The sequence below is a fragment of the Panthera onca genome, chromosome E1 (assembly GCF_046562875.1).
Source record: "Panthera onca isolate mPanOnc1 chromosome E1, mPanOnc1 haplotype 2, whole genome shotgun sequence".
In the NCBI taxonomy this organism is placed as follows: domain Eukaryota; kingdom Metazoa; phylum Chordata; class Mammalia; order Carnivora; family Felidae; genus Panthera; species Panthera onca.
The window spans coordinates 17,708,066-17,829,961 of NC_138352.1; the positions used below are offsets into that span (position 1 = coordinate 17,708,066).

At 56.7% G+C, this 121,896-nt stretch overlaps 7 protein-coding genes and 1 long non-coding RNA gene across 25 annotated transcripts; 5 read left to right on the forward strand and 3 right to left on the reverse strand.

Moving 5' to 3' along the window:
* Positions 1 to 35,545: 35,545 nt before the first annotated feature.
* Positions 35,546 to 42,696, forward strand: SMIM48 (small integral membrane protein 48). The gene is given in 3 exon segments (XM_081791150.1): positions 35,546 to 35,941; positions 35,943 to 39,082; positions 41,230 to 42,696. Coding segments are annotated over 2 exon segments (567 nt in total). The 5' UTR covers positions 35,546 to 35,573; the 3' UTR covers positions 36,142 to 39,082; positions 41,230 to 42,696.
* Positions 42,697 to 42,790: 94 nt separating this feature from the next.
* On the reverse strand, positions 42,791 to 48,440 carry MIS12 (MIS12 kinetochore complex component). 2 transcript variants are annotated; one of them, XM_060647637.3, is made up of 2 exons: positions 48,330 to 48,440; positions 42,791 to 44,585 (listed from the first exon to the last, which is right to left on the reverse strand). In XM_060647637.3, exon 2 carries the CDS (start codon positions 44,543 to 44,545, stop codon positions 43,925 to 43,927), a length of 621 nt encoding a protein of 206 aa, XP_060503620.3. In that variant the 5' UTR covers positions 44,546 to 44,585; positions 48,330 to 48,440; the 3' UTR covers positions 42,791 to 43,924. The 2 variants fall into 2 exon arrangements, with proteins under 2 accessions (XP_060503620.3, XP_060503621.3); XM_060647638.3 differs by lacking the exon at positions 48,330 to 48,440 and adding an exon at positions 47,892 to 48,058.
* Positions 48,209 to 62,770, forward strand: DERL2 (derlin 2). Of its 13 annotated transcripts, none has more exons than XM_060647631.3 (7): positions 48,209 to 48,625; positions 49,743 to 49,808; positions 51,768 to 51,841; positions 52,902 to 52,995; positions 54,448 to 54,643; positions 54,869 to 54,959; positions 62,449 to 62,770. In XM_060647631.3, the coding sequence occupies exons 1-7, from the start codon at positions 48,209 to 48,211 to the stop codon at positions 62,525 to 62,527; spliced, it is 1,017 nt and encodes a 338-aa protein (XP_060503614.1). In that variant the 3' UTR covers positions 62,528 to 62,770. The 13 variants fall into 13 exon arrangements, with proteins under 13 accessions (XP_060503614.1, XP_078294030.1, XP_060503613.1 ...); XM_078437904.2 differs by lacking the exon at positions 62,449 to 62,770 and adding an exon at positions 58,999 to 59,497; XM_060647630.3 differs by lacking the exon at positions 62,449 to 62,770 and adding an exon at positions 58,995 to 59,214.
* LOC145713108 (uncharacterized) lies at positions 58,035 to 64,671 on the reverse strand. The gene is made up of 2 exons (XR_014136049.1): positions 63,948 to 64,671; positions 58,035 to 58,385 (listed from the first exon to the last, which is right to left on the reverse strand). It is a non-coding gene; the product is annotated as an uncharacterized LOC145713108 (long non-coding RNA).
* Positions 64,672 to 64,779: 108 nt separating this feature from the next.
* On the forward strand, positions 64,780 to 79,751 carry DHX33 (DEAH-box helicase 33). 2 transcript variants are annotated; one of them, XM_060647629.3, is made up of 12 exons: positions 64,780 to 65,160; positions 67,191 to 67,351; positions 67,990 to 68,217; positions 68,350 to 68,520; positions 70,807 to 70,992; positions 71,607 to 71,718; positions 72,687 to 72,846; positions 72,941 to 73,029; positions 73,927 to 74,054; positions 74,481 to 74,684; positions 76,352 to 76,438; positions 79,408 to 79,751. In XM_060647629.3, exons 1-12 carry the CDS (start codon positions 64,896 to 64,898, stop codon positions 79,714 to 79,716), a joined length of 2,100 nt encoding a protein of 699 aa, XP_060503612.1. In that variant the 5' UTR covers positions 64,780 to 64,895; the 3' UTR covers positions 79,717 to 79,751. The 2 variants fall into 2 exon arrangements, with proteins under 2 accessions (XP_060503612.1, XP_078294027.1); XM_078437901.2 differs by lacking the exons at positions 76,352 to 76,438; positions 79,408 to 79,751 and adding an exon at positions 74,761 to 75,200.
* Positions 79,752 to 83,206: 3,455 nt separating this feature from the next.
* Positions 83,207 to 88,065, forward strand: C1QBP (complement C1q binding protein). The gene is made up of 6 exons (XM_060647623.3): positions 83,207 to 83,506; positions 84,283 to 84,433; positions 85,920 to 86,013; positions 87,146 to 87,241; positions 87,438 to 87,560; positions 87,667 to 88,065. Exons 1-6 carry the CDS (start codon positions 83,302 to 83,304, stop codon positions 87,814 to 87,816), a joined length of 819 nt encoding a protein of 272 aa, XP_060503606.2. The 5' UTR covers positions 83,207 to 83,301; the 3' UTR covers positions 87,817 to 88,065.
* Positions 88,066 to 88,124: 59 nt separating this feature from the next.
* RPAIN (RPA interacting protein) lies at positions 88,125 to 95,148 on the reverse strand. 3 transcript variants are annotated; one of them, XM_060647624.3, is made up of 7 exons: positions 94,701 to 95,148; positions 93,317 to 93,487; positions 92,260 to 92,320; positions 90,883 to 90,994; positions 90,666 to 90,729; positions 90,209 to 90,349; positions 88,125 to 88,255 (listed from the first exon to the last, which is right to left on the reverse strand). In XM_060647624.3, the coding sequence occupies exons 1-7, from the start codon at positions 94,779 to 94,781 to the stop codon at positions 88,226 to 88,228; spliced, it is 660 nt and encodes a 219-aa protein (XP_060503607.1). In that variant the 5' UTR covers positions 94,782 to 95,148; the 3' UTR covers positions 88,125 to 88,225. The 3 variants fall into 3 exon arrangements, with proteins under 3 accessions (XP_060503607.1, XP_060503608.1, XP_060503609.1); XM_060647625.3 differs by lacking the exon at positions 94,701 to 95,148 and adding an exon at positions 94,158 to 94,694; XM_060647626.3 differs by lacking the exons at positions 88,125 to 88,255; positions 90,209 to 90,349; positions 90,666 to 90,729; positions 90,883 to 90,994 and adding an exon at positions 91,165 to 91,722.
* Positions 95,149 to 95,242: 94 nt separating this feature from the next.
* NUP88 (nucleoporin 88) lies at positions 95,243 to 121,286 on the forward strand. 2 transcript variants are annotated; one of them, XM_078437902.2, is made up of 17 exons: positions 95,256 to 95,593; positions 97,238 to 97,407; positions 98,165 to 98,290; positions 101,878 to 101,964; positions 104,582 to 104,758; positions 108,069 to 108,255; positions 108,689 to 108,836; positions 111,741 to 111,839; positions 116,374 to 116,464; positions 117,786 to 117,887; positions 119,399 to 119,557; positions 119,779 to 119,904; positions 119,987 to 120,052; positions 120,154 to 120,234; positions 120,429 to 120,555; positions 120,677 to 120,795; positions 121,049 to 121,286. In XM_078437902.2, exons 1-17 carry the CDS (start codon positions 95,300 to 95,302, stop codon positions 121,110 to 121,112), a joined length of 2,223 nt encoding a protein of 740 aa, XP_078294028.2. In that variant the 5' UTR covers positions 95,256 to 95,299; the 3' UTR covers positions 121,113 to 121,286. The 2 variants fall into 2 exon arrangements, with proteins under 2 accessions (XP_078294029.2, XP_078294028.2); XM_078437903.2 differs by lacking the exon at positions 117,786 to 117,887 and having other exon boundaries at positions 95,243 to 95,593.
* Positions 121,287 to 121,896: the final 610 nt, after the last annotated feature.

Consider the following 121,896-nt stretch of genomic DNA (forward strand, 5'->3'; position numbering starts at 1 on the left):
ATCATCCTCCTGAGGCGTCTCCTGCCACACGACGAAGGGTGAACGTCTCCCGAATGACCATGCTTCCTGCCCAACCTTCTCCACTCTAGGAAGGTCCAGTTGAGGACCCTGGTCAAGGAATGACCATCTCCCTCCTGAGCCAATGGATCTCTCTCCTGGGAAATGTTTTATTTTTTTTAAATGCTTATTTATTTTTGAGAAACAGAGAGAAAGTGTGCGTGTGAGAGCGGGGCAGAGAGAGAGGGAGACCCAGAATCGGAAGCAGGCTCCAGGCTCCGAGCTGTCGGCACAGAGCCCGACGTGGGGCTCAAACCCACAAACCGTGAGATCGTGACCTGAGCTGAAGTCTGATGCTTAACCGACTGAGCCACCCAGGCGCCCCTGTAGAAACATCTCGATCGTGCACAGCGTTAGCTGAGTGCTCCTTTAATCTGCAGTTACAGGTGAATCAATTGAGTGTCGGTCAAGGCTGAGTGAGCAGACTTTCTTATTACACCATCCGAGAGACTGTAACTCGCCCCATGATTTGGCAACAATGTGAAAACATATAACCAAACTTCAAATATACCGAAATCCCCCGATCACACCTCTAGAACTGATATCTTGCGAAAGCACAATGTTGTCACATTGTTTGAGGGGGGGAAATGTGGAAATCATCTAAAGGTCTGTCCGCATCTGAATGGATAAATTATAGGGCCTCCATACAGCTGAAATTCTACACGACCGTTTTTAAAAGCACCATACGCACAGACTTGGAAAGATGTCTACAACATACTGTAAATTGAAAAAGGAAGTTGGACACTATGTATAGTGTTAATACTCATTCTTTATTAAGGTTTAGTTATTTATTTCGAGAGAGACAGACACAGCGTGAGAGAGGCAGGGGCACAGAGAGGGGGAGAGAGAATCCCAAGCAGGCTCAGCACGGAGCCCGATGCGTGGCTTGAACTCAAAACCGTGAGATCACGACCTGAGCCGAAACCGAGAGCCGGACGCTTAACCGACTGAGCCACCCGGGGGGCCTCGCTCATTTTTTATTTCAAAAAGCCACATGTAATGAAAACTAACTAATGATTTATTGAACACTAATTTTTTGTCAGGCACTTAGCTAAATATTTAATCGGCAACCTCACGAGACGAACACCCTCATCCCGTGTTTCAGAAGAAGAAGGGAAGGTCCCGTAAATCTCCCAGGGAGGCGAGGTTAGCGAGGGCTGGAGCCCGGACCGAGCCTGGCAGCCTGGCCCCTGAGCTGGCCCCTCCAACCGCTGCTGCACGTGTCGCAAGCAAAGAAAAAGGGCTCAGACCAGGAGGAGGGGGAGGGGCCTTTCCCCACCTGCCACATCCACGTCTGCGTTGTTTGGGTTTGTTACAATGAGCATGTAATTGAAAAATAAAAATGTTATAAAAGCACCCAGCCATGTGGAATCCTTGCCCGGGATGGGAGCCAAGAGGGGGTGGAGGGAACCACAGACACTATCCTCAGGCTGGGCTGAGCTCAGAGCTCACTCTGCATGGATCCCCCCTCCCCATATACACCTTCCTCCTCGACAAGGGGGAGTGGGTGCCAGGGGAGGGACCAAGTTCAGCAGGAGACAACCTGAGTTCAGTCTGGCTGGGTGGCTTTGCCAAGTATGTTGACGTCTCTGAGCCTCTGTGTCCGACCGGCCGAGAACTACTGTCCCCGCTACGGGCTTACCTAGGGACAAGGGTCCGAGAGCAGGTGGTTCCTCTGTCCCAGGCTCCCTGCAGCTGTGGCTCCTGGGGACCTGGCATCACACGAATTATGACCTCATTTGCGAAGGCTTTGCTGTCCCATGGGGCCCTCATCCAGCTCTCGGGTCCAAACCCACTTCAGAGAGGAGGACTTCTGAGTGCACCGGCAGGGAGGAGCCTGCCTGGGATTCTCATTCTTCCTCTCTCTCTGCCCCTCCCCTGCTCGCACTCTCTCTCTTTCTCTCTCTCTCAAAATAAATCAACTTTACTTTAAAAAATATTAGTCCTTCAAATCTTACTCATTGTTACCTGCAGGGATCAGGTTGCCCAGATAATTTCTCGAATTCCCACGGCCCCCAGCCACTCGGAAGGCCCTCGAGGCACCCAGGTGATGCTGTGAAATGTCCCCGGCAGTTTTGTTTATCCCGTTGTGGTTTGTACACATTCTTCGTTTAATGACACCCCTTCAGAGGCAGCAGCGAGGGCACCAATCAGCACTTGAATTTCCAGGAAAGCAGCCAAACTCATTAAGTTAATAAAGGAAGGTGGCTATATAGAGATGCCTCCCTCACATGCTTTCCCGAAACACCCGCAGCCACCCCCCTGCTCCTCGGCGACCGTTAGACCGCCGCCCCCCACCTGCAGGGTGCTGGCCCCGCGGGGTGAGGGTGCCATGGCCGCCTGGGCTGCCCAGGACAGAGCGCCTGGCCACGTGGGTGCACAGGTCACAGCCGCCAGCCCTCTCCTGTGCCCCGAGCCCCGTCTCCCAGCCCCAGGGAGTCCCAGGAAGCCCCCGCCCCGGCTCAAGATTCCCAGAGGAAGCAGCACCCAGCACAGCACCTGGCCTCCACCTGGGCCCCCCTCCCACCCGACCCCACCTCCCCTTGGCAGACCGGGCCGTCCTTGCAAGCCACCAACCTATGTCACCCCTCGGCCACACTCCTCGAGTGGCCCCCCACTGCTCTCTGGGGGGCGGTTCCCCAAGGCCCCGGGACAGCGTGGGGCCTCCCAGAGCACCTCCTGCCCCACTTACCCCTGCCGTCTGCCCTGTTGCCTCCCGGCCACCACCGGCCACTGAGCTGCCACATCAGGCCCCGCTGTCCCGCCCACTCCAGGCCTTTGAGCGCCCCCCCAACCCCCTGCCCCCTCCTTTCCCCACGACTCAGCCCTCGAGTCTCCGCAGTACCCCTTGTGAACACGTCCTCCCCTTTCCTGGTCCCCAGGCCTCTCTTGTCCACCGCCCTGGCCCCCATCTGTCCTCCGAGTCCTTGTTCCATGAAAGTCATGCTGTCTTGTCGAACTGAAGGGGCATCGTCTTTATTTCTTACTTCTGAGGAGTGACCGGTCCCCCCTGCCCGCGACCCCCCCGACGTGGCCCGCACCCCTCCCCCAAGCGGCCCATGGAGCCCCTACACCCCTAACCCCTCCAGCGGTTCCCAGAGGCCCTTCGCCTCCTGCCGTCCCCACAAAGAGCAGGGAACACCTATGGGGCCAGCCTTGGGTCCACCCGGCCCAGCCTCTGGCTCCAAAAGCGACACCGTCTCTGCTCCAGGGCAGGGATGGTGTAGTGAAGACTCACTCCCCTTAATAACCCACCCGGACAGACCGCGGGGTTCCGCGGGGCCTCCCAGAAAGGGTTTTATGTTTCTCACTGGCACCCTCTCTCGGCATAATGAACTCCTGAAGCTTACCACCCTGGGAGGGGCTTCCAACACTGTTCTCCAGCACGCGAGCATCAAGGCTCAGCAGGTCCCTCGCATCCTGGACGCAGGGGTCGTGCACCCGCCCCTACCTCGCTCTGCCGGGATCCGAGACCCTCTGTCCCAGGGCACGGGAGGATCGGTCCGGCCGAGGGTCCGGATCTCCAGAATCACCCAAAGGGAGCCTTACGCCCCATGACACCGAGGGACAGCTCTGGCGCTCACATGGGCTCTTACACCCATTCGCGGGCGGCTTGCAGGCATGCTGTGATCAAGGACCCCTGTGAGTAGAAGCAAGGACAGAGGCTGGTCCAGGACTGGACGTTCAGGGGCTCCAATCCCCAGACTGTGGCGGCCAGGGGCCCGCTGGGAAAACAAGGCGCTCCCCTATTTCAAACACAGGGAATTTAATACGGAGCATGAGGAACCCAAAAGTCAGCAACCATAGCAGGATGCCAGTGTCCCTCCGGGGCTGCGGGACCCAGAGAGGTGACAGTTTACAAACCCCAGGAGCCGGGGCCATCCAGCCGGAGCGAGGGCCCGCACGGGGACTGCCGGGCAGGACCTCGACCAGCAGGTGCGGCCAGACAACGTCCTCGTCTGCCCAGAGCAGAGGAAACGCCTGACGTCTCCCTCCCTCTCGTGCTCCGGCCTCCCGCCAGATCTAGACAGAAACGGGTGGTGAGGGGCCCGGGAAGCCGGAGGAGGGAGGGGTGGGTCTGAAAGCAGCTGACACTGGCCAGTCCAGGGATGGAGGGACACAACGACCCCAGGAGCTCATGTCCCCGCTCGGCCCTTCTTAGCGTTTCACAGCCTCTGGGGTGACCTTTCCCTGCCTCTGTCTTTCTGGCGTCTGTCCCCAGGGCAGCCCCTGTGTCCACCCATCCTACAGGCTCCATTAATTCTGCAAACCTCCAAGTTTTTCTTATGCAGCCAACACACGCCGGGCACCCGGCGGGGCAGCAGGGGGAGGGGAATAGGGAAAGAAATCAGAAATCGGATACAACCCTCTTTCTCAAGGAGCTCATAGTCGGGGGGCCGGGAAGCACGCGGTCTCTGTAAGGGAGAGTAAGTGGCTGATGTGACACCAAAGCGGGAGCTGTGCTGGCAGATGGGAGATGGCTTCCAGGAGGTGGCATCTGAAGCAAACTTCGGCCGAGGAGGACTCCAAGGACTCCACCAAGTGGGGGAAAGGCGGTCTAGACCGAAGGGGCGGCCTGGCCAAAGCCACCAAGAAGGCAGCTTGGGGACACTGAGAACACAAGGCTGGCAGGAGAGGGCACGGGAGAGGGTGGGCCACGGTCAGAGGGCCCAGGGCGCCGCACGGCAGAGTAATCCGTATCAGGGTTTGACCCAGGGTGCGGCGTGGCTGGGGCGAAATTCTAGAAAGTTCTGTGGCTCCCTCGTGGGGGACAGGGCTGAAGCGGTGAGAGCAGAGGCAGGGGAAAGGCGGTGGAGGCAAGGGGTGGAGGCCGGAAGCAGAGACCCCCCGGGAAGGGTCCGCGGGAAGGAGGGTGGAGAGACACAGGGCCTTCCGCGGCTTCTGCGGCCTCGGCGCGTATCCCAGTGGGTGCAGAGACCGGGTCCTGGAGTTGCACAAAGAGGGGAGCTCGCCTTTGACACTGAGTGACGCCTGGCCTTGGGGGCCTTTTGCCGCTGGTCCGCATCGGGGTCCCTGCATCGTACCGGAGCTCGCAAGGTCCAGTCGCTTCCCCAAGTGGCTCCGTGGGTCGGCTCCTGGGTCGTGTGTATTGATGGCCCTGACACTCTGTGTCTCCAGCTCTGGATTGAGAGCCGGGCAGCAGGAAACCCCTTTCTCCAGGACGCGTTTGCCAAACCGTGGTCCCCGGTCCCAGGTTCGCTCCCCTAGATGCCCCTTTTGTTCCTGATCGGAACCCTCCTCCCTCCGCCCCCACCTTGTGTCATAGGAGCGTCCACGACGGTGGCAGCAAAACGGAGGCGCTCTCTGTTCAAGGCAGACTCGAGTAAACCCCAGTGACGCATCCGTGGAAACAGGGGTCCTTCCCCTCCCGATTCTCAGGGAGCGTTAACTGAGCCATTCCGGGGGCTGCGAACCGGATCCCCGTTTCCCACGCCCCCCGCACGCTCCCGCACAACTGGAAATCACGCCCCTTTGACGGAGCGCCCGCTCCGTGCCTGGAACCGTGCGAGGCTCGCGCCCTGCCCCACGGTTGACGCCTCCGGCCCCCACGAGCCGGCCCGGCGCGCGTCCCCAGCGCCGGGTCTCACCACCTTCATCCACACAGCCTGCACCACAGTGACCGGAGAGAGAGAGAGGCAGTGAGCATTCACAACTTCGTGGGTCCGGACGAGCACTGAGGCATTGAGCCCATCCGGGTCCAGGCGCACAGAGCCACTCATGGGTCCCCTGCGGCCGCCAGGGGCACAGACATACCGTCAAGGGAGGATGTAATTCGGCACACAGGCATAAGGAGTGGGTTTGGCGGCCAGACCCTGAAGGCAAAGGAACACACAGGCGGCCACAGGAGGCAGGTGCTGGCCAGGACCCTGGCAGTTTCGCGAAGCCGGGTTCTTTCCTGTGATTCATCCACCCCTTTGTTCAACAAATGCCTGTTGAGCCCCAAGTTCATGTGACTCGAAGATTTACGGCCCAGGAAGCCAACAGGCAAGACTGGAGGACCGCACAGGGGGCCTCCCTGCAGCCGTGTCGGGACAAACCCTGGACGGAAGGCCCTTCCTTGGTCTGATTGTTCCGGGGCCGCGCCTCCATGAGAAGGCGGACCCACCCCCCCAGGGGGTAGGGGTTGGGGGGAAGCTCAGCCGGTTAAAGGCCCGACTCCCGATTTCGGCTCAGGTCACGGTCTCACGGTTCGTGAGATCGAGTCCCCTCATCAGGCTTGTGCTGACAGCGCGGAGCCTGCTCGGGATTCCCTCTCTCTCCCTCTCTCTCTGCCCCTCCCTGGCTTGCTCTCAGTCTCTCTCTCTCTCCGTGAGCTGAACACACTCCGGGGTCATCGTCTAATCTCTGTAGTTTCTAGCTCAAAGCTCCACCTTGCTGGGGGGAGGGCGGGAGGAGTGAGAGGCAATCCCCTTAGAGCAGAGGACACAAGTGTGTTTCTAGAAGGCTTAGGCCTTTCCCAGTCTAAGGGCCAGAGCAAGCCGAGGGTGCACACAGGCCCAGGTTAGACACAGGCCCAGGGAGCACTCAGGCCCAGGGAGCATAGAGACCCAGGGAGCACACAGGCCCAGGGAGCACTCAGGCCCAGGGAGCACACAGGCTCAGGGAACACACAATCCCAAGGTGCACACAGGCCCAAGGTGCACACAAGCCCAGGATGCACACAGGCCCAAGGAACACTCAGGCCCAGGGAGCACAGAGGCCCTGGGAGCACACAGGCCCAGGGAGCACAGAGGCCCTGGGAGCACACAGGCCCAGGGAGCACTCAGGCCCAGACAGCAAGGGAACCACAAGCGGGTCAGCCTGCTGGAGGTGGACACACTGCGGTCACCCTGAGGGCACACCTCACACCTTGCAGCCCCCTGCAGGTGGCGGGAGGCGCAGGGGCGAAGACGTGAACCCTTGGAGGCTCTAGTCGCCGTCGCCAAATAAAGACGAAGATCCCCCGCTGAGAAAATTGTTGGCGAGGTAAAGCGAGCGAGTCTGCAAACCTGCCCGAAGCCAGTCCCCTCCCACAGCTGTCACCGCCCGCCCCCCCACCCCCACCCAGGACCACCGGGGCCCGGAAAGGTCTGCTCAGCCTCCTCACGGTCCTCACGGCCCGTCCTGTTCCGGAAGGACTCGGCGTGCAGACGTGCACGCGTATAAAGACGTAAAGGAAAATTAAAATTGCGTTAAGTCGCTGCACGGGTCACGCGAGATCGCGACGGGGGCCGGGAGGAAACTGGAAGTTACCCTCCTACGTGAAGCCTGTGCTTCAAGACCCCCTTGTGTGCGCGTTTTCAAGACGCGGGCCAAATGGGTTCCTTGACAATTTCCTAGAGGAAATTTTAAGCCAAAGAGGCACAAAGGTATGCGATGGGGTCCTTGGAAGGGAAAATTAGCGAGTTCCCAGGAAAAGCACGCTTCTGAGCCCAAAGCTTTAAACGTGTGTTCCCTTCGATCCGGAAGTTTCTTTCTTAGGGCTCTGCCTCTCGGAGGGGCTCTCAAGCGAGCTCAGAGACGTCCGGATGTACAAAGCTGAGCCATGGTTGCTGACAGCAGAGTATAAGTGGAAGCTAGCTAGATCTCCACCCAGCTGGACTGATTACAGAAATTACAGGACATGCAGACTATGGGACACCAGGCAGTTACAGAAAGGAGGACAGAACGACAGACCCACAGGTGCTAACACGGAAGGATCTTCCAAATACTTCAAGACAGGAAGAACCGACGTGCAGGGCGCCTGGGTGGCTCCGTCGGTTAAGCGTCCGACTTCAGCTCAGGTCACGATCTCACGGTCCATGCGTTCGAGCCCCGCATCAGGCTCTGCACTGTCCGTGAGATTCTCTCTCTCTCTGCCCCTCTCCGGCTTGCTCCCTATCTCTCAAAAATAAACTAAAAAAAAAAAAAAAAAACGGAAAAACTAATTAAAAAAAAAAAGAATCGACAAGCAAAACAATTACGTCCTAGGCAGGTGGAGGGTACAGAAGTGTACCTTCATTCTTGAAAAGGTGTTAGCGGGTTTTTACAGGATGGGGGTTTACAGGATAAAAAGGACGTAGAGGGACATTTTTACTTTCTACCCTACGTATTTCTGCACTTTGTTTTGGGATCTCAGTAATTTTTTATTGTTAAAATTTTTTTAATGTTCACTTATTTTTGAGAGAGAGCGCGTGAGCAGGGGAGGGGCAGGGAGAGAGGGAGGCACAGAATCCGAAGCAGCTCCATGCTCCGAGCTGTCTGCACAGAGCCCGACGCGGGGCTCAGACCCACCGACCGTGAGATCATGACCTGAGCCGAAGTCAGACGTTCAGCCGACTGAGCCACCCAGGCTCCCCGAATCAATTTTTCTTTTAACTACAGGATTCAACTATCGCTGTTCGGTGCGGAGTTTTACCCCAGCCTGGAACACACAGACTCTGGGGAAGTGAACTGGCAAAGGGCCGGGATTCCTTGCTGGGTTCCCAGGACCGACCACACACCCACACCGATCATCCCCGAAGGAGGTGAATGTTGGGGGCTAGGGGGACGTGGGGGAAGCCTGCTCTCCTCCTCGGGGGTCTGAAGCCACACTGCCCGGCCTCGGAGGCAGGGAGGGGGCCGGGGAATCCCGGGGTGGGGGAGCCGGGCCTTGTCAGAAAGACACCAGCCAGGCCACCCCCGGCCAGCCGGGAAAGGGACGCCCAGAGGACCCTGGCCCGCCAGCTCAGAGAACACGGCGGGAGAAGACACGGTACGCGGCCCTCCGCTGGATTCACTGTCCTTCCCGACCTATCGGTGGAGCCCAGCCCCGGAAGACGACAGACGGGGTCTGAGGCCAGGAAGGCCACAGGAGGCAGTGGACGAGGTCAGGGAGGAGACTGAGGACGGGTGTCCTGGATGCTTCTCAGACGCCCGCTGGAGGGAAATGTTAAGAGGGCCGATTTCCAGAAGTTATCCTGGTTTGAATTCGAGTCATAATAGTTGGAATATAAAAAGGAAGCATCATTTTACTTCGTGGCGTGTGGGATGTATAGCTTACCTGAGTACTAATGTACCTTTTCATAGAAACTAGCCTTATTTGGGGTGCCTGGGTGGCTCAGTCGGTTACGCGGCCGACTTCAGCTGAGGTCATGATCTCACGGTTCGAGCCCCACGTCGGGCTCTGGGCTGACAGCTCGGAGCCTGGAACCTGTTTCAGATTCTGTGTCTCTCTCTCTCTCTGCCCCTCCCCTGCTCTCTCTCTGTCTCTCAAAAGTAAATAAACATTAAACATTTTTCAAAAAGAAACTAGCATTATTTGAATAAAATAAAAATAAATAAAATATAAAATTGTTAACGTGTTTCCAAAAGGCCCAGAAACATCAGACACCTGAGGCACCAGAACCAGGAAGGAAACATCCAGACCCTGGAGGGAACACACCTGTGGGGCTCTCAAGCCACAGAAAGTGCTAGGGTGCCACCCGGTGGCCACAGTGAGCAGGACAGAGAGGAACCGGGCAATTAGCTTGCATGGCGCCGATCCCGATCCCACGGCGGCCGGTACCGCTACAGGTCAGCAAAGTGGCCTCAGCCCGTCTTCAAGGAGCGAAATCCTATCGGCAGGTGAGGGTAACAGGAAGCCAGTGAGCACACCCGTGAGGCCAGGTGGTGTGAGGGGTCTGGCGGGGGCGAGGGGCGCGGCTCTACAGGAGGCGAGCAAACAGACCTTCTGCCATCTGGGGAAGTCAGCCCAAGAGGCGGGGAGAGCTGGTGCAAAGGCCCTGGGGCGAGGGTTCCCCGTGCGTTCAGGGAGCAGAAAGGAGGCCCAAGGGGGCAGAGGTAGGAGAGAGAGCCAGAGACACCAGGGGCCTCGTGAACCACGGGTGGGACTTTGGTTTTACTCCAAGGGAAATGGGGAGTATTGTGCGATTCTGAGCGGGGAAGTGACCTGACCTGCTTCACGACTGAAGTGGGTACTTCTAGCTGCCAGAAAGCAGGCATCGAAGGGGCGACATCGCGGTCAGGGGTGGGGGCCGTGAGGGGGCTACTGCGGTGATCCGGGTGGGAGAGGGTGGCCGGCTGGGACCCGTGAGGTCAGGCTCTGGACGTGGGGTTTGAGAGAAGGAGAGGGGTCGAGAGAGAGCCCCGTGACTGGGGCCCGAGCAGTTACTGACTGGAGGGAGGGAAGGGCTGGCAGGGAGGGCGAGGAGGTGAAGCCACGGCAGGTGGAGGGGTTGGACAGAGACCTGGAATCCAGAGGCACGATGGGGGCTGGAGACACAGACGTGGGGTCACCACGGAGGCCGTGAGACCGAGTGGGGCCAGCAGCCGGGGGGGGTGGGGGGGTCTGGGAGCCCGCCTGGGCCGGGCGTCCCACACAGCGAACCCCACGGCCATCAGGGGGCCCGGATTGCAACGTGAAGCCTCCTTCCCCACGGGGGTGACGGGCAGAGGGAGACCGCACCTGCTCTGTGTCTGCTATATTCCCTGGCGGCCGGACGGGGCCGGGGCCGCAGTCACCTGGAGGGCTGCTTTGCTGGGTTTTATTAGACGCAAGGGAGCCTGCAGGGCTCTACTCCAGGAGACAGCAGCGATACCCCAGAAGGCTCGTGCAGCAACGCCCGCCTCCGAGTGTAGGAGTATACGCAACGAGAAAGGGTAAGCGTGTTGTTGAATAAAACGTGGTGTTACCCAGCAAAGCGACATATTTTTTTAATGTTTATTTATTTTTGAGGGAGAGAGAGAGACAGAGCGTGAGCAGGGGAGGAACAGAGAGAGAGGGAGATGCAGAATCCGAAGCAGGCTCCAGGCTCTGAGCCATCAGCACAGAGCCCGATGCAGGGCTCGAACTCACAAACCGCGAGATCTTGACCTGAGCTGAAATTAGACACTTAACCAACTGAGCTACCCAGTCGCCCAGAAAGCAGTGGGATTTTTTTTTAATTTTTTAATGTTTACTTATTTTTGAGAGAGAGAGAGACAGAGCGTGAGCAGAACAGAGAGAGAGGGAGACACAGAATCCGAAGCAGGCTCCAGGCTCCGAGCTGTCAGCCCAGAGCCGGACGCGGGGCTCGAACCCACAAACCGTGAGATCATGACCCGAGCCGAAGTCGGACGCTCAGCCGACTGAGCCCCCAGGCGCCCCTCATCTTTGTGATTTAAAATCTGGGATTACCATCACCCATCCCAAAGGATCATTGTGAGAGCTCAGAACGTAAGGGCCTGACCTAAAATGGATATTCAGTAAAAGACAGTTTCCTTCCTGTCTCTCCCCCCTGCACCCCGCCCAGGAGACCCTTCCTGGCCACTTTTCCACGTGCTTCCAAACTCCCCAGACCAAGAATCGCCACTCCAGGAGTCACCCAATGCCCCGACGTCCACGGCGGTGCTGGGGGGCTGGGAGTCCCCACTTCAGCTCAGCCCAGAGGCCAGAAAGCAGGAGGCTTCCGAGGCTGGGTGACCTCTGGCTGAGACGTGCGGAAACTGCGGCACAGGTGAGGCCCTGCAGAGCTCCTGGCACCGGGGAGGGGGGGAGGGGGCCGGGGGCAGGTCCAGCACATCTGAAACCTCTCCCCGGAAACCCCTCCGCGGGGTCCCTCCAGCGGGGTAAGACACTGTTTCCAGGCGCACCCCCTGGGGCAGGAAACACATCAGGCTCCGTGCCTGGCGTGTCCCCTGCTCGTCCGCTCGGATTTCACAGCCCCGTCTTCCACGGGACGATGTCCACCCCATCGTGGGGATGAGAGAAGCTGGGCTCAGAAGGGTACGGTTTCCCAGTTGCCCGAGGTCGGAGGTCGGGTGGAATTGGCTCTTGTCCTTCTGTCTGAGCCACAGTCCACATCTGTAACCCCCACATCACACTCCCTCTGCCATCTGGGCAACAGGGACAGTCACAGGCTCGTGGGGTCCTGATGCCACTCTCAGCCACGGCCGAGCCATCCCCTGAGACCTGTCCGTAATGCTAGGAGATGCCCCCTTTGAAATCTGGGAGGTGTTAAGTTCAAAGGATTCTTTCTGCACCCAAGTAGGAGTGAACTTGTGCATTTTGGTCCTGAAATGTGTGTGGCCCAGGCTCCAAGTGTATCGATTGACTCAACTAGTTGTACCGCCTTCTAGTCAGAAAAGGAAGGAAGGAAGGAAGGAAGGAAGGAAGGAAGGAAAGAAGGGAAGGAGGCAGGGAGGAAGGAAGGAAAGAAGGAAAGGCAGGCATTTTACAGAAACATACAAATGCAAAAACCTTACAATGAAAAAGCAAATATGAAAGCCATGATGACTAATCATTTACAAATAACTATTGATTGATTTTGAGCATCCTAGCAACCAGGGCAAAAAGGGAAATATAATAGGGTTACATAATACCTGTCACTCAGTAGAAAAGACCAAATCAAGAGAAATACTTTTTCCTGATTCTAAATTCTTTGGGGTTTTTTTTCCAGCTTTATTAGGGTTTAAATGGCAAATAGAATTGTATGTAAAGTGTACAAAGTGATGATTTGATATACCTACACACTGAAGTGATCACCACAATCAAGCTAATTAACACATCCATCACATCCGTGCATGTGGGGGGAGAACACTTAAGATCCAGTCTCTTCACAAATTTCCAGTATGCAGTACAGCATTAGACCCTCAGAACTTAGTCATTTTATAAGTGAAAATTTATACCCTCAGACCAACGTCTCCCCATTTCCCGCACGCCCAGCCCCTGGCCACCAGCACTCTACTCTCTGTTTCCATGAATTTGATTTTTTGTTCACATTTCACATCTAGGTGATACTATGCAATGTTTGTCTTTCTCTGTTTGGCTCATTTCACTAAATTTAATGCCCTCCAGACTCATCGATGTTGTCACAAATGACATAATTTCCCTCTTTTTATGGCTGAGTAACATTCCGTTGTCTCCATATGCCACATTTTCTTTATTCTTTCATCAGCCAGAGGACACCTAGGCTGATTTCCATGTCCTGGCGTGAGTAATGCTGCAGTGAACATGGGGTGCAGATATCTCCTCAGGATACCAATTTCGTTCCCTTTGGGTGTATACCCAGATGTGAAATTTACTGGATCATATTTTTTAATTTTTTAGGAAGCTCCATACTGTTTTCCACAGAGGCTGTACCAACTTACATCCCCACGAGGGGTCCCTTTTCTCAACACCCTCACCAATACATGTTATCTCTTGGCTTTTTGGCAATAGCCTTCCAGACAGGTCTGAGGTGCAATCTGATGTGCGTGTCCCTGATGATTAGTGATGTTGAGCAACTTCTCATGGGCCCATTGGTCCTTTGTACATCCTCTTTGTAAAAAATGTCCATTTGGGTCTTTGGTTCATTTTTCATTAGATTATTTGGGTTGTTTTGTTTTGTTTTGCTGTTGAGTTGTAGGAGTTCTTTATATATGTTTTATATTAATCCCTTACCTGATATATGGTTTACAGATATTCTCCCCCATTCCGTAGGTTGTCTTTTCATTTTATTGATCATTTCCTCTGCTGCGCAGAAGCTTTGTAGTTTGATACAGTCCCCCTTTTGTATTTTCGCTTTTGTTTCTTGTGCTTATGGGGTCGTATCCAAAAAATTATTGCCGAGACCAACGTCAAGGAACTTCTGCCCATATTTTCTCCCAGGGGTTTTATGGTTTCAGATTTTGCATTTAAGTTTGTAACCCATTTTGTGTTAATTTCTGTGAGTGTTGTGAGGTAGGGGTCCAGTTTCATTCTTTTGCACATAGATATCCAATTTTCCAACATCATTTATTGAAGAGGTGATCTTCTCTGCATTGAGTATCTCAGTTCCCTTGTCAGATTTCATTGACCATATATGTGTGGGTTTATTTCTGGGCTTTTCAATTCTGTTCTGTTGATTTATGTGTCTTTTTTATGCCAGTACCATACGGTTTTGATTATTGTAGCTTTGTAATAATGTTTGAAATCAGGAAATGTGGTCCTTCCGGCTTTTTCTCTTTTCTCAAATTGCTTTGGCTATGAGGTTTTTGTGATTCCAGAAGAATTTCATGATTGGGTTTTTTCATGGGCATGAAAAATGCCATTGGAAATTTGATTGGGATTGCACTGAATCTGTAGATTGTTTTGGGTCATATGGACTTTTTAACAATATTAATTCCTCCAATCCAGGAAATCCAATCTTTCCATTTATTTGTGTCTTCTCCAATTTCTTTTGTCAGTACCTTATAGTTTTCTGTGTACAGGCTTTTCGCCTCCTTGGCTAAATTGATCCCAAAGTATTTTATTGTTTTTGATGCTATCTTAAGGTCTCTTTCAGATAGTTCATTGTTAGCGTATAAAAATGCAATTGATGTTTTGTTGATTTGATTGATTTATGTCGATTATGTTGATTTTGTATCCTGCAAGTTTACCAAATTCTTTTATCAACTCTGGCAGGTTTTGGTGGAGTCTTTAGGGTTTTTTATATATAAGATTATGCCACCTGCAAACAGAGACAATTTTACTTCTTTCTTAATGATTTGGGTCCCTTTTATTTCTTTTGCTTGCCTGACTGCTCTGACTGGGACCTCTGGTACTATGTTGAATAGACCTCTGGTAAGAGTGGGCATCATTGTCTCATTCCTGATCTTGGAGGGAAAGCTTTCAGCCTTTCATCATTGAGTCTGATGTATAGCTATGGGCTTTCGTATATGCCCTCTACCGTGTTGGGATATGTTCCTGCTATACCCAATTTGTTGAGAGTTTTTAGCGTGGAAAAAAAGTTGAATTTTGTCATGTGCTTTTTCTGCATCTGTTGAGATGATCTTATCGACTCGCCTGTGTTGAACCATCCTTGCATTCCAGATGTAAATCCCACTTGGTCACGGTGTATGATGCTTTTAATGAGCCGTTGAATTTGGTGTGTTAGTACTTTGTAGAGGGTTTTTGCGTCTGTGTGCATCAGGGATGTTGGACTGCAATTTTCTATTCTTGTAGCGTTCTTGCCTAACCTTGTTGTCAGGTCAGAGCTGGCCTCATCAGGAGACTGGAGAAGTGGTTACCTAGTCTTCCATTTTTTGGAAGAGTGTAAGAGAGATTCGCTTTAATTCTTTAAATATTTTGTAGAATTCACTAGGGAATACACCCGGTTCCGGATGCTCTTTGTGGGAAGATTCTTAATTACTGACTCAGTTTCCTTACTAGTTAATGGATCTGTGCAGTTTTCCTATCCCTTCATGATTCAGTCTTAGTAGACTGAGTGTTTCTAGGGATTTATTTGTTTCTTCTAGGTTGTCCTGATGTACGATCATTCACAGTAGTCTCATGGTCCTTTGTCTCTCTGTCTGCAATTTCGGTTGTAATGTCTCTCTTTTCTGATTTACTTACTTGAGTCCTGTCTCTCTCTTTTTTCCCTTAATCTCGCTAAAGGTTTGTCAATTTTATCTTTTTTTAAAAGATTAGCTTTTAAGTTTGTTATTTTTTTGTTTTTCTAACCTCTCTTTTGTTTATTTCTTCTCCAATCTTTGTGATTTCCTTCTTTCTGCTAACTTTGGACTTCATTTGTTCTTCTTTTTTAGTTCCTTGCAGTGTAAAGTGTATTTGAGATCTTTCATTTTTCTTAACGTAGGCATACATCACAACCACATATTCCCTCTAGAACAACTTTTGCTGCATTCTAGATGCTTGGTATGCCCTGTTTCCATTTTTATGTGTCTCAAGATCTTTTTTATTTCTCTTTTAATTTGTTCTTTTAACCTATTAATTGTTTGAGACGGTTGCTTAATTTCCACTTGTTTGTAAATTTTCCTAGTTTCCTGCTGTTAGTGATTTCTAGTTTCATACCATCGTGGTTGGAAAAAATACCTGATGCGACTTCAGTTTCTTAAACTTGTTGAGGCTTGTTTATTATCTACCCTGGAGAACGTTCTGTGTGTGTTTGAGAAGACATACATTCTGCTGCCGTCGGATGGAATGTTCTCTATGTCCAACGTGTATGTTCCATTTGGTCTAACGTGTGGTTCAAGTCCAGTGTTTCCTTGCTGATTTTCTATCTGGATCACCTCTCCATTGTTGAAAGTGGAGTACAAGAAGGTCCCTACTATTATTGGGTTGCTGTATATTCCTGCCTACAGACCTACAGATCTGTTAATGTTTGCTTGACAAATTTAGGTGTTTTACTGTCCTGATGAACTGACCCCATCATTATTATAGGATGACCTTCTTTTTCTCTTGTTAGTTTTTGACTTAAAGTCTATTGTGTCTAATATAAGTATAACTGCTCCTATTGCCTTTGATTTCCATTTGTGTGGAATGGCTTTTTCTATCCCTTCGCTTTAGCCTAAATGTGTCTGAAAAGCTGAAATGTGTCTCTTTCAGGCAGCATATAGTTGGGTCTTGTTTTCGTTTTTTTGTTTTAAGATTTTATTTTTAAGGAATCTCTATACCTAACATGGACCTTGAACTCATGACTCCGAGATCAAGTCACATGCTCCTCCAACTGAGCTAGCCATGAACCCTTGTTTTTTTTTTTTTTACTTTAAAACACTTTTTTAAATGTTTATTTATTTTTGAGAGTGAGACAGAGGGTAAGTGGGGGAAGGGCAGAGAGAGGGAGACACAGAATCCAAAGCAGCCTCCGGGCTCTGAGCTGTCAGCACAGAGCCTGATGCGGGGCCGGAACCCACAGACCACGAGATCATGACCTGAGCCAAAGTTAGATGCTTAACCGACTGAGCCATCCAGGCACCGCCCCCCCCCATTTTGTTTTTTTAATTTTAATTCATTCAGCCACTCTGTCTTTTGATAGGAGAATTTAATCCATTTACATTTAAAGAAATTATAAGAACACCTGGGTGGCTCAGTCAGTTGAGCATCCAACTTCTTGATTTCAGCTCAGGTCATGATCCCAGGGTCATGGTACCGAGTCCCCCATCAGACTTCATGCTTAGTTCCACACTGATCATGGATCCTGCTTGGGGTTCTTTCTCTCTCTCTCTCTCCCTCTGCCCCTCTTCCCTTGTTCTTTCCCAGCTGGTCCCCCTGTGCAGAAATTCCCACAGTGCAAAGCGACTCTGGTCCCAGCCCAGGGGATTTCTGGGGGCCCTGTGTCTCAGAATTGAGAGAGCTTGGCCAACTCAGTGGGCTCACCTCCGGCAGAGGCTCTCTGCCTGTGCCCAGCGATGAGAGAACTGAGTCTGTCCCAGGCCACGGAGCCCTGAAAAGGCAGGTTCCTGAAGGTTCCACGCTGCAGTCTCGCTCACCGCCTGGTGCCAGAATATCCCAGGAAAACCTTCAGGAGCCCAGGGCCCAGAGCCAAGATCCAGCAAAGGACCTGAATGGACAAAAGACTGCCTTTCCCTCCTGCTTCTGGGACCGCCCAGAGCGCACACCCCTCTAGGTTGCTCCTGGGCTGAGATAGTAGGTCTCCATCATCCATTTAGAGGGAGAGGCGGCAGAAATAGGACACACGCATCAGGGAACTGAGTCTGTCCCCCCAGAGGTCATATCCCCATGTGGGCGATGCCCCAGCCCCACAGGGAGTCCCAGGACACAGAAACTGATGGGAATACTGGTGCTAAAACTGATCCTAACAACAACCAGCAGCCAGCCCTGCCTAGTGTGCTGGGAACTGCTCTGGACAGCTCTGCAGACAGGGTCACACTTGATGCTTATGACCCTGTGAGTCCAGCGCCAGCATTTTCCCCAATGTTCAAATGGGGAAACTGAGGCTTGAGAGGCGAGGGAACTTGTCCAGGATCTGTCACTGGGCTCCAGGAGCCTGCCCACCTCCAAGACCAGGTCCTGTCTGCCTTTCCTGGGCCACATCCTGGTCTCTGCACGGCCCGGTCCTTAGACATCTTGGTCTCCGACTATTTTCCTTTGGAATCTACACACACAAAGCAAGAGACCAAATTCGCAAAGATCAGTGTTATCTCACCCGGCTCACACCCAGCTGAGGAAACAAGCCTTGTGGTTGAGTGAGGGGTGGTTGCGTGGGGGGGGCGGGGGGGGGGTAGTGGGGGAAGGGGAATGTAGGGTAGAGGGGACTGCGGGGTGGGGAGGGGAGTACAGGGTGGGGGCAGTGCGGGGTGGAGAGGGGAGTACAGGGTGGGGGGAGCACAGCGTGGGGGCGCACGGGGTCCGGAAATGTAGGGCTGGGGGAGTGCAGGGTAGGGGGAGTGCGGGGTGGGGAGGGGAGTACCGGGTGGGGGGAGCGCGGCATGGGGCGCACGGGGTCTGGGTATATAGGGTTGGGGGAGTGCAGGGTGGCGGGTGCTCGCACCGGAAGGGGAGGAGCACAGAGTGGGGGAGGGGTGCTACGGGAGGGGGCCTTCTAGGACCCCCTGCGGTTGGACTGCAGCCGTTCTTGTCCTGGAAACCTTGAGTGCGTCTGAGCACCGGCTCTCGCTCCGCAGCCCTGGGCCCTGACTAGGGCACCCCTGGCTGGGGGCTGGGGGCTGGGCGCTGGGCAACCAGACCCCGGCGTCTTCCGTTCTCATGGGCTCCCACCCCAGCCAACGGAAGGTGGGACATCTCACCAGCGTATTGTGACCCCGCAAGGCAATATCGCTGGATCAGGAGTGAGGGAGAGGCTGTCACCTGCCGGGACAGCTGGGCTGTGGGTGCCCTGAGATGCCCTGTGCCAGCCCCGTCACCCCTGTGCCCCGTCAGGTCCCCACTGGTGGTGGAAGGCAGCCCAGGCTGTTGAGCAGGGCCGAGAAGGCCAGGCCGTATGGAGTCTGTGTCTCCAGGGAGCAGGAGAGCTGCTGGCCAAGAACCTGTCTGGGGCATGTAGGACCCCACCTGAGCTGAGGTTCTAAGCCTCCCTTGCTCCCCCAACCGCCAATGCCTTGCGGGCTCCGTCACCCGTGGACTTTGCTCACAAAACACAAAGTCAAAGACAAATTTACTAAGGATTTCAAGACAGTGACGGACAAGCACGCAGCCTCCAGCGGGGGGCCACGTGCAAGTACACTGGCCACACGCCCACGATGCTGGCCCCGTACACAGCCTGCCTACTCAGGACTGGCCTGCCGTCAGCAGTGGGGACCTACGTGCTCCAGATGGCCCCTGGAGCTTTCAGCGGCCGGCTTCACCCCGTGGCCCAGTGAGGGCTAGTGAGGGACCGAGACCCTTCGACCGGTAGGTCCCATGTGTCTCTTCTGGAGCCTGGTGCTCGAGCAGCTCACCAGAGCCTTGGCGTGAGGACCACCCAGCCGGCAGCAGGGGCTGACGTGGAGGAGACGGAGACCCCTGCTCGGGCCTGGCCTGGAAGTAAGGATGGACGGGGCGGGCTTCCCGGCCTGTTCCTGTCGTTGCCTGTGAACGGCCACGAGTGCCACGGACCCGAGGACCACGCGGGATGTGGGGCCCGGGCCCCAAACCCTGCCACAGAAACACTTCTACCGTATGATGGTTGTTTTGGGTATTTCTGAGACCAGCCAAAGACAGCTTCAGGGCCTGGCCTTTGTGCCAGCGAGGCCGTGCCCAGCTGCCCCCAAGGACCCTCTGCTTCAGACCGGGACTTTCCGAGTACGTCTCTATCTTTCCGATCGACGGTAGATTGTTGGTGTTCTGGAGGGGGTCGGGTCCCAGACCTAGAACTAACACGTTAGTGCTGGCCGTGTGACTTTGGGCCCGTCCTTTCTCTTTTGGGGTGTCTCCGTTCCCCATTGACGAGCCGAGGGAATAACGGTACCGAAGCAGGTGAGGTGAGATGGGTCCGTTTGAACGCCGTCCGTGCTGAGATCACTTGGTACCCCCTGGGAGGGGAGGCGTCATGTGGATGTTCATGTCCTTGGATACAATCCTCGCCCCCTCCTGTTGATTTAAAAACAACGATCCAAAGAACAAAGTAACGTTCTCTTTAGAAAGATGCGTATTCCTGGACTGCGCATCACGGTCGGAAGCAAACTCAATGTTGGAATGAGAGGAGAGCAGTCACTTCAATGACGGTGAGAGTCCCTCCGTCGGGAGAAACCGTGCAGTCTCCCCAGACAAGAGTTCTGAGGACTCTTAAGGAGCCTGAGAGAGCCTTGGGATGTTCGAAATCAAAGTCGAGAAGGCAGGAGGCCAAACTGCGTGCGCCAGGATGGCAAGGAGAGAAAGGCCGGAATTGGAAAAAGCGAAGATGGCCGTTTTTGCATTGTTTGGATGGCGAGATCACGGGGTGGTTTCTTTCTCGTTTTTCCAGATTTCTTGCGCCATCGTTAATGAATCTTCGCGAGAGCAGAGCCGCTAATAGATGAGAGAATCCAAGTCATGTGCCAACGGGCCACTCTCAGGATTAGTAATGCCCAGGGATGCCCACCAAGAGTGAGGACCTCCCCCGACTGTCTGGAGGGCCCCACATCGCCTAGCAACCCCTGCCCCACGCCGTTGCTAGGAAACCGGGGACAGAGCCAGGGCTCCTAACTAGTGCCGGTCTCTTCCCGTCCTGCTCCCTAGCACCCGAGTGTCATGGTCCCATCTGGCCGCTCGGCTTCCCCCGCTGTGCTGCCTCCAAATTCCCCACCTGCCTGGGGCTCACTTGCCAGCAGCTCTGGATGGCCCCTGGCAGCCGGACAGCCCACGACCGCGGCACAGGTGACCACGGGCTCCACGGGCCCCCCTCCCTTCCCCTGTTCCAACATTAGGGCCCGGACCAGAGTATGTGCATGGCTTGAAGCTCAGGTCTGCACTGTTCTGTGTCATCATCAGAACGAGTATTGCCTGCAGCTCCTCAGGGGCCCTGAGGGAGTGATTCTTTCAGAAAAGCCCGGGGCTCCTCCCCCAGCAGCCCCTGACCCACCAGAAGCCTTAAATCCATGACCCTTGGATGAACGCTTTGGCGGGGGTCACGCGGGCATCGCTAAGGAGCTTACTTCAAGGAGAGGAAAATTCCTCTACGGTGGATTCGCCTGCAACACAGCGATTCTGGGCCACCCCCAATTTTCCGTCGCTGTAGAGAGTGATCCATACTGCTTTGCATGCCTCATTCCGGCACCTTCGGCTCGTGGCCCTACGGGAGCTGTCTTCCACCGGCCCCCGATCCCCATCCGCTCGATGGCGAGCCAGAGAGCCCCGACCAGGGCGGGCTGAGGCCGACAACCTCCTAGACAGGTCCTCCCCTGGGACCAGGGATGGCTTCTTACAAGTGGGAATGCTGCTGGGAGCGGATGGCTCCGTGGCTGGCAGAGGCTTTCCCGGGGGGAGGCTCCCGGCTTCGTCACCGTGGCACAGATTAGCTTTTGCAGACCGACCCACAGATCCAAAGAATCAGCGAGGTTTCTGTTGCCTGTGATCCGAAATGACAAAGGACTGTCCGTGTCTCCTGCGAACCAAGGGAGTTGGGAGAGAGCCAGGTCAAGGGCAGGCCCCCTCTCCTAGCTTGGAAATATGGCAGATTTGACTGTCAGCCAGACGACTCCCAGGGCGCAGGGCGTTCAATGTAGAAGAGGTCGTCGGAACTCGGTGCAGGAGACCGCGGCGTGTGCCGTCTAAGGCCAGGTCACAAAAGGATACGGATTCCACTTCTCTCCAGCTGAGATCCGAGCCCTTCCCGATTTTTTTTAAATTTTTTTTTAACGTTTTTTATTTATTTTTGAGACAGAGAGAGACAGAGCATGAACAGGGGAGGGGCAGAGAGAGAGGGAGACACAGAATCGGAAGCAGGCTCCAGGCTCTGAGCCATCAGCCCAGAGCCCGACGCGGGGCTCGAACTCGCGGACCGCGCGATCGTGACCTGAGCCGAAGTCGGACGCCCAACCGACTGAGCCACCCAGGCGACCCCCTTCCCGATTTTTAATGTCTGGAGCAAAATACAGTTTTGTCGCTGCTTAAGCCATAATCACGGGGCGGGGGTGGGCAGCGAGAATTAAGGGAGAGCATGGTTACAGGAGGGGCTGGGGAGGGGGCTCCGGTGGGAAAGACAGAGCTACCTGAGCCGGCGACCGTTCGGCGGTGAGATGGGGCCAAGCAGAGGACAGAGGCGTCCGGCACGGCGAGGGTCCTCTTCCGCTGCAGACCCACGGGAGTTCTGTCTGTGGACACCTGGTCTGACTGCTGAGCAAGCGTGCGCGTCACCTGTCGGGTGCTTTGCTGGGCTGGGACACAGGGATGGCCGTGCACGTGGGTCAAAACCGTCACCCCCACAGAAGGACAGCGCTCGCCCACAACACGATGCTCAAGGTCAAGGCTGGTCCCACGGGCGGGACCAGCTGGCTCTCAGGTGGTGAACTCCTCCTCGCTTGAAATGTTCAGAGATGGGACGGCCACCTGTACATGGTAGCACTTCCCGGCTTTGCTGAGGCACGTAGGGCATCCAATAAACGGTAGGGACCTCAAGGGCCACACCAATGGTTCCCCGCGTGTGCAAACCCGCAAACCCACAGCCTATACCTATCGTCGTCCCGATTCGATTCGGAATCCCTCCTCCCACCCCACCCTCAGGCAACCACTAATTCCCCTTCTCTTACTACAGATCTGTTTGCATTTTATGTAAATGAAATCACACGGTTGTCCCCCTATTTCCTCTGGGTTTTTTCACAGCATCGTCATTTGGAGACTCATCTGCGTTGTGGTTGTGTTAAGGTTTTTTTTCTTTTAATTTTTTTTTTTGAGAGAGACAAAAAGAGCATGAGGTGGGGAGAGGACTGGAAAGAGAGAGAGAGAGAGAGAGAGAGAGAGAGAGAGAATGAATCCCAAGCAGGCTCCATGCCTGGCAGGGAGCCCAACCTGGGGCTCAATCCCACAACCCTGGGATCATGACCTGAACCTAAATCAAGATTTGGATGCTCAACCGACTGAGCCACCCGGGCGCCCCAGGGGGTTCTTCTTTTTCTTGTTGTGTAGGGTTTCATCATCCGGTAGCAAAGCTCTAGCTCCTGAGGCCAGAAAGAGTCGTCTTGTGAGCTCCCCCTGCAGGCGTGGTGGCACCTGCCCCCTTCCCGGCCCTGCTCAGCCCCGAGGGACACTCCCAAGGTGCTAAAGCCCATTGCCACCTTCACTCCACTGCTCTTTTCCTACCTCCCCCAAATCCTGGCTCAGGGGGAGGAGCCCCGCCTCGGGGACGCGCCCTCACGGGTGGTACGCACGCATCCCGAACCAGACCCTCTCCCTCCGTCGCCCCCATCCTGACCCCAACCCCTCAGCCCTCCAGCTCCAAGCCTGTCTTCTCAGTGGGTCCCCCAGACCCACCCCGCCTGCCCCTCCACCCACACGGCACTCAGGTCCTCCAGGCCGAAGATTTAGGTGCATCCTTAACCCCTTCCTCTCCCCACACAAGCCAAGTCCGTTGGCTCCACCCCCAGAGGGAACCCCGAATCCGTGGACATCCCCCCCCACCCCCCGCCCCGGGAACCTCTGCCTTCTGGCCCGACCCGTCTTCCTCTGTGTCTGGCTACCCTCGCTGAGCTCGGCCACGCCCCCTGTGTGCCTGAACCCTTCTGTCACTCAGGCGTCAGCTCCGATGTCCCCTCCCCAGAGACGCACCCTGGACCCCCAGAATTGGGGGTCACCCTCTTACGTGGCCTGCCTGGGTTTTCTTCACAGCCCATCCTGGTTCTCGGTCTCTGTTTCTTTTATGATTTATGCAGGTCTCATCCTGTCTGGATGTCCTCGGGCCAAGGGCGGGGATTTGTCTGTCTTGTTACTGGACTGTCCCTGCCCCTCGGTGCCCCCGTGTCAGACACCAGCGTCGCCCCATCCTGGGCGCGCCCCTCCCCCCAGCTAGCCGCCTTCATGCTGGTCTTAAAGCACCATCACTGTCCCCCAGGCCCGCCTCCCGTCTGCCCAACGCCGCCCCGAGGCGCGGCCGCAGGTGTTCCGGGCACGACCTCTGACCTGGCCTGCTCACCCCGGGGATAATTTCTAGCTCCTCGGAACTGGACACAGTGTAGCGGGAGCCCATGTAGAGCGAGGCTGGGCGGGCGGGGGGGGGGGGGGGGTGGCTTGTGTATCTGCACGAACTGGAACTTGTTCTCTTCATTGTCTATGGCCTGCGGGGCACAGGGAGCGTGGTCAGGGGACGGGGTGTCTGGCGTGTGGCTGGGAGGCTCCGTCCCACGGAATGTGGTCAGAACCGAGTGAGGTGGGACTTAAGCACCTCCCTGCCCCGTGGCAGTCCCTCACGGGGCCTCTGCTGTGTCAGGGTGGGAGCTGGGGCCTCCCCGGGGCAGACGTGAGAGGGGACAGGAGGCGGTTCCGGGCACGGAGCCCTGTCATCCGCGGACACCCGGCAAGAGGCCACATAAGAGGAGTCCTGGGGGGGGCAGCGCCCAGCTAGAGCCAGCCCAGGGCCAAGCACAGGGGCACAGGGTCACTCGCCCGCCTCCAGGCTCCGCTCGTAGGAGGCCCGCCCTGACCCCACCTGGCCCGTCGAGGGGGCTCTCTGGTTTGCCCACAGCCCGCCCTGGCCCAGGCCCTCTGGCTCCGAGGCCACCTCGCGAACGGAGCAGTCGCTGGGGATCAGGTAGAGGTGGAAGACGACTTCCTCGGGGCGGGGGTGAGGGCAGAGCAGCACCGTGCAGGTGGCGGGCACAAAGCACAGGGCAGCGTGCAGGGTCCTGAGCAGGACTCCTATGGGGGAGAAGCTGGGGTTCTCCAGGACCACGTGGGACGGCTCCACCCGGCCTGGCTCCTTCACGAGTATCCCCTCCTCCCTAAAGTGGGCCACTCGGAACAGGGAGCCGTCCACACGGCCCCCTGTCGAAGGATGGATTCGGGAGACCGGGATTTGGTGCCTTCATGGCGTCGGGCTGGGTGGGGGCAGCGGGGGCCCGGGAGGGGGGCTCGTGGCCGGCCTGGGGAGGGGCCTTCGGAGGCCGTGGGCAGTGCTGTCTCCAGGGCGAGAGCAGAGACCCCCAGAGCCAGGCCCACAGAAGCCCCAGCCCCTGGCCCTGGAGCTGGGGAGACGTTGCCCCTTTGCGCCCGTGGTGGCGTGGACGCCATGACGACGAGGGCTGGTGACAAAGGCCCACAAGTGTGACTCCAGGCAGGGGAGAACGAGCCGGGGAAGGGCCAAGGTCCCGCTCTGTGAGAGCTGGTGTGCTGGTTCCATGCATCGCTCTGCAGATGGCCAGGTGGGAAGACGCACCGGTCCCGGCTGCCTGAGCCAGCGCTGTGTTTTCCCCGACGTTGACCCGTGTGGACGCGTCTCTACGGCCGCAGAGCCATCTTGCACATCCCTGCCCATGCCTCACTCTGGAATCTTCCCCTAGTGACCCCGTCTGTCTGGCCAGGTGACCCCGACCCCTCGGTCCCGGCCCCCACGCTCTCCTCCTGCGGCTTCAATGGTTTACTGAACCTTTGCGGTGTCAGCAAATGAGGCTTCTGTTCCCACGTACTGGGCAGTGTCTTGCCTTTCGTTCTTCCTTCTGTCCTTTATCCTTGCTACGAGTTTGTAAATTATTCCTCTTTACCTATATGTTCTTCGACTGGTGACCGCAGTATTTTTTTTTAATACATTTTGATTTTTTTTTATGTTTATTTATTTTTGAGAGAGAGTGTGTGTGTGGATGGGAGAGGGGCAGAGAGAGAGGGAGACGCAGAACCCGAAGCAGGCTCCGGGCTCTGAGCCGTCAGCCCAGAGCCCAACGCGGGGCTCGAACCCATGAACCATGAGATCGTGACCTGAGCCGAAGTCGGATGCTTAATGGACCGAGCCACCCAGGCGCCCCTGTTCTTTCTGTTTTAAATCTCCCTGTGCCAGACACTGTTATTTCTGCTCTGTGCAGTCGGTGTTTTGGTAGATTTAGCCACGCACGTGCTAGCTTCTTTGTGATGACTCCACGTTGCATCCCACCCCTTCTACGTGGGATGGGATCATTCTCTTTGTGTCCACGGTGCGTCCTTTGGCGGTTTCTTCCGTGAGGATTTGTTCACGGAAAGCTGTCTTGGTTTGCGTGTGCTTTAAACTTTTCAATAGTTTTACTCTTTATTTATTTTAGGCTTAACGCTTAAACGATTTTTCTGTGCTTGCCATTTCTTGAGGGACAGTTGCTACATCAGTACCTTGGAGAGCTCCTCCCACTGCCCCTGCCTCCCATCGCTGCCGTTCAGAAATCAGTCGTCAGCCCCACTGTGGCACCTTTTGAGGTCTTTGTCCTTCTGGCTGACTCCGTGACCCTCCCTGAGGCTTTGGTATTCTATGGTGTCACTATGGTGGGTCCAGATTCCTCTCTCCTCTGCCTGGGTTTTTGGGCTTCCTCATTCTGAGAAAGAAGTTACCTATCCCAGCGACTGCAGAAAATTTCTCGGCGATTCTCTCCTTGAACGTTCTATCATCCCCATCCTGTCTGCCGCATCCTTCCAGATTCTGATTACATGTATGTTAGGCTTTCTCATGGTCTGTTTTATGTCACTGGATCTTTTTTCCCCCAGGTTTTAAAAAATATTTTCTGAAATTTAGTTTGATTCCAAACTTGATTTACCCTTTTTTTAAAAAAAAAATTTTGTTTAACATTTATTCATTTTTGAGAGTGAGCGAGACAGAGCATGAGCAGGGGAGGGGAGGGGCGGAGAGAGAGGGAGACACAGAATCCGAAGCAGGCTCCAGGCTCCGAGCTGTCAGCCCAGAGCCCGATGTGGGGGCTCGAACTCACGGACTTCAAGATCATGACCTGAGCCGAAGTCGGACGCTCAACTGACTGAGCCACTCAGACACCATAATTGATTTACACTTTTTAATGGCTTTTTGCTTCTTGCTTGTATTTTAAAGGCTCCTCCTTTTAAGCCCATGGAACATAGTTATTTGCTGTTCTGTTTCTGATCATTTCAATGTCTGAAGTCTTTACGGGACTGATTCTGGTCCTGCAGCTTCCACCGCTTCTCACTTATGGTGCCTTGTTTGCTATGTGTGAGATTTTTGATTGTGAGCTTATATTTCTTGGAAAGTTATCTGCGGGAAGTCTTTGGGAGCGAGAGAGGTCAGAAAAGATGCTTTGCCCCTTATAACTACCTATCCTCCTGGCAAGCCCTTCATTCATGGCTCCGGCTTCCAGAAGGAATCTGGTGACACGGTGTCTTCTCCCTGCCTGTAGGAGTAGTAACGTTCCCCCTCCGGTGCTAGTCCCTGGGAACCCCACCATCCCCGATAGTTCATTTTACCTGACTTCGCAAACAGCCCTGCCTTTGAAAAGCCTCTTCAAAAACCTCAACTGGGTATGTGGTCTGTCTCCTGCTGGGACCATGAGTGATGCAATCTGGGTAAAACACACTTAGTAGACAGCAGTTAACAGTGTTATCAAGGAGACCACTTTCGATTTAGGGAAACTTGCAAGTAATTCAGGCAAGAAGAATCACGAGGCTAAAAACGCTTCCAAAAAGATATGCCCAGAGGACCACACTCCGCTTCTGTAACACTCTCAGTCTTTCTGAGGATGCCACACGCTCCTCCCCCAGGACCCCGCCACCCAAGCCCCTTCCAGGCCCACTCTTACCACCATCACCTCCCCTGCGCGCCTCCCTCCCGCTTACCTCGGAGATCCCCAGAGCGCGGGAGGTACACAGCCGCCACGGCCCCTGGCTCGGCCTTGATGTGAAACAGAGGCCCTGCCACCATCCAGCTGTGCTGTGGGACCGTCCTGCGCAGGTGCTGATTCCAGGCGCAGAATTCGATGTCGATGGTCGCTGGCCCTCTCACCACAAAACGGAGACCCGTGTTGGGCCAGTGGTAGGAGCCAGCCACGGGCAAGCAAACCCCGGATGGAGCAGGGAGAGGCAGACACGGAATTAGTCTATGCAAATTCACAGAGCAGACACCAGACGCTGTACAGGGCAACGTGGCTCTAATCGAACGGTCACAAATCCAGACGCCGTAGTCAGAAGGACTTGGGTTTGAGCCCTGGCGCCTCTGCTCTCCGACCGTGGATCCCTGAGCATGTCGTAGAGCCTCCCACCCCAGCTTTCCCATCTGGAAATGGGGTTGATACTAGCACCCATCTCAGAGTTTTGAGTCCCAGCTGACCCGGTGCACGCGGACAGCCTAACACATGGCCGGTGGGACGGTTAGCTGTTTCCATGACGATGAGGGTGGTGAGGAACCAGTAAAGTGTCCTGGTTTTTAAAAGGCCTATTTGCTGGGGTGCCTGCGTGGTTCGGTCGGGTAGGCATCCGACTCTTGGTTTCTGCTCAGGTCATGATCTCAGAACTCGTGAGTTTGAGCCCCACGTCCAGCTCTGTGCTGAATGTGGGGCCTGCTTGGGATTCTCTCCCTCTCTCTGCCCCTCCCCCGCTCACGCTCTCTCAACATAAATAAATACACAAAATAAAGACAAACAAACAAACAAAAAACCACAGGAGTACATGCCGGAAAGAGATTTAAAGGAGCTCTAAGAGTGGCGCCTGGGTGGCTCGGCCGGTTAAGCGTCCGACTTTGGCTCAGGTCATGATCTCACAGTCTGTGAGTTCGAGCCCCGCGTCCGGCTCTGTGCTGACAGCTCGGAGCCTGGAGCCTGCTTCCGATTCTGTGTCTCCCTCTCTCTCTGCCCCTCCCCCGTTCATGCTCTGTCTCTCTCTGTCTCAAAAATAAACGTTAAAAAAAATTAAAAAAATAAATAAAAATAAAAAAAATAAAGGAGCTCTAAGAGACACAACATTTGATCAGAACCGACCACCCGCAGGGATGCATTTTAGACAAGCGAGCACATTTGAATACGGACTGGGTATCAGTTGACTGGAAGGACTTGTTGTAAATATTAGATGTGCTAAAGGTTATCGTGGTCACAGAAGAGAAGGTCTTTCTTTGCATCTTTTTGCAGTGCATCATTCGGGGCGCCCTGGGGGCTCGGTCGGTTGAGCCTCCGACTCTTGATCTCGGCTCAGGTCATGATCTCATGGCTCGTGGGTTCAAGCCCCAAGCCAGGCTCTGTGCTGACAGTATGGAGCCCGCTTGGGACTCTCTCTCCCTCTCTCCACCCCTACCCCACTTGTACGCTTTCTCTCTCTCTTTCTCTCTCTCAAGATAAATAAACTTCAAAATTAAAAAAAAAAAAGAAATGCATCACAAAATATTTAAGGGTGAAATCACTCGGAATCTTGGATTTAAAATGCTGTAACAACAGAAGACGGGAAACTGAATAAATTTGGCACAACGGCTGTTGAAGGTGGAAAATGGACACATGGAAATTCCTTGGACTCTGTTTTCGTGTATGGTGGAAAACTTTTACAATAAACCCCCTTTTCCACAACAAAAGCACTGGCTCCATCTCTGGGCCGTGTCCTGCCCGCTGGCTTGGAGGGGAGGGGACCCTGTGACCAGGGGTATGCTGCTGACTGGCCGTGGGGAGGGTGACGTGGGAGGCCAGCCTGGGACAGCAGAGTCCCCCCTCCCCACTCACCAGTGTGAGCTTTTCTCTTCGGCAACCCCTTTGGTAGCCACAGGCCCCGTGGGGCCCCAGAAGCCGTCCTCGGGCCCCAGAGGCTCCGTGTGCAGGTCCTCCAGACGGGCAGGAGAAGGCCGACAGAAGGGTCCCACCCGGCGACTTGAGGGGAGCTTCTCTCTGGAACAGGCAGGACAGTGGTCAGCTCTAGGATCTCCTATCTGGGCTCCCCCAGCCCCTGCGGATGGAACACCCCTGGCCCTTTCCCAAGGCAGGGCAGCCAGGACCGAAAAGAAGTGGGAGGGGGTCTGAGACTCATCTCTGCTCTGGATGCTGCCTGAGGAGACCCAGCCCTGCCCTCTCAGCCCTGCCCCTGCCCCAGCCCTGACTCCCAGCCCCGCCCACCCAGCCCTGCCCACCCAGCCCTGATCACCTCAGCCCTGCCCCTGCCCCAGCCCTGCCCCCCCAGCCCTGCCCCCCCAGCCCTGCCCCTGCCCCAGCCCTGCCCACCCAGCCCTGCTCACCCAGCCATGCCCCTGCCCCAACCCAGCCCTGCCCACGCAGCCCTGCCCTCCCAGCCCTGCCCCTGCCCCAGCACTGCTCACCCAGCCCTGCCCACACAGCCCTGCCCCTGCCCCAGCCCTGCCCACCCAGCCCTGCTCACCCAGCCCTGCCCCTGCCCCAGCCCTGCTGACCCAGCCCTGCCCACCAGGCCCTGCCCCTGCACCAGCTCTGCCCACCCAGCCCAGCCCTCCTAGCCCTGCCCCTGCCCCAGCCCTGCCCTACTAGCCCTGCCCACCCAGCCCTGCTCACCCAGCCCTGCCCCTGCACCAGCTCTGCCCACCCAGCCCAGCCCTCCTAGCCCTGCCCCTGCCCCAGCCCTGCCCTACTAGCCCTGCCCACCCAGCCCTGCTCACCCAGCCCTGCCCCTGGACCAGCTCTGCCCACCCAGCCCAGCCCTCCTAGCCCTGCTCCTGCCCCAGCCCTGCCCTGCTAGCCCTGCCCACCCAGCCCTGCTCACCCAGCCCTGACCCTGACCCAGCCCAGCCCTGCCCTCCCAGCTCTGCCCATCCAGCCTTGCCCACCCAGCCCTGCTCACCCAGCCCTGCCCCTGCCCCAGCCCTGCCCATGCAGCCCTGCCCATGCAGCCCTGCCCCTGCCCCAGCCCTGCTCACCCAGTCCTGCCCCTGCCCAGCCCTGCCCACACAGCCCTGCCTTTGCCCCAGGGCTGCTCACGCAGCCCAGCCCCAGCCCCTGCCCACCCATCCACAAGTGTTGTTCTCCCAGCACGGGCTGCAGGTGGGCAGCTTGTGAGAGGCACAGGGCTCCACAGATGGATGGCAGGGATGGAGAGGTGAAGATGGAGGGGCCCCGAAGCCCAGAGTGGCCCTGGAAGGCCGGACCCTGCTTCAGAGTCTGAGCCTCGCCGCGGATGCTCTGGGAGGAGCGGCCCCAGTCCCCGAGGCTGGGACAGAGGGGGGCAGAAATCCTGCAAGTTTCTAGGAGCGGAAGACTTTGCATGGGGTGGGCTCTACTCGGTGGGGAACCCACCCCAGAGGCAGGGGGATGGAACTGCCCCGGGAGCAACCCCGTCATGACGCCCCCAGCCCGGACACTTCAGACCACCTGATTCTTGTCTCTGCTGCTTGAGTGAGGACCTGTCACTCATCTGTCCTTCACCTGGTCCCTCCCTAGGGATCGTCACACTTGGCTTCCTAGACACAGAGGCGTCCACTGTCCCTGAGACCTCAGAGGAAGCTGGGGCCCTGTCCGTGACACCCCCACTTAGACTCAGGCCGTCCCAGTTTGCGCTCGTGGCCCAAGTCCAGGCTGTAAATGGCCTCATCTGCCCAGCCCCTCGTAACAGAGCCAGGGGTCCTCCTGACTGCCCCCCACATCCCCTGTGAGAGCTGACTGATTGACGGTGGAGCCTAAGGCAAGCTGAGGGCCAAGTACAAGCTACCCACCCCCCCCCTCCGTCCCCCATTTGCAGATCACTTAGTAACCGCAAGAAAGAGGCAGTCATCCATTGCCCAATCCCCAGAAACCTATAGACTCCGTTTCCTAATATCACCTCATCAAGACGGAAAGGGGTTTAAGCGCAGCCATGGGGATGCGGGAAACTAAGGCAGATGAGAAATTAAACTGCCTTACTGCCTACAGCCACTGACAAGTCCTTGTAACCCACAGAGTGACCTCCCTCTAGGAGCTCAGCTGCCTAGATGATGACACTTTGCTGGGGGCAAAAGGGAATCTTGGCTCAACATTGTCCTGACCCCCCAGGATCCTGTGAGTCTACTTAACATGAAAATTCCTTTGCAAACCTCCTTTATCTTTAACCCCCAAGTGTATGCTGGCCATCCTCCTCCAAGCTTATGGCCCCCGATATACATCTGAGGGGTCTCGTGACTGGGGTCTTACTAGACGGTAATAAATGATGTTTTGCTAACAGCAGCCCCTCAAGGGCCTGGAAACCTTGCTTCCAAAATTCCTTAGAGACTTACACGGTCCCTGACCCCCTCCCAACCTGAGGATATATAACCAGTTACCCGTGACGACCCAGTGTAGCTCTTCCTGCCCATGGGTCCTGTCCCCGTGCTTTAACGAAATCACCTTTTGTTGCACCAAAGACCAGCCCCAAGGCTCCCTCCGGCTCCCGGGCCCCCCACCCCCTGTTCCACCGTGCTGTGGCTTTCTCAGTTCTCAGCCTCACCCATACTGTTCAGTGCCCTCAGATTGTTCTTCTGGTGTGCAACTGGAAAAATTCCCTTCACCAGGGGTCACTTCAATGGTGAAGGGGCGTCAAAGCGATAGATCCAGTTGGAAGGAGGTGGGGGGGGGGGGGCTTGAAGCCGTTTGCATCACGTTAACAGTTTTAAGTAAAGCTGAGAAAACAGCCATTGCCCATATCGGGCAGAATATGGGAAGAATGGGGTGGAGTTTATGGGATAGTGTTCCATTTCCCCTGGAACTCACCACGGTCTCTGGAGGAGAGGTGTTGTTAGTAACATTCACGCATGCTTGCAAAGAGCTGCTCAGTTAAGAGCATTTTCACATACTTCGTCCTGGCATTTCCCAAATTTGGGCATTCCTCACCTGGCCTGATTGTCGCCGTGTCTGTGAGCCATCTGTACAGTTTCATGAGTTAAGTTTTTTTCTTTTGTTTGTTTTCTTTTTAAGACTTTATTTTTAAGTAATCTCTACACCCAACAGGGGGCTCGAACTCACGACCCCGAGATCAAGAGTCGCACGCTTCACCGACTGAGCCAGCCAGGTGGCCCCACATAACTTCTCTCTTTAACTTTAACTCACTTAAAAATTGTTACACTTGTCCTAAACAGTAGTATCTGTGAAATCTGTGAAAAGTTCAGCGCACTGGTTATATTTTTTTCTAAAACGCAACAATCAAAGGTCGCTCATCCTTCGGCCTCATCTCTTCCCTCTCTCCTGGGCGATCTCGTCTACACCTGCGGCCTCACCCGTCCCCTCCACACCAGTATTTCCTGAATCTGGACTGCTGGCTTAGACCTTGCACCTGAGGATGCTTTTGGCCAAGGGACCTTGCCCTCCACATCTCCCAGAAGGACCTCAGAGCCAACTCATCACCTTCTTCTCGATCTACTGGGGAAACTTCAGGTACCCACACCTGTTCCCCACCCCCATCAGTTATTGGCAAAGTCCCACCGTAGCTCTCAAACGTCCTCTGCGTTCTCCCCTCTTCGTCCCCACGGCCACTTGGGCCCCCTTTCGGCTCGAGCCTGGTCTAATGAAGTCTTCAGGGATCGCTCTGCCACAGACCGCTGCCCAGCCTCCATACCAAGACCAGAGTGAGCTTTCCAAAATGCCAATCGGCTTAAACCTTCCAGCGGATTTCTAGTGCCTCCAGATAAAGTCTAAACCCCTCTCTGCCTCTCGCACCACGTTCAACCAGCACTCCATGCTGGTTGGTAAATGGCATAGTGGGTAAAAGTGGGAGCACCAGAATCCGTACTAGCCATGGAACCCTAAGGAAGCGGCTTGACTCTCTTTTTCTCTATAGCAACTCACAGAAGGTGCAACTCACAGAAGGTGGCCACCAGTTCTGCCCATCACTCTGCGGTGGGACTCTGCACGGACTTTGAATCCGGATTTGGCCGTGTGACTTGCTTTGGCCAGTGGGACAGCGAGTATAATGCAAGCAGAGGCCGGAACAGTCCGTGTGCCTTACAGCATCCCCTCTGGCTGTGCCTGGAACCCTGAGACCAGCGTATGTGTAAGTTCAAGGTCACCTGCTGGAGGAGAACCAAGTCGCCTGATGGACGGCTTACCCACAGAATCACGAATAAAATCACACCGTTTTTGTTTCGGTTTGGTTAGCCCACCCAGTATCTAGGAAATGATAACTGGGTGTAGTTTTTTTTTTTGCTTTTTTGGTTTTGTTTTTACATTTTTGTTTATTTATTTATTTACGAAGATAGAGGAAACTCTATTTAAAAAACATTTTTAATTAATTTTTAAAAATTTTTTTTACATTTATTTATTTTTGAGAGACAAAGAGACAGAGCATGAGTGGGGAAGGGGCAGAGAGAGAAGGAGACACAGAATCCGAAGCGGGCTCCAGGCTCCGAGCTGTCAGCACAGAGCCCGATGTGGAGCTCGAACCCACGAACCACGAGATCATGACCTGAGCCGAAACCAAGAGTTGGACACTTAACCGACTGAGCCACCCAGGTGCCCCAGTGTAGTTGTTTTTTTTTTTAATAATGGCCTTATTGAAGTATAATTCACACACCACAGAAGGCATATGCGTTAGGCATGCACATCAATGAATTTTAGAAATATAAAGAGACATGGAACCATCACCACCATCGGGGTTCAGAACATAACATCCCCGTCACTCTAAAAAATTGCCCTGAGCCTGTCTGCAGTTCCTTTCCTCCCCACTCACCCCCCAGCCCCAGGCAACCAGCCATATGCTTTCTGTCTCTGTAAATAAATGCGTCTCTTCTAGACGTTTCCTGTAAGTGGGATCATACAATCTGTGCTCTTGTGCATCTGGCTTTTTTCCACTTCGTGTAACGTTTCTGAGGTTTGTGCGCGTTGTAGCATTGATCGGTAGCTACCTTGTTTTTATTGCCAAATGTTATTCGATTGCGCGAACCAACCAGCCACATTTCGTTCATCCATTTACCATTCGATGAACGTTTGCCTTGTTTCCAGTTTGGGGCTGTTACCGATAACGCTGTTGTGGACACCAGCTTACGAGTCTCTGTTTTGGTGGGAAAGCACGTCTTCGGTTTCTCGTGGGCAGAACCCTGGGAGCGCAACTCCCGATGTGGCGGGTGCACATTTAACTTCCTATGAAACTGCCAAACCGTTTTCCAAAGCCGCAGTACCTTTTTACGTCCCCAGCGGCGATGTTGCAGGGTTCCACGTTCTCCGTGTCCTAGCGGGCTAGAAGCTCTGCGAGTTGGGCTTGCTAAGCTGCGAGATGGGCTCAGCCATCCATTCCTCATATCAGAATATCAGCAGTATTCTGAGTACCTCCTGCTACGTAGGAGCCTCTGGCCCTGCAAGATATCGCGGGCAACACCCTGAGACGGAGAGAGAGAGCACCCTGGTGACACCGCTCCTGCACCCCGGGCCTGGTTCCCAGGGGGCCTCTCCCTTACGGGAGGCCATGAGTTCCCTGGTGACCGTCTGAGTCGGCTGCACCTGCAGGGTGGCCCAGCGCGCCCCTCCAGTTCCCTGGGACCCAACCCAGGCCCAGTGGCCGTGCTGCCCACATTCCACAAGGCAACCGCAGCCAGCCTTGGAACCTCGGGGGGGCCCAGCAGTGTGTGACACACGAGTGGGAGCCAGAGGAGGGCCTGGGGGTGCCCCGAGGGGCCTGACTGAGGGGGGGGGGGGCATGGAGAAAGCCCTAGCTCCTAATGCTCCGAATCCTCCGAGAGCCCAGGACAGGCAGATACAGATGGCGCTGTAGGGAGAGGGCAAGAAAGAAGGAAGGAGAAACACCATCCATCTCTGGGCCTTGGGAAGACGCGAGGCTTTGTTTCGTGGCTGCACTTGCGCAAGGCGCTTCCCAACTTCCACGTTTTCTGCAAAGATGATGAATTCGTTTCCTCATGTACGGAAATTTAGGTTAAGAAAAACAAAAAACAGAAAGACTCTGAAGAAATCGTTTCTTTTAAGACAACGCCCCTCCCCCCCCCCCCCCCCCCCCCCCCCGGGAAGCTCGGCGCGCAGCTGGGATCCAGGCGCCCCCTGCTCACATCCCTGGGGGGTGGTCCCAGCTCGCAGCTCTCCCCCCGCCACCGCCCCCGGTTGCCATGGGAACGCGCCGCGGACGCGGGGGGCGGGTCTCGGGCGCGGGGAGGAGCCGGGGAGGCGCGCGGCCCGGCGGCCCCGCCCCCTCCGCGGGCGGACCCTGCGCGCGGCCGAGTCCGCAGCGACCCCCGCGCCCCGCGCCCACGGCGGCCGCGCTCCTCCGGCACGAGCCCCGGGACCCCGCGCAGACCCGCCCGGACCCCGACGCCGACTCCGGGGGCCTGTTCGACGAGCCGCCCCCGGAAGAGCCCCCCGCGGCCCGCGCGTCCCGGTCGGCGTGGGCCGCGGGCAGGAGGGCTGGTCGGCGCGCCGGCGGGAGGGCGCGGGGGGCCCGCGCGGGGCAGCCCCCCAGGGCCGAGACGCGCGCCCCCCCCTCCCCCGGACGAGGGCTGCTGCCTGGACCATTGCCCGCACCTGTCCGTCTTCGTCTACGCGGCCATCGCCTTCTCCATCACCTCCTGCTTCTTCAGCTCGGTGCACCTGCCGCCGTCCCGAGGGCCCGGGCGCGGGCGGGGAGACCACGGGCGCGGTCTTTCGTGTCCGGGACGCGCGCCGCATCCCCTCCTCTAGCTTCTCACGCTTGTTACTTTGTCCCCTGCTCGCCGCCGCCTCTGTGTGACCGCGCGTCCGCGGGCGCGTCCAGAGCCGCTGCCCTGATGAAAGAAGGGTGTTTGCAGCTGAGATGGGGGGAGGGGACAGTCACACACACACACCCCCGGCGTTCAGAGTGTCGGGGTGCGGCCCGGGACCCTACCCTTCAGCGGGTGGGAGCGCGCGCGGGGAGCCCAGCCCAACCTTCGGTTCCTTAAAGGACCAGCCGGGCCCCGCGGGGAGGGAGGATGGGCGCCCTGACCCGGCCGGGCCGAGCCCTGTGATGCTGCATCGCCCGCCCCCCCAGGAGCGCCAGCCGGGCCCCGGAGCTGGGGCTGGACCGGAGCGCAGGACACGGTGAGTGTGGCGGCTGTCGCGTAGCCCGCCGCGTGCTGACCCGGACTGTGCGTCTCTCCTGCCTGAGGCTTTGCTGCGGCCGCCGGCCGGGCCGAGACCGCCAGCAGGAGAGGCTGTCCTGGCAGGAGGCCACGCTGTCGCCCTGTCGTGGACGGCGTGGGCCCCAGGGCCTGCGCGGGATGAGCCTCTGGGGCCCTGGTCGGGGTGCGCGGGAGGGCTCTGTGGGGTTGGGGAGTGCGCGGCGGCTTCATCCCGACCCGACCCGAGCTCCTCCGGGTCCCAAAGCGAAGGGCGTGGGGTGTCTGTCATTGGCAAGAATTCGTGCGCGAAAACGACCGGACTCCTAGCTGGTTTCCATCCCAGACCCAAAAGGCCTGACCCCAAAACCCACCTGGGTGGGTTATTCGCGCATCTGCCTTGTCCTTTTATTCATGGACGTTCAATGGCATCACCCCTGCGCGGCCTCATCACGTGGATGTGTCTGAGGCTCCTCTCACCTCCCCTGAAATAAATCCCTGTTTCAGCCTCCTGTGTATTCAGTTGTCCATTCATCTGCCGCCGTGCCAGGCTGCCCCGGTTTCACCCAACACCCCTCCCAGCGCCCCGACCTCCCCTCCCAGACACCCGTCATCCTGCGACCAGCCCGCCAAGACGGGGCGTCTCCCTCCACTAAGTAGCCACACAGGCCTCTCTCTCTCTCCCTAGCAGCTTCCCATGACATGTCCAGTTCTGTCCCCTAACGGGCCTGTGACAGTCCCCTTGTGGCTTTACTCCCTGCTTGCCTCCGTTACCAGATACTTCTGCCCCAGTACCGTCCCCTCCCCGGCACTGAGCTCTAGACTTTGCCCCCCTCCGATTCACCCAGGTTGTGTCTCCACGAGCCCTGTGCACTCTGACATCAGCACCTTGTCACTTCCCATTTCCGTGTGCCCATGACCCCAGATCACCGCAGGCCTGCTGAAGTCGGACGCTCAACCGACTGAGCCCCCCAGGCGCCCCTCGGCCCATATTTTCTAACGATATTAAAATTCCAGTACTCTCACATGGTCACGTGAACTGTCGGCGATCGCTTTGTGTCTGACCCGGACACGTTGCCTCTTACACGGTTTAAATGCCCCACGATATTTGAATTACCGCTCCCCTGTTTTGAGCTCCCAATTGTCCCTCAGTTTCTGGGCTTCCAATATGAGGTTTCCTTGTCCAAAATATCCAGCCTCTCCCCTCAAGTACTAATGGACAGCCTTTAGGGTTCAACTGTAAAAACAAATGGACTCATTTTGGGGGGTCCTTTTAACGTGTTGCTCAAGAGTCAAATCCTAGAGAGAGTCTCAGTGACCGGCTAGGGTCGCGTGCCCACCTTTGTCCGGAAGGCGGAAGAGATGACTTAGTACGCAGTCCCAGGAAAATAGCACGCTATAGGAAAGAAATCGTCTCCCGAAGGAAAATCCAAGTCTCCACGACCATGGCGGCTGGGCAGGCAAAACTGACAAGACGTCCAGTAAACGGACTCTCAGCAGATCACACACGATGGCGGGAGAGACGACTATTTAGGGCAGCTTGGTCCTGTTCTGTGTTGGGCTGTCAGGGGTGGGGAGATACACGGAGACAGCGGACAGTGGCTTCTGAATGTCGTGGGACACGAGGACGTTCGCGTTGGGGGAGACAATCGGAACTTAGCCACGTGGGATAGCGGCAGCTCAAATTGGGAGAATACACGGATTAAGTTTTTACGCATCTCATTCTTTCCTGGGAGTCTAGCACGGGAGGCAGTGATTAGCAAAACAGGGACAAGTCTCACTGTCCTGGAGCTCGCTAAATTCGTTAATAATCGAACTTACCGTGTGACGGGTTTCACGTCTTCCGTGGCTGGAATTCTCACAGCCCCGTGAGGCGTTTCTTTTCATTTCTGCATTTTGCAAAATGAGGAAAGAGACATAGGTGAAGGGATTTGCCCCAGGTCACAAGACCGGTGATGGAACTAGATGAACCCAGGCGTTGTTTCTGGAGTGTAATTTTTACCAGCATAATTGACATGTAATTCACCTACCACAGAACCCATTCATTTAAAGTGTACAACTGGGGGTGCCTGGGTGACTCAGTTGGTTAAGCGTCCGACTCTTGATCTCCGCAGCTCAGGTCTTGATCTCAGGGTCCTGAGTTGAAGCCCCACGTTGGGTTCCACACTGGGCATGAAGACTACTTAAAAAAAAAGAAAAGTTATACAACGTACAGTTCAATGGCTTTTAGTATATTCGTGTATTTGTGCAGCCACCCTCCTACTCAATAGTAGGATATTTCATGACCCCTGCACCCCTCACCCCTCTCCCTCCAGCCCCACCCCCAGCCCTAGGCAACCACGAATGGACTTCCTGTCTCTAGGGATCTGACTGTCCTGCACATTTCGTACAAACGGAATCGTACAGCGCGCGGCCCTTGGTGACCAGCGTCTGTCACTCGGCGTGTTTTCGAAGCCCACCCCCAATGCGGCGGGAATCCGCGCTTCCCTTCTATCGCTGAGCAAGAGCCCACTGTACAGACCCCCCGCATTTTGTTTGTCCATTAGGTGGGTTCATTCGGGTGGTTTTCCACTTTTTGGCTACTATGACTAAAGCTGCTGTGAGCATTCAGGCACAACTTTCTGTGTATGTGTGGACACGTGTTTTCATCTTGCTCAGGTTGGGATTGCTGAGTCGTAGGGTAACTTCCGTTTAACAGTGCGAGAAACTTCTAGACTGTTTCCCAAAGTGGCTGTACCATTTTACATTCTCGCCAGAACTGTAGGAGGGTTCCAATCTCTCCACTTCCTTGCCAAACTAAAGCTTTTTTTTTTTTTAAGGTTTTATTTATTTTTGAGAGAGAGAGGGAGAGAGAGAGAGAGAGAGATGGCACAAATAGGGGAGGGGCAGAGAGAGAGAGGAAGAATCCCAAGCAGGCTCCGCACCGCCGTGCAGAGCCCAACGCGGGCTCGAACTCATGAACCGTGAGATCATGACGTGAGCCGAAATCAAGAGTCAGACACTTAACCGACCGAGCCCCCCAAGCGTCTGATAACCTTTTCCTTTTTTAAGACATAACCTTAGTGTGTATGAAGTGGAATCTCATCATGGTTTTGGTTTGCATTTCCCTGATGGCAATGATGACGATCTTTTCCTGTGTTTACCAGTCTACCTTCTTTGAAGAAATATCTTTTCAGATCCTCTGCGCCTTTATAAAATTGGGCCTGTTGGGGCACCTGGGTGGCTCAGTCGGTTAAGCGTTTGACTTCAGCTCAGGTCACGATCGCGCGGTCCGTGAGTTCGAGCCCCGCGTCGGGCTCTGGGCTGATGGCTCAGAGCCTGGAGCCTGCTTCTGATTCTGTGTCCCCCTCTCTCTCTGCCCCTCCCCCGTTCATGCTCTGTCTCTCTCTGTCTCAAAAATAAAATAAAACGTTAAAAAAAATAAATAAAATAAAATTGGGCCGCCTGTTGAAAAAATGCAAAAAAAAAAAAAAAAAAAGCTGGGGGCCCTGGCTGGCTCAGCAGGTGAACCCTACAAGACCTTGATCTCGGGGTCGTATATTTGCAAAATGTTTCTCCCGTGCTGTGGACTGCCTTTTAACTTTTGTGACAATGTCTTTGAAGTACAAAGGTTTTTTTAATCTTTGATTTTTATCTTTTATTTTTAAGTAATCTCTACACCCAACACGGAGCTCGAACTCACGACCCCAAGATCAAGAGTCGCTCACTCCCCCCACTGAACCAGCCAGGTGCCCCATCAAAGGGTTTTTTTTGATCTTTAATCTTGATGATGTCATTGATCTTTTTCCCTTTGCTCCTTGTGTTTTGGTGTCCTAAGAAACGACTGCCTAATTCAAGCTCAGGAAGAGTTAAGCTTATGTTTTCTTCCAAGCATTTTTATAGTTTTAGCATTTATATTTAGATCTTTGATCCATTTTGGGTTCTCTTTTGTACATGGTGTGAGGTACGGGTCCAACCTCAAACACCAATGGCCATTGATGTATGTGACGCAGCCTGAGTACAAACCCCAAAGGAGGGGGTTTGGAAAGCTCCCACATGCCGCCACACTGGCCCCAAACCCCACGGGGACAAAAACTCCTTCGTTTGGGACCCCGTCCTATATATCTCCCCATCTGGCTGTTGATTCATACGTCCTTTGTAATAAAGTGTTAGTCTAACGGTAAAAAGGTCTCCCAGGTTCCGAGAGCCACTGGAGCAAATTGAGCCCAAGGAGGGGGTCGTGGGAACCTGTGACCGATTGACAGGCAGTTGGTCAGAAGCAGAGGCTAACCACCTGGGCTTGTGGCTGGCGTCTGACGAGCGGGCAGCCTCGCTGGACTGGTGAATATGATGTTACCACGGCGTATATACAGTCAGAATTGAGTTGTAGGGGACCCAGGTGGTGTCCAAAAGTTACTTGATGGTATGGGGACCCCCCACCATCCCGTGCTGGCACACACGCACCGGAACCGAGGGCGGAACGTCTTACCTGGCCGCCCCTCATGTAGGGTCGGTAGTCAGGAGGCACGCTGAGAACATCCCTCCGTCTTGCTCGTGTTCTCCCCACGACCCTTCTTGCGGCCACGTGTCCCGGGCCCCGTGGAGGTTAATACACATACCTTAGAAACGCCCACCCAGGTCAGGATCGGGGGAGGTCTGTTTCGGCCTCCCATGAATGGTAGGGATTAACGGTCTTTCCCCTCCTGATGTACAGGGAGTGGCGTCACGTGATCTGATCAAAGGTTGGCTGTACATCAGGTGCACGTGAACCCTGTGACCTCACCACAAGGCCCTACCGCTCGTCCCTTGCTCTGTAAAAGTCTGCGGACTGAGGGCCAGACGTGGCCGAGAAGAGCCGGGCAGCTGGATGGTCGGCCGCCCGATCCCGCGTCAGTAAGCTACCCTGAAGGAAACTGTTACCTGTGTGGGGTCGCCTGCTGCTCTCTGGTCTCAGAGCCTTCTCGATCCTGGGGACACTCTACCACCCGTTCCCCACCTTGTAACGGGACCCAAGTCTGCTCTTTATTTTCCATTAACACGGCGCCCAACTGTCTACCTACCAGCTGCCTGGTGCCGCGGCAGCAGGACGGGGGTACCCAGCGGGCACGGGCCTGACATCAAGGGGGAACACGTACTAGAAAAGCAGGGGAGAAGGCGTCCGAGGAAACCGAAGGTTGGGATTCGCGTAGAGGAGAGCAGGGAACTGGGGGACACGGAGGCTGGATGGGAGGGGCCGGGAAGCAGAGTGGGTAAGCGTGGGTTATTATCCTGATTTACTTCTGACTCTTTGGGGGAGGAATTGAATTCTTAGAGGATGATGGGGCCAGGTGGGTGACTGCACCTGCTGAGACGCTACCCTGGCAAACGGTATGAGGAGCGGCCAATTGCGAAGCACTCACTCAACGTAACACGAACTCCTGAGTTCTAAACGCCGTGGACTTCGCCCTTCTGTCCAGGTCACGTCTATATTTTAACAGCATTCAGACAAACCCTCTTACTGCATATATGGGACCACCAGCTTTCAGGCACTGTCTCCTCAATAAACAGCCTCCCTCCTTCCGAGCATGAATATGCTGGTTTAATTAGGTGTATTAGTTTCCCGTGGCTACCATAACGTGTAACAGACCCAGTGGCTTGAAACAACAGGAACGCACTCCCTTCCGGTTCTGGAGGCCAGAAATCCAAAACAAGGGGGTCACACTCCCTCTGGAGGCTCTAGCGGGGGGTCTGGTCTCTGCCTCTGCCAGCCGGCGGTGGCTGCCGGCATCCCGGGCTTGTGGTCACGTCACTCCCGCCTGCCTCTGCGGTCACACTGCCTCCTCGTCTTGTCTCAAATCTCCCCGGGCCATTCTCTGATAAACACACTGGTCATCGGATTCGGGGCCCCGTGCAGATATTTCAGGACACTCCCCTCATCGCCAGATCCTTGATTATTCCTGCTAAAGACCCTTTTTGCAAATAAGGCACAGTCACAGGTCCCAGGAATCAGGACACGGACATGCCTCTGGGGGGAATCACCATCTAACCTTCTATACTAGGAGATTTTAAATAAACTACAAGCATGAAGCACCGGGCTGGCTCAGTCAGTGGAGCACAGGACTCTTGACCTTGGGGTCAGGAGTTCAAGCCCCACGTTGGACATAGAGGTTACTTAGAAAAGAACAGTAATAATAAGCTACAAATGCAAAAATAGAAAATTTTCATTTGGGTAGAAGGTCATACTGAAAAAGGAAATATATCATGACATTCTAGACAGCAAAAAATCAAAAACCAAAGCCTTTAAAATATATGCATTTAATGTACAGGACTAGAAAAGACTCTTTGATAATACACATATCCCAGGTAAACACAGGCATCTTTAATCTATGAATATTTAATTGCAAATATTAATGCCCCGAGTTCCTCTTCTATATAAAGGAGAAACTCCAAACCCTGTTCTTTAGGAAGACGTGGCAGGCAAGCAGCACTATTTATCCTCTTGCTCTGGGGACAGGACATTGTACGTGGGTTACAGAAGAAAAGTATTAGACTCCACTAAATTTAAGCACAAGACACAGCTAAAATTTCCCACTGCGGGAACTAAATATTTGATGCTTAGGAGTGTCAATAAATAAGATAATTAAATATTAGGCACAGCGCAGATTCCAAAACTAACTGAAGTGTGAGAAAAAATGATATAAATACCTAGCGGTCATTTCATATACACCTTCCTACTGGCTGCGTTCCAGGCTTCCCTTTCTATTCCGGAGAGATCTGCCAGTTCCTTGTCCACGCACGGTCTTCCACGGCTGGGCTCCCAGACAGCAAACCGTTTCCCGTCACTGAAAGCCTGATCACGAAAGGATTTATTTTAGGAACAAAAACAGCTTCTTTCCTCTTTACTAAAGATCACGGGTGTGTTTTCTGCTTGCTTCTGTCCCTTGGCTAACTTCCCCACGTAAGACACGGGGGTGGGCACGGGCAGGCAGTCTGTGCTGGTTCTCTCCAGGGGCAGTGGCTGGGTAATAAGGAAGCCACCCACTTAACCCTTTTCTCACTTGATCGCATCCAAAGAGTAAGTCAAAAGGATCAAGGTTACACAGGACTCGTGACCAAGGCGGAACGTTTAGAAACACCCCTGACGGGCCAAGCCGGCTCTGCCTCCTCAGTCGCGCCCCGAGGTGAGCTGTTACTGAACCAGGGACCCTTCCCACCTACTAGAGTCTCTGAGGGACGGACAGATGCTCCAGAGATCAGCCCAGGCGGGCGTGGGGACACCTCAGGAGAGCAGGCCAAACAAGAGGGGGCTGCGGAGTACAAGAGAGCGCGAACAGAGCAAAGCCGAGAAACGTATGGTTCACTAGAGTAAGACTCATCCTTGACATAAATCCTCTGTGACTCTACTGACGGGTCCTGTTACTGCCTAGAAGTTAAGATACTTTCAGTCTTTTGCCTTCCCTTTCCACACTGTCCCTAATATTCTGTAGTTTCCTGGAGTTCTGGACCAGGAACGCCAGGCTCTCCCTAAAATCACTGGTCCCCTGATCTCTGCCAGCATTCTCAAGCTCGTCAAACAAAGCCAGTGTCTGTCTGAGTTTGGCCTGAACAATCTTCTGTTCCTCCAGTTCTGCGAGCAGGGCCTGCTGGGCGCGTGCTTCAGTCTTGTATCTCTCCTGCAACTCTTCAATTTCTCTCTGGAGAAGCTGGAATTCTTTCTCACCACAAGGATGCAACTCCTGGGCTTTATCCTCCGGAAGCAAGACGTTTGGGGGGATACGCAAAACCAACTGTAAAAACAGCTGCTCCATTTTGCCAAAGAGGCTGTCAAATCGTCCTTTCATGAAGCCAAGAAACTTCTCCGTGCATTTACGAATCTGGACGGGGCTGATCTCGCAGCCCGGGATGCCGTCCAGCTTCCTCAGGATAACCTGCTCCACGGCCTGCGTCACCTCGAACAGGTAGTCCTGAAACGCGATGTAGGTCCGAAGCATGCACGTCTGTGGCGTAAACCCAAAGAACTGGGCCTCGTAGGCCATTGGATCCACAGACATCTTGGCTACCTCTGCTGTGTTAATTTCCACGGTGAGAAATCTGCAAATGTCAACAGGAGAAAATCCATTTGGACAAGCAATCATCTGACGAAAGGAGCAGATTGTATGACAGACAGCGGTGAGCAAGCAAGCAAAAGGAAGAAGCCGACAAAACCTAAGGAGTCTGTGCGCCCTGATGCGGCCTGCTCATCCTCGACAGGATACAAACCGGGCCTCCTGGAGGCTCTTCCCGCCCCCCCCCCCCCCCACCTCATTAGCCAGGGCTCTGGGCTGGGGCTCAGTCTCCTGAACTGTTACCATCCAGGGCGACATTCACATTTGGACGGATGACCTAAGACTCCGTTTCTTGGGTTTTGACGGTTTTCGTCCCTTTTCTCACCTGGCCGCCGCTATTGGTAACCCCTCCCCAGCTGCTCCCACATACTGACCATGACCTCACATGCCATTCTCCAACTCCTCTCTTCCCGTAATCAAATGACACCACAGCCTTCAAGGCCCTCAGTGCTGAGATCTGCTTCCTTGCTCGGTCCACCCACTGCACTTAGGCTCTGCCACCCAGCCCTCCAACCACACCCCTGCCGATGTCCTCAACCTCCCCCCGCCCCGCACCCGCCACCCTACGAACCCAGCCATCTGAAAGCCCCAGCTGCCGCTGACCAAGCCTCCTGTCAGCTTTACAACCACGACCTGATTTTTCAAGGGTCTGGGGGTCATTCCTTTCGAGTGTAAACATCTAGGAAAATAGCACTCAGACCCCCTCCCCCCGCCCCAGCACTGCGGGGATTTAACCAAGGCACCCTTTTCCGAGCTGTACAATACGCTTATTCTAGAAACGGGAGTGGCCTCATCATTCCTTCAGATAAAGGCAGTCAGTTCAAACAAACGGCCAGCTCAACCACCAGGTGAATGCGGGAGAACCTTCATGAAACAATTTGAAGCAAATGGTGCAGGCCATAGGCTCCTGGGTGGCTCAGTCGCTTAAGCACCTGACTTCGGATGAGGTCATGATCTCACGGCCTGTGGCTTCCAGCCCCGCGTCGGGCTCTGTGCCAACGGCTCAGAGCCTGGAGCCTGCTTGGGATTCTGTGTTTCCCTCTCTCTCTGCCCCTCCCCAACTAGCACTCTGTCTGTCTCTGTCTCTCAAAAAATAAAATTAAAATGTTAAAAAAAATTTTTTAAATAAATAAATTTAAAAAATGGTGCAGGCCAATTTTTTTACAGGAAGAGAAGGCATCGTTAATCTCGAGAATTCGTGTTATATGACGGCTAAATCGTGTTCAACTGGTGGGCTGCCTAAAGTGGGCAGAATTTCTGGGGCGCTTGGGTGGTTCAGTCGGTTAAGCGTCCAACTCGGCTCAGCTCATGATCTCAGGGTTCGTGAGTTCGAGCCCAACGTCGGGCTCTGTGCTGACAGCTCGGAGCCTGGAGCCTGCTTCCGATTCTGTGTCTCCCTCTCCCTCTCTGCCCCTCCCCCGCTCGCAATCGCTCGCTCTCTCTCTCTCAAAAACAAATAAAACATTAAAAAATTAAAAAAAATAAAAATAAAGTGGGCAGAATTTCTTTCTGCCTTTGTAACCCCACCCACAGACGACACACGGTGACCTGGACATGTGCACCCACGTCTGTAGAGAGGACTGTGGCTTGGCAGGATTTCCATTTCCTCGCGCTCCCCAACGCCTCCCTTCAGATCAAGTTCAAGCTCTTTGGACACGGCTTGCAACGGCCTTCATCCCGTGACCTCCCCCAACAGCTGTCTTCCCGGCTAAGGACCTCGGACGTGCATACGGAGTATTTCCTATTTCACCGCACTTTTTGGTCCTTCCTTACTGGATTCTCCCGTCTTTCAGCTCCCATAGGAACCTGCTCTAGTGTTTTAACGTACGTCTTTTTCATTCCCCCTGTCATTGATCTGCTAGGTGTCAGATATTCCTGACACGTGGTTTTGTATACACACGCACGCTACGTTTTCACGTCTGCAGCCACGCCACGTCATCACACTCCGCGTTCCGACGAAGTTTTCCACCGACGCTATCACACGCGTGAACCACTCTGGACGTGCCCACTCCGCTCTCAGCACCTTGCTTCCAGAACTAACCGTGTAAGGAACACCCTCCTGTAATGTTTCCCCGGGGACCTGCAGGCTATTTACACAGGCAAGTAGTTGCCGGGCCACGCAGCTTACTCATGCGTGATGCCACTAAATACCGCCAAAATGTTCTCCAGAACTCCGGGGGAGGGGCAGAGGTGGCAGTTCACGCTGACTGACACACCCCCCTCGCAGTCCGAGAACATTTCTCATGTCTTCACCAACACCTGACACTATCCAACATCCTAATTTCTGCCAATCTGGTAGGTGTAACATTGTTTATTTCTTATTACTTTTTGAGAGGGAGGGGGAGGGAGCAGAGAGGGAGAGAGAGAATCCCAAGCAGGCGCCACACTCAGCACAGAGTCCTACACGGGGCTCGATCTCACGAACCCTGGGATCGTGATCTGAACTGAAATCAAGAGTCCGACGTTTAACAGACGCCCCAGGCACCCAAATGTTTTAGAGTGTGGCTTTGTGAAAACCAAAAGTACGTACCCCACACACAGCCTGGGCGCTGAGGGCTGAAACTACCTACACTCTCCCCACCCCCACCTTACTGTTTACATTAGCGTGACTTTACTATCCTGGGAGACCAGAATATTTTCACTATTCAAACGGCTTGACTGTGCAGTATGAACCCCCCAAAAGATGGATCAACTCTTCAACGGGAAACCTCAATAATCTGCACCATGAGATTCTCTGAAACCCTCGCCTCTGCTGTTTCCACCAATGCTAGGCGGTTAGGGCAGGATCCTGACCCAATCCCGATCAAGCCCCCAGGCGGAAAGATCCACCTTAACCCAACCCTGCGGTTCTCAATACTTTCCCAATTTGCCAGTCATCCCTTTGAGAGACCGACTGCCAAAGCTCCGAGGAGGGGTTCCCACCCCCACCCCCCCCACCAGGGCAAGCAATACATTCAGCACGGTTTTACCAAAGGGTCGTGAGGGTGGTACTCGGGGAGCAGACTAACTTTTTGAAGCTAATTTATTTATTCTTTAGTCCTCTCTGCACCGGCGTGGGGCTCTAACTCCCCTCCCGGAAAGGAAGAGTCGCATGCTCTCCGGACCCAGCCAGCCAGGCGCCCCCAGGCGAGACTATTTTAATGCGGATTTCTCTGATCGCTGGTAAAGTTGGGCAACGCGGCCTGTGCAGACCCGCTCCGGGGGGTTCTCCCCGTGCGGTACCCACTCCTACCCCGTGACAGCCCACCCTCCCCAGCCCTGCGCTCGGGCCCTTCGTCATCCGCCACCACACCTGCCGCTCACTCCCCGTTCCGGAAGCCGTCACTGCTTCCCGACCGCCACCCCAACGCGCCGTGACGCTCCTCGCTTTGCCGGCCAGGACCCGACCACTCTCTTCCACCAAACCCAGCAACCTTCCTTCCCGAGGTGTTTTCGTCCCCCCAGGGAAGGGCGCCGTGGCCCAGCACCCGCTCCGAGCCGCCGCCACGGCTGGGATTCTCTCCGGTCCGCCCGCCTCGCCTCCGCCGCTCGGGGACCGCCGCGCAGCCCCGACCCCGCCGGGCGGGGACCACTTCCGGCGCGCAGCCCCCTCCCGCCGGGCCCCGCGGCATGCCGGGATCTCGGGGCAGGCGGCGCGCGGCCCGGCGGGCGGGCGCCCGGCGGCGGTGCCGAGCGCGGCCCCGTCCCTGCCCGCTGGTCCCCGGAGGAGACGCAGCCCCGCGGCCCTTACCCGAGCGAGCGGGAGGGGGGCGAAACCGACCACGCGCCGGCTCCCCGCCACCGCCTTTGAACCACCGCCTGCTGCCGCGGAGAGGCGGCTCCGCGGGCTCCCCGGCAACGGGCGGATTCCGGCCTCCGCGAACGAGGGCCCGGGCGGGACGCCGTCGGGCGCCTGATTGGCCGGCCGCGCGGGGCCGCGCGTCGCTCAGACCCGGGAAGGGGCCGGGCGGGAAAGCCAGCTGTGGCCGGCGCGGATTGGTGGAAGGAACCGGGACTGACACGCCTCTCCTCGACGTTGGTGGGCTGGTGGGTGGGGCAGCTGGGCGGGGCCCCCGCGGAGCCGCAACTCGCGGTTGGCCGGCGCGCTTTCCTCAGCGCTCTGGCGATTGGTGGCGGGCCAGGCGCGCGGCGCTGATTGGGCGGCAGACCTCTCCGGCCCCGCCCCGCCGCCGGGGCTGACTGGCGGAAGGGGAAGTGGGGGGGCAGGCGGCGGTGGGGAAGATGGCGTACCAGAGCCTCCGGCTGGAGTACCTGCAGATCCCACCGGTCAGCCGCGCCTACACCACCGCCTGCGTCCTCACCACCGCCGCTGTGGTGAGCAGCTGCAGCGCCCGCTTCTCGCCGTCCGCGCTGGATGCGAGCGGGGCCTCGGGAGACTGGGGTCTAGGCCTCGGGAAAGCCCAGAGGGGCTGGTCTCGGGGGTGGGCGGAAGGCATACGGGGCTCACTCTGGGGTTCAGGATGACCCCGGGGGCGCCTGTCCAGTGACCCGAGGAGGGAGTGCTGCTCCACGAGGGGTTGAGGATCAGGGCTGCTGGTCAGTTCCTGAGACAGGAAGGCCGGACCTGTAGCAGGTCGGGGCTCCGGGAGCCGCCCACCCTGGAAAACGAGTCTCAGAGCTCAGGCGATGGGCAGGTGCTTCCGTGGTGGCTGGTGGCGAGAGGGTCCGCTCGGTGAAGAAACTTAGACGTGGAAGACAGAAAAGTGGAAGTTGTCGAGAGGGGAAAGTCTTGAAATAACGGGAGTCCGGACCTAGGGGTTGTCGGTATGCACCCGGCCCCCACAGCGGCAGGGTCTTCAGTTTCGGTTCTTTGAGTGCTGCGCACAGCGGTTTCAGGTGGTGGCCAGGTGTTCTAACGTGCCCTGTGTCTGAGATGTCACTACCTGCCACCTTTGCCTTCATGTCAGCCTCGACTACTGCAACATGGAACCCAGTTGTGTTCTTGCGTTAGGTGTGAGGGATACAAAGAATTGTGCCACTGCAGCAGAATTTTTTACCAGCCTCTTCCTCCCTCGTTAAGAAAGCCTTAACGGATGGAACCAAAGCACCTGGGAGTTGGAAATCCTGGGCCTCCTCCTCTTTTGTTGTAGATGTTTTGTTTCTTGATCAATTTGCCTTAAGAAGCTCTTTCTTTCTCTTTCAGCAGTTGGAATTGATCACACCTTTTCAGTTGTACTTCAATCCTGAATTAATCTTTAAACACTTTCAAGTAAGTCGTGCATCACAACCACAGTTAACGTTTCAGTGTTTTAAACTTGCTTTTTGTGCTTTTAAGTAGCAAATTTTTCCATATGCTATCTGAAAAGAATTAGGCGGGAATATTCGATTTTAAGTCTTATTGTCTGTGGGGGGGTCAATAAAGCAGTGATTCTGCACCCCGACTGGGCTTCAGAATCACCTACAGAACTTGGAAGAGATGTTCAGGCACCTCATCATGTACCAAAATCGGAATCTGCAAGGGCAGGAATGAAGAGTCTGTATTTTTAATTTTTTTATTTGTAATGTTTATTATTTTTGAGAGAGATAGAGACCGAGTGCAAGCGAGGGAGGGGCAGAGAGAGAGGGAGACACAGAATCGGAAGCAGGCTCCAGGCTCCAGGCTCCGAGCTGTCAGCACAGAGCCCGACGCGGGGCTCGAACCCACGAACCGTGAGATCATGACCTGAGCCAAAGTCGGGGACACTTAACCGACTGAGCCATCCAGGCGCCCCGAAGAATCTGTATTTTATTTGTAAAGTTCCCTGAACGGTTTTGATTTGATGTGTCCAGTTCCTGTATTTAGAAATTACCGGCTCAGAGTTAATATTGTAGTGTGAGAGTAGACTGGTGGTCTCTTCCCAGGGAGGGTCTCACAGGACGCCCTGTTTTGTCCACTCGCCACCTCGGGGTCATCACTGTGGTCCATTTCGGAAGCCCACCTCTCTTAGTAAATTGATCCGTCTTCCAGGGATCAGATGATAATCACAAAAATATCTGTGAACCCTCAGGTGTTTAGTGTATAGGTCTCTGTGAATATTTCCACCTCTCGCTCTGTACTTGTGCTTCCTTATATGCTTGTCTCCTGGCTGAGTTGGGGACTCTGAGATCCTGGATGCAGTTCGCGTGCAGAACTGAATTATTTCAACTTTGTTTCCAATCCTTAAGAATTTAATGATGCGCGAAGCAGGCCCGTGGACTCCCGTCCCTGCCTTCGTCGTTCACTGATCCTTCACTGCTCACCTGGCCTTTGCTGGGAGCTGTGGCTCCATCCAGGCATGCTTCCTGTTCATTTGCTCGGCTTGGTTTTGCCTGGGGTTAAACTCTTGACGACACCGTGTATCTGCATTTGGGGTCGGGGGTTCCAGGTCCGACTTCAGAGTCTCCCTGGTCCAGCTCCCCTGGGCAAGCCATTTGAAAGCCCTCCGAGTCTCCGTGTCCCCATGTGTGACACGGGGATGGTCGCACCAGCTGTCGCCGCACGTGAGATCATAGGCCGTGTTAAAACATTTTAAAATGTGAAGCGCTCTCCCGTTGTGAGTAGCCGTCTTTATTGTGGGTGTGGATGGGTAGGGAAAAGTAAAGGTGGCCGCCATGAAAGCTAGTGTCCTTGTTTCTGCCGATTAGACTCCAATTATTAGAGCATTAGGTTTTTACTTGTAGGGAGTTGGCCGTTTACTCAAACTGGAACTGGAGTCTTTGCTTTAGAATTACTCTTTCCTCTGGACGGTTCTCACTAATACAGAAACGTTTCTCAGCGATTTATTTTAGATCTCTGGAGTCTCTCTCCGGCCTCTCGAGGCTATTGGTCAGACCCAACACATATGAAAGCACTCTTCTCTATTCTGCAGATTAACGTAGTCTTTCCGTCCAACTTTTTCCATAATTTGCCTGACCATATGGTATGGGCTTTTTTTTTTTTTTTTTTTAATAAGACAATGACAGTCTCAAGTTTTCTGTCCTGTTGTCCCTACAGATTTCAGGGGCAAGTGGTACCTTCCAGGAATTCAGCTAGAAGCACAAAAATCCTGTGTCAGATCACGTGTGCCCCACTCTTTGGCTCAGATGGTGGCATCACTTATTCGTGGCCTTTCAACCATTGCAATCCTAGGATATCTCTTTTGTCTTAATACGGAAACGTTTCCTGGTATATTTTACTTAATCTTTTCTCTTGATTTTTTTCTCTTAACAGATATGGAGGCTAATCACCAATTTCTTATTTTTTGGTCCGGTTGGATTCAATTTTTTATTTAACATGATTTTTCTGTATCCTTTATTAAGTGGGGGTTAGCATGAAAACTGTAGGTTTACCTAGGGAAAACAAGTTAAAGCTATTAATGTTGTTATTTTTGTTACCACCTTAGCTGTAACTTCTGGGTCCTGGATCAGGGGTACACAGAGTAGCTGGTCAGAAAGTCACGTTTTGAGGGTGTCTGTCGGTCCCTGTTCCGAGGGGAGGTATTTAACCACAAGTGATTCCCCTTCTGCCCATCGGTCACTTACAGATCAGATCGAGGGGGAGGAGAGGTGGTGTAGGCGAGGCACCCAGATGCACTGGTAACTGCCAGGGTTTGCTACAGGTTCGGGAGTGGGTTCAGGAGGAAGGGCTAACATGAGGTGTCCCTGGGCATTGGTCGCCAGCCCTGCTGGCTGAAAAGACCGTGCCCCGCGTCTGCCCGGCCTGCCACGATCTGGTTGTTGAAAGAGAGGACAAGGCCTTCTGTGCTCAGATGGTAACTGGGGCCCCTGAGCAGGGCCTCCCTTCTCCGTGGGGGCCCTCTGGGTCGAGAGGGGAGTTAGAGCTCATCTCACCTGTAGGAGACAGAGGGCCTTGTAGGGGTGACGGGGTCCCTGCCCTAGGGTGGGATCTATCGTTCTAAGTGGCTGATAATTAATTTTTCCATCATAACGTCTCTTCTTGGATTAAGGTACAGAAATGCTGCATCTGCCTGGCCTGAAAGAGTAGATTATCACACAGGCCTTCTCGCCGGGCACTTCTTCCGTCAGGTGGTGAAAACGCAAGGCTTGTGCCCATCGTGGCACAGCCAAGCGCGGGAAGGACGGGACTGATTGGAACAGGGGGTTTGTGCAGCGTCGGGCCTCGCTCCCCAGTCGCAAGCAGCGTGTGTAAAATGCGCGGCCGGCCTTGGCCCGCCTGAAAGGCCTGGTGGAGAGGGAAACACGCTGCCCCTCGTGAACATCCCTACAGAAGCGAAGCCGTGGCTGGGTACAGATAGCACGGAGCCCACGTGGACTGAAGGGATACGCTAAATTTTACTTTCTTCACGTCTGTGCACTTAACATTTTCTTAACTTGGAACCCTAAGATACCGTTACTGTCGAATGCTAGAAGAAGGCTCTTTCCGAGGCCGAACGGCAGATTTTGTATTTATGTTCCTTTTTGGTGGATTCTTAATGACTGTATCCTTCAACAAGTAGAGCAAATACAGGAAAACATTGAAGGACACCCTCTGTCTTCCTCAAGCTCTCCGCCTGTCCTAACAACTCACTAGATAAGCTGAACCAACAGATAAAGGCGGACCTCCAGACTTTAGCCTCAGGGTCCCACTATCTGTTTTACAGTGTGCTTTCTGTGACCGCTCTCTGAGCCTACAGGTTGGACAGGATGCTTTTCTCCCGTGAGCCAGTCGGGGGAACTTTTAACCCAGGTGGGTTACGATTAAGTGCGTTAGCTGTATTCTTGTCGACGTGTATATATTTAAGCTAAGTTGCCAAGACATTTATTTGGATAGCACCCAAACTGATAAATTATTATTATTTTTTAAGGTTTATCTCTAATTTAAAAAATTTAAACGTTTATTTATTTTTGAAGGAGAGAGACAGAGTGTGAGGCGGGGAGGGGCAGAGAGAGGGAGGAAGACAGAATGCAAAGCAGGCTCCGGGCTCCAAGTTGCCAACACAGAGCCCGACGTGGGGCTCGAACTCACAGGCCACGAGATCATGACCTGAGTCGAAGTCAGACGCTTAACCGACTAAGCCACCCAGGCGCCCCTAATGTTTGTTTATTGTTTTTATTTATTTATTTTTTTGAGTTTTTTAACCTTTATTTATTCTTGAGAGACAGAGACAGAGCATGAGCGGGGAAGGGGCAGAGAGAGGGGGAGACACAGAGTCCGAAGCAGGCTCCAGGCTCTGAGCTGTCAGCACAGAGCCCAGTGCGGGGCTTAAACCCACAAACGAGAAGATCATGACCCGAGCCGAAGTCAGACGCCTAACCGACTGAGCCACCCAGGCGCCCCTAATGTTTGTTTATTTTTGAGACAGAGCACAAGCAGGGGAGGGGCATAGAGAGGAGGGGACAGAGAATCTGAAGCAGGCTCTCTGCTGTCAGCAGAGAGCCCCATGTGGAGCTCAAACTCATGAACCGTGAGATCGTGACCTGGGCTGAAGTCAGATCCTCAACCGACTGAGCCCCCCAGGCATTGCAATAAATTGTTATTTAAAAAAAAAAACAAAAGACTATTGTCACGGGTATAACAGAACGCCATCCTGTCTGACAAGGTGGTTTTGGCCCCAGTTGGCTCTACTCACCTCATAAAGGTGCTGATGGCGAGTGAAATTTCATGTAATTATTGACCAAGGAACTAATATATTTTCCAAACAGCGGAGAACTTCATGGACACAGAATAGTAACTGGAAGCAGCTACCCTGGAGGAGTTTTGGCCCGCGCAGATTTTTGCCTGGTCGCTCTGGGTAATTGTTTTCAGGCTTTTTTTTTCTCCCCCCTCGAGAGGCGTAAGTACCGTTGGAGCTCCGTGACGCAGACCCGTTAGAGCACAGCTCTCTGTCCTGGCGCTCAGCCTTCCCTGTCACGCTTCTGACGCTGACCTTTTCCTTGACGCCGTGTGCTAGCTCTTTGGGCTGTTCGTGAGTCTGGTTTTCCTGGGCCAGGCCTTCACCATAATGCTCGTGTACGTGTGGAGCCGAAGGAACCCGTACGTCCGCATGAACTTCTTCGGCCTTCTCAACTTCCAGGCCCCCTTCCTGCCGTGGGTGCTCATGGGCTTCTCGCTGTTGTTGGGGAACTCTGTCATCGTGGACCTCCTGGGTGAGTCTCGCCACTACTTCGTGCCCTCCGTAGCCACCCTTTCTCGCGTCTGCGGTCCGGCCCTCGCTCGTACGGGACCGTGTTAGGGTCATGCGCTCCAAGACCCCCCCCCCCCCCCCCAGCAGTATTTAGTTTTTTAGCGCTTATTAATCGTATCGACGTTTCCTAAACGCGTGCGGTCTGTCGGGGGTCCTCCCCTCATTCTTCCTTTCTCGGGGATTCTAGGCATCGCGGTTGGACACATCTACTTTTTCTTGGAAGACGTATTTCCCAATCAGCCTGGTGGAATCAGAATTCTGAAAACGCCATCTGTCTTGTGAGTATTCGCCACTGGGTTGCGTGTTGCTTGCAGAGAAACCGGTGCGGGGTCCGCGATCTGTGTTCTTGGGGGGCTCCCGGAGGTCCTAAGGACAGTAAGTATTTGCAGATTGAGCCCCTGGCTGCGGCTGAAGAGCGTGTCGATCGGGCCAGAGGTGGTGCCCGAGGTGGGCAGGAGCGAGGTCAGCAGGCTCGGGACAGCCCGAGAGTGGCGTGCCGACGGCCACCCGCACCTCCTGTGCCGCGGGGGGGCCCGCTGGTGTCCGGGACAGCTACTGTCTGGGCTTACGGGGGGGAGGTGGCAAAGTGGGCAAAACTGGCCACAAGGAAGTTTCTAGGGGTGGTATTTCTGGCCTTCCAGAAAGTAAGATGAGTAGAGAGAGAAGGAGCAAGCCGGACTGCAACCCCAGTGCAGGCTGTTCCGCCGATCAGCTGTGTGACATTAACACAGTCCCCCGTTGGGGGTGCCCGGCCGGCTCAGTTGGGGGAGTGTGCGACTCCTGATATCGGGATCATGAGTTTGAGCCCTATGTGGGGTGTAGAGACGACCTGAAAGAAATCTCAAAAACAAAAGTCCTCCTGTGTTTTGCACTTTCCTCTCCTGAGAATAGAGCTTTGATTTGTAAGACCTTTTTCTACTCCAGAAAGTTGTGTCCTTGAGACATATGGCATTTAAAAGGGGCCACCTGAGGGGCGCCTGGGGGGCTCAGTTGGTTAAGCGACCAACTTCGGCTCAGGTCATGATCGTGCAGTTTGTGAGTTCGAGCCCCGCGTCGGGCCCTGTGCTGCCAGCTCAGGGCCTGGAGCTGCTTCGGATTCTGTGTCTCCCCCTCTCTCTACCCCTCACCTGCTCACGCTCTGTGTCTCTCTGTCTCTCAGTAATAAATAAACATTAAAAAAAAATTTTTTTTGGGGCGCCTGGGTGGCGCAGTCGGTTAAGCGTCCGACTTCAGCCAGGTCACGATCTCGCGGTCCGTGAGTTCGAGCCCCGCGTCAGGCTCTGGGCTGATGGCTCGGAGCCTGGAGCCTGTTTCCGATTCTGTGTCTCCCTCTCTCTCTGCCCCTCCCCCGTTCATGCTCTGTCTCTCTCTGTCCCAAAAATAAATAAAAAATGTTGAAAAAAAAAATTTAAAAAAAAAAAATTTTTTTTTAATAAAATAAAAGGGTCCACCTGATGAGTAAAATGTGAATTTTTAATCAGATGTTGGGGGCGCCTGGGTGGCTCAGTCGGTCAAGCATTTGACTTGGGCTCAGGTCATGATCTCACCGTTTGTGGGTTCAAGCCCTGCTTTGAGTGAGCCCAACTTCTCTCTCCCTCTCTCTGCCCCTCACTCACTTGCACCTTCTCTGTCTCAAAAAAAGCCATATATATATATGTGTGTGTGTATGTATAAAACGTTGGTTGTAGAACAGTTAAGCAAAACAAAGAGTCAAGTCCTACGTAGTCCTACCACTCAGCCATAACCCTGGCTGTCATGGTTGACGTTGTGATACATATTCTTCAGTCTTTAACTGTCTGCACTTTTTAAAAATGCCGTTTCGTAACCTTTTCAGTGTAATAAGTCGTCCTCATTTTCCCATCACGAACGTCCTACAGAACTAACAACCGCGTGATAGCGTGTGGTCCACAGGCGGCATGGTTTCCTTTGCATCCCTGTGGCTAGACGGCGACATTAGTGGTTGCTTTTCCCTCCCGCGCTTGGCGTGGCTCACATCCGCGGTCGTTTTCCAAGGATGCGTTCCCATTTGTTTGGTGTTGAGTCGCCATCCAGAACGGATGCAAGTCTCCGTGTCCGTCGGCAGGGCAAAGCTTCCGTTTCCCCACAGCCGTGTCGAACGTGGGAGTATCGGGCTTGCCTTTTCTTAGGTGGACAGCTGTAAGGTGGCCGTGTTTTTATGATGTTCTTAAACGTTTACTTATTAGAGAGAGAGCACGTGTGCACGTGAGCGGGGACGGGGCACAGGGGTCAGCTCCGTGCCCCGCGGCTTCAGGAGTGGTGTCAGCACGGTGTGTGTGCACTTACCCCTTTGTGTGAGGCCGCTTTCGCTCACTCGAACGTGTTTGACATTGACCTCCATCGTTGCACGTATCGGGAGTCAGTTCCTTCTTCTGCCGCCTGGTGTTCCGCCCTGTGAACGTACCGGTCTTTTCCGTGGTTCCCTATTCACATGGACGGTGAGGAGCTGTCCTTTTTTTTTTTTTTTTTTTTTTTCCCTTTTTAAGTGTATTTTTGGGAGGGGGAGAGAGGGAGACAGAAGTTCCAAAGCGGGCTCTGCACTGACAGCACAGAGCCCGATACGGGGCTCAAACCCACGAATCGTGAGATCATGACCTGAACCGAAGTCAGACGCCCAACCAACCGACTGAGCCACCCAGGCGCCCTGAACCCGACTCCTATTATCGTGAATGTATTGACTATTTAGTGAACCCCACACGTAACCAGTCTTGCATCGCTGTGCCCCTCACCCCCCACGTGGACGCCTTGTTCATCCTGCTCTGCCTCGGCCCCCCGTGGTGGCCTCTGTCTCACGGGGAACGTCCTCTTGACCCAACTCAGGCTTTGCCGCCCTGTACCGGCCCCTCCGTGCGTGCACGCCCCGGTTGGAATTTCGACTCCCTGTGCCAGGATGTTCCTGAAATCCCCGTGTCGCCCTGGGCCACCATGGTTCCTCTTCCTTGCGTGGACACCTACTCTGTCCTGTTAACGTTCGGAAAGTAAAAGTGTCTCGGCTTTTAACATGCTTCCTTTTCATCAGGAAAGCAAACCTTTTCATGTTTATTGGCCATTTGGGTTTCTTGAATGGCCTTTTTAGCCCTGTATTTTTCTACTGCTGGGTGTTTGCTTTTATTGTTAATTTGTAAGAATTATTCTCTTTTTTTGTTAATTTTTAAGAACTAAAGAAGCTCACATTGAAATATAGATGCTTTTTTCTGACCCCAATGTAAAACAGAAGTTTCCAGATACATTTCTAATTTTGTCAACTGTGGGGTAAGTGTAATCAGAAATATGAATGTAAACAGTGGATGCTGCTTTAATGGTTAGTTCTTTTTTTTTTTTTAATTTTTTTAATGAATATTTATTTTTGAGAGAGAGAAAGAGAGATACAGAGCGTGAGCAAGGGATGGGCGTAGAGAGAGACACAGAATCCGAAGCAGGATCCAGATTCTTAGTTGTCGGCACAGAGCCCGACGCGGGGCTCGAACGCACAAACCTCGAGATCATGACCTGGGCCGCGGGTTCCTTGTATGCGTGGGTGCGTGCACCATTTGTCCCTTGTGACAGGCTTGTTTCACGGAACACCACATCCTCCGGGTTCATCCACATCGTAGCAGGTGTCAGAGTTTCCTTTCTTTTTAAGGCTGAATAACATTCCTCTGTGATTTTGTCTGTCTGTCTGTCCATCACTGGATACTGGGTGGTACCTTGGTGGTGGGGAGACATTCATAATAAACTTAGTGAAAATCAGGTTACGAGGTAAATAGTGTGGCCTAATTTTTGTAAAAGCGTACGTACGAAAGCTCTGTAAGAGTAATGAGAACATTAACCACGATTCTGGAGATTTAGGATATTTATATATACTTCTTGTTTTCTTTATAATTAGCATTTATTGCGTTTGTAGTTAAAAAAAAAAAAAAAGCGTGCTTGGGTGGCTCAGTCGGTTAAGTGTCTGACTTCCGCTCAGGTCACGATCTCAAGGTTCGTGGGTTCGAGCCCCACGTCGGGCTCCGTGCTGACAGCTCGGAGCCTGGAGCCTGCTTCGGATTCTGTGTCTCCCTCTCTGTCTGCCTCTTCCCTGCTCATGCTCTGTCTCTCTCTGTCTCAAAAATAAATAAAACATTTAAAAAATTAAAAAAAAAAAAAAAAAAAGGGTCCGGGAAGTAAAAGTTAACGTAAACGTGAAATAATCGTGAAAACTTCCACGGCGTGAGAAGTGTGTGCTTGGCGGGCGGAGATGTTTGTCCGTTGGCGGAGGCCCCGCAGGACGGGACCTGCCGGGACTCTGGGACTAAACGACCCCCGTTGCCTTTCAGGAAGGCTATTTTCGATACGCCAGATGAGGATCCAAATTACAATCCGCTACCCGAAGAGCGGCCCGGAGGCTTCGCGTGGGGCGAGGGCCAGCGCCTCGGCGGTTAGAGCAGCAGCGCCGCTAACGGGACCGGCTGGGAAGGACTCGGTGACACACCCGCGGGGGTCGTTTTATCCTTTGTGTTGCAAAAGCGTGGACACTTGGCGGCTTGGCAGAGCTCAACTCCAGAAGCACTTTATGGAATGGTACAGTAGTGAACCCAGCGGGCGCCGGGGGCGGTCGGCCCGCGGCTTCTCGCCACGCCGGCCCCGAAAGCGCGACCCCCGGAGCCAAACAACTGGAGACACAAAGCCGCCGCCGCCGCCGCCGCCGCTCGCGAGCAGGTGCGGGAGGCCGGAGCCGTGTGGTGTGGGCTCAGCTTCCCCTCCTCCTCCTCTTTGACAGACGAGGCCGTGGGGTAAATGGAGGTTTCAGAGAGGACAAAATAAAACTGAATTCCGTCTCGCTCTCGCTGAATCCGAGCTTTTGTGTGCGATCCGCTGAATCACGAGGTGCTCGTGCAGGCCCGGGCTCCTCCCGGGCGCCTCCGGGGTCGGCGCGGCGTTCGCCGGGATTCCGTCTCAACGTGGGACGCGTGTGGCGGGCGCGCCGTGGCCGGCGTCCGTGGTCCTCGTGCACGACGTGGCTCCAGCGGGAAGATCGGGTTCCGTGCAGACAGTTCGTTCTCCGTCTGGGTTTTGCAAAACTGCAAGTGGTCAGATGAGCTGAGAAAAGAGAGGGTGGGGGGGGGGGAAGTTCTCGTAGCAGCGGGAATCTGGTGGCAGGAGGGCCGGCTGCGGGCTCGTGTGGCGTCGTATTTTCTCCGCTTGAGTCTCTCCATCAAGAAACAGCCGGGCCAGGACCGGTCACGGCCACCCTTTTGGAAAACAACAGGAAGAGCTCTCTGAGGCCTGGAATGTTGACTGTGGAGGCAGATGAACAGGTACCTGTCAGGCAGGGGTCCACGGGTCTCCGGCTGGTTAACTCTGTCGTTCTGTTTCAGGAAAAGCTGAGAAGCTTTTCGGAGCCATGCATCTGGTTGACCGTCACAATCAGGTAGAAATCAGACAGGGTCCAGAGGAGCAGAGACTTAATGCCTGTGATTGCATAAAAACTGTCCAGAACATTCGTCTCCCTGGGTCCCAGCGGGTTTGCGCTCACCCGGTCTAAGCTGTCGAGAGCCCAGAGGAACGAAATGGACACCCCTAGAAAAGAGATCATTGCACATACTTTGAACACATAGCATGCAGGGGGCGTGTGGGTGGCCCAGTTGGCTTAGCGTCCGGCTTCGGCTCAGGTCGTGGTCTTGCGGTTCATGAGTTCAAGCCCTGCACCGGGCTCTGTGCTGACAGATCAGAATCTGGGCCTGCTTCGGATTCTGTGTTTTCCCCTCTCTCTGCCCCTACCCCACTCACACTCTGTCTCTCAAAAATAAATAAATGTTTAAAAAAAAAAAAAAAAAAACGTAATCAACACCCTAGGTGGGGATTTTCAGACGGTGAAGTAGATAGTAATATCTCTAAACAGAACAGGAGTAAGTGATGGGATTTAATACACATGTTCTACATGGTGTCCATAACTTTATGGTTGTTGCAATTTTATGGAATGTGGGTTAATGGGACTGCTTTTTTCCCTAAGTGATTAAAAAACAAAATCTTGAGGGGCACCTGGGTGGCTCAGGCAGTTAAGTGTCTGACTTTGGCTCAGGTCATGATCTCACAGTTCATGAGTTCAAGCCCCGTGTCGGGCTCTGTGCTGGCAGCTCAGAGCCTGGAGCCTGCTTCAGATTCTGTGTTTTCCCCTCTCTTTGTCCCTCCCCCATTCACGCTCTGTCTCTCTCTCTCTCTCTCTCTCTCTCTCAAAAATAAACATTAAAAAAAATTTTTTTAATTAAAAAAATTTTAAAAAAACCAAAATCTTGAAATGCTAGTCTTAGAATGTACAATCCTTATAGGATTCTTAAATTTTGTCATTGTTTAAGAAAGCTCAAATTTAACTAGGGTCTTAGAAATTCCTTATCTCGGGTCTCAAAATAGGCATCTCTAGTTTTGTCTTCCGTTAGCTAACTTTGAGTTATCGCGTTCCCGGAGCTGTTGTGGTAAAACTGTGATCCTAGGATCTATTCACTGTTCATCTTAGTAGGGAATGTCTGTACGTATCAGTGATGGTAAAACAGGAAACAGATTTTGAGTCTGTGGCCTAACCACGGTCTGCTGCGGGATTTTCGTTTCCGTGGTGTTCTGGGATGAGAATTCCCAGGATGCCGGTCTGTGCACCTCCGACGTGTCCTGGGCAGTGGTGACGCCAGTCACCGACATTGTCACCTGACCCCACTTGCCTGGGCACAAGGAAAATTCTCACTTCTCCAGCTTTCCTCTCCGTCTTGATTCTTACAGACCACCCTGCTTTTTGTAATGCATGTCAACCGAAAGTGGGAATCGATACACAGTATATAGAATCTTGTGCCCAATTTACCCGACACATATAATTGAAGGGACTCCTGGGTTCTACCAGTGACACCGAAAAGCACTAATAAGTCAGTTTGTTGTCGTAGAAATACAGTAGACATTCATTTAAAACAAATGGATGTGTAAGTTGCACCTGACCAGGAGAAACATTTTCTATGCGTTTTGGGGTGTTTTCTGCACAATGGATTTCTTTCACTTCTGTCTTCCACGCATGTTCTTTTCCGTACCTTCGTGGATCCTAATATCTTTCATCCTTTTGTGTGGTCTCTAAGCAGAGAGCACCCAAGTCCCAGATCCTGGCAGCAAAGCCCTCGCTCTGTCTGGAGTCTGGAAATTAGGAAATAACTGAGCCGCTGGGTAAGGGGCTCCCTGGAATTGTCGTGTCTCCCTGACAGCCTGCGTTTGACAGGTGAGTGCCATCCCGGTCGCCGGTCACGATCCCGCCAGGGATCTCGGTGCTATGGGACATCCCCTGAGCTACTGGCGCATTTCATGAGTTTGCATTAAAGTTGTTGAACTTTAATACGCACAAGCCCCTTCTCTGCTCAGAAATTCATGGTGGCTTCTTAACCCCCGTATCAAAAGCACAGTGTCTGTCTCCCTCTGAACCCTGCCCCCATTTCTACCTATTGGGAACCGAAGTCTCTTCAAGGCCTGGTCCTGTTCCCGGCTTCTCAAGAAATCTTGACTCTACTCCATGGTCTTTCTTTGAATCCCTCGAGTGCATACAACGTACTCTTACACCAAAGTATATATCGTCTCGTACTGTTGCAGCTGCTACACGTATACGCATCGTCTCCCTCACGAGAACGTAAGCTCCTTAAGGGCAGGGTCCGTGTCTTAAAGTTTTGTCTCCCACGGTATCTAGCACAGGGCTTGGTGCGTGGGTGCTGAATACGTGCTCTGTTTCTCGATCAGCAAACTATTATCTGGTATTTTTAATTACAGAGGGATCAACGTATGTACGTGCAAACTTGGACTAGCGGCCGAGGAGGCTCAGGGTTGTCTCAGTGGGACAGAGAACTGACCATGATTAAGGGCAGCGGTCTGGTGGTCGGGCAAGCCAGCCAACCACACTGACCACCAGCCGCTATGATCGCGACAAGAGCAGCCAGTCCACAGATCATCCCAGACGAGGCGATTCACTTCCTGGGAGAAGAGCCCGGACATTCTGAATGGTTATTATCTTGTGATCATCTGCATGCGCAAACAACGTTAACCACGAGACTTCCTTGGGAGGGACAGCAGATTTCAGACTCCGATGGGGGCGGGAGGTGTGGGTGGTGCCTATGTAGGAATTTAGTTTTCAGCTCTTAGCTGTGACGCTGCAGAATAGCTGGGCCATCAGGCTGGAGCCTGTGAATGCCTTACCTCCACGTGCGGTTTACTCCGCCTTCCTGCACCATTTTCAAAACTTGAGCCAACACTTAACACGGACAAATGTCACGTGAAAATCTCCATTTTGGGCTTTTCTTAAAAAACATAGGGAGATCTGGCAATGCCAGGTCTCTAAGACAGGCCATGTGCTCTATCAAGAAGTTATTTCATTCATTCCTATTACCTACTTGGGCTCTTTTTTTTTCATGTTTGTTTATTTATTTTGAGAGAGAGAGATACAGAGAGCAGGGGAGGGGCAGACAGAGAGGGAGACACAGAATCCCAAGCAGGCTCCACACCGTCAGCACAGAGCCTGACGCGGGGCTCGAACTCACGAACCGTGAGATCATGCCCTGAGCCAAAACCAAGAGTCTGATGCTCAGATGCTCAACTGCCTGAGCCATCTGGGCGCCCCCGTACCCAGACTCTTGAAATCATTAGGAACATGTCTCCTCCATTAGGTTAGTCTGGGGAAAGCACCCTGGGAAAAAGGACTGATGTCTGTCTGTTACATACTCAGGGTTCGTAATTTGAGAATTAACATTTAGTTACTGCTACGATGTGAATGTTTGTGCCCTGCCCCCCCAATTCTTATGTTGAAATCCTAATCCTCTATGTGATAGTAGGAGGTGGGACCCTTGGGAGGTACTTAAGTCATAAGGAAGGGGCCCTCATGATGAGATTAACACCTTACCAACAGCTCCAGAGAGACCCCTACTGGCTCCCACCGGGTGAGGACACATCAACGGACCAGGAAGAGGGCCCTCACCAGAAGGCAACCATAAGGGTGCTTTCCAAGCCTCCAGAACCGTGAGCAGTAATGTTCTGATGTTTACAAGCCCCTCAGTCTGTGCTATTTTCTGTTACAGCAGCCTGAGCAAGTTATTTCCCTTTTATTTCCCTTTTATTCGTCCCTTTGCACGGATTGCCGTGCAAGTTCATATTCAGGGGCAGGAAGTGAAATTCTGCCAATTTATTCTAAACAGGCACCTGCTATTAATTCAGCATGCACATTTTCACTCACCCTTGATCCCTGCACCATGGGTAGCTGGAGAAAAATGGTCTCTTACCTGGAGGATTTTTCGCACGTTTACAGATAGGATGAGTTTCCTGGAGCTGGACTTGAGAAGATGCCCGAGGCCCCTCATGGGGGCGGGTGGGAGATTTATGATGAATTACCTGGAAATCCCATTCCCTGCCCTCAGCTGCCTGCCTCTTTCTGGGGGTAGGTTAGCATCCCAGAGCTTTGGGGTTAGGACGCAAAGGAGGGGCCGGTTGTATCCCCTTTTCCCCGCCTTTACTGGCGTGTGTGGGATGGGGCCAGGCGGCCCCCAGAGACCTTGAGGGTCCGGCCGGGACAGCCGAGGACCGGCAGGGCAGCAGGCAGATTCAGGGCCTGCATCTCGGACGGGAGAGGACCGGGGCCGCTGGGACAGTCTTCTGAGAATATTCGACCATCATAGAGCATGTGCTTTAACGCCCTCGTCTTCTGTAACGCGAGGTGGGCCACATCTGGGCGACTTTAAGGGATTTCAGGGGCTCGGTTTCTTCCCAGGGCCACCATCCACGTAACACCTGGAGAGGACTAAATCATGCAAATGTTGGCGTTCTGCTCTCAGATTTTACAAAAGTAAGCAGAGCGGGGATTGCTGCGGGCAGAGAAGGGGAAACGCGCGTTCACTGGAAGGACACAGTCTCATCTGGACACCGACACTGTCCAGAAGATCGTCGTCTTTATCCCGGGGGTGGGGAGAAGGTCGAGCGGAACCTTACGCGCCGCCCCTCGCTGTTGTCGCTCCGGGCCGCTTTCGCGGTCGTACCACGGGCCGGGTTCTGCCCGCCGTCGCGTGCACGCCGTCCCAGGCGCCCAGTGCATGCTGGGGGGCGCGGGCCCGCCCGGAAGGCCGGTGGCGTCCGTGAGGTCATCAGTGGTCGCCGGCAGCCCCGGCAGGAAGGGGCGGTGCGCGCTGGCCGGCGCCTGCCGGGGCCTCGGCCTCCAGTCACGGCGCGCGCCCGACATGCCGGAGGAGGCGGGCTTCCCGCCGGCCAAGAGGTTCCGGCCGGGCTGCGGGCCTCCCGGGGGGCGCGTGGTGATGCTGCTGACCGCGGGCGGCGGCGGCGGCGGCGGAGGCGGCCGGAGGCAGCAGCAGCCGGCCCTGGCCCAGCCCGCGGCCAGCCCCTACCCCGAGGCGGTGGAGCGGCAGCGCCGGAGCCTGCCGATCTTCCAGGCGCGGGGGCAGCTGCTGGCCCAGCTCCGAAACCTGGACAGCGCCGTCCTCATCGGTGAGTGGCCGCGCCTCGTTCTCCGGCCGCCCGAGGTGCCCTGGCGTGCGTCTCCGAGCCAGCCCCGGAGCGGCCCGGGGGGGAAGCCCCGCTCTGGAGGCGCCCACAGCCCGGGGGGGCAGCGACCGAGGTGCCCGGCGGAGAGCCGCGCGGGGGACTTTGGGGCTTGCAAGAGTGTGGGTCGGAGCAGGTGTGGGAGGCGGCCCCGAGGGAGGGCCTTCGCGCCTGGAGGTGGGGAGCCTGCTGCCTGGGAGCCGCCTGCAGGGGAGACTCAGGGGGCACCGAGAGGGTGAGCTTCAGAGGGACGAAGATCTCGGGGAGCGTAGCCAGAGGAACAGATGCCCCAGCGAGGGCCCATAACACAGGGAGCAACCACGCTGATCCCATCGAGCGCTCCTTCAGCAGAGCTGTGGCGGGTGGGAGTTCATTTGTCACTGGGCTGAGCAGGGGTGAGGGAGGAAAGGCAGTGAGAGCAGGCTCCTGTTGGAGAAAGGGAAGGGAGCTGAGGGATTCGAGAGGAAGCGCTCAGTGGAGAGGGAGGCTGAAGATGGAAAGTGGGCACTAAGAGCAGAGACTGGGGGAGGGGGGCTGCCAAAGCGGGGGCACTTGGACACAAGGGCTAGATGCCCGGCTGGCCTGGAATAGGAGGAAGGGTATCCAGCAGGCTGGGGGCTGGAGAGAGGAGGTGACCATGGATGTGGCTGGGGAAGAGTGTGTAGGGGAGGGGGACTTGGCTTGTCGTGTGGAACAGGTGCAGGAGCTCTGCTGAGCTTGGGAGCCACGGGGCGTGAGGCAGGCCCTGGGGGGAGGATGGGGACAGAGGGAGGCCGCAGAAACAAGAACAGGGATCGACAGCCGTGCCTCGGCCCCACTGCCAGCTCACAGATGTCTCGGTCTGCACAGATGGGTGATTTTACCTTAGTAGTAATGCTCAGTCGCCTGGTGTAGGAGCAGAAAAGACGGACAGGGAGACGTTGGTCCACTTTTGGGGTTTTGCCCGGTGGGTTCAGCAGAAGGAGTGCAGCAGAAAAATCAAATTCTTAGCCTGCGAGGATAATTGGATTTTGGGCGCTAAGGTAGAAGTCGCGGTGGCCAGGGAGGGAGGGATGCCCAGGTTTCCTGAGTTCTTGGTTCTACTTAGGGACCAAGGAACCCACTCGGACAGGAAATAAGGTGTGCTTGCTGCATGTAGGATGCTCAGATCCGGGGAAGAGGCAGGTGGGGACCTTCTCTGCCCTCCGGGAGCTTCTGGCATGGAGGATGGAAACTTGTAGACACTTCTGCACAGTGTAAGGTGGTCAGTGCTGGGAGGCGGTGCGGTCTGACTCATCCTGTGGAGTTTGCAAGGGAGACGTGGCCACGGCAGGTGTTGCCTAATGGTGTGAGCCAGGGGTCTGAAAGAAAGGACAGTGGCTGCTGTGTAGGAGTGCGTGTGGCTTCCAGTGGTCCATCTCGTTTATGATCTTTCTTTAAATGTTTTGTTTTTTTAATGCTTACTTTTGGGAGAGGGAGACACAGAACTGAATCAGCAGGCTCCAGGCTCCGAGCTGTGAGCGCAGAGCCCAACGCGGGGCCCGAACTCACAAACTGCGAGGTCATGACCTGAGCCAAAGTCGGATGCTTAACCGACTGAGCCACCCAGGCGCCCCTCGTTTATTCTTTTTTATGTAACAGTTGTAGTTCGTCACAGTTGAACATACGTGTTGTTTCCCGTTATTTGCCGTCATGAGCGAAGCTGAATAAAACCTCTCTGAAACTATACCTTTACACACATCTTTAATTATTTCCTCAGAATTAATTCTTGCAGGTGGAATTGTGGGTCTAGGGTGTGCACATCTTAAAGATGTTTCGAATATAATTCGGCCTTCCGAGAAGCAGTCCCACCTAACACTCTACCAGCAGCGCACACGAGTGCCCGATGTCCCGTGGCTTTCTCGGCTCTATCAACTTCCAGTGTTTTATCTTTTTCTCCCGACTTTGGTGAAGTTTGTTTTAGTTTGCACATAAACGAGACGTGTTTCCTCTCTCAGGGGAGACGGGCTCTGGGAAGACGACTCAGCTCCCGCAGTACCTCTACGAGGGGGGCGTTGGCCGCCAGGGCGTCATCGCGGTGACCCAGCCTCGCCGGGTGGCCGCCGTCTCTCTTGCGTCTCGAGTCTCGGACGAGAAGAGAACTGAACTCGGGAAGCTGGTACGTCACCTCCTCCTTTAACGACAGCCGCCCGCTCCCCCGCGCTGTGCTTTCCGGACAAGACTCCTACGCAGGGAGGCCCGCTCTTGCCACAGTCCTTAGGCCTGTCCCCGAGTCTTTCTCCAGCCCCTCACACACCGCAGGGCCGACAGGCTGTCAGTGCCATGCACTTTGCTCTCACAATCTGTTGGCAAGTCGGATAGCTGTTTCCTCGAGCATGTTTCAGGCTTCAGTAACTCCATTAACTGTCTCGTCCGTATATGTGTCTATACGTACACACAGCGTATATATGGGTATTGGGAGTGAGCCCCAGAACCGTGTGTAGGTCAGCTCTGTGTGTGCTTGTGCACGCACGCACTTGAGAACCTTCCAGTCTTCTCCCAGCTGTACGAAGCGTCACTCAAAATTATCAAGTACCTGGGGAAGTAGCCCCATTTTAGGTTCCTTGCAACGTGTATCCTAATCGCAGCTAAAGGGACCTGTCCTCTGTCTGTCTGCGCCCTGTCCACTGTCTGTCTGTGCCCAAGGGAGCAGGGGAGGGTCGGCGTTGGCCTCGTCCCCCGTGAGGACACAAGGGCCTGCTCAGCGCCGGTTACGCGGGTGCTCACCGAGTGACGGTGGGACCATCCCCCACGCAGGTTGGCTATTCCGTGCGCTTTGACGACATCAGCTCCGAGGACACCAGGATCAAGTTCCTGACGGACGGCATGCTTCTGCGAGAAGCGATTTCAGACTCCTTGCTCCGGAAGTACAGCTGTGTCATTTTGGACGAAGCCCACGAACGGACCGTCCACACGGACGTGCTCTTCGGGGTCGTGAAGGCCGCGCAGAAGCGGAGGAAGGAGCTGGGGAGGCTGCCTCTCAAAGTAGGTGTGGTGCGCTCGCCAGAGGGGCCCGCGCTCTGCTTGCCAGTGCGGGGAGGCTCACTGTCACGGGGAGGGCACAGAAAGGCCGGCCCGGTGTGGCCTCCCCACCGTCCTCTTCCGTCCCGGACGCAGGTGATCGTGATGTCCGCCACGATGGACGTGGATCTGTTCTCGCAGTATTTCGGCGGGGCGCCCGTCCTCTACCTGGAGGGTCGGCAGCATCCCATCCAGGTGTTTTACACCAAGCAGCCTCAGCAGGACTACCTGCACGCCGCTCTGGTCTCCGTCTTCCAGATCCACCAGGTACGGGCAGGTGCGGGCGGGCCCCGCGGAGGTCTGGCTCCCCGTGCCGCCTGGACGAGAAAAGCTACCGACCGGGACAGCCCACGAGCTGTGCCGTTGAGACGAGGGGCCTGTCCGGCCTCTTGTTCTTTTTTATGGCAATTCTCATTTTCCCTGAAAAGAAGAAGAACTCAGCTGTGCCGGCATCACGCCTCAGCCGAGCCAGGAAACAATCCCGTCAGAGCAGACTGATCGAAAGGCCCAGTAAGAAGGGCATGACGTGTAGCGGGAGGAAGTCAGTGAGACGCTACATCCTCTGCTGTTGGCCACGTCGTTGTTAAAAAAGTTGGCATCGACCCGAAAACGGGTTGCCATTTGGAGCTTTTGGCTTTTTTTTTTTTTCTTTTAGAAAAACCGAATTAGAGAAACGTGTCAAAATTTCTTCTCATCTTATCAAAGACCTACTCAGAAGTTTGAGTGGTTAAATCCTCTCGTTTTTTTGTTTATCTTATAAAACGTGTACCTTTCTGAGAAAACCAGAGGCAGATTTTTTAAAACTAATTTTTATTCCAACGTAAGTGGTGAGTGTGTAGTTTAAAGTTTAAAAAGTCAGCAGCGGGGCGCCTGGCTGGCTCAGTCGGTTGAGCGTCCGACTTCGGCTCAGGTCATGATCTCACGGTTCATGAGTTCGAGCCCCGCGTCGGGCTCTGGGCTGATGGCTCAGAGCCTGGAGCCTGCTTCCGATCCTGTGTCTCCCTCTCTCTCTGCCCCTCCCCCATTCATACTCTGTCTCTCTCTGTCTCAAAAATGAATAAACATTAAAAAAAAAATTTTTTTTTTAAATAATAAAAAATAAAATAAAATAAAAAGTCAGCAACTAGCTGTGTAGGGACTGTGAAACTGGCAGCTGATTTTACTGCCGTGTTCCAGATCCCGTCTTTCGGTCCCCTGACTGCTTCCTCTGGGTTCACGTTACTATTCGCAGTGTTACCCGCCGATGCTGCTCCTGCCGTGTTTTAAGTTTCCTGCCGCGGTAGGTGAGGATTTAGACACCTGCCTCCCCGCCTCTTGCTCTGTGCATCTGTCTGGACTCTTCCTTCGGCCACACCTCTGGGCCGAACCGCATTCTTGCCTCCCGTGTCTTCCCAGCCTCCTCCCTCGTAGGTGGAGGAGGGCACGGGGTCGCCCGCACCACCCTCGGCTCCACCTCCCCTGACCCGCCTCTGCCTCACTGCCGGGTCCTGGGCCTTCCTTCTCCGGGGAGACGGGCCCATCTCCGGTGGCCGCGGACCCTTCAGACCGCTCCCCGGCTGGAGCGCCTCCGTCCAGCACGCCATTCGCTCCCCGTCTCCTTCGTCTTTCAGAACAGGGCGAAGCTTCTGATCCCTTTCCTCCTCTGCTGCCTTTGTTGCTCTGGGCTTACCGCTTCACTGTCCTTTAGATCAAGGAAGGCGTCCACCTGCCAAAAAGCAAGCTCGGGGAGGATGGGTCCTGAGTGGTGGCTGCAGGTGTGTTCGGGCTCCATGGTGGCTTTGATGAGTCCCACGGATGAGGTTTTGACTCTCTCAGATTTGTCCCGTTGTGTGTACTTGTGAACCTTTGTCCTGTTAGTACCGGGCTGTAAAAGCCACGTGCACACCCACGTAAACGTACACACGTTTTCGCATATAGACACACGCGCGCGTGTATTTAGCACAGTTCGGCGTTTTCAGCTATCTCGTCACGTAAGCATCTTGCTGATTAAGATACCCGAACAGACTTGCAGGAAGGATCGTGTGCAGGAGTATGTCATTAACGCCTGGACGCTGCTGACCTTGCAGAGGTGACGGCCCGTTAGGTCCGGGGTCTCAGGCACTTGCCCGCGTGCGGCATCGTTTGGCCGTGCGACCGTGCTTTTGGCGGCATCGTTCAGTGAGGGCTCCTCTTCCCGCGCGACTGCTTCTGGCCGTCCCCACCGCCACGGTTTCCCCAAGGTGGCTTCCGTCTGGCCGGCTCCAGGGAAGGAGGGAGCCTTCCGCGGGTTTCTTGGCCGGCTTGTGCCCTTCGTGGTACTGTCCTGTCACCTTGCCGTCTGCTGGCCTTCCCCCGGTATTGCCTCAGCTGGCTTTTGAACACACTCACCACCGTCCTGGCTTCGTGCATGACTGGTGGGGCCGCCCTCCCAGGGGAGACCCCCACGTCAAGGCTCATTTACATGTTGCCCACGTTAACAAGATAACCCCGGGAGCTTCATCACTGACCCCTCTCCTGCTCCCCGGGGCTGTGCTTTGGTCGGCACCTGGTAATCCCGCGCTTCCCCTTCCGCAGGAGGCCCCCCCCTCTCAGGACATCCTGGTGTTCCTCACCGGCCAGGAGGAGATCGAAGCCACGAGCAAGATCTGCCGAGACATCGCCAGGCACCTCCCGGACGGCTGCCCCTCCCTGCTGGTCCTGCCTCTGTACGCCTCCCTGCCCTACGCCCAGCAGCTCCGTGTCTTCCAGGGAGCCCCGAAGGTGAGGGCGCCGCCGTCCTGGGCCCCAGGCGGGTCCCACGCCGACGTACGAGCACGGAGACCGTTGTCGGGTGCGGGCGGGGGCAGGGGCGGAACGTGAACGGCAGCACCCCCCAAGTCCGACACGGACCGGCCTCGTTCGCCCACGACGTTGGGCACCGGGCGCCGTGCCGGGCACTGCACGCACCCCGCGTGTATCCCACGTACGCCCTGTGCACACCCTGCATACGCTCCACGCACACCCCGCGTATGCGCCGCCCACGCCCCCCGTGCGCCCCGCGCACACGGCCTCACCCACTGGAGAACTGACGAGGGAGGTGGCGATCCCATTCTGCCGTAAACGCAGCAGCCCCCGGAGGCGAAGTAACGGTGCTCGGGGAGCACACGGGACGTCCCCGCCGGGGCCAGGGGTCCAGCCCACCCCCGCCTGGTCCGCTGCATCTCGTCCCCTCGGAATGAGCTTTACTCCCCCATCTGTAGTGGTTACTCGTCAACAATGACACCGTGGGTTCTTGACTGTGGATGGACCGTGGAGGTTGATGGTGAGGAGTGTGCCCTAAAGCTTGTGAATCCCGTGTGCGCCACACGCCTCTTCTGGTTTCTCCTTCCTTTCAGGGCTGTCGCAAAGTGATCATTTCCACCAACATTGCCGAAACCTCCATAACCATTCCGGGAATAAAATACGTAGTCGACACGGGCATGGTTAAAGCAAAGAAGTATAATCCCGGTGAGAAGCTAGCCCGCGGGCGCCCCTTCCCCGCAGTGACCCCCCCGGCTTCTCCCAGTGAGCGCCTTGTGCCGAGACTCGCCACCGTCGACGGGGGTTCGGGGCGCACGGCGCGAGGGAGCCTGTGCCCCAGGAAGCGGCCCTGCGGCAGCAGCGAGGGCGAGGCAGGGCAGGACGGGAGCCCAGGTCCTGCCACGTTGAGAGGAGTGGCCGGGCACGACCTGACCCCGCAGCAGGACCTTTGTTGGGAGGGACGTCTGGGCTCCGGCTTCCTAGGAAGGAAGCCTCCCTGGGCCGGGGGGGCACTAGCTGATCCCCAAGCGTGTGCAATGCAAGCCGGCCTGAGGTCCAGGCCCCGTCTGCTCTCGACCTTGCTTCGGTCCACAGAGGATTAGAGGCAACGGAAGCGATCGCTCCCAAAAGCCTGAACGAAACGCGCTGCTAAGCATCCGAGGGCGCGGACCTTCACACGTGTTCTTAGGGGTGGCGTGTGGAAGGACCCGTCCCCCAGGCCTGCCGTAGGACACACCTTAATCAGGACGCTCGTCACGTCTGCTCCTGGGAGTGACACCATCACATCGCCTCCCTCTTAAAGCAGAGCCGGGGCCGGGTGGGCGGGGGCGCGCTGCACAAAGGACCGGGCGTATCCGGTCCCCAGGCATTGATCGGGAGGGTGACCGGCCACCCTCGTTTCCCGGGCCCCGGGGAAAGCCTCAGTCCGTGGCCTCAGCCGGAGCCTGGGGCTGCGGTCCCGGCCCCTGCAGCACGCACGCGGCCGTCTGCCATTTCAGCAACACGCCTCGCGCTGCCCACGGCTGAGCAGTCTGGGTTCGCTCTCCAGTGCAGCCGGGACTTTTCCGGACTCTCGCGTGGCAGGGAGGACCCCCGGTGCGGCGTCCTGAGGAGCGCCGCAGGAACGGTGGGTTCGCGTGCTGCATGTGGCTCTGACGCGGCCGTTCTCCCCGCAGATGGCGGCCTGGAGGTGCTGGCCGTGCAGCGCGTGTCAAAGACCCAGGCCTGGCAGCGCACGGGCCGGGCCGGCAGGGAGGACAGTGGCGTCTGTTACCGGCTGTACACGGAGGACGAGTTCGAGAAGTTTGACAAGATGACCGTGCCAGAGATCCAGAGGTGGGCCCCCGGCGCTCCCGCCCTGCCGCCGTCCCACACCCCCCCCCCCCCCCGGCCGGAGCCCCGGGGGCCACCTGCGTCTCCCTCCTCGCAGGTGTAACCTGGCCGGCGTGATGCTGCAGCTCCTGGCAATGAAAGTCCCCGACGTGCTCACCTTCGACTTCATGTCCAAGCCCTCTCCAGGTAGGCGGTCGTCTGCGTGGCCCTACAACAAACGGTAGACTCTCCAGGAAGCATCCGGGGGGCTCTCTGTTTACTTTCGTGTGGTCGCATGCAGCACCAGCTGTCGGGGGGCGCCCGCGGATCTCGAGGGTACAGATTCTCCCGGGAGCCGTCCTCGCGGGGGGGGGTCCCACAACGGTGGGGGGTCCCGGGAGCTGCAGTGGCTCCCAAGGCCAGCGGGAGGGCCGGTGGAAGGCCCGGAAAGGTTCTTTGCTCTGGACTAGAATTTGATGGGTTCCTGGCTTCTGTCGGCGGTCCCCCTGGAGGGAGGGAGGTCACTGGGGTTCTTGCAGACGGTGGCTTTGGCTGCTGGCTCTCTTCAAGAGCCGTTTTCCCTCTCTCGTCCCCTTCTTGCTTTTTCTTTGGTTCTGTTGGTTTTGTTTTTTAACGTTTATCTATTTTTGAGAGACAGAGAGCACACGCAGGGGAGGGGCAAAGAGAGAGAGAGACAGAGAGTCCAAAGCAGGCTCCAGGCTCTGAGCCGTCAGCCCAGAGCCCGACGCAGGGCTTCAACTCACGAACCGCGAGATCATGACCTGAGCCGAAGTTGGACGCTTAACCCACTGAGCCCCTCAGGTGCTCCTGGGAGTCTCTGCTTCTGGAGAGACCGGTCCCTGTACCACATACGAGTGTACCTGTGGGCGGGATTCGTGCGTGTGACGTAGCTGGGCTTAAAGGTGACACACATCCTACCGAACACAGGCCATTACTTTAGAAGGCAGCGATGTCGTTAGCGGCCTGGCCCTGGGGACAGTGGTGGCTGTGATCGATGCTGCGGCTCAACGTGGCGCCCTCAGAAGCGGCCACGGCGTCTTCGTCTTTGCGACGTGTCGCTCCTTCTTCTGTCCCCGTCTGCAGACCACATTCAGGCGGCTGTGGCACAGCTGGAGCTGCTGGGAGCCCTAGAGCGGAAGGACGAGCAGCTCACCCTGACTCCGCTCGGAGGGAAGATGGCAGCTTTCCCTTTAGAGCCCAGGTTTGCCAAAGTGAGCGCCCCCCCCCCGGCCTCGGTCCCCCTTCGCGCCGCTGCACGCCGGCCCTCGCGCAGCAGAGGGCTCACCGCGGCGCCCCTGGCTTCATCCGCACACCGTGCTTCGTGCGTGATGCGGACTCCCGTTCTGTGTTTGAACACGCATTCGAACCCGCACAAGCACGGGCCCCCCCATCAGGAACGTGGGAATCCGCGGGAGGGCAGTCACGGGCTCTACGAAAACGTGCAGTGACGTGAACATAGTTAGGCCTGGTTCGGGCAGCATGTGCCCCGCGAGGCCTCGGAAGGGAAGCGCGCAAGCATGTGTGTGTGTGTGTGTGTGTGTGTGTGTGTGTGTGTGTGCGCGCGCGCGCGCGCGCAAAAACCGTGTTCGGATGCCGGGGAGACCGTGCCTCACGCCGTGTGTGCCTTCGACGTGCAGGCCATCCTCCTGTCCCCCAAGTTCCACTGCACGGAGGAGATGCTGACCATCGTCTCCCTGCTGTCCGTGGACAGCATCCTGTGCAACCCTCCCTCCCGGCGGGATGAGGTGCAGGCCGTCCGCAGGAAGTTCGTGTCCAGCGAGGGCGACCACGTCACCTTGCTCAACGTCTACCGGGCCTTCAGGAACGCCGGCGGGAACAAGGTCAGTCTCGCGTCTCCCCCGAACACGCCTCCCTCCCGCCTCGAGATCGGAGCACGAGATCCTTCCTCTCTGGCAGGAGCTCCCACGGAGCCGCGAGCCGACGCGCCTGCGCACGGGGGTCGCCAGGCCTCCGTCCTGCTTCTGTGGAACTGGTGCTCCGAGGGGGCCAGTTCCCCGTGTTTGGTGACCGCGCTTCTTAGCCACAAATGCGTTTTCCCCGCCTGCCCCCGACTTTCCTCATGGCGGCTTTTGCTCGTAGGCTGTTTCGGTTCCTCCGACAGGACGGAAGCGCCCTTCTGGATCTTCTCCGAGATCCGAAAGTGGCGCGTCCTGCGAAACGTTTCCTGAGCCGAAGGGGCGTAAAGTGAAGACGCAGTCGTTAGTTTATATGGAACTTTCTTGTGGGTTCCCAGACCCCAACAGTAGCCTCTCTGGGGCTTTCCTGATACGTGAGGTCACATGTTGCTGACGGATACTCGGAGTAACGCAGGTAAAGCGCAGGCGGAGCTCCGGGGCCGGGAGCTTGGCGGTGCGGGCGCGGGTGCGGGCGCGCTGCCTCCTAGGGGCCCCCGCAGAGCAGACGCGGAGCTGTTTCCTTTCGCCCTTTTCCATCAAAGCAGAGATCCTGCTGTGTTTCCCTCGCTAGCGAACCCGAGCGCTGACGTGAGCCCTGTCCACGAGCGAGGCGGCCCGATGCGCGCCTTCGGAGACGCTCGGGTCCGTCCTTCCGTCCCTCAGAGAGACCCGTGTGGTGCCCGTGTGTGCGCCCTGACTGCGTCCGTGTCGGGGCGCGGTCCCTTCTGAACAGCCCCTCTCAGGTCCAGGAGTTGCAGACGTGTTCTGTAGTTGCCTCAGTCTATGTCTAAGGACAGAAAACGCTGTCCCGTCCTTCCGTCTCGCCACTGCCGTCCTGACGTCGGCCGTGTTCCACACGACCGTGTGCTTTCGCTTCGGAGCCCCCACGTGCCACACCGTGAGCGCCGTGTCTCCCCGCGGCCCGTCCTCCCTGGTCATCCGCCCGCGGCCGTGGGTGGACACGAGCCCCCGCTTCGCCGTCCTGACTCTTGGTCGACGGAGACACAATCGCGTCTGCGTTACTTTGCCGCGATTCCTCAGGGGACGGCGTCCTTGCAGAACATGATTGGACGTTTGAACTAACTCTTCTGTGCGTCGTCTTTTCTGCCCATTTTTCTGCCAGGTTCTTGGTCATTTTCTAATTGATACGGAGAAGCTTTTTAAATCTGTTCTGGAGGTGATTTATCCTTTATCGGCTGTAGTGATTCAAACACCCCAGTCTGGCTCTTTTATGGCGACCTGACATAAGGAGACTTTTTTTCTAAGTTTCGTTTTTGTCAATCGTCTCTACACGCAGCGTGGGGCTCAGATGGGGCTCGAGCTCACGACCCCATGGAGGAGAGTCGCACACTGCCCCCACTGAGCCAGCCAGGCGCCCCCACGTGAGGACGGTTTTAGTTTCACTCTGAGGTGTTACTGTTTCCCCTTACGGTTCGTGCTTTTTGGTATAAAGCTATTTTCCTATTTTCCTCTACTGTTTTTTGCTGACTGAAGTCCTCCCTCTGAATTCAGCTGTTCTCCGGGTCCTGTCGCGTTTTTCTCTCGGCAGAAGCGTGAGGGTTGTGACGTCTCTCTCTCTCTCTCCTGTTCAGGATTGGTGCAAAGAGAATTTTGTCAACAGCAAGAACGTGATGCTGGCAGGCGAAGTCCGAGCACAGCTGAGGAACATCTGCCTGAAGGTACCTCTCCTCCTGGCGCCTCTGGGGCTCGAACCTGTCCCTGTTTCCAGGCAGGAAGTCTTAAATTGCTCGTTGCTAATGGTTACGAGAGAAAGCCTCATCATAGGGAAATGTAGAAATAAGGAAGGAAGTAAATATTACCCACAGTCTGACCTATCACCGTTTCTGTCTGTTTTCTGCAGCCTTGTTTTTTGTTTTGGTTTTTTTTGTTGTTGTTTTAATTTTCTGTTTATTTATTTTGAATGGAGGGGCAGAGAGAAGGGGAGGGAGAGAATGTCAAGCAGGCTCCACGCTGTCAGCACAGACCCCGATGCAGGGCTCGAACTCACAAACCATGAGATCGTGACCTGAGCCAAAACCGAGAGTCTGACGCTTAACAGACTGAGGCACCCAGACGCCCCTCAGCGCTTATAAACTTTAAAATTATTTTTCAATTCTGAGATTTACTTTTTTGGTGGGAATACCTTTGTTACTTTGTTCAGATTACTTGGTTGTTACAAGTCGATACAGCGCGGAAAACAGTGGCACGGACGGGCTGAGGCAACTTCTCCCACATCCTGCCCTTCCAAAGACAGACCAGGGTTAGCAGTCTGGCGTAGATCCTTCGCGCCCGCGCGACACTCACCCAAGTGCTGGTGACCGTCTTCCTAGACACACATCCATGCTTCATGCGCGGAATGAACCTCCGGGTGGGATCTAGGTTGCGAGACACCCGCCAGATCGCCCCCCAAGGTCATTTTTCAGTGCGGCTGGCACACGCGTTCCGTCGTTTTCGGGTTTACAGCCGCAGTGGTGACCGCGCCCCCGCGTCCCACGTATTTCGCCACTGGGAGGTCGCACCCCCCAAGTGTTCTCTTAGCTTGTGCTCCCCCTCGGAGCCCGTGGGGCTTCCGAGTCCTTTCACGCGCACACCGACGGCTGTAGGACACTCCGCGTCTTCCCGCAGAGGCGAGTGGCTTACGTCGGCTGCTCCCGTGGTCGCTCCCGTGGTCGAGCGGTCACGAACTCCGTGGTGGAAGTCCCTGCCTCTTCCGAGACGGCCCCTCAGTGTAGGCCGTGTCCGCGCGTTTCCAGGGGGCCGCTGTCCCCCCGCCCCCGTCCCCAGGCCCGCGTCTGGTGCCATCGCCCATCGCTGGCAGTTAGGTGGTTTCTTGTCGTGATTGCCGTGTTCCATATCTCACGTGGTTTCCCGGGCCCTCTTGTTCCTGAGCAGTCATCCTGCCAGGCCGTCCCGTGGCTCCCCGGGTTCTCCCTGTCGTCACCGGCAGCGGAGGCGACGCCCTGCTCCTAGTCCTGAACTGAGGGCGCGTCAGCGGCCGGTGGTGCCTCCGCGCCAGGCGTCGGTCGGGGTCCTGGGCTTTGCAAATGGGCCTCACACTCCTCCTCTCAGGGAACAATCCAGAGGGCAGGTCTGGCGGCGGTAACGGTGTGGCTGTGGTCTGTGAAGCGCTCACGAGGCACCGTTCTAAGTCCTTTTCACGCATTTCCTCGTTTGAAATCCTCATCTCGCCCTGATGAGGTTCTGTGTTATTCCTGTTTTACAAATGATGAACTAGAGCCTAAAGAAGTGAAGGCATTTGCCCCGAATCACAGCCGGTGGGCGCCAGAGCGGGCCGCCTGGAAGGAGAGACCACAGCTAGCTGCAGGACTCGGGGGCTCCCTGGAGGTGGTGACAGCTGACCGTGTCCCCAGAGGAGAGAAAGAAGGTCTCGTCAGGCGGGGATCAGCAGTTGGCAAAAAACAAACCCCTCGAGCCATCTTTGTTTTAAAGAAAATAGTTTTTTAATGTTTGTTTATTTCTGAGACAGAGAGAGACAGAGCATGAGCAGGGGAGGGGCAGAGAGACGGGGAGACACAGAATCGGAAGCAGGCTCCAGGCTCCGAGCCGTCAGCACAGAGCCCGACGCGGGGCTCGAACTCACAGACCGCGAGATGGTGACCTGAGTTGAAGTTGGACGCTTAACCGACTGAGCCACCCAGGCGCCCCTGTTTTTACTTATTTTTGAGACAGAGACAGAGCATGAGCAGGGGAGGGGCAGAGAGAGAGAGGGAGACACAGAATCCGAAGCAGCTCCAGGCTCCGAACCGTCAGCACAGAGCCAGATGCGGGGCTTGAACTCACAGACTGTAAGATCATGACCTGAGCCCAAGTCGGACACTTAACCGATTGAGCCACCCAGGCGACCCACCCCTGGAGCCATCTTAAAGGGACAAGTGGGGATAGAACGGTTTCTGTGGGAGCCTATGGACACAGTCGAGCCCCAGAGGGACAGAAAGGAAGCGGGAAGCAGAGGACGCTGCCAGGAGCCAGGAACGTTCCGGGTGCTCGTCCCCTAGTTGGCCTCTGTCTGCACGCCCCTCTTCCCCCTGCTTCCCGCCTTCTGCCTGGGCTCACGGGAGCAGCAGAGCGGACAGATTTCCTGCCCTCCCCATCCCTCCCCATCCCAGGAGATCCCTCCCCATCCCCCCATGCCTGGAACACCGGAGCCGGTACTGCAGCGTCAGGCAGGTGTCCACCCGCGGTCTGGTCGACTGCGGCCTGGGGTGTAAGGCGCTGTGACCTTCCCGGGGGCGCGTGCAGGTTGACGGAGGCTCGGACTTCCCCTCGGGAGCGGGGGGGGGGGGCAGGGGCAGGGATCTTCTGGAACCGGTGCGGGAGGCTGAATGCAGGAGGCGGGGCCGGAGCCCTGCTCCAGGGAAGAAGGCGAGTGAGGAAGCCCCTACGCGCTGGGGGTGAGAGGGCCAGGCCCTTGCCCCGGGTCCCGGGTCGCAGCGGGCGGGGTCCCCCGGCCCGTCTGAGCGCTGGTGGCCCGTGTGCTTCCCGGTGGCCGCTCTCCTCCGGCCCCGCGGTGTCCCAGGCAGCAGAGGTCGGGGCCTCGCCCGCCAGTGCTCGCTCTGCCGGGCTGGCGCGCGGGCCGCGTCTGCGCCTGACCGCGGGCCGGTCTTTCTGTTTCCTCCTCCCGAGACAGATGTCGATGCCCATGGTGTCCTCCCGCGGGGACGTGGAGAGCATCCGCCGCTGCCTGGCCCACAGTCTGTTCATGAGCACCGCCGAGCTGCAGCCCGACGGCACCTACGCGACCACGGACACGCACCAGCCGGTGGCCGTCCACCCCTCGTCCGTCCTCTTCCGCTGCCGGCCGGCCTGCGTCGTGTACACGGAGCTGCTCCACACCAACAGGTGCTACATGCGGGGCCTGTGCGTGGTGGACGCGGACTGGCTGCACGAGGCCGCCCCCGACTACTTCCGGAGGAAGCTCAGGGCTGCCCGAGACTGAGCCGCTGCGCCCGCGACCCACCGGCACCGGGGGGCGGGGGGGAGGCCCGGGGGGGGGCCGGGGCGGCCGGCCCCACCGCCAGGAGCTCGAAGCGTGCTTGTCCCAAGCGCCGAGACGGAACCGCGGACGCGCGGCGGGAACCTCGGCCCTGCGTTCGGCGGCTGCTCTGTGGCTCTGGGTGACCGCGAGCCTCATTCCTCATCCGCCACGTGGGGTGGTCAGAGCGGCGCCGACAGGCTCGGGTTTGGGGAGCGTGGAAGGGGAGTGCCCAGGTCCCCACCTGGCCCACGATGGGCCGTCGCGCCCGGCGCACTGCTTTCTCCTGATGGACTTGAGTCCAGAGTCCCCGGGGTCCCGGTGACTGAGAGCACTTTCTGGAAGGGACCCCAGCAGGTCGCTTAGCTCAGCTGTCCTGTCGTCTGTAACTCCCGTAGAGGTTTGAGGAGGGAAATGCCGCGGTCTTAGCTCCTCGCCTCGCCTCCCCTCGTGAGCCTCACCCCCGGGGGTGAGGGGGCACTCGCAGGGTCTCCACAGTCTCCTCCCTGCCCCGTGTCGTGAGAAGGGAAAAGACACCAAAGTTGCTCTTAGCCGTTTCATTATGGGAAGCAAGTAATCTTTCCCCAGACGGTGTCTTGCCCTAAAGGAGGCCGAGTTAGCCTTTCTGTCGTGCTTCATTCTAAACCGGGATGCGTGGGGTCTCGGTCGTTCCTCGCGCAGCGGGCCGTGCGGTTTCTAGGCAGGGGCCACACCGCCCGAGAGACGCTTCAGCGGCTGTGGTGAGTCTGCTCTGGGCCCAGGGGCCCCTCTCCCAGACCGTCCTGCTGGCGCTCTCCGGCCTCACCCGTCCATCCTTCCATCCGTCCGTCCGTGCGCCCGTCCGGCCCGGCTTCCGGCACCGGCCGAGCCCGAGCGCCCCCGTGTTGGGTCAGCGTGAGGGCCGTCGGGCACCTGGACGGACTTCCGTTAGAAATAGCGACGTGCGGGCCAGATAGGGTCCCACAGGTCCGAGATGCCCCATTTTACTGAATTCTTAGACTTCTAGTCGGCCTTCCTCTGACCGCCTTGTTCTTTACGGTTACTGACTTTCTGACGAGTTTTTCAGAAAAAGTTTTAACTGTATTTTTCTCACTTCTTAATAGAGGCCTGGGATGTTCAGCCTGACTTGGTAAAAGAAAAAAATTGTATTTTTAATAAAACATGAATCATGTTGGTAAAAAAAAAATTGGGAGTGGGTGATTATGTTCCTCAGAATTTGTTCGGCGAATTCGGTCTAGAGTGTTCTCTGGGGCAAGGGAAGCTTAACCTGCAATAATTTAGTCCCGGTGTAAGTACCAGAACACTTCCCAGAAATGTGGATTATGTTCTGGGCAGGAGTCAGGGGTCAGTAGCTTCCAAAAAGCTTTCATGTTTCCCTACAGAAATACCTTTATCACCGGAGCGTTCTGGTAGAGTTTTAATACTGTAGTTTTTTTTTATCGGGGTTTTAAAACAGTTAATTTTTAATCCTGCTGCTCGGGGATTGAATCAGATTGGAGAACCGACTCTGACCACGTGTTACTACAAAGAAATACACGGCCGTTTACAGGGGACCCAGTGCTTTCTTAAGAAAGTGACATGTCTCATTGGGGCGCCTGGGTGGCTCGGTCAGTTAAGCGTCCGACTTCGGCTCAGGTCATGATCTCGCGGTCCGTGAGTTCGAGCCCCGCGTCGGGCTCTGTGCCGACAGCTCGGAGCCTGGAGCCTGTTTCAGATTCTGTGTCTCCCTCTCCCTCTGCCCCTCCCCTGCTTGTGTTCTCTCTCTCTGTCTCTCTCTCCCTCAGAAATAAATAAACATTAAAAAGAGTTCGGGTGGGGAAAGGGATGCCGTCTGAACACAGGTGGAGATTTATTAGCACGGTGCACTTGAAGGTGGCTAACGCATTAAATGTCCACCCCCAGGGTAAATCTTAGTATTCAGGTGAGGGAGGCGTGAGGGAGGGAGTCCGCGAGAGGGCAGAGCTGGGTCCTCGTCGGCACAGACTGCTTTGGTGAGGTCCTCAAGTCGGCATGCTCCCTCCACCTTCCGGCAACATGTGCTACAGGCATAAAGTCTTAGCCCTTTCCCCCTTCCTCGGGGTCGGGGTTCAGGGGACCCGAGTCCAGATCCTGCTCCGTCTAACACGAGTCACAGGCAGAGACTATACGCCAGGAGCGGTGGTCACACGGGAAACTTGATCTGGGCAACTCAGAGACGGAGGGGAAGAACCTCCAAGGCCGGGACTCCCCGCGCAGAGATGAGCGGGTTCTTTTCATTTGGGGTCCAGCGAGGGGAGCCTTGTCACTGCAGGTAGAGGGAGGCATGAGGTTGTGCGGGCATAGGGCATAAGCTTGAAAAGCCCGAGCTGCCAGGCGGACACTTTAACATTATGATGAAGGAGAGGACACTTGTGTGTGTGGGGGGGGGGGGGGGGCACACCCCCCGAGCCGGGATCTTGGGCTCCTCTCCAGTGAGGATGCGGGGCCTTGCTTCCTTTTGAAACAGCAGTGGGGTTTACCACGCACTTATCTCTGAGAAGTGACAACTATGCTACAGGCTAGTGAGTTTCTGCCTTCTCTTTATTACCTTGAAATCCTCATCCGCTGAGGTTTTTGCATTTCTTTGCGATTCTGACGCCACCTAGGAAGTTCTGCTAGAAGCGGCTTGGACAAGTAGGGCTCCGATCACTGAGCCTGGCTGGGCCCCTGAAATGACCTCTCGGGTCCTGAGAGCTCTCTTTTTCGGGGACCCTCGTTCCCACTCCCAGCTTCCTGGCTCCAGAACAGTGCCAGGCGGGCCATCAGAACTGGGGGCACGCCCGGTGGGGGTATATGCCGGCGGGGGGTGGTGCACACCCAAGGTAGAGCGCATGTGGGATGCACGCGGGGGAAGAGGATATGCGTGCCAGAGGAGGGGGCTGCACACAAGGGTGCATGCTGGGGAAGGGGGATGCAGGCTGGGGGGAAACACGCCGACGGGGTGGTACACGCTGAGGAAGGGGGGAGACACAGTGGGGTGCATGCGAGGGAGATGCACTCCGAGAGGGGGTGCACTCGGAGGAGGGAGGTGCAGCTCGGGAGGTGCGCGTTGCGGGAGAGGGGTGCACAAGAGGAGGTGCATGCCGGGGAAGGGGGTGCACGCGGGGTGGTATACGCTGGGGAGAGGGGTGCACGGGGCGGGAACGCACGCGAGGGGAGTGCACGCGGGAAGGTGCACGCCGGGGTTGAGGGTGTGCATGCCGGGGGAGGGGAGTGCACGCTGAAGGGGGGGTGTCGTAGCAATTCAGAGGGCCCGCCCTGGAGCTAAGCGGCCCGCGGGGCGGAGCGGCGGGGCGGAGCGGCGGGGCGGGCGGGAAGATCAGGTCCGGGCAGCCGCGCTGACCTCGGGGACCCAGGCCCGCGGGTCGCACCGCAGGCCGCCAGCAGAGGGCGCCGCGCAGCCCGGCGCCTCGGGCCCGCACTGCGCCGGGGCGGAAGCGCTCCCGGCGGGGGCGGGACTTCCTGCGGCGCGCGGGCGGGGATCTCGGCCGGGGTCGCCCTTCGCACCCGCACGTGTCCGCCGCCGCCGCGATGCTCCCTCTGCTGCGCCGCGTGCCCCGCGCGCTGGGCTCCGCCGTCGCCGGGCTCCGCGCCGCGCCCGTCCCGCCAACCCGGCCGCTGCTGCAGCCCGCGCCCCGGCCGTGCGTGCGGCCTTTCGGGCTGTTCCGACTGCGCGCCAGCCTCCTGCTCCCCCGCGGGCCCTGCAGCTGCGGCTGCGGCGCGCTGCACACCCAGGGTGAGGCTCGGGGTCGGGGGTCAGGGCTGGGGCGAGGGGGGCGTGGGGTCGGGGGTCAGGCGGCGACAAGTTGGAGGTAAGGGCTGGGGGGAGTCGCGAGGGGTCGGAGGTCAGGGCTAGGGGGTTAGGGGACGAGGGGGTCGGGGGGTGGAGGCTGGGGGACCAGTAGGCAAGGGGGTGGGGTGAGGGCCAAGGGGTCAAGGGTCGGGGGTCCCAGGGTCATGGCTCGCGGGGGTCAAAGGTTGAGTACCGACGGGTCAGGCCGGGGCTGGGCGGTCAGGGCTGGGGGTCGAGGGGCTGGGGTCAGGGCCGGTGACCCACGGGGCGGGGGGCGGGGGATGTTCTCCTCTGCTGTGGGTCCTGGGCACCCAGTCCGGCGCATTCCCCCACTGGTGGGTGACCAGCGGGTTGAACCCGTGTTCCTCCCCCCACGGGTGGGGATAGATGTGATTAAACCCTGCGGGCGGCTTTGTCTGAGCCTCCGAGATGGACCGTTGGGGAGCCCGGGGGTCAGGGGTTCCAGGTGTGGTCAAGCCTGGCAAAATCGTTTTCCTAGAGTCTAGGTCAGCTTCCTGGTGAAGTGTTTCCAGCATTTTTACAGATGGGGAAACTGAGGCGTCACGGGTGGGAATTGGACCCCGTTTGTAGAGCCCGGTTGGCAGCAGCACAAGGATCAGAAACGATCCCAGGTCTAGGTTTCCGGCTGCAGTAACCCCAGGTCTCGGGTTTTAGACGGACTGGTTCTTTTTCTGTGTCTTACGGACTCTTAACCGTAGGAGACAAAGCTTTCGTCGAGTTCCTGAACGACGAGATTAAGGAGGAGAAGAAGATCCAGAAGCACGGGTCCCTCCCCAAGATGTCTGGGGGCTGGGAGCTGGAAGTGAACGGGACAGAAGCCACGTTAGTGCGGAAAGTGGCTGGAGAAAAGTAAGTGCGGGGGCCTGGGGTCCGGGGAAGCGCCCCCCGAGTGGGCCTGCCCGGTGCTGCGTTCATCGGGACCGTGAGGGAGCCGCACAGCAGTTGGCAGCCGGAGGCCCGCGGGCCTGGGGGGCCGGCTGTCCTTCCTGCTGAGGCTGGGCGCGCAGACCCCGACTGCCCAGGGCGCTGGCCGCCGCCTCCGCGGGCTCTGGCTGAGGATCGGGGTCCCTGCGCCCTGAACGCAAACTTTGTGCCTCGCCTGTAGGACAGGATACGGTGCAGTGAGTGTGGCCACCAGGAAGGTGGGGGGCTCTCCGCCCAGTTCAGATGTGTGACCCCCCTCCCGTTCTGAGTCCACTTTCGTACGTGTTGTAAAGGAGGGTTCTGATTCTTGGGTTTTTCTGCCTAGAGTGGGTCCTGTCCCCTAGGGTCAGCGGTGTGCTCTGTGACGTCACCAAAACCGTTTTCCTGGGGCGAGTGGAGTCGCAGCCGGTTTGGGGTCTTTCTACATAAGGTTCTCGTGAATAGAAGCATTTCTGTGCCCAGGGGCTCACCTGGGTCAGCGCTCGGGCGGGTCAGACAGGTCTTGTGGCTGAACGTCCAGCCGGCCCTCCTGCAGGAGGGGGCTTCTGCAGCTCCAGGGGGTGGCGGGTGAGCCATACAGCTTCTGCGGTCCCCTCGCTGCGGTTTCCACTTGAGGCTCGGGGCCTGATTTGTCAGGTGAGGAGGATCCTTGCGCCTTAAAGTTGTCAGGAACTGGGTGTTTCTGGCCTGGTGTGTGAGTGAAACTTGCACTGCTGTTTTTTTTTTTATTTTATTTTTTTTTTAAGTTTGTTTATCTTGAGAGAGAGAACTGAGCAGCTGAGCAGGGGAGGGGCAGAGAGAGAGGGAGACCAGAATCTGAAGCAGGCTCCAGGCTCTGAGCCCTACCTGGGGCTCAAATTCATGAACCGGACCTTGAGATCATGACCAGAGCAGAAATTGAGTCAGACTATTAACTGACTGAGCCCCCCAGGCTTCTCTTGGTCCTTAGCCTCAGGCCGCTCTGCTCTGTCCCCCCGCCCCCCAGCTCCTTAGGGGTAGCTTTCCCCAGAGGCTTCTCTGCCATCCCAGCTCTTTCTCAGTCACTGCCACCGGAGGGCGCCCGGGGCAAGAGCAGGGTGGGCGGAGGCCCTGGGGAGATAACCAGTGGGTGTGGCCCTGGGGCGCCACCCGAAGGGGCCCACACAGGACTGGATCTGGTGGAGATAAAGGGGGGCCAGTCTGGGCCCATTAGTTTGACTTCCAGCAGCTGACGCGTAGAGGGCACAGTCACGGCTGCTAAGTCCATCTTGGGGCCGGAGCCACCCGGCTGTTCAGGAAACTGTACGGTCAAGTCCGTAGCATCAGAGACATTGTTTCCGTCGGCATTTTTAACTGTATCACAGCTCGGCACTTTACTCAGTTAAATACCGAGTGAAAACAGCCCTTCCTGAGGTTTGTCTCGCTTCTGTAGGATCACAGTGACGTTCAACATTAACAACAGCATCCCGCCGACATTTGCTGGGGAGGAGGAGCCCTCCCAGGGGCAGAAGGCGGAAGAACAGGAGGTGAGCAGGGGATCTGAATGCTGACAGGTCATTCCAGGGCCTCGGGGAAGGAACGTGTTGTGTTCTGATTCCTCCGCTGTGGGAAGGGAGGTGCGGGGAGGCAGGGGGCCTCTGTCCTCGGGGCTCTCCTCCCGGAGCAGCGCTCTCCGGCTGTAGCACCAGCACCGGGAGGCCCCCTTTCCTTCCCAGAACTCAGGAAGCTGCCCCCCTTCCCCCCCCCCCCCCCCCCCATAGGCTTACAGTGTGGCCTGTGTGCTCTTAATGGGAAGAAACGAGCCTCTTTTAAGCCTTCTCGCAATCGGGAGATGTTTGCAGTGTTTCCGAGCAAGGAATGTTCTGACGTTTCACAGGCTGGTGGTAAACACCAGCCACTGATCCAGGGTAGCAAAGCTGGGGTGTCAGAGATTGGGACACCTGACACTTTGGCACACGACCCCTCTTGGCCGGACCCGGATGTGCCCGGTCCTCAAACATCTTAAGAGGCCGTGTGCCTGGCTAGGAGCCGGCTAGTGTGAGGGTCACAGGGTCCCCGGACTTCCTGACTAAGCAGGTGTTGGACTCGTCTCATGACCAAGCACCGATTACGCCCCGCCCCACCGTGTGCTTCTGTCTCAGCCACCCCGACTGCGGTCCCCCGGTATCGGACGGCTCCCCGTCCAGTACAGAGGAAGACCTCGAAATGTCAGCGGGAAGGAGAGAGGTCGCGGGGGTCTGAGCCAGCTTTGCAGCCTGAGGATGGAAAACCGGGCCCCGGGGGAGGAGGTGAATTAACTTAGCTGGGGCCGTAATTCAGATTTAATTCTAAGCGTGGCAAGTTCTGTGAACAAGTAAGACGCTGACAGGTGCAAAGCCGCGCCAGCTGTGTGACCCCCTGCCCTCGAAGACCTCGTTTAGAAGTCCAGAAAGGACCGACTCAGGGACAGGGTAGCCCGGTCTCCCCAACGAGCTGGCGCGTGGCCTCAATGCCGTTAGCATTCCAGGCTGTTCACTTACGGGCACTAGCGCGTATCGTCTGAACGCGCCGACTGCCACCCCAGCCGTGGGCATCAGGGCCCCGCAGGGTGAGCTCTCCGGTCCTGGCAGCCGCCCCCCTGCCGGCACGGCACGCGCTGACTTGTTCTCGCTTCCCCAGCCCGAACTGACGTCCACTCCCAATTTCGTGGTGGAGGTTATAAAGAACGGCGGCAAGAAGGCCCTGGTTCTGGACTGCCACTATCCAGAAGATGAGGTGTGTAGGGTGGCGTGCCCGCCCCCCTGGGGACGGGGAGGGCCTCCAGGGACCTTCCTGGGCCCGTTCAGGGGCCAGAGAGCAGGGGAGGACGTGGGGGGTGAGGGCGGGTTAAAATCTGGCGACTCTCAAGCTGTTAATGGTCTGGTTTGTCCCAGAAGCCGCTTCACTTTCCCCAAATCCCGTGTCCTTTCAGGTGGGGCAGGAAGAGGAGGACGAGAGTGACATTTTCGCCATCAGAGAAGTGAGCTTTCAGTCGGTTGGCGAGTCTGAGTGGAAGGACACGAACTACACGCTCAACACGGACTCCCTGGACTGGGTGAGCCCCCGGGAAGGTGGGCGCGCCCTGGGCCCCGCGGGGCGAGCGTCCCGGTCCGGGGAGGGACACGCGGCATCTTGGTAGCGAGTGGCGTTTCCGTCTCCAGGCCTTATACGACCACCTGATGGACTTCCTGGCCGACCGGGGGGTGGACAACACTTTCGCCGATGAGCTGGTGGAGCTCAGCACGGCCCTGGAGCACCGGGAGTACATCACTTTTCTCGAAGACCTGAAGGGGTTCGTCAAGAGCCAGTAGGCCGGACCGGAGCAGACGTGGCACACCTGGCGTTTACGGCAGGCTTGGGCCAGGGGACAAGGCCACTCTGGAGCTAGACACGCGTGCTTGGAGACGGTTTTCGTGCTAATATCATGGAAAATAATTCAGATTTAAATTATTTCTGTTGCCCTCTCATTTCCTGTTCGTTGACTCCTCCTCTAGGCTCTGTCGCTCCTGGAATTTTGTATAAGAGAATGACGGACAATAAAATTGGTTTCGCTCCCCCGAGGTGTCCCGTCTTCTCTATCCCTTCCCTCAGCCTGAGTCACAGAACACCCGACAGCAGAGACGTTTGAAAATTTTAATACAAAATAAGTTATAAATTAAACGTTTCTATTTACAAGGCCCTTTGTCCGATGGAGCGAGTGGGGAGGTGTCCGGGCCGGTTCTAGAGGATCGCGGTCCAAGTGTCACAAGCCTGGAATGTGGACAGAACTCAGGGTGTGGTTCGGGTCTAATCAGCAGTGACAACTGTGCTGCAGGCCGTCAAGTCACCGGCTGGTTTGGGCGGTGTGGCGCCGGCACGGAGAGCCTGGCTCTGGGGCTGTGCTGGGGACCGCCCTCCCGCAGCCCCAGGACGACTGCCTTGGCCTTGGCTGCCAGCAGCAGCACGGCCACCTCCAGCTGAGATCAGATCCCAGAGACACTCAAACGCCCTCCCCCTTGGGACGGGGAAGCCAGAGGCCAGATTCGAGCCTCTGACAGCTGGTAGCTTTTGCGGCCACGCGGGGAGGTGAGGCTCCTCCCACTGAGCCTGGGCCTCAAACAGGCATGTGCCGCAGGGAGGTACAGACCACGCGTGCCCCCTGCGGGCAGAGCCCCAACTTGAGGCCCGGTAAGCATCGGAGTGAAAACGGGCTCCTGACTCCCTGACCGCTCGCCCGGCCACCATGCCACGGAGTCCCCAACCGCTTCCACAGGGGATACGCGTGACTTTCTGGGGTCTAGCGCCCTCCAGCCTGTGACCAGCCCGGACCGCTCGCACATCTCCTGCCTCCCGTGTCCTCGTGGCCACGCGTGACCTTTCGCAGCCCACAACCTGCGGCTTGGCCTCACACCCCACATCTAGGCCGAACCCCTCAGCCTGACCCCTCGGTCCTGGACTCCCCCTCACGTGAAGCCAGAGGCCTGGCGACCCGAGTTCCAGCGCTCCGGGCGCATGAACTCAACCCTGCTTCTGGCACCCTCCGGCCCCACGGCGGTCTCTCCCCACGGGAGGGCCGCGCTGGCAAGCTGTGCCCAGGAGGGCTGGCCTCGCCTCCGCCCGCCTTCCCTCTGCTCGGAGCTTCGGGGCCCTGACCCCACGGACCGGGGCCCGCGACGGCCACGCGCTGGGGTGCCGCGGGGTGCTCCCAGCCACTCCCTCCAGCCCACGGCTGGGGCTCACGTTCCCGCGCCATACGCCTCAGGTGGCTGGCTCGCCCACGTCCGCAAGGAGGCGGGGGCCGAAGCCACTTGACCTGCGCCCCCACCCCGACCTCAACCCGTTGCTGCAGACGCATCAGGCACCCGCCTACGTGCTGGGGCTGGGAGGACAGTGAAGGTGTGGGGTCGCCCTCAAGGACGAAGGCACGAGTGGCGTGGCGGAGACGCGGCATCAGGCACAGCGGGAGCCCAAGGACAGCAGGACTCGGGCTGCCACGGTGCACACGGCAGTGCTCAGTCACGGGTGCAACCAGCCTCGAGCGTCGGACGCAGAGCGGGAGCCCCCGGAGGCGCCTGGTCCGTGAGGGGCTGGAGCAGCCGGGGCGGCCGCCGGCCACTTACGCCTCACCCAGGGTCCTGCCCACCCCGCCTGCGGGAAAGCCGGTCCCCACCGGCCCGAGCCCCGAGCAGGGAACAGCGGAGGCCCTGGAACCAGAGACCCGGACTCCAGGGCCGGCTCGGTCTCCCTGGAGGACGAGCCTGACGCGAGCCCGCTTCCCACCCCCAGCAGTGGGGACACGTCCCCTCGTCACAGACGGAGCCCGCGGCCCAGCTGCCTCCCTCCCCACCGTCCAGCCCCCTCACAGGGGCACTTGTCTCCCCAGTGACCGACGCCCTCCTGCTTCCTCCTGCACAACGGACCCGGGCCGGCCTGTCTGGGTCTCGTGAGTGTGACAATGTCCGCTGACTCTGAGCCAGGCTCCCCGCTCCTGGGTGGCCTCTGTCCCCTCCCTTCCGGTAGCTTCAGCGGCTTCCATCTTCCTGGGCAAGTAAACCCCTCAGAGAACAAACTGCACTTTTAAACCCCTACCCGGTTCAAAAGAACACAGTTTAAAAGGAGATAAGAAGATAAACGTCTCCCTGTTTCTGAGCTGGGATTTCTCCCGGTGCGGGAAGAGAACCTACGACTGGCCCGCTCTCACCACGGGGTCCCCGGCAGGCTTACCAGGCAGCTCATGAGAAGAGTGGGCCTTTCTCCCGTCGCCTGTGTGACCGAAAATTCAGGCGTGTGGGCACAGTGTGCGCTGTGCGCGTTCACGCTGTCCTCTATGCAGGCGCGAAGCCTTTGCTCCGTCAACTCCGGAAACTAGGAAATAAAAAAGTTAAGCTACAACCCAATCCAGCTACCCCAGAGTCAACAGCTTGAAAATCAGTCCCCGTCAGGTAAGAGGTCACGGGAGCTAGGAAGACAAGCACACTCCCGGAAAGATCTGGAGCGCCGGGGCCCTTGTGTTTAGCAAATGGCTGCGGGGGATGGGGGGAGGGTGCAGAGCCGGCCACGCTCCAGCCTCCCAGCCGGGCCTGTGTGAGTAGGACGTGGGGCCGGGAGGGAGCCCCGGAGGCTCCCCGAGAAAGCGGGTCCGCGCGGAAAGAGGACACAGCCACCCGCGTGTGGAACTTACGTGATTGGAGAGGTACAGGCCACACGGACACGTGACCACGCCGTTGGCTACCCTCAGGTTGGACCTGGAAGCAGAGTCGGGGTCACAGACGACGGCGGCCAGCAGACCTCTCCAGACAAGCGGTGTCTGGCGGTGGGGCGGGGAGGTGCGCCACTCACCTGGGGGCGGGGGCGGGGGCGGGGGGGCCGATAACGCTGGAAACGTTTCGAAGACTTACTTTGTGCACACAGGACAGATGAGGGGGTTTGCTTCCCATTCAGCCAGTATGATGCTGAGACACCGCTCGTCGAACTGCAAGCTCTTCTCATACTCGCCGATGATGCTCCGCTCTGCGAGGCAAGGGGCAGCTGTGCGGGCCGGCCCCGCCCCCTCCCCGGCCGGCCCGCCTCCCCTGCCGCGGGCCACGCCCCGCCTCCCCCCAACCCCGGCCGGCCCCACCCCCACCCCACCTGCTCCCCCACCCCGCGCCGGCCGGCCGGCCTCCTTCGCCAGACCCCGACCCCGCCTCCACGCCAGGGGCCACTCCGAAGGCTTCATCCCAGGACAGGATAATTTCAGGCCAAATCATGCTACCAATCATAAGCCATTTACTGCTCTGTCAGGCTCCAACCTGTTGCCCCTCCCCTCCCGTCTGTCTGTCCTCCGTGAGCACCGGCGGGAAAGTGGTGAGGACAAGGGACAGGGACACAACGTTCACCCACCGCTCCAGAGGCTGCGGGAGCAGAGCGTGGTGGGTCAGGGCCCTGGGGGGCAGCTGGAGAGAGGGGACACTTACAGGGCACTTCCTGCCGTCGCCCAGCCCACCCTGCTGAGTGTGAAGTGCCCTGTTCTCCAGGTCTGTGTCCTGCACAATCTGTGTTCTTTCATGCGGCAAGCGGGCCACGACGCCCAGGACGTAGGTGGTAGGAAAGAGGGACAGAGGTGAAAGACGCCGGTCCCTGCTCTCGATGAGCTCACGGTCTAGGCTGCAGCGCAGGGGGTCAGCAAACCACAGCCCACGTCCGACTTTTCAAATAAAGTTACGTTGGGACGGAGCCGGGCTCGGTGTACTATTCCTCTGTAAACAGAAAGGAACCGCCACACAGAATAAACACGGGACCGCGTTCCACGGAACGGATGCTGCTTCCCGGCCGCACCCCGAGCTGCGCCCCCCGGGCGCGACACCACTGCCTTCTGTCTCAGGGTACCTTGTCCGCTAGCCACCAGGAGAAAACGACACCACGGAACGCAGAGTCTGAGCACAAGGCCCAGCGCCCAAAAGACTTATTCTCGGGCAGACAGCCGAGACTTGAAAGTCAAAACAGGGCCTTCTGACACCCGCCTGAAGCTAAAGTGGAGGCAGAATTAATCCTCTCTGAAAAGTGGGCAGCGGGGCGCCTGGGTGGCTCAGTCGGTTAAGCATCCGACTTGGCCTCAGATCACGATCTCACGGTTGGTGAGTTCGAGCCCCACATCAGGCTCTCAGCTGTCAGCTCAGAGCCTGCTTCAGATCCTCTGTCCCCCTCTCTCTGCCCCTCCTCTTTCTCTCTCCAAAATACACAAACGTTGCGTTAGCATAGGGACGAGCAGGTGGAAGGATGACCCCAGGGCACACCTTGGTCGGCCAGCTCCTGCTGGATCTCCTCGAGCACAGCCAGGTCCAAGGGCTCCTCCAACTGCAAGAGAAAGTGGGCTCGTGAGGCTTCAAGTCCTAATCAGCCAGCAGGCCCCAGCCCGACTCCTACGTGGAGGCTGGCTTGAAGTCAGCTGTCACTGAGGAAACCGGTCCAGTCCTTCTGCAGGATTTAGCGATGATGTGGTAACACGGTCACGCCAAGAAGCCATCAACGAGCCACTGAACCCCCAGTGACAAAATAATGGTCCCAAATCTGGGGGGAGACAGCCTAGGGCAGCAGCTAAGTATTTGTTCTGCCAAAGCCAAGTAAGTGCCGGAAAGTTCTGAACCTCTGTAAACCTCACCTCGGGCCTCTGTGAAGCGGGAATAAACCTACTTGAAAGAGCTCCTGTGACGCCGACGGTTACTCAGACACGGGGCGAGCGCTGGCGCACGTGGAAATCACCCAACAGTGCGTCATCGCTACAGACAGCCCCGATGTTTCCCAGGCAGCGTACTGGCATTTTCTCACGTTGCTTGGCCAGCGCTACCTTCTTCGTGGCACGAAGGTGAAGCGAAGCTCAGGGCACAGGAGAGGTGAGAGTGCAGAGCAAAACCAGGGCCGGGATTCCAGAACCACGGACCTCCAAGCCAGCGATCTTCCTGGTACGCGGTAACCGGTTTCCTGTCTGCACCCAGCCCCCCCACTCTGGCTGAGATTAGGATCAGAAAGCTCCGGGACCCTCTACAGGAGAGAGCCTCCTGGCCCTTGCCTGCCGAATCAAAATCTCCAGGGGAGGGGAGCCGAGCAGTGGAATTTCTTTCTTTTTAGTTTCATGAGATGCAGTGACACAGCACACTGACAGTCTGGGGCTCGTGAACCAGGAATCCAGAAGAGTCTAACGTTCAAGGTGGAGGAGCCTGGGTTAAGGGTAGTTCGAAAGCTGAGCGGGGGCTGGCGGACGGCGGGGTCAGAGGACTTGGGGAAACAGGGAGAGAGGACACCCGGCGGTCCTGTGCTGTAGCCCCTCCCCGAAAACACACACCCCAGCCTGACCTGAGCCGAGGCCTCTGGACGGCCCTCCACCGACCGCAACGCACTCCACTCCTCTTCCATCACTTCGTGCACCAGAAGGGTGCTCTGAGCGCTCCCTGGCACACCGCCTCCTGCCTGGCGGTATCTGTTCAGGAGCCTGTCCCGGCTGTTTCTCATTCTCTCCAGGCATCCCTTGGAAGGAAAAAGACGGGGAGCAGTTCCGTTAAAAAAAAAAACAATTCCTGGGGCGCCTGGGTGGCTCAGTCGGTTAGGCGTCCGGCTTCAGCTCAGGTCATGATCTTGAGGTTCATGGGTTCACGCCCCGCGTCCGGCTCCGCGCTGGCAGCTCGGAGCCTGGAGCCTGCTTCTGATTCTGTGTCTCCCTCTCTTTCTGGCCCTCCCCCTCTGACACTCTGTCTCTCAAAAACGAAATAAACATTAAAAAAAAAATTCTTAAGACTAGGTGTTGAGACATTAAAGGAAATTTACAGACAGGAAATGTTCGGCTGTAACCTTAATTATTATTTCTGCGTATTCCTCTCCAGCCCTTATCCACACACAGACAGATGGAATCACAATGCTTTGCTTACGGAGCCCAGATCGGCATATTTCACAGCCTGTCTTCAATGCCGGCGTCCTGACTCCCACATCCCTGCCGCTCTAGCTACGGCGATGATAGCCGCCTTCCCGGACACGTTTCTCAACGCGGGACGATTTTTAGCCCCCAGGGCACATTTGGCAATGCCTGAAGACATTTTTTGTTGTCACTTGAATTGTGGGGCTACCGCATCTAGCGGGTGGAGGCCAGGGACGCTGCGAAACATTCCACACTGCGGGGAACAGCGCCCCCAGCAACGCAGACCTGTCTTCCTCAAAACGTCCACAGCCCAGGTTGACAAGCCTCTGCTATTAGCGTCATTTCTAGCATCCCAGTATTTTCCTAGAATACAGGATTTCTACTCCTTTCTGGAAAGGTGGACCACATGACGGGAAGCATGCTGATGTCAGAATAGGTCACAAGTTAGGCAGGCGCACGTCCCTGCTGAGGCACAGTTACGGAGACGCAGAAGCCAAGTGTGGAGCAGAAACAGGCATCTTTTCCAAGTACTTGACTCCCCTCTGGCGAGGAACGGAGGGAAGCCGAGCGCCTCCCTGGCGCCCACCCACCGCCCCCAGCAGGCGGTGCTGGGACGAGGCCGGCTCGCCAAGACCCCGCACGCAGGGTCCAGAAACCCCGAGAGCGCCCGGCTCGGTCCAGTCCCGCTCAGGTCCAGCTCCAGGTCCAGGTCCCCCGCCACCGCCCGGCGCTCGGGGACCTGCCTTGCCCGGCACGCGGGAGGGCGGCTCCCCGGACGGAGTAGGGGTAACGGCGGCGCGGACGAGGCTTCCCAAGCCCCACGCCCACCTGCCGAAAAGCCTCTTTCCAGGACGGCGAACCCGTCGCCTTGTATAGCGAGCGGCGCCCCGAGCCCGGCGCCTCGGCCATCTCCTCTCCGCGCGAGTCGCCGCCAGGAAGTCCCGCCCCTGGGGGCGCGCAGAGCCCTGGGAATTGTAGTTTCCGGGCTCTCGGAGCTCTGGCTCTCGGGGAGTTCCGGGAAGGGCAGTCTCCTCGGCCTACCCCTCCCGGAGACACAGTTGAGGGCGACCCCGAGTAGTGGCATTTGTGAGGTCAGCCCAACCCGGGCTGAGGGAGGTAGATCCTGAGGGATGGCTAGGCTCAGCCAGGCGGAGGTGTCCAGCCAGCAATAAGAGACAGTCTCCGGCCGCGGCCCGGGGACTGGCCTTCCCGCAGCTGCGGAGCCGTCTCTGCGGCCCCGACTACACGCCCGCCGGGCGCGCAGCCCTCCCTTTGGCCCCGCAGCCCTCCCTTTGGCCCCGCCCCCGTGGACGCGTGCTTCCGGCCTGCCTGCTCGGTGATTGGCGGAAGGGCGACCGGCCGCCCGCGGATTGGCTGCGCTCTGCGGCGCGCGGAGCGACTGGGGAGACCAGCGCAGTTGGGCCAAGATGGCGGCAGCCGAGGGGCCCGCGGGCGACGGGGAGCCGTGGCAGTCCTGGCTTCCCAACCACGCCGTGTTCTTGCGGCTCCGCGAGGGGCTGAAGAGCCAGAGCCAGAGCCCGGCCGAAGCCGAGAAGCCGACGTGTTCCCCGTCGCCCTCGTCGCCGCTGCTCACGAGGAACCTGGTGTTGGGCCTGGGCGGCGAGTTCTTCCTGTGGGACGCGGACGACAGCTCCTTCCTGGTGGTCCGGCTGCGGGGCCTCGGCGGCGCGGGCGAGGAGCCCTCCCTCTCCCAGTACCAGGTACGGCCCCGAGCAGGGGCCTGCCCGGGGTTCGGGTCTCCCGCGCACGCCGGCAGGTGTGCCGACAGGTGTAAGCCCTCGTCCCTTGGGGGGCGCCCAGCTGAGAGCGGGAGGCGCCTCTCCTCGTCGTTTTGGCCTCTGGCGGCCTCCCTTTGCGTCTTTGTAACCTCGTCAGAGGCTTACGGTCTCCGACACCGTTAGAGCAACTCATGCTCTCGGGGCGCGTGGGTTCTTGGGGCCCGGGCTCAGGGCAGCGGCCGTGCAAGCCGCCGGGAAAACACCCGCGATGAAGGGGAGCGGAGAGAGCGTGGGGGTGCGGGGGGTGCTTCTCGGGAGGCTGGTTCTGAGAAGCCGGTTCCGCGACGGGACGCCCGCCAGATAATCGTAATCCTGACTCCCTCCTGGGGTTGCGCCGAGCGCCGAGGCAGGGGTAGACTTGAAAAACCCGGGTTTCGGGTTTTGTGCCTGCCGTGCAGGAGTCCCCCGTGAATTCCTCCTTTTCGCTTCTAGAAGATGAGCTCGTTCCCCAAGTCGGAAGGGAGGGAGTTTTGCTCGTTTCTGATTGTAGCGGACCGCGTGTGAAATTGGGGCTAGACAGAGAGCAGCCCAGACTTGCTGCGGTCAGTCGTTGCAGCCTTTGCTTGTAATTACCGGCTCCCCTTCTTTCAAAGATTAAAACACAGAAAACGTGCCGCCTGTTCTACCGCATGACCTCTGCCCCGAGCCGCTGGCGGACTCTCGCTGATGAGAAGTGACTTGATTTTCACAGGGTGCTCGGCAGGTTTCTGCAGTCCTGAAAACAGGGCACGGGTCTACACAGGCTGACCTGATGGGGGTGCAGAATGCAGGTGGGGAGTGGGACTGCCAGGGGCAGGTTGGAGTTTGGTCACGAAAAGGGAAATTATGGGGCGCCTGGGTGGTTCAGTGAGTTAAGCGTCTGACTTCAGCTCAGGTCACGACCTCATGGTTCGTGAGTTCAAGCCCCGCGTCGGGCTCTGTGCAGACAGCTCAGAGCCTGGGGGCCTGCTTTGGATTCTGTGTCTCTCGCTCTCTTTGCCCCTCCCCTGCGCGCGTGTGCGCTCGTGCACGCGCGCGCTCTCTCTCTCTCTCTCTCTCTCTCTCCCCCTCTCTCAAAAATAAAGCAATTAAAAAAAATTTAGGGATGCCTGGGTGGCTTCAGTCAGTTAAGCGTCCGACTTCGGCTCCTGTCACGATCTCACGGTTTGTGAGTTTGAGCCCCACGTCGGGCTCTGTGCTGACAGCTCCGAGCCTGGACCCCGCTTCGGATTCTGTGTCTCTGCCCCTCCTCCGCCTCCCTCCCTCCCTCCCTCTCTCTCTCAAAAATAAACGTTAAAAAAATTTTTTTTAAGAAAAGGGAAATTACGCAGAGTATTTATTTTGCAGGGTAGGGAAATGTGGTGCGTCCCTTGTAACAGTCCAGTCTCAGTGGTTAAAAATCTTCCAACAGTTAACGGCCCAAGTGTTAGCCGTTATCCGGGCTGCTTCATTGTCCTACGGCGAGTCCTGCGTTAGCTGTGGGTGCACAGCTGTAGCGTAGTATCGGGTAACTTGTGCTCCCAAGCACCTGCCACGTGTGTTTACCTGGACACGAGCTATTTTGACCAGTTTGCTTTTAATTTCCAGAGGTTGCTTTGCATAAATCCGCCCCTGTTTGAAATCTATCAAGTCCTGTTAAGTCCCACGCAGCAGCATGTGGCACTCATAGGAATGAAAGGACTTACGGTGTTAGAGCTGCCCAAAAGATGGGGGAAGAATTCTGAATTCGAAGGCGGAAAACCGACGGTGAATTGCAGGTAAGTCGTACGTCCACGGAACGTGTGTTTGTGTCTCCTGTCGTACGCGCGGACAGTTGTTCGAGCCCCGTGGTGGTGAAGGTGCGTTTTCTGTGCCACGAATCGAACATCGCGGTGTCGCAGCTGGTCTGCGCCTCGGCTGCCTGCTGTCGCGTCTGTGCTATATGTAAGGTCACGTTTCTTCTGCCCGAACTGTCGAAGCGCTGTCTAATCGGGGTTCCGTTTTCAAGTAGGTAGAGGCAGCATGACGTGTCGAAAGCAGGTAGTGTCTGGGAGTCAGACCGTTTGCTCGTAGTTTAACTGAGTTTAGTTTTGGTGTCTTGGGTTTTTCAACAAATCCAGACAAGCGAGAGTCTGACTCAGATTTGTAGAAAAGAGTGCAAGCTAGAAACGCCCCTTGAGCGCCACAGCGCGGAGACCCAGTCCCCGTAAAACGTCCGCTTTCTAAATCCATTTCCTCGCTTCCGCAGCAGTGATGGTAGTTCCCGAGCAGTTTCTCCCAGGGCTCCTGCAGGGATCAAGTAAGACGTGACACCTAAGATCACGTATAAGGTCATTTTTAGAAAACACTCTGTACTTTAGAAAATCTTTTTATTTCGGTTCTTACTGATATTGACCGAATAGATGCTTTGCTCTCAGCAAGAGTTGAGAGAATATTTGACGGAAAGGACCAAGCGGTAGTAAGATAGATTTCCCTGTAGAAGGTTTCCATTCACGTGCCGCAGAACGTTTTAGGGAGCTGTTGTCCTCGCTTTAGCACCACGCCTGTCGCCGAGAGGTTCTTCACCAGCTCGGCCTCCCTGACCCTGAAGCACGCCGCCTGGTACCCGAGCGAGCTGCTGGACCCCCACGTCGTACTGCTGACCTCGGACAACGTGATCAGGTACGCTCTGTTTCCCTCTCGGAGCTTTGCGAGGGGAGATTCTCTTTCCGCTCGTTGGCTGACAGCTGGGGCTCCACTGAACGGGTCCCGGGACGGCCGAGGGCTCTGCCTCGCGGCCCTTGTGACCAGTGTGCAGGCAGGTCGTCTGAACGCCCTCCCCTGCGTGCCGGAGCCACTGCCGCTCTGTCTTGGCTCGTCCCGTCCGTCTCCTTTACCTGTCTGCTGGCACGTCCCCTCTCAGCGTGTCATCTTGGAGGTCGTGTACCATCGGGAAAAGAATACAAGTGGGAGTTGAGAGATTTGAATTCTCGTCCCGACACTGCCTCTGTCTTCGAGATCCGAAATTCTTTTTAGGGGAGCCTCAGTTTCCAATTTTGTAAAATTAGCAGGTTCGATCTGACAGCTTCTAAACGCCCTTCTGGGTTTTGAACTCTACGATCACATGCCCCAGTCCTCCAGAGATTTCTATAACGTTCCCAGTTAACTTTCTGGATCTGCCTCATGTGAAACATTTACTGGGGAGACCGAGATGATGGGTCCCTCCGGTTTTATTTTTCTTTTTTTTTTTTTTTTTTTTCAACGTTTTTTATTTATTTTTGGGACAGAGAGAGACAGAGCATGAATGGGGGAGGGGCAGAGAGAGAGGGAGACACAGAATCGGAAACAGGCTCCAGGCTCCGAGCCATCAGCCCAGAGCCTGACGCGGGGCTCGAACTCACGGACCGTGAGATCGTGACCTGGCTGAAGTCGGACGCTTAACCGACTGCGCCACCCAGGCGCCCCTTCTTTTTTTTATTTTATTTTTTTTTTTTTTTTTATTTTTTTTTTTTCATGGTTTTATTTTTCTTAATCACCGTTTTTAGCTGTGCCTTATCAGCTTTTCCTTCCTTGCTGAATGGTTGATCCCTTTCTGGCCTCTTAGATCTCAGAGCTTTCCGGTCACTTTTAGTTAGTAAAACTTGGTCTGCCTAGTTTAAAACTCTGATGTTCGGTCCACATCAGCAGCATGTCGTGGCCCCTTCTCACAGGCCCAGACTGGGGCATCTGAAACGGGTGGGGAGGGCCTGGTCTGCTCTGGCTCTTGTTTGTGTCCCCGCACCCTGAGGTGGGGGCGACGTGTAAGGAGGGGCTGCCTCCTGCTTCCTCTGGGGCCAGCTCCTCGGTAGTGGGTGTAGGGAGAATGGGGCAGCTGAGGGAGACAGCTGTCTGTAAAGGGGGTGGGCCTGACCCCGGTCCCCGTTTGGTCCTGTCTGCCACCAGTGACCTCCGTTGACGTGGTAGGCTCCGTGCAGGTGTGTGCCTTCCCCCCCCCCTCCCCCCGCCCCCGCCTGGCCCGGGCGGCACTTAGCCTCGGGCCGCTGGTGACGGAGGCGCTCTGCGAGCGGTAGTGCCCGGGGCCCTCTCTCACGGTGGGGCGTACACACACGTGCTATCTCCTGCACCCTCAGCGTAACCATTGTGCCCTTTCCTGTGGAGTCCTGGGACCTGCCAGGGTCCTTTCCTCTGCCCCCCAAGGGCCACAGGGAACTGAGCACCTGCACCATAGTCCCGACGCTGTTCCAGCCCGGCCCTAGAAATTTCCGTACGGGAAGTAGATACCGTATAGTACTCCCGTGCCACCAGCCCTGGGATGTGAGGTGTCAGGTTCAGCCGAGAATTCCCCGACCTGGTGGCCTGTGGCTCCCGCAGCACGTCTGGCATTCGGCCGGGACGTGAGACACGAGTCTCCCGTTACTACGTACAGGCGCCTCTAAGTCTGGCCGAGTGTCGCCCTGCTCACCCGTCTGCCTTGGAAAGCAGGAGGGGCCGCCCTCCCTTCACAGAGCTCGTCCTGAACACTGACGGGCTCCTGGTCTTCCCGTCACGTGGGCTGAGAAACCGGCTGGGGGCCGGGGTGTGGCCGAGGCCCTTCTCATGTGACGCCCAGAAGGAGGTATCCGGTCCCAACTGTTGGAGGTTCTTTTTAAAATATGGGGTGTTTGGGGCGCCCGGGCGGCTTAGTCTGTCAAGTGTCTGGCTCAGGTCGTGACCTCACGGTTCATGAATTTGAGCCCCACGTCGGGCTCTGCACTGAGTGTGGCGTCTGCTTGGCGCGCGCGCTCTCTCTCTGTCTCTCTCTCTCTCGGTCTCTCTCTCTGCCTCTCCCCTGCTCACGCGTGAACGCACTCTCCCTCACAATAAATGAACTTGTAAAAAATAAATAAGTACGGGGCACCGGTCACTTCCCTCCCCCTGACTCCTGGAGCCTGTGGACGGCTTCGGGGCAACAGGACACCCCTCGACGCTCTGTTGTGCTTGCTGTCCCTTCCGCTGCCTTCCCTTCTCACGCGTCCCATCTGGTATTAGCACGCACCTTGAGGTCAGGAGCGCGCGCGGGCAGCCAGGAAGACCACCGTGCGTGCGTGGTCGGTTGCATCAGATTTTTGTTGAAAACGTCTATTAAATGGTATTTCGCTGGTAACGGAGCAAACGGAGTTTAAAACTTCTGAGGGTGGGGGTGCCTGGGTGGCTTAGTCGTTTGAGTGTCTGACTTCGGCTCAGGTCATGATCTCACAGTCCGTGAGTTCAAGCCCCACATCAGGCTCTGTGCTGACAGTTCAGAGCCTGGAGCCTGTTTCAGATTCTGTGTCTCCCTCTCTCTCTGCCCCTCCTCTGTTCATGCTCTGTCTCTGTCTCAAAAATAAATAAACGTTAAAAAAAAAAAAATTTTTTTTTTTAAATAAATAAATAAAACTTCTGAGGGTGGTCGGACGAGGTAAGTGATTGACTCCATACGGGCTTCATAAGGGGTGTTAGGTTTCTGATAACGATGTTATTGGCCTTTTGAAAATTCTCCTTTTAACTGTAGCCACATGTGTCGTTGACTTCATTGCTTTAGATTAAAACGATTTTGGCAAAAAAAATTTACAGAAAGCATTTCCGGTTTTATGCTGCTGCCCTAGTAAGTAGGGACGACGTGGTGCTGCATCTCGTCCAGCTACGCGGGTCGTTGGGGGCCGGGCGTCCTTCCCTCTGCGCCCGGTGGGCGTACAGGGGGCGGCGGGACGTGGCTGCAGAGTCGGGGTGCGCGCGCGGGGGTGCTGGTGCACTTGGGGCGGTTGGGGGGACGCTGGGACGAGGTGAGTGTGCCTGCGGACTCAGGGGTAGATCCAGACCCGTGACGGGGTGCGGCGGGCTCATAGGGCTTCGGGGGCGAGAGAGGGTGTTGGTGCAGGGCCCACGGACACAGGCGAAGTGGGCTGCTTTGTCAGTGCGAGCACGCCCTTTGGCAGAGAAATGGTTGTAAAAACCAGTAGGAAGATTCTCCGGCAGCGATCAGATGGAGAAGGGCGCTTTTGAGATGAAAGAGTTTTGGGGCACCCGGGGGCTCAGTTGTTTGATTTCAGCTCGGGTCAGGATCTCACGGTCCTTGGGACTGAGCCCCGAGTCCGGCTCCGGGAGGATGGGGAACCTGCTTGGGATTCTGTCTCTCTCGGCCCCTCCCCCACTCTGCGTGCGCGCCCTCCATCTCTCTCTCAAAACTTTGAACGTTGTTAAAAAAAAGAAAAGAATTTTAAGTGCGGGCTGTGTGCTCTTCTCTTCGCCAGGATCTACTCTCTCCGTGAGCCTCAGACACCCGTCAAGGTCATTGTGCTTTCAGAAACGGAAGAGGACAGCCTGATACTCAATAAAGGGTGAGTTATTTGTGTCACAAAATAGTTCCTTTATTGGGCTCGTAAGTGCAGTTTTAACAGAGATTATAAGGTTTTCCAGCGGTGACCACACCGCCGGGGACCTGAGGAGTGAGCAGAAGTGGGCGGCAGGATAGAGTGGCTGAGGGTCACTATCGCTGCCAGCTGCTCCCTTCTTGAGAAGGTTCTAGAATGACTGCCTGGCACGGGCTCCCTCCTGTGTCCTGACGGAGGCGATAAGTTATGCCATGGCAGAGGTTCGAGGTCAGAGTGTCGGGCCGCCCGCCTCCCAGACCGTGTACACCCAGAACCTGGAGAGGAAGAGGGAGCCCTTCTGACTCCGGCGCGCCCCCCCCCCCCCACCCCCCACAGGGGCACGCTCCAGGCTCCCCAACCACCAGCGGTCACCCTTGGAACTCACAAACCCCGTCCCTCTGGCCTCCTGACCGGTCTTTCTGGTGATGACCACACAGGACCGCCCACAGCCTGTGCATGTAGAGTGACGTTTTTAGTAGCTGTATTTTTAGAAGTTCCATTTGGTTCTTTCCATGTCTCCGTGGCGGTCGTCTCTAGTAGTCGTGTTTATTCCTGTTTCCCAATTCTTCGTCCTCTGACTACTTCCCACGTAGCTCTTCGGTATGTGAACAGCGTCGTGGGGCGGGGACAGCGGGGGTCTAGATCTGTACTGCCCTTGCCCCTGACCCACAGTCCCTGCCTCACCCCGTGAGCTAGGGCTGTGAACTTACATTTATTGGATCTTAACGTTTGGGAACGTGGAGAAACCCGCGTTGGCGCCCAGTCCCAGGTTGCCGCTGACCTGGGGCCGATTTCACTCTCCGGGAGAGTCTCAGGGTGAACGTTTCAGCTCAGCCATGTCAGTGTCGGGCAGTCGCTTCTTAAATTAAAGCTTCCACCCCCGCGTGGCAGGTACCGGCCTCCGGGACTCGGCAGCTCCACCCCACCCCCGGGGTCGGGCACCTTCCCTGCCCGCGCACTTGTTCCGAGCTCCAGGCCCCGGGTTCTGATCTCCGCCCCTCCGCGTGTTCACTGTGGCGCACGCCGGCCGTTCAGCGGCCCCGAGCCTCGTGTCCGTGTTCCGTGAATATAAAGTAGAGTCACGGCGCTTTCTACTAGGATCGCCGTACGGGATGGACGAGGTGATGCATAAAAGTGCGTAGCCTGGGTCCTGGCATGGGGTTGGCACTCACTCATCGACACCTACTGTCATCATGGGGAACACGCCTGCATTTATTAAGCTCTTGGAAACTTTTGACGGCCAGGGGTCACTGAAGTCTCTCTGACTTCCATGTCTGTTGTCCCTTCATTGTCGTGGTCATTTAGTTGAACGCAGGCTGTTCTTTTGTTCTGATTTGGGGCTTCCTCATTTTTTTTCCCTGCCTCCTGACACCATATACCTTTCCACGCGATAAACTCACACGTGGTGGTTGCAGCACAACAAAGTGACATCGCTCCTCCAACCGTATGAGTTTCTTCTACCCGCACTTAGTAACCCTCTATTGAACTGGAGTCTCCTCGGATAACCCGTCATACTGAACTTTAAAATTACGAAGTTGCGTGTTTCGTCATTTGTTTTTCCTGATGATAAAGATAATATGTGTTTATTGTAGAAAATTGGGGAAACCTACAGAAAAACATTAAGAAAAAGAAATCTTTGTCATCTCCTATAGTTTCTCCTTAGCGTGGCAGCCAGAGCGACACTTTGGGTATAAAGCAGGTCATTCTGTTCTTTTTTTTTTTTCAACGTTTACTTATTTTTAGAGAGAGAAAGAGCACAAGTAGAGGAGGGACAGAGAGAGACGGAGTCACAGAATCCGAAACGGGCTCCAGGCCCTGAGCTGTCAGCACAGAGCCCTAAGTGGGGCTTGAACTCACGAACTGTGAGATCATGACCTGAGCCGAAGTCGGACGCTGAACCGACTGAGCCCCCCAGGCGCCCTTCATTCTGCTTTATTCTTGACCGCAACCCACAGGATGTCCCCTCCAGTTTCTTCCTCCCTCTGTGTCCCGGTTCTGAGCTCGGCCTCTTCGCTGTTCATTCCTCAGACAACATCCACCCCCTTCCCATGTGGCCGCTGACGCCTCCCCTCCTTCCTTTGAATCCGTGCTCAGACATCACCGCGTCAGGGTCCTTCCCAGGCAGCCCAGCCCGAGGCAGCCCCCCTCCCCAACTTCATTTTTCTCGACAGTGTCATTTTCTGGCTTTGTGCTGCGTGTTCCTTTCTGCGTGTGCCCTGCGTGTCTCACTGGAGGGCGGGGCCTCGGTTGAAGTCACTGGTGGGTCCCCAGCACCCCGTGACAGCGTGGGGCCCGGGACGCGGGGCCGATGCGAAGGAGATACTTGTGGGGTGAACGTGTCCCTCTGCTCAGCGTTTGCTTCCTGTTTCTCTCTGTGTGTGCGTGTGTGTGCGTGTATCTGTCCTGTCTGCGTGTCTGTACGCTTAAACTAAGAGGAAGCGGGGTATAATTTCGTGTTTCTGTCGTTTAATTGGGCTCTATTTTGTGTCATCCGTCGAGTGCAAACTCCATCCCCATCTCCTGTTAGCAGACGTTTCGTTTTCATTCTTGTTTTTGACACATCGGTTTTTAAATGTCTTTTCAGGAGGGCATACACTGCGTCTCTGGGCGAGACAGCGGTGGCGTTTGACTTCGGGCCATTGTCAGCGGTCCCGAAGACCATGTTTGGACAGAAAGGCAAAGGTGACATAGTGGGGTACCCGCTGTACATCTTGTACGAGAACGGAGAGACCTTCCTCACGTACGTCAGTCTGGTTCACAGGTGAGTGGGGGGGTGCCATCCACGGGTGCCCCTCGTGGACCGGCCCGGCCAGACTGGGGTCCGTGGGTGGGTGTCCCGTCTCTCGACGCGTGGCAGCCTCTTGATGCTTGCTTTGCGTATCTTGGGGAAAGATGCGTACAGACCGTTTAACCTTTGGTTGCCTCGTATTATTTGGGTCGGTTCTGTAACGTTCTTGGATAATCACCGAAGACTGGATTTGTTTTCACGAAGTCTAAACCACAAAAGTGTCGTGCATCTCGTGTGAGCCAGGCACTGAGAGGGCAGCTAGTGGTGGGGACCTGCGCCCCGGCTGTGAGTCCCCGGACCACGCACGGCGCTCGGGCGGGAGGACCCAGAGGAAGGAGAGCGTGCCGCGGCTGGAGAAGTCGGGGAGGTTTTCGCGGACGGGGACTGACCTCTAATGAGGATTAACCGAAGGTCAGGGGAGGGCATGACTGCTTCAGTCCCGAGGGCGTGTGTCTCTCGCGGCTCAGTGGTCAGGCTCTCGTGGCTGGAGCCGTGGTTTCGGCTGCGGAGCGTTACGTGGTAAAGCCGGAAGTATCTGCCCCGGGGGGAAATTGGGAGGAGCTAAACACCACGTTGGGGAACGTGGGGCCTTTTCTGTAGGAATAGGGTGGCGGGAAGCCAGTGATGGTTTCTAAACAGAAGGACAGAGCAGACGGTTAGGGACAGAGAGACCCTCTCTGGGGCAGAGAGACATTTAGAGACGCTGCTGCAGACGTTAGCTGACCGTCTACGGGATCGGAACGGGGGCCGTTCCGAAGCAGGGGCAGAAGCGGACACGCTTCCTACGGAGGAAGGGTCCGTAAGACTCCGTTCCCGGTCGGGTTAGGGGGTGAGCCGTGAAGCCAAAACTGGGGTCAGCAGGGGCGGCCAGTGGGGGTTGTTACTACAGGTGGTCACTGGGACACGGTAGCGGGCTCATGAAGTGGAAACGGTCCGTGGACAGTCGGAACCAGGGGACCGGACAGAGAGGATCACCAGTCCGGGTGACGGTCGCGGGCGGGAGAGGGCGAGGATCCTGGCCCGTTTGTAACCCGAAAGGCGTGAGGCCAGAGGCTAACGGACTTGATTCACTTATGAGTCGTCTGGCCCCCTAGGAAGTCAGGACCCCGCGAGCGGCAGGTGTGAGTCCTAGGCCTCGGGCGCTGCAAGAGGGCGGGGTGAGCTGGGGGGAGGAGGGTGGCCCCCGGCATCCGAGCTCGGGCTGAGGGATCCGCTGGGTCCCTGCGGGAGCAGAATCACAAAGGGGAGGACGGGGACCTCCACGGTCGCCGCGGGCGGGGACTCGCTCTCAGCCGCATCCGCCTCCACCTGAACGTCCCCTGCTCGGAGTTGGCCATCGTGGTAACGCTGTCGCCTCCCTCCCCCCACGGCCAGCACCCACCTATCTGCACCTCATCACCTGGTCGCCTTCCACAGCCTCTCGGGTCCAGCCCAGCCCCACATTCTGTTGCCCTTAACCGCGAAAACTCCCTGAGCGCCAGCCCCCTTCTCTGTCCTGCTGTCCTTGCTTCGGACCCTCATCTCCTGCCCAGACCCTCGTCCCCTTCGGTCGCTGCCCTGAACCCCATCTCAGTCCCCTCGGTGTCACCCCCTTACTGCCGTCAGATTGATCTTCGGAAAGTGAAGCTCTGTCCCTCTTCACGTGAACCTCTGCTGACGCTGTCGCCCGGCAGGGAGGCTCTGAGGGCCTTGACGTGGCCTGCCGACTTGTCTTCTGTTGTCTTAGAAAGCCAAGTCTCCTTCCTGCCGGTCCTTGTCATTCATGCTTCCAGAACTTTCCAGAGCTGCTCCTTAGCTTGGAAGGTTCACCACCCCTTCCCAGAATATACTTTCCCATTGATTTTTTTTTTTTTTTTTTTTTAACGTTTATTCGTTTATTTTGAGAGAGAGCAAGCAGACGAGGGGCAGAGAGGGAGGGAGAGAGGGAGAATCCCCAGCAGGGTCCACGCTGTCAGCACAGAGCCTGACGAACCTTGGGATTGTGACCCGAGCCAAAATCCAGAGTCACACGTTCAACCTTCTCAGCGCCCCCGGGCTTTCTTGTGTTTGACGCCTTTCTTACCTCACTCTCTCTGTACCTGGTTCGTTCTCGCATTGTCGCCCTTAGCACCTGGTCTTGTAATTCTGGACGAACGTGTGTTTGCCCGACATCACCGGTTCCTGAGGGTGCCACCCAGCACCCAGTCACTGTAGCTCTAATCCAGTTAAATACTGGGTCCGAGGCCCCGGAGAGCAGTTCCGTTTGGGGAGAAAGTACAGGCTGTCCGTAGTAGTTCCGGCCAGGCGTGGCTCGGTGTGCCCTCGCGTGAGTGTGTGCTGTGAAGCCAAGAGGGCTTGTAACAAGATGCTGGGGAGCGCCAGTATTTTCGAGCCAGAAGTGAGCGAGGGGTGTCCGGAGGGGCCCGAAGAGAGCCAGGAGACCGGACTGCACGCGTGAAGGATGCGGGACGCAGCCGTGAGCCCACAGTAAACGCGGCAGCACGTCGGGTTGGTGGCCCGCGGACTTAGCAGCTGGGAGCTCTCCTCTGGCCTTTGCAGGAGCGCGGCCTCGCTGGGGTGAGGGAGGCTGGAGCCAGAGTGAGCAGGGGGCACGGCCTCTGGGCCCCTGCCCCGGGGACTCTGCGCCGAGCGACTGCTGCGGAGGCATCCTGGGGGGCGGGACAGTGTTGAGCTGCATCTCTGCTCTGGACACCAGTAAGCGCCCTCCCGCCCCCGCCTCCCCGGTCGTGACAACCAGAAATGTCTCCAGACGTTGTCGGCGTCCCCTTGCGCACAAAGTTACCTCCAGTTGAGAGGCACCAGGGAGACGGAGTCCAGGGGAAAGTGAGACGTGGAGACATCAGGAGTACCGGTGCCACGGAATTTTCTGTTTCTGTTTTTTCTTAAAGCTTCTGGTTTCTTTTCTTTTTTCTTTTCTTTTCTTTTCTTTTTTCTTTCCTTTTCTTTTCTCTTTTCTTTTTTTCTTTCTTTTCTCTCTCTTTCTCTCTTTCTTTGTTTTTTCTATGTCTACCTCTGAGAAAGTGGAGGAGGGGGAGGGAGAGAGAGAGGATCCCAAGCAGGCTTTGCACTGTCAGCCTAGAGCCCGATGTGGGGCTCAGTCCTACGAACCTCAAGATCACGACCTGAGCCAAAATCGAGAGTCAGACACTCAACCGACTGAGGCATCCAGGTGCCCCCGTGGCACTGTGTTTTCAGTTGGGGCCCGGCAGCTGCAGAAGAGGGGTCGCGGTGGCGTGGTTGTCTTCCGTCAACCTGTCCGAGTATGCTTTCCCTCTTCCCTCAGCCCCGGGACCGTCGGGAAGCTGCTAGGCCCGTTACCCATGCACCCCGCGGCAGAGGACAACTACGGCTATGACGCCTGTGCCGTCCTCTGCCTACCCTGCGTCCCCAACATCCTGGTGATTGCCACGGAGTCGGGCATGCTGTACCACTGCGTCGTGCTGGAAGGGGAGGAGGAAGACGAGCAGACGGTGAGCCAGGCCCGTGTCTGCGTTCGCGTCTCCGGCGCCGCGTGTGGTTCCCGGGCCGGCGAGGACGCTCAGGACGCTAGGATTTCCCTTCATGTCTGGCACCTCTGTGTCGTTTGGAAATTAGACACCTAGCGTTAGGTGAAGCCCACCTAAAAGTCCACGTGGCGAGACGTTAGAAGGCGCCCACGTGCTCTGTCCACGCTCGGAGTGGCGGGCTTCAGGGACCTCAGTGACAGATACAGAGAACCCACGAGTCGCTAAACCGGCTCTTCTCAACTCGATTTACGACCTTCCAAAAGGAGGGAGGCCTTTTTTCCCTCTTTTGAGAACATTAAGGCCCTGGTGAGAGGGGTGGAATTAAGAATTTCTTCTGTTCCGAACCGTGTGCATTTTCATACGAGCGTGAAGCCTGAAACTGCCGGTTCTCTTACAGTCGGAGACGTCCTGGGACCCCAGGGCCGACCTCGTCCCCTCCCTGTACGTGTTCGAGTGCGTGGAGCTGGAGCTCGCCCTGAAGCTGGCGTCCGGCGAGGACGACCCCTTTGATTCTGACTTCTCTTGTCCCATCAGACTTCACAGAGGTAACGTACTGGTGGAGTTGACTCCTGTCCCGTCCTGTTTCCACGGAGACGGTCACAGGCCATTCCCGGGCACCTTGGTTTGGGGCCCAGCTGTGCCAAGCCAGCCACGTTCCGTGGCTTCAGTCACCGCGCTGCACTTGGGTCCAGGAAAGGCTGGGTGTGCTTCCCACATTTTAAGATCGTGGTCTGTGGTCTGTGGTCTGGATCCCCCTGGAGTCAGAATAGTGAACTCTTCCCGGTCCACTCAAAAGTTGGCTTCGTGATTCAACTACTTAAACGTATGCGAATAAACTTTAAAACGAACTTTAAAAATCAAACGATAACACGCTCACATTAAGATCGCTCTCTAAAGCCTCTTTCTTCGCTTTAGAGCACGTTACGGAGTCTTGTTAGCCCCAGAGCCAGTTTGAATGTTGTCCTTTTTATCTTTTCATTTTATTTTAACTTACCTGGGTTGGTATCTTTCCGGCAACTTACCTCTGTTCGTCCGGGGAGCTTTTGAGTAGATCCTGAGTCGGCGGAAGCCCGTGTTGTTGAGACGCCGCGGGGCTGAGTGGAAGGAGCCTGGCGCGTGCTGGGCTTCGCTCATAGTTGTGACGACGTCAGGCATTCGGTCAGCCCCCCTGCTGTCCGTTTTCTCATCTGGAAGCGGTAGGGGCGACATCCGATGACCTCTGGGGTTCCTCTGACACGAGACCCTGTGACCCTGTGCCCTCCCACCACGCCTCGGAGCCTCCTGTCGGTTTCCTGGGCCCGGTGCGGAGAGAGGGGGGCTCGCCTCTGCCTGGAGGTGGTCCAGCTGTGCGCCTGGTACGGCACAGTCAGGGGTCGTAGTTCCTGCGCAGCAGACCGGCGTAGGGAGCTCACCGAGCGTGTCTCGCGGAGCCATATCCACAGAGGTGTAGTCTGCGTGGTCTCCGAACTTCGCTTTAGGGCTGAGGAGACTGAGACCCAGTGTCGTAGGCGACAAATTCACTGGTTTCCTTATGAAGGTATGTAATGTCTTTGGGAAATCTTTTTTTTTTTTTGAGAGAGAGCGAGCACATACGTGTGCAGGTGGGATAGGGGCAGAGAGAAAATCCCAGACAGGCTCCAGAGCTGTCAGTGCAGAGCCCGACGCGGGGCTCAAGCTCACGAACCGCGAGACCGTGACCTGAGCAGATGTCCGACACTTAACCCACTGACCCACCCAGGTGCCCCTCTTTGGGAAATCTTAAACGTAGGCATTTTTGTCTTCTAATGAGAGTTAATTATTTTCACATCTGTGAAACTAATAAACCGACCTGTTCATGTTTTTACTTAGGGCACCTTCCAATCATTGAAACATGCCCAGATTTTTGTTGACATGAGTGGATGACCACCATGTGACAGGGACGCCTGGCAAATTCCTACTTCAGTTACTAACGTTGGCTTTTTCTGTAACAGATTTCTCTTACTTCCCAATATTGAGGTTTTTCTATTAACGTCAGCACCACAGGCACATCTCGAAAAGTTGTTGGAAACAGTAGTAGACCTAATGAGAGGATTTGAACCTGAACGAGCGGCAAGTGTGGGCAGAAAAAAGGAAACTTTTTGATATTTTATTGTTCAGAGAGAGGATCGCCATAGACCAGGAGTTTTAAAACTCTTCGTGGCACGATGCTGTTTTCAGAACCCCGACGTGTAAAATAGAAAAGAAAAACTAGTATTTGCTTTACGATATTTATGAACCACGAAGTTAAAGGTAAAGTGAGGCTCTTGGAAGGAAGTTTCATTTAGGGGTTTATGGATGACAGCTGCATCTTAAATTAGCTTTCGCGTGTAAATTATTTCTGTATCTTGCTTTGGTTGCTTAATGTTTTAGAAGTACCGGGTCACGGAGATAAATATTCAAAAGTAAAGTGTCCAGAACTCATCTTTTAGTCTCATGTAGTCTCACTAATACTAGGGGTCAAGAGAAGTAAAGAAGTTTTCATTAAAATTCCGTAACGGTTCCTCGTATTTCTTAGTATGAATATAAAGGACTGTCGGCACCTGAGTGGGTCGGTCAGTTAAGCGTCTGACTCTTGATTTTGGCTCAGGTCGTGATCCCAGGGTCGTGGGATCGAGCCCCCTGTTGGGCTCTGTGCTGAACTTGGAGACTGCTTGGGATTCTCCTCCTCCCTTTCCTCCCACATCCTCCTCCTCGCCAGTGCTCTCGCGTGTACGCTTGCTCTCTCTCGCCGCCTCTAGAATGAATGAGTGAATGTCAAACAAGAATTATAGCAAGGAAAAAAATTGACTCGGGGTGCCTGGCTGGCTTGATCGGAAGAGCATGTGAGTTTTGGTTCAGGGTTGTGAGGTCGAGCCCCACGTTGGGAGTAAAGGTTACTTAAGAGGAAAAAAAGAGAATCGTATCCAAACTTGAACGTAAAGACTGTAAGTCCGCGTTATCAAGACAAGTAAGACTTGGCATTTCCCAGCTGCCTGGACGCACCGTGACGACAGTTCGCCCCGCAGCCACGGCCGGGCCTCTGACCCGCTCGTGCGCTTGCTTGCACAGGTTCGCGTGGGTCGGTGATGCCGGCACAGGTGTTGTCCAGAGCCGTGACTTTCTCAGGCACCGTGTTGTCCTGAGAACGAGAGCTGTAAATGCGTGTGCTGAGGGGGACGGACAGGCAGCCGGTGGTGGTGTTTTGCTGAACTCTCCTGTGAAGGTTTAGAAGTGACGTTTGGGTTGTGTTCATGACTTTGAAAAATACTTCAAACACATTTGAAAGTTGGATTCCAGTTTTAAAACGTCAGATCCCTGCTGTGATAGCATCGCGTGCAGGTCCCGTCACCTTCTGTCACTTCGTGGACCGGTGCGTTTGCGGGCTGCCGGGGTAGGTGCCTAAGACCCATTTTCTAACGCGGCCTGTACTCCGTTCGCGACTCCGTTTGCAGATCCCAAGTGTCCCTCGAGGTACCACTGCACTCACGAAGCCGGCGTCCACAGTGTCGGGCTGACTTGGATTCATAAGCTTCACAAATTTCTCGGGTCAGGTGAGTCCCCTGAGCCTTTTGGTATGTTTCCCAGATTCTGTCGAAAAGTCGTTTGCAGTAGAAAAGTAATAGAGAAAATCAGTGAAACCAAAGACTGTCACTGGAAAACGTCAACAAGACGGACAGACCTTTGGCGAGACCAACCCCGCGAGGAGACGCTGCCGCTGACCTCACGGCGACGGTGTTCAAGGTTATGACGGGGAACCGTGAACAGCTCCGCGCCACATAGGGCCCCAAGGCGAGACGGACTCGTCCCTAGGAAGACAGACTACCGACACCGACTCAAAAACCAGAACGTGAGCACAGACCTATAACCAGTGAAGAGATCGAAACAGCAATCAACTACCCGAAGAGATAAGCTCAGGACAATGAGCTCTAAAAGTTCCACATTTAAAGAAACCAGTTCTCGACAGGCTCTTCCAAAAACAGAAGGGAGGGGCGCCTGGGTGGCGCAGTCGGTTAAGCGTCCGACTTCAGCCAGGTCACGATCTCACGGTGTGTGAGTTCGAGCCCCGCGTCAGGCTCTGGGCTGATGGCTTGGAGCCTGTTTCCGATTCTGTGTCTCCCTCTCTCTCTGCCCCTCCCCCGTTCATGCTCTGTCTCTCTCTGTCCCAAAAATAAATAAAAAAAAAAAAAAAAAAAAAAAAAAACGTTGAAAAAACAGAAGGGAGAGGAAGCACCCCCCGCCTCGCTCGTGGAGGTCACTGCTCCCCCGACACCAACACGAGACAGGTGTGCAAGGACAGGAAACCGCAGACACACACCCCTCACGAACACAGATGCAAAAAAATCCTCAACGGAACGCTTGCAAACCGAGTCCAGTGACGGACGTACAAACAGGACGGCGGCCCAGGAGTCCGTGGGATTTATCCCGGGAACGCCAGGTTGGGTTCACATCCAGAAATCCATCGGCGTAGGACGCCGCACGAGTAGAGGACATAAGCTGCATCATCGTCTCAGCAGACAGGAGAGGCGTCTAAGGAGAGGCAGCCTTTCCTGGTCCCAACACTCAGCAAACGAGTAATGACAAGTTCCTCAGGCTGCTCGGGCGTCTACGGAAGACCCACGGCCAGCCCCGCGTTTGATGGGCAAGGGCCCAAGTGTTTTCCGTAGCTGTCTTTTGCTGCTGAGAGAAGTCACCGCGAACTCAGCGGGCCGCAACAGTGCGGATTTATTACCTCACAGCTCTCTAAGTTAGGGGTGCTGGGGTGGCCTCCCTTTCTGGAGACTCTGGGAGAGACCCCATCCCTAGCCTTGTCCAGTCTCCCCGGCCTTCCCTTGCCCGGAGTCCCCTTCCTCCGGCTGCGAAGTTAGCAGGGGGCGCGGGGGCGAGTAGAGTCCTTCTCTCCTTTTCTGCTTCCCTCTTTCCCTCTTAAGGAAGCTTGTCGTAGCATCGGGCCCACCCGGATAATCCAGAATGATCTATCTTTGAGACCTCGACGAGCAGCGCTCATTCCATCCGCGGCCTCTCTTCCTCTTTGCCTGTGGCCTGACGATTCACAGGTTCGGGGGATTTGGGTACAGGCCCCGTTGGGGAGTCCGTTGTTCTGTCTAGTCTGTTGCACCCCGTGGCCTCCACAGATTCACACCTGACCCACGTGCCAAATACACCGACCGTAGCATCGTTATAGCAACGCGGACGGCAGAGGCTCCTCTAAATCTCATGAGCTCACAGGGCCCCAGTCCTACCTGAATCTTCTACGTCATCCAACTCAGATATGTAAAGACTCTATCCTGGGGCAGAGTAGATTCTATCCTGGGGCAGAATTCCTCTCCCTGGACCTTGAAACTAGAAAACAAGTTCTCTGTTCCCAGACCACAGTGGTGGGACAGGCATACGTATCATTTCCAGACGTTTCAGGTCAGAAGGGGAGAAAATGGAAAGGAAACCGCAACCACGGGTCCTATGCAGTTTCAGAACTCAAATTCTAGTAGGTTTCAAGGCTTGGCGATAGTCCTCCGGGCTGGCACTGTTGCCCTCTGAGCAAACCTTCATCTTTTCCAGAAAGGTAGCACTTACCTATGGTAGGCTGGTTTATTACCCAGTTTTCTGCCTACAGAATTTTGGGGGTGGAACAGCCTTTTCTCATCATCTCCGTGACCCTTTCAGTCTAAGGCAAGCAGCGTTTATGTGGCTACAAATTCTGAAGGACTTTTTTGGGTCCCCTTGTGTATATCGCAAGAAGTCCATTCACCCACAGGCCTTTCCGGGGGGATCCTGTCTCTATTTTGGGTTCTTCTCACGTGGCCACAGGATCAGTCACACTCCTAATCTCTTTGGAGAGCCCTTGTGTGACTGGACATTTAGACCTTTTGATCTTTCTGAGGTATGAGTACATCAGTGGCTTTTTCCTCTAAAGCGTGATGTCTTAACAGTGAATCTCTTAATTTTAGTATCTTTTGCTGTTCAGATAGGTGGAGAATTTCCTAACTCATCAAATCTTTGGGGTTTTTGTAAAAACCCAGTTGTATTTTTTCTGACATTTTACTGCGATTGGCACAATGAAACCAGGACACGTGGCCAGGGTTTTGCTTGGAAACCTCAGCTGAATGTCCAGTTGAGTTGTTTACACGTCTGCTTTCCACATGTTCCCCTCAAGATCCAAGAGGACACCGCTCCTGCCGCTTGCATTCAATGTAATGGAGGTGCCAGGCAAGGAAATTAGCCAAGAAAGTGAAATAAAAGGCATCAGGATTAGAAAGGAAGAACGAAAACGCTCTTCTCTAAAAACACGATCTTTTACATAGTCATAGGACACCCGTTGGGAAAGGGTCTATACCAATAAGTGAGCCCAGAGCGGTTGCAGAACCCAGGAGCAGTGTACAAGTATCAGTTCTGTTTCTGCCCGCTAGCAGTAACCCAAAAGGAAATTAAGGAAATGATCCCGTTGGTAATAGCATCAAAACACACAAAATAAGACTTAACTTTAACGAGAGTGTAAAACATACACTTTTACGACTATAAAACGTTACTGAAAGAAATAAACCTCCCACGTTCGTGGATCAGAAAAGTTAATACCGTTAAATGGCAGTCTTCCCCAGATCGATGTGCAGATCCGGTGCCAGCCTGTCAGAGTTCTAGCTAGCTTTGCACAAATGGACGAGCTGACCCTAAAATTCATTTGGGATTCTACAGACCTAGAAGAGCGCGAACAGTCCTGACAGACAAGAACAAAGTTGCAGGACCCACACTTCCCTATTTCACGGCTCCTTACAGAAGGCACGCCAATCCAGTGTGATGCTGACACAAGCATACACGTGTGGGTTGACGGCATGGGACCGGGAGTCCAGTTGGTTTCCACGAGGGTCCCAGGACACATCAGCGTTGAAAGAAGAGTCTCTTTAAGAAGCGGCGCTGGGACCAGGGTGCGTGTACACACGAGAATGAAATTGGACCCCTGCCTCACACCATAACAAAAATGACTCAAAAGGGATCAAAGACCTGAAAATAAGACCTAACCCTGTAGAACTCTCAGAAGAAAACACGATTACAAGAGTGCAAAGGTAGTCCTCGGAATGGGAGTGAATATTTGCAAATCGTGTCCGGTCACGGACTTGAGTCTAGAACGTCAAAGAACTCAGTAATCAGTTAAAGAGCCCAATTTGAAAAACAGACAGAGGAGTTGAATAGAGATTGTTCCTTTGATGAGGTACAGAGAGTTAAGCCCACGAAAACGTTCAGCATCATTGGTCATGAAACAAGATGCCACAAAACCACTTTATGCCCATTAAAGCAGCTAAAATCAGGACAGTAACCAGTGTTGTCGGTGCGGCGTTTATGGAAACGTAAGACGTCCCGGCCCTTTGGGCAAACGGTGTGGCGGTTCCTCGGGTGATCAAACCTCCAGTTACGGCGTGACCTCTGCCCAGCGCACACCCACGAGAAGTGGGCACATTGTAAACGAATGTTCACAGCAGCATTACTCCTCAGAGCCAGATGATCACCCCGAGTACACAGCCATCTATCCGACGGCATATCGTGCAACACGGAAGGGCCCGAAAACGTGCTGAGTGGAGGCAGCCAGGCCCAGACGAGGACGCGTGTGATGCGATTTACGTGACGTGTGCAGGGTGGGCGGGTCCGCAGGGACAAAGCGGATCGGTGGTGGCCGCCTGGGGCCGGACCAGCGGCACAGCCGAGGGCTTCCTTCTGGGTAGCGAGGGTTCTGCAACTCCCGTGGCGACGCTTGTACAGTTCTTACAACGCACTAAACTCCCACGGAATTCCACCCTTTACACGGATGGGTTGTGTGCGTTGTGAACTGCGTTCGAGCAGCTGTTGTGAGACGCCCGCTGTGGGCGAGGAAGGGACGGGATGGGAGTGTCCCCTCGGGGCACACGGCCGACCGAGGAAAACGCGCTCCCCTCGGGCTGAAGCCGAGCCCCGCCGTGGGAAGCAGGTGTCTGCGGCGGGAAGGCGTCGTGCTTGGGGAGCAGCGGCCCGGGACGGGGTCCGGGACGAAGCCTTCGCTGCATTTAACTTGCAGACCTGTGTCCGCGCGTCAGTCACTTGTGTGTGTCTGCGCCTTTGCAGATGAGGAGGACAAGGACAGCCTCCAGGAGCTCGCTGCGGAACAGAAGTGCTTCGTGGAGCACATCCTGTGTACGAAGCCGCTGCCCTGCAGGTGAGGACCCGCCCTCGTCGCCCACCGGTCCCACTCTGCCTGGAGGGCGAGGCGACCCCGACGTCCCGTCCGGCCTTCAGAGGGGCCTTCTCTGCCCAGCGCGTGTTAAGGTCGCCGTTTGTGTTCGGAGAACGTGCGGTCGGTCAGGGCAGAGCCCGGGTCTGCGTGCGTCACGGTGCGCTGTTGGCCTCGCGTCTGCGATACCGTTTCTATGGACCGACGGACAGTAAACGTTCAGTGAACAGAGGAAAGGGGAGAACCTAGAGTGACTGCCGTGTGTCTACAGGGGTACCTGCCTCCGCGTGGTGCCCTCTGGACATTTGGGCCACAGGAGGAGGGTGGACCCGGGAAGAGGGAAGGTGTGGAGGGGCGCGTGCGGAGGGGTCCGTTCCTGCAGGGTGGCCCGGTGGAGGGGGACGCTCCTGCAGGGCGGCCAGAGCGCCGGGCCGGGGGAGGGCGCAGGGGGAGGAGAGCAGGGCTGAGGGTCTGCAGCGGCCTTGCTCAGCAACGGTGAGGCGGCCGGAGGAGCTGGGCCGAGGGGGGGCCGGGGCTGACCCGGCAGGAGGGAGAGCCTGGGCCGGCGGCACGGGGGCTCCCGGAGGACGGCGGCGAGGGCACCCCTGGGGCCGGGGAGGGCGGCCTTGGCACCAGAAGGCGAACGGGTGAAGTGGGTGACGACTCCCATCCGCTCCTCCGACAGGTAAACACGAACGGCCGCTTGGGAGCGGGTCCCTAGACAGGAAATCCGTGAGCGCCGTCAGGGTTGGGACGGCCTTGGCTTCCGTTGGGGGGAGGGGGCCTTGTGAGCCGGGAGGTCACACAGGGGCCGTCGTCCCCACAGTGGCCTGGCTCGCAGTCACAGGATGCCGTGTGCAGGTCTCAAGCCCGAAAGACTTTTAACTCCCCCGCCCCCAACCTCACCTCCCCAGAAAGGTGAAAGGGCACCGTGCAAGGAGCTGCAGGGCGGGGTGCTGCGCTAGCACTGCCGCCCGAGGGCAGGGGAGTGGGGAGATCTGAGGGCCCGGGAAGCTGTCCCTGCGAGTCCCCGGGTCCGGCCTCCTCCGCCAGGCGGGGACGGGGACGGAGATGGTAGGCGAAGCCACGTGACCCGGGTGCTGGGCCGTGCTCCGGCGCTGTGCAGGGCATCCGGTCAGGCTTGGGCGCCGGCGGGGCAGACGGCAGGGCCTGGGTGGCGGGCAGGGAGCTGTGTGTCACTTGGCGGGAACCGCCGGGTTTGGGCGAGCCAGATGGCCTCTGGGCTGTTAACTCGGTTTCCAGGTCCCCGCGTCCCTGTAAGTCAGCTGTGGCTGTGTCGTTCCAGGCAGCCGGCACCGATTCGAGGGTTCTGGATCGTCCCAGACATCCTGGGGCCCACGATGATCTGTGTCACCAGCGGCTACGAGTGCCTCATCAGGCCTTTGTTGTAAGTCCGTCCTCGTGCCCACGCGGCTCTCATTCGCTCTGTAGAACCCGCGCGGGGAGCGAGCCTGTCGTTCCCACTTGGAGACGCGGGACTCACGCTCCGCAGGCGAGAGGGGTGGAGGTTTCTGCTGTCGCTGCCACGCCTGAAAGGACTTATTTTAGGCAGAGAGTCGGGAACTTTACTTCCCAGTGTGGAAAAGCGGTAAAATACCGAACTCTGCTGCTCACGTGACTTAGTGGAAATGGCATCCACGCCGTCCCTGTGCCAGGCTCCAGGGTAGCCCGAGCCCCCCGCAAGGACGGCACCGTCCCTTCTGTGCGGGGAGGTGACACCGTGCTCAGGTCGCCGGAACACATCCGCTGGGGCTGTAGACCCGCAGCCTTCTGACCCCCTAGTTTCCCGTCTCCACCGGCCTCAGAGCGACACCAGGGGACGTGAACTCAGCAGTGGGGGGGGGGGGGGGGTTGAAAGTGGCCTCCTGATCCTTCCCTTCGAGGAGCTCCCGTGAAGCTACAAGCACCACTTACTGTTGGGCGGCCCTGAAGGTCACCCATGGGTCACAAGCACGGGAGCAGGAGTCCCGAGGAGCCACCGGAGTGTCGGGCACGCGACCCCCTCCCGCCCCCAGTTGCCCCGTGTCGGTGCAGAGCACGGGCTTCTGCGCACAGACCTCGTTGAGAACACCAGCCCCGCTTGACGTCCTTGGAGGAATCCCCACGACCTCTGAAGGTTGACAGTTATGCCACTTGGAAAGGAAGATAAACAATTCACCATCAATTTTGTGTTTTTTCTACTAAGACTGAAAACGAGCAAGACTAAGGTGGGAAGAAATCACCTTTTCGCCTGTTACCTCGACACATTTGCTAACACGGTGACACCCCGTCACACCGGGTCCCTTCGGAATGAAACCATTAAGCCCGAAGGGAAAAACCGCACATGCGCCAGCTCCCCGGGGACCCAGGTGTCCTTACAGTAGCTCCCGTCCCACAGACGTAAGGATGCTCGTCGGGCGCCCGCGGGCGCGTCTGCTCTCCCGCCACCACCGCTGTGAATATCTGTAATATTCGAGTGAATCTCATTTTTAGGATCAAGTTCAACAGAGCAAATCCAGTAGGTACAGCGGTTTTCTGGCCAAATCTGAAATGACACCTAGGAAACGAGTCATTTATTTTTGTTTGTGACTCCGGTTTACAAATGGCTCTCCCGTCCTTTGCAGAAAGAGTCCCCGATGAATTTATGTTTTCGTGTTGCCTTTGTCAATCCAAACTATCTTTTGGAAAGACGGAGTGCAGAAATGCTTTGTCAGAGGTCGGTCCTGGTAGAACAGGGACCGCTTTCCCCAGGTGACTCTTCAGGGCAGAAAGCACGCGGTGTCGTCCTGTCACACAAGTAACACTCTCTCGCCTCCCATGTTCTCACGGCTCAGGGAGCCGTGGCCCGTGCTTCCCTGGGGTCCTCGCCGTAGAGGACACCGCGGGAGATGGCGTCTGACTCACTTCCGTATTTTGCAGAAGCACGGTCCATCCGGTGTCCCCTCCCCTGCTCTGCACCCAGGAAGACAAGGCAGCGGAAGAGTCTCCCCTCCGCATTCTGGCCGAAACCCCGGATTCCTTTGAAAAGCACATCAGAAGCATTTTGCAGCGCAGCGTTGAGAATCCGGCGTTTCTGAAGTAGGGATTTGGGGCGTGTGGGTCTGGGGAACGGGGAACGGGTCCCGCCCGTTTTCACACTCGCCGTGTGTCGCGTGGTCCGTCCGCTGTCTCGGGCGGCACCTTTCCGCGTGGGCGAGGTTGGGGGGAGGGGGGGGAGGGCCGGGGAAGGACGAAAGGCCGGAAAGGAGGGACGGCGCCCCCCCTGGCCTGAGCCCGTGCGGCGGAAACCCTGCCGACAGGTCGTGTGACAGAGACGCGGCCCCTCCGCCGGGAGAGAGCCTGCAGCTCCTCAGCCGGGCCACGCAGGTGTTCCGGGAGCAGTACGTCCTCAAGCAGGACCTGGCCAAGGAGGAGATCCAGCGCAGGTAGGGTGGCGGCGCAGGGCCCCTGGCGGGTCGCGGCCTCGGCCTGGCCTCCGGTCGCACCTCGCTTCTCTCGTTCTCGAAGGGTCAGGCTGTTGTGTGACCAGAAGAAGAAACAGCTGGGAGACCTGAGTTACTGTCGGGAGGAGAGGTGAGCGCCGCGGGGGACGCGGGAGCGTGGCTGACAAGCGCCAGCGCACGCCGGCTTCCCCGTCGGGGTGGACCCCAGGACCCTTGGTTTTCTGCCCTTAGGAAAAGCCTCCGGGAGATGGCGGAGCGCTTGGCCGACAAGTACGAGGAGGCCAAGGAGAAACAGGAGGACCTCACGAACAGGTCGGCGGGTGGCGCCGTCCGGGCCCCCCTGTGGTGACGAAGCGCGCGTCCGAACGGGGTTCGGGAAGACGGGCCCGCGGCGACTGCCGCCTGGCCTCGGAGGCGCCGGGGGGGGCTGGGGGCGGGGGCTGGGGCGCGCGGGGGGGGGGGGGGGTGTCCCGTGTGGCCCAGCCGCCCACCGCCGCCTCCTCCAGGATGCAGACGGTGCTGCACAGCTTCCGCGCCCAGCTCCCCGTCCTGTCCGACAGCGAGCGGGACATGAAGAAGGAGCTGCAGCTGATCCCCGAGCAGCTCCGCCACCTGGGCAACGCCATCAAGCAGGTGGGCGAGGGCGCGCGGCGGCCGGCGTGCCTCCCCCCGCCCCCACCCCCGCCCCCACCCCCGGGACCAGCGAGCGCGCGCGGACCGCCGGGGCCGACGCGCGTTCTGTTGGGTACTCGAGGTGACCATGAAGAAGGACTACCAGCAGCGGAAGATGGAGAAGGTGCCGAGCCCTCAAAAGCCCACCATCGCCCTGAGCGCCCACCAGCGCAGGTGCATCCAGTCCGTCCTGCGCGAGGAGTGAGTGCGTTCGCCTGACGCGGGGGGCTGCCGGGCGCCGGCGTGTCCCGCGCTCACCGGCCCGGGAGCCGGGGTCACACGGGCCCTGGAGCGCGGGGGACGGATGGGGGTGGGGGGCGGAAGCGGGACTGCGTGGCGGTGGCGGGCGCGCTCCCGTCGAAGCCGCGCGCCGGGGATTTCGGCGGAGCGTTTCCGGTGCGCGTGACCCGTTTGCACCCCGCCGAGTCCCTCTGAACGGCCTCCGGTCTCGCAGGGGCGAGCACATCCGAGAGATGGTGAAGCAGATCAACGACATCCGGCACCACGTCACCTTCTGAGCCGCCGCCGGCGGATGCACACGAGGCCGCAGAGTCGGGGCTCGGGCGTGTTTGTGAAACGGACAGGTGGCGTCATCTCATTTGTAAGGCGGCGTTTCGGATGAACTTTGGCTGCGTGATTCACACGTTTCGTACTTGTTTTGTAGTTACTGAATAAATGCTTTTATTTAAAAACCGGAACGTGCTTTATCTGCACTCAGCGAGGGCCCGGGATGTTTTAAAACTCCCTGGAGACCTTGAGCTGCGCTCTGCCAGCTGCCGTGGGTCACACGGAGTCGTCTCCGAACCCGAGCAAAAACGAGAGCCGCGTTGGAACGCGGGGGCGCCGGGAACGCGACCGTGGGGCCGACCCCGAGCGCCGAAAGGAGGGGACCGCGCGGCGAACGAGGTGGCGGCTTTTTAATTTGAACGTTCTTCGAGGCGCCCCTTCAGGACAGACGGCTCCGCGGAACGTGTGTGGGCTCGGAGCCGCGGTGCTGAGGCCGCCGGGGCCCATCGCCTCCGCAGGCGGGATTACCTTTCGGAGCCGCGCTGGGTCGCGCCCCGTCCCGGCACGGTCACCGTGGGTCTGTGTTCCGATCGGCGGTCCTTCACGCCCGCCGGCGCGTGGAGCTCCGAAAGGTGACCCCGCACCTGCCCAGGGACGGCGGAGCGACACCGACTGAAAGCCACGCGGTGAGGTGGCTCACAGGTAGGAGGCAGGTAGGTGAGACGCGCGTGGACGTGCGGGCACGGACGGTCGTGCGGCCCGGCTCCCCTCCCTCTGTCCACACGGCTGGTGCCA

Bases quoted from the DNA above. Each gene is read 5' to 3' on its own strand.
- NUP88 (XM_078437902.2), top strand. From the start codon at position 95,300: ATGGCGGCAGCCGAGGGGCCCGCGGGCGACGGGGAGCCGTGGCAGTCC. The intron at 97,408-98,164 runs GTAAGTCGTACG...TCCTCGCTTTAG, and splicing joins AAACCGACGGTGAATTGCAG to CACCACGCCTGTCGCCGAGA. The intron at 119,905-119,986 runs GTAGGGTGGCGG...TCGTTCTCGAAG, and splicing joins AAGGAGGAGATCCAGCGCAG to GGTCAGGCTGTTGTGTGACC.
- DERL2 (XM_078437904.2), top strand. From the start codon at position 48,209: ATGCCGGGATCTCGGGGCAGGCGGCGCGCGGCCCGGCGGGCGGGCGCC. The intron at 49,809-51,767 runs GTAAGTCGTGCA...TTCTCTTAACAG, and splicing joins TAATCTTTAAACACTTTCAA to ATATGGAGGCTAATCACCAA. The intron at 51,842-52,901 runs GTATCCTTTATT...TGGAACCCTAAG, and splicing joins TTATTTAACATGATTTTTCT to ATACCGTTACTGTCGAATGC.
- C1QBP (XM_060647623.3), top strand. From the start codon at position 83,302: ATGCTCCCTCTGCTGCGCCGCGTGCCCCGCGCGCTGGGCTCCGCCGTC. The intron at 84,434-85,919 runs GTAAGTGCGGGG...TCGCTTCTGTAG, and splicing joins CGGAAAGTGGCTGGAGAAAA to GATCACAGTGACGTTCAACA. The intron at 87,242-87,437 runs GTGTGTAGGGTG...GTGTCCTTTCAG, and splicing joins GCCACTATCCAGAAGATGAG to GTGGGGCAGGAAGAGGAGGA.
- MIS12 (XM_060647637.3), bottom strand. From the start codon at position 44,545: ATGTCTGTGGATCCAATGGCCTACGAGGCCCAGTTCTTTGGGTTTACG.
- DHX33 (XM_060647629.3), top strand. From the start codon at position 64,896: ATGCCGGAGGAGGCGGGCTTCCCGCCGGCCAAGAGGTTCCGGCCGGGC. The intron at 67,352-67,989 runs GTACGTCACCTC...TCCCCCACGCAG, and splicing joins GAACTGAACTCGGGAAGCTG to GTTGGCTATTCCGTGCGCTT. The intron at 72,847-72,940 runs GTGGGCCCCCGG...CCCTCCTCGCAG, and splicing joins ACCGTGCCAGAGATCCAGAG to GTGTAACCTGGCCGGCGTGA.
- RPAIN (XM_060647624.3), bottom strand. From the start codon at position 94,781: ATGGCCGAGGCGCCGGGCTCGGGGCGCCGCTCGCTATACAAGGCGACG. The intron at 92,321-93,316 runs GTCAGGCTGGGG...TTTCTCTTGCAG, and splicing joins GTCCAGAGGCCTCGGCTCAG to TTGGAGGAGCCCTTGGACCT. The intron at 90,730-90,882 runs GTAAGTCTTCGA...CTCTGCTTCCAG, and splicing joins ATCTGTCCTGTGTGCACAAA to GTCCAACCTGAGGGTAGCCA.